Raw genomic sequence first — 107,989 nt, 5'->3', positions numbered from 1 at the left:
TTCAAACAACCGCTGCAGCAGCACTAGTGTCCCCAAAGCTGCGGCAGTGGTGAGCGTGGGCCCCGCCCCCTGGCCTGATGGAGAGTGGGCCTGCAGGGGGAAGAGCCCTCCCCACAAACGCATGGCAAAGCGGCAGCAGCAATGTTCCGAGGCCTCCTTGGAGCCTTATATGCTGAGGTGGAGTCTGGGGCCTGCCCCCAGGCCCAAGGTGGAGAATGGGCTTGCAGGGGGAGCGGTCCTCCCCAAGACTCACCGGCAAAGCGGCAGCAGCAGTGTCCCGGGCCTCCTTGGAGTCTTTTATGCTGGGGTGGAGTATGGGGCCCGTCCCCAGGCCCAAGATGGAGAATGGGCTAGCAGGGGGAAGAGCCCTCCCCACAAACGCACGGCAAAGCGGTGTGACCGCTTTGTGTCCCCTTCTAACTCCCCGAATATTTGATTCTATGAAAATCGCACCGTGGGCGGCACCTGATTCCTGCGACTTGGCAGAAGGGCAGAATTGTTCCAAAAGCAGAGTTGGCTGTCCATCTGTCAGGGGTTCTTTAACTGTGACACCTGCATTCCAGGGGGTTGGACTAGATGACCCCCAGGACCCTTCCAACTCTACCATTCACAACCAAGAGCCCTCCTTCCACCTCCCTCTCTGCTCCCTTGCCGGGGCTGAACTTTTTCTCCCTGTCTTTTATTTTTTAACTGTGGCCATGTCCACACCGTACAGTGGTACCTCGGGTTAAGTACTTAATTTGTTCCGGAGGTCCGTTCTTAACCTGAAACTGTTCTTAACCTGAAGCACCACTTTAGCTAATGGGGCCTCCCGCTGCCTTCTACCTGCTACACTTGCGTCCTGGGCAGACAGAGGCTGCTCAGGACTTTAAGCGCCCCTCATCTGAAATCTTGGGAGAGCTGCTGCCGCTGCCAGTCAGTGCAGGCAACAGGACTCAGCATAAGGCAGCTTCCTAGGCTCCAGCCTCCGATGTGGCTGGTGTTGTGTATTGAGTCAAAGGATTTTATATCTGTATTATTATTGTCTGTATTGCATTAGGGTAAAGTAACTGCCTTTTGGTTCCAGAGGGTACAGCTACTATTGGTTCATTTAAGCTGCTGTATTTGGATCCTCTGTCTTACTGGTTTCCTCCAAAAGGCAGGACTGTGATTGCCTGATATTGTTCCCTCCAAAATGTATCCTTTCTAGCTAGTTCCCTGTCCCTATAAATGTAGCTCTCCCCTCCTCAAGTCTCAGTCTTGTTTGCTTTAATAAAGAAGTGTTACTAGAGAACTGTCTCCAGCATATTATGTCAAGAGAGCTGAAATCACAAACCCCACGTCACAACAGCTGCCCTGTCCTTCACGGGAGACTTTGAAGCAGAGGTTGGGTCATGTATGATCTAGCTGTGATCTCTGCATCAGAGGGGGTTGGGCTAGATGACCCCTCGGGGTCCCATGCAACTGATTCCATGATTTCCCTTTGCTCCCCCCCCCCCCAGCACTGCAGGATTTCCTGCAAATCGCACCCACCCACATCCCTCCCTTTCCCACCAAGATTTGGGAGGAGGAAGTGACTATTCCCAGGGCCCTCTCTAGGGCTGCGAGCAATTGCTTTTTAACCCTTGGGGGGCGTGTATTTCCTTTGCAAAAAATAAATAAAGGCGGGGTGGGGGGAAAGCCACTGAGAAAGGGGCGGCCGGATGCCTAGAGAGGCAGCTGGCGGGGGGGGGGGAAGGAGGAGAGAAGCAGCTGAGCTTTGCAAGATTCGATTCCTTTCCTCTCTCCGCTTTGCACGTGGGAAAGAAAGAAAAGATCTTCCCACGGGTTGCATCCCTGGATGAGGTGAGTGACAGCTGCCCCCCCAATTCCACTTCCCCACAACTTGGGCTCGAGGGGCGTCCCGGGGCCAGGGAGGGGGGCGGGATTTAGATGCAAAGATCTGAACAGTGAATGGAGGCTTAACAAAAGAAAGAAAGGCAAGGGAGGTCAAAAGCATATAAAAATATTCAAAGCATTTATACAGATACTCAAAGCATGTCTTTTCGATAGTCTCCAATATGACCTGCATAAGGACACCAGTTTAAGAAGACCAAGCCGGCTTCATCCTTTCATCTGTTTTCATCTCTTTGTTGGCCTGACTATAAATCTCAATTTTTATGTGAGCTCGCTCTTTCCCTCAAACAAAACAATGTGAGCCCAAGGCAAAGGTTAAGCAGATTTACCTATTTTTCTTTTCCCCCATTTTCTCTTTCCCTTATTGATACCTCTCCCCTCCCCCCACCTAGCTGTCAACGTTTTCCCCCTCTTAAGGGAAATTCCCTTATTCCGAATAGGATTCCTTGCAAGAAAAGGGAAAAGTTGACAGCTATGCCCCCACACCTTGAGAATTATGGGTACATGTTCTGCAAGATGAGAGTTTTATATGGCGTCAGTTTTGCTGATAGAATTCTGCCTATCGCTCTCAATCCTGTGCTCAGAAGCCCCTGCAGTCTTCTCCACTGAATCACGCCCCCCCACCTGCTATTCTGCCTTCCCTTATTTCTGCTTTAAAAAGCCAAATACTTCACAACACCAACCGCTCTGAATTGTCTGCCTCTTTCATTTTCCAGGTAAATGTTTACTGATGTCTGCAGGTGTTAACAATAACAATAACAATCGTATACCACCCTTTATCCAAAGATCTCAAGGCATAAAACACAACACACACCCCACAAAATATATAATAAGAACAAAACAGGCCCATTAACAGAGTGTTAGTGAGCCCAAAGCCTGGCTGTAGAGAAAAGTTTTGCTTGGCACCTAAATCTGTATAGTGAAGGCACCAGCTGAACCTCCCCAAGGAGAGAATTCCACAAATGAGGAGCCACTGCAGAAAAGGCCCTTTCTCATATTGCCACCCTCTGGACCTCTCGAGGAGGAGGCACATGAAGAAGGGCCTCAGATGGTTATATTAGTGTCTGGGCCAGTTCACAGGGAGAGAGGCTTTATAAGTTAAAACTTGCACTTGGAATTGTGTCCAGAAACTAACTGGTAGCCAGTGCAGTCGGACCAGGATCGGTGTAAGGCTATAGAGGAGGTTAAGTGGTGATATGATAGCCATGTTCAAATATATAAAAGGATGTCACATAGAGGAGGGAGAAAGGTTGTTTTCTGCTGCTCCAGAGAAGCGGACACAGAGCAATGGATCCAAACTACAAGAAAGAAGATTCCACCTAAACATTAGGAAGAACTTCCTGAAAGTAAGAGCTGTTCGACAGTGGAATTTGCTGCCAAGGAGTGTGGTGGAGTCTCCTTCTTTGGAGGTCTTTAAGCAGAGGCTTGACAACCATATGTCAGGAGTGCTCTGATGGTGTTTCCTGCTTGGCAGGGGGTTGGACTCGATGGCCCTTGTGGTCTCTTCCAACTCTATCATTCTATACTCAAACCGTCTTGCTCTGGTGAGCAACCTGACCGCTGAATTTTGCACCAGCTGAAGTTTCCGAACAATCTTCAGAGGCAGCCCTACGTATAACACATTGCAGTAATCTAACCCTGAGGTTACCAGAGCATAGACTACAGTAGTTAGGCTATCCCTGTCCAGATAGGGGAGTAGCTTGGCCACCAGCCGAAGATGATGGAAGGCACTCTGGGGCCACTGAGGCCACCTGAGCCTCGAGCAACAGCATAATAATAATAATAATAATAATAATAATAATAATTTATTATTTATACCCCACCCATCTGGCTGGGTTTCCCCAGCCACTCTGGGTGTCTTCCAACAAAACACTAAAATACAATAACCCATTAAACATTAAAAGCTTCCCTAAACAGGGCTGCTTTCAGATGTCTTCTAGAAGTCTGGTAGTTGTTTTTCTCTTTGACATCTGGTGGGAGGGTGTTCCACAGGGCAGGTGCCACTACCGAGAAGGCCCTTTGCCTGGTTCCCTGTAACTTGGCTTCCCACAGTGAGGGAACCGCCAGAAGGTCCTCGGTGCTGGACCTCAGTGTCTGGGCAGAACGATGGAAGGTGGAGATGCTCCTTCAGGTATACTGGACCGAGGCCGTTTAGGATCCAGGAGGACCCCCAAGCTACCAACCCGCTCCTTCAGAGGAAGGGTAACCCCATCAAGAGCAGGTCACCTCCCACCCATCCGGTTCAAGTAACCACCCACTAACAATGCCTCAATCTTTTCTGGAATGAAGTTTGATTTCTTTGCTCTCTTCCAGTCCATTACCAAGGCAAGACCTCAGGGTCATCTTCATACTGCTGACAGTGTACACCAAACCTCTGGATGACCCCTCTCAGTGGTTTCACGTGGATGTTAAATAGCACAGAGGATAGGTGTTGAATTTTACAACTTTGTTGATTCATTCCTGTATTGCCTTTATGCATTTGTCAAATACGGTTCCAATGTTTTAATTGTGTGCTAAGCTGATTTATCATTTGCCCGATAATAAATGTTGGAAATGTAAAGAGACTGAAGGTACATTCTTTCTCCTTTGGTGGACGTGCCCAAGGATTAAGGCTTTCTGGGAAATGATTTATAATGAAATGAAAAAGGTATTTAAATATACCTTCCCTAAGAAACCAGAGGCCTTTCTCCTGGGCATTGTCGGCCAATTGGTGCCAAAGAAGGACAGAACTTTCTTTATGTATGCGACAACAGCAGCAAGAATACTCATCGCAAAGTATTGGAAAACGCAAGATATACCCACCCTGGAAGAATGGCAGATGAAGATGATCGACTATATGGGACTGGCAGAAATGACTGGCAGAATCCGAGACCAGGGAAAAGAGTCGGCGGAAGAAGACTGGAAGAAATTTAAAGACTATTTGCAGAAATATTACAAAATTAATGAATGTTAGAATGATGTTGGACAGAAATTAAGTGGTTAGCAGCTGTAATGTAAAGGTTGAGCAATAAGTTATAATAAGTTATAAATAAGTTATAATAAGGATTTGTTGAGTTAAGAATTCGAATTGGAATATAAAAGGGGGAGGTGAGAGGAGGTCTGGGAAACAAGGTAATGGAAATAGGTAATGGAATATATTTGTTTTAATTGTTTTTTATTTTTGTATTTTTGTTACTTTTTGTGTATTTTTGTTCTTTGTTTCTTTTGCATTAATTTGGAAATTCTAATAAATATTTATTTAAAAAAAAAGGAGAAGGAAAACTCTGATCCCCCAAAAATATATATATATAAAAAAATTGTGTGCTAAGCTGGGGCGTTTGGGCAAATGACAACAAAGAAATATCTAAAATGAACAAACAAATGTTCTTGTTCTTCAGGTCCTCTTGGAAGCTCAGCTACTGCAGAGAACAAAGATGGAAGAGAACAAAGATGGAAGAGAACAAAGATGGTTAGCTGGACCTGAGGCAGGAAAAGGACCCCATTTAACCCAAGCTGGGAGCAGCGGGGACTTCTGGAAAAGGGCACAACAGAAGACCCTCGATGAGGACAATGCCAGCCCAGATGCTCAGTGCCAGCACTTCAGGGAGTTTGGCTACCAGGAGGCCGAGGGGCCCCGAGAGGTTTGCAGCCGACTCTACAGTCTCTGCCGCCAGTGGCTGAAGCCGGAAAAGCACACCAAGGCCCAGATGCTGGACCTGGTGGTCTTGGAGCAGTTCCTGACTATCCTCCCCCCGGAGATGGAGAACTGGGTCAGGGAGTGCGGAGCGGAGACCAGCTCCCAGGCGGTGGCCCTGGCAGAAGGCTTCCTCCTGAGCCAGGCGGAGGGGAAGAAGCAGGGAGAGGAGAAGCAGGTGAGAGCTGTTTAATCCTTGCAGGGCCAAAAGGTGGGGTCAGACTTGAGGAATCCTCTCCCTCCCCCGATGGCAGCAAGGGAGTTTATTCAGTCATCATGGTGAGAGACAAAGAAATCCAGTCAGTCCTCAATAATGGCGCTCCTCCCCTTGCTTTCTAGCAACAGCACCTGTTTCTTCAGTGTCTTCAGTGGTCAACTGTCTCTGTGCCCATTGTTCTTGCGCTCTTAATGAACGCCAAGTTCTAGGGGATGGGGGGATCAGCTATGTTGTCCAGTGACAACATGTCAGCTGGCTCTGCCTCCCCTCCCACTTCTCCTATCCCCTCCCAGCTCGTTTGTTCATCTGCCTCTGTGCTGTGATCTTCCTCGAAACCCTGCTGTAATTCAATGCTCTCCACCCCATTCCTCCTCCTCTTCAGTCCATTCCCTGACAGGTGGGTGGCATGATCCATAGGATTCTTATATCCACCCCTTTTGCCCTCCCTTTCCCTGCCTCCTTCCTCTTCTAATGCCTCTCAACTAATGGGCTCAACTAGGGCCAGGGCCTTTTCAGCACTGGCCCCGACTTGGTGGAACGCTCTGTCACAAGAGACTAGGGCCCTGCGGGACTTGACATCTTTCTGCAGGGCCTGCAAGACAGAGCTGTTCTGCCTGGCCTTTGGTTTGGACTCAGTCTGACCCTTATGTTTCACTCCCCTTATGGTTTTGATGAAGCTGCATTTTAAATTGCATTTTAACCTGTATTTTAAATGGTTTCTTCTTCTTCTTCTTCTGCCTATTATGTTTTTACTGTAATTTTACTGCTGTTAGCCGCCCTGAGCCTGGCTCTGGCCGGGGAGGGCAGGGTATAAATAAATTTTATTATTTATTTATTTATTTATTTATTTATTTATTTATTTATTTATTTATTTTTTCAGGTGGCGGGGTGGAGAGAAGTGGTCAGAGGTCCTCTCGAGGCAGAGGAGGACACCCTGGGTCCCATACAGAAGCCACAGTTCAGGTGGATTGTGCTGGAGGGTGACGGAGGAGCTGGCTCGCCAGGTGAGGCTCCACGGGTGATCTTGAAACTCTCAGGTGTGCCAATTGCTCTCCCTGTTCCCCTGGAGCTGGGGGGCGGGCCATAGCTGTCAACTTTCAGATTTGAAAATAAAGGATCAGCAGCCTCAGAGAGCCAGTGTGGTGTAGTGGTTAAGAGCGGTGGACTCGTAATCTGGGGTTCGCGTCTCCGTTCCTCCACATGCAGCTGCTGGGTGACCTTGGGCTGGAGGATGGATGGCAGCTAACAGATTGAGGTTGAATCCTGACAAGACAGAAGTACTGTTTCTGGGGGACAGGAGGCGGGCAGGTGTGGAGGACTCCCTGGTCCTGAATGGGGTAACTGTGCCCCTGAAGGACCAGGTGCGCAGCCTGGGAGTCATTTTGGACTCACAGCTGTCCATGGAGGCACAGGTTAACTCTGTGTCCAGGGCAGCTGTGTACCAGCTCCATCTGGTACGTAGGCTGAGACCCAATCTGCCTGTGGACTGCCTCGCCAGAGTGGTGCATGCTCTGGTTATCTCCCGCTTGGACTACTGCAATGCACTCTACGTGGGGCTACCTTTGAAGGTGACCCGGAAACTACAACTAATCCAGAATGCAGCAGCCAGACTGGTGACAGGGAGCGGCCGCCGAGACCATATAACACCGGTCTTGAAAGACCTACATTGGCTCCCAGTACGTTTCCGAGCACAATTCAAAGTGTTGGTGCTGACCTTTAAAGCCCTAAACGGCCTCGGTCCAGTATACCTGAAGGAGCGTCTCCACCCCCATCGTTTTGCCTGGACACTGAGGTCCAGCACTGAGGGCCTTCTGGCAGTTCCCTCACTGCGAGAAGCCAAGTTACAGGGAACCAGGCAGAGGGCCTTCTCAGTAGTGGTGCCCTCCCTGTGGAACGCCCTCCCACCAGATGTCAAAGAGAACAACAACTACCAGACTTTTAGAAGACATCTGAAGGCAGCCCTGTTTAGGGATGCTTTTAATGTTTGATGTATCATAGTATTTTAATATTCTTTTGGAAGCCGCCCAGAGTGGCTGGGGAGGCCCAGCCAGATGGGCGGGGTATAAATAATAAATTATTATTATTATTATTATTATTATTATTATTATTATTATTGCCGCTTTGAGACTCATTTGGGTAGTGATAAAGCGGGATATCAAATCCAAACTCTTCTTCTTCCAAGAATTTGATCTTCGGGTTCCAATGCCTTCTTATCACCCCTGAGCCACGAAAACCCCAATTCCAAGGACTCTGTCTAAGGTGATTCTGTTGCCTGTGGAACTTTGGACTCACGATTGGAAGGGAGCCGAGTACCTGGAAGGTTGGCATCACCCTATACACCCCTCACGTTCCCCTGTATGGGACAATACCAGACCTCTGAGGTGTGGCGGGATCACTAAGGACAGACGGCTCCTCAACACCACTGACCCACTACACCCAGTTGGCACTGCGCCCCGACAGCTTGGCTCAGACCAAACTCCAAATCCAAACTCCTCCTCCTCCTCCTCCTCCTCCTCCTCCTCCTCCTCCTCTTCTTCTTCTTCTTCTTCCTCCTCCTCCTCGAAAATAAGGGATCAGCAGCCTCACCTGTCCCGGGGACACTCTACGGGATATCTAACAATCCAGGATAGCATTGTGAAACGGCGCTGGAATAAGGGAATTTCCACCAAAAAATAGGGAAGGTTGGCAGCTATGGGCGGGGCAGAAACATTTGACTCCATCTCCTCCCACGGTTTATGAAGATGTGCTCATCTACAAAAGCTTTGCTTCCACTCAAGGAGATGGACTGGAGCTTAAAACAACAACAACTTATTTAGCTCCAATCCATCGCTTTGAAAGGAAGCAAAGCTGTGATATGAGGAGGGAGGGTTGTTGTTGAAGTTTTTCTCACCAGGTGCTGAACTGTCAAAGGTGTCTGGATGAGAATGTATTTCTTCCATGGCTTTGGTTTCTTGTAGAGCAGATCCTCCTGGGGGGAGCCCCTAGCGTGATTGGATGGCGCCTTGTATGCCTCCTTCCAGCACCTCCTGCAGCCAAGCTGGTGCCCAAAGTCTTGCTCTGCTTTTGTTTGGACCACATCACATTCTTAAATCAATTCAGAATCAAATTAATGGCAACCATTGGGCTAGAGTTCTATGAAGATTACAGAAGGAGAGAGGGGGTCAGACTGCGCCCTGACCAAAGGCCTGGTGGAACATCTCTGTCTTGCAGGCCCTGCGGAAAGATGTCAAGTCCCGCAGGGCCCTGGTCTCTTGGGACAGAGCGTTCCACCAGATTGGGTCCACAGCCGAAAAAGCCCTGGCTCTAGTTGAGGCCAGTCTAACCTCCCTGTGGCCTGGGACCTCCAAGATGTTTTTGTTTGAAGACTGTAAGGTCCTCCGTGGGACATACCAGGAGAGGTGGCCCTGTAGGTACGAGGGTCCCAGGCCATATAGGGCTTGAAAGGTTAAAACCAGCACCTTAAACCTGACCCTGTACTCCACTAGGAGCCAGTGCTGCTAGTATAGCACCGGGTGAATGAGATCCCACTGCGAGGACCCCGGAAGGAGTCTCGCTGCGGCATTCTGCACCCGCTGGAGTTTCTCAAGGGCAGCCCCATCATCCCATCATTTTTGTGTCCCTCCCAGGCGGCGAAATGACCCTGGAGCGTCCTTCCAGCACTTTTCCTCTTTGGGATGGAGCAAAAGCTGTTCTTACCAAGCCACCGGATCAGGTAAGAGGAGAACGGTTCGAGAGATTGGAGGCAGGGGCAGGCTGGGTGTCTCTGGGTTCCCCTTTTGATCCTTCCACACCTGCCCAATAAGAAGCCTTTGCACGAAAATGCTGATACCTGTGTGTGTGAGAGAGGGGACAAATACGTTCTTCTTTCAGAGCCCAGTGATCTTTGAGGAGGTGGCTGTGTTCTTCACGGAGGAGGAGTGGGTACTGTTGGATCTGGGCCAGAGAGCTCTGCACCGAGAAGTCATGGAGGAGATTTGTGGGAACCTGAGCTTTTTGGGTAAGGATCACTCTTTGCTGTCTTCTGGTGTTTGAGGCAAACCTATGTAGGGTAATAGTGGGGGAGGGTCCAGCCCCCTCACTCTGAGATGATATGGCACTACACAAAAAAACCCCTTCACCACCTGTGAAGCCATGAGCTGGGTTTCTCAATGCGTGTTTCGCTAACCCCCTTTATTTCTGCGGCCACCACAGATAACATTTTTTTGGAATTCTCCAGCCCTAGAATAGCCAAGCATAGAGGAATGTTTGGAGATGAGGTGGTGGACCCTCATTCTTTGGAGGTTTTTAAACAGTGGTTGGGTGGCCACCTCTCAGGGGCTTTTTAGTTGTAAATAAGGTGTTTTGCAACATGCCCTTTGGGGCCCCTCTACAGTGTATAGCTTCAGTCTTCGTTTATTTGTTTGTTTATTACAGTGGACGCTCAGGTTGCGAATGTGGGAGGCATGTTCGCAACCCGCAGCATTCACAACCCACAGCGCCACATCAGCGCACACGCGGGTTGCGATTCGGCACTTCTGCACATGCGCAAAGCGTGATTTAGCGCTTCTGCGCATGCGCGGCCGCTGAAACCTGGAAGTAACCCATTCCGGTACTCCCGGGTTTCGGCAAGTCCGTAACCCGAAACAAACGCAACCTGAAGTGTCTGTAACCCGAGGTATGACTGCAATGTCAAGAATGGCTACTGTACTGCTGCTCCTACAGTACTGAACTAGTCCTGCTTCACGTCCAACTCAAACGCAAACTTGCAGGGTGTCAGGCATGGAGAGAACTCCTCTTCCTTTAGCAACTTCACAGATAAGAATTAATGAGCAGTTGATAGACTTATAGTCCTTTTATTACAGCATCATGTTTCAAGCACAAAACACACATCTCTCCGCAAGGCTAGCCTGACTCCTCCCTTCCACTTCCCCAGCAACATCCTGAGTGCCAACCGGAAGTTCCTCCCCCTCTCTGCCTTCTCTGATATGATCGGACCTCCTAGATTTTGGGGAGGGGGGTCCCCCACACACTCTCCAATGACGTATCTGCTAGCTGCTCCTGCTCGTCTCTCAATATCTCGTAGCTAGGCAACTCCTGGGGTATGTGTTCTGTGTCTCTCTCTGCTTCTGAAAACATTGGAGGCAGGGGGGGCAATCTTCCCCCTCCTCTTCTGAGAGGAGCTGATCTGCCTGTGAACGCATTTCCCAGTCCTTGTCTTCAGACCATTCCCTGACACAGGGGGTTGGACTAGATGACCCTGTTAGGATTCTTGCTCCGTGTTTGCAGTCATGGGATTGTTTTCTATCACATGACGGTGTATGTTTTCATTCCACAGAGTGGGAAGTGACGGAAACAGGATGCTTTGATGTTACTGTGTTCCGTGATGTGGGACTGTTGTCCTTTGTTCTTTTTCTGTTTGCTGTCTGTTGAGAAAGAAGGAGGAGCTAAGTCAGAATGCTCTGAGTGTATTATATGTAAATAAAGTACATTAGCCAAAATTCTGAGCTACTGAGCTCTGTTACGCGAACTGCTAACACTCTGCAGGATCCCTAAGTGTGCTAATGCCTTTCGGTATCAGTCGCTGTGATGTTCGGGCTGGAGAAAGCTTTAGAAGCTCCTGACCAGGAGGAGACCTAGGTAGACCTGGGAGAAATCCTGGTCTGAGCTAGGTGGACCAAGAGACAGAGGCAGCTTTTTGTGTTCCTGTGCCTCCAGAAGGCGCCTGAAGCTCATCAGGGCTAGCACCAACAGAACCTGGGGAAGGGCTGTAGCTTAAGGATAGAGCTTCTGCTTTCCAGATGGAACGTCCCAGATTTGATCCCCAGCATCTCCAGGTAGGCTGGGTGGGTCTGCTGCCTGAAACCCTGGAGAGCTGGTGGTGGTGGACCAATGAGCTCACTCAGCATAAGACACCTTCCTATTTTCAGGATCTGTGCATTGAATGCATTCTTCCAGTGTGGTGTAGTGGTTAAGAGCGGTAGTCTCGTACTCTGGTGAAATGGGTTCGCATCTCCGCTCCTCCACATGCAGCTGCTGGGTGACCTTGGGTCAGTCACACTTCTTTGAAGTCTCTCAACCCCACTCACCTCACAGAGTGTTTGTTGTGGGGGAGGAAGGGAAAGGAGAATGTTAGCTGCTTTGAGACTCCTTAAAGGGAGTGAAAGGCGGGATATCAAATCCAAACTCCTCTTCTTCTTCCTTCTGCGATTCTAACAGTGTCCTTTTGAAAAGGGCTCAGAATGCCTACTGAGACCTTCTGTCCCCACACAGAAAGATCTGAAGGGGAGTTGGTGCCTGTAAGGGGGTTTGGGGGAGTGGGCCTTGCATGCACATAAAAGAGAAGCAGCTAATTGGTCTTGTCCCTGATGAGGTCGTTGGTTTCTGCCTTGTCATCCTAACAGGATTTCCTTTTCCTTTTGTTTCCCAAGCAGAAGGTGGTCAGTCCAGCGAGAATTGCATGCAATCATCCGCAGAGTACGAAATGTGGAAAGAGACATATGGAAACCAAAGGGGACCTGAAATCGTCAGTCCGAATAAGCAACAACATTGTCAAAATAATATAAGTATCCAGACCGGGGAGAAACTGTACACATGTGTTGAGTGTGGAAAGAGCTTCAGCAATGGAGGAAACCTTGCTACCCATGAAATAATCCACAAGGGGGAGAAACTGTATAAATGCGTAGCTTGTGGAAAGACCTTCTGCACCAGTGGAAATTTTAGTAATGAAAGAATACATTCAGGGTGGAAGCCATATGTATGTGCCGAGTGCGGAAAGAGCCTTGGCGATAGCAGATCACTTGCTAAACCTCTAGGAGCTCACGCAAAAGCGAAACCAGATAAATGTGCGAGGTGTGGAAAGTGCTTCAGGTGTACTGGGAAGTCCCCGAAAGAAAGGAAGAAAGCTGAGAAAAAACTGGCCATCATGGCAAGGAGCAGGAGGGCTAGAACAGCCCACACACTGAAGGTCAAGCTGGAGGTGGTGGAGCGTGCAGAGCGGGGGGAACGAAACAAAGACATTTCTTTAGCCATGGGCTTGTCAAAGTCTACAGTCCGTACCATATTCAACAACCGCGAGAGGATAAAAGCAAGCGCTGAAAATCTGCAGAGCGAAAAGTTAACCAAGGTGACAACAGGGCGAGCAGAAATTTACGAAACTCTGGAGAGGCTGCTGGTTCAGTGGATGGACTGTCACGGGGATCGGGGCGCCCCACTGTCCTTCCTCCTCATTCAGGAGAAAGCGCTGTCCTTGTTTGAGGACCTGAAGAGGAAGAAGGCAGAGAAGGGGGATGTGAGTGCTGTAGGCATGGGGTTCAAGGCGAGCAAGGGGTGGTTTGACAGATTCAAGAGGAGGGCGTACCTTCACAACGTTAAGCTAAGGGGAGAGGTAGCTACTGCCGACACTGCGGTCGCATCAACCTACCCCACACATTTCCAGGAAATCATTGAGGAAGGCAGGTACCACCCGAAGCAGATCTTCAACATGGATGAAACGGGGCTGTTTTGGAAGCGCATGCCGTCTCGGACGTGCATTTCCATCCAGGAGGCAAAGGTGCCGGGGCCCAAGGTTTCAAAGGATCGGCTGACGCTGCTGCTGGGCGGTAATCTCGAGGGTGATGTGAAGCTAAAACCCCTCCTTGTGTACCACTCGGAGAACCCCAGGGCGCTGAAGGGGATCCCCAAATCAACTCTGCCCGTTTTGTGGCGTTCCAACAAAAAGGCATGGGTCACTCGCGAAGTTTTCAGCGACTATATCAGGAGCTACTTTTCTCCTTTTGCAACTGACTATTGCCTGGAGAACAACCTGGACAACAAAGTGCTTCTCCTGCTGGACAACGCCCCTGGCCACCCTGCCAGCAGCCATGATTATTCCGACAATGTCCGTGTTATGTTTCTGCCTGCCAACACGACTTCATCATTGCAGCCTATGGACCAAGGAGTGACCGTCAAATTCAAGGCTTATTATCTCCAGCTTGTCATGAAACACGTGGTCACGAAGAGTGCCGAAGACAACAACAGAAGCCTCGTGGACATTTGGAAAGAATTCAACATAAAGAAAGCTGTGGATTTCATTGCTACAGCTTGGTCGATGGTTACAAAAGAGACTCTGAACGCTGCCTGGAAAAGCTTATGCCCCAAGTATGTTCGTGATCACAGAGCGCTGGAGAAGGAGTTGCCCGCTGCACATAAGACTATTGTGGACCTGGCAGCACAGGCTGGCTTTGAAGGTGTGGATGAGGAGGACGTGCGAGAGGCGCTTGCGTCTCGCACGGAACGCCTTACAAACGAGGAGCTGATTCAGCTCGACGAGCAGTGCTTTGGCGGGAAGAGGGAAAAGGGTGAGGGCAAGGGAAAGGAACAGAAAGTTTTCGGCATGAAAACGCTAACTCAAATGTTGGCGCTGCAAGGTGGCTTGCTGTCCGTGACGGGGGAATATGACAACAACTTTGAATGTGCTCTAAACACAAAATTGATGCTCGATGAATTAATGGAGCCCTATACGTTTCTCCATGACAAAAACCAGAGGGAGGCAAAGCAGCCCACAGGCCACGATCCTTTTCACAGGGAACCAAAAGACCGCGCTTCTGATCTCGAAGCCCTGCCTTCCACATCTGGTTACGTTCCTCCCGAAAAGGCAGTTGCCATCAAGGAAGAGATCGTGGTCATCGAGGTGAACGCGGAAGAAATGGAAACTGAACCTGCAGACAGAACTGATTCGCAATCTTCCATTTCCTTGAGTTTGTCTTGCCCTGCACCGTTGCCTTGAATACAGTCATCTTGCTAAGGATTGGGATAAGGAGGACCTTACGGGACTTCCAATCATTGTCTGCAGAAAATGTTTTAGTTAGCACAAACCATTGGTTGTATTCAACTAGCTTTTACTCTAAGAAAAATCATAGACGCTAATGACCATAACTTTCTTAGGTCCATTAATTTTAATGGGTCTACTCTGAGTAAAAGTTAGCTGAATATAACCCCATTTATCTACACTGGAGGAAAACAGGTAGGGCCAAAAAGGGTGCTTTTTTTTTAAAAAAAAGGGGGTTTTAAAATTAGCTTCCCATATAATTTTTCCAAAATATCCAATTAAATACAAAAGACAACTGCACATTTTTTCAATGCTGATAAATATATTGTATGTCGTTTCCTATTGTTTGCTGTAGGTTTGCTGTAACCTGATAAAACATACACTACTTAAAAAACCCAAGTTGAGGAAAATGAGGGTAGGAATAAGGTAGAAGAAAAGAGAAGAGAGAAAAAGGACCAAACATTTTGCTAAGCAAAACAATAACCTAAGAGGATTTTTATGACAACCAGACATTTCTGTTCACCTGTGGCATTAAATCACATAGATTTTTTGTCATTAGCATATTACATGAAGCCCCACCACACCGAAAAGAAGTCCTGTGGCTGTGCTTTACATTGAACTAGTCTTAAATTTGATGTAAATCCCCCCCAATTGCAATATTCTATGCATTCTTGTACCACATTTATATATTCAAGTTGTCGAGTTCCTTCCAGTGCTGTACAAAAGTTCATCTAAGCTGCAAATACTAAGAAGGCGATAAATTGTTTGGACGTTAAATCTTTATTTGTACCTTGAAACGATGTTAAAAAACAACGTTCCGGAGCAAAGTTTCTATGTATCGCTAATAGTTCTGTGTGAATCAGGGACCAGAATGTTTGAATGTGTGGTCACTTCCACCATAGATGAAAGTAGGTCCCTTTAGTATCACAACCATGGCAACACATAGGGCTTATTACAGCTGATGTAATATATGCTAGTTGGGCTATATATGACCCATACCATCTATGCCACATTTCGTGTGAGAGTTTTCTAATATTTGCCAACAGAAATATACTTGCCAACCACAGCCCTTTTCTGGTGGAATCGTCAGTATTTGTTATTAAATCATATTCCCACACTGATTTTAAGCTGGACAAATCACCTAGCTGGGCTTTTTCTCAAATTATCATAGAATTCTGAAACTTGTCCTTTACCTCTTTTCCCTTGCCCAGACAGGCAGCAGCCAATAGATCAGCCCCCTCCTCTCTCTTCCCACCTCTGCCCTCACCCGCCCACCTCTCTATCCACTCACTTGCCTTTTCTTTTGTGACGCCACAGGCAGGCAGCAGCCAAAGGCAACCTTCGCAGCCTCCTCAGGCCCCACAACAGTCTGTGGTGGGTGCAATGCAATAGTAGCTCATGCACTCCAGAGCCAGGCCCAGCTGAAACACTGAGAGGCCAACCAGGTGAAGGGCTTGTGGTGCTTTCAACCCAGCGACATCTCCTGCCTCTCACAAATCTGTAGTTGCTGCCAAGTACCCCTGCCCAGCCCACGGTGGTGGGGGGGGGATAGTTTGGGTGGATTGTGTGGCTGGGGGATTTTGCCCATTTTGGAAGGGTATCATAGGATCATAGAGTTGGAAGAGACCACAAGGGCCATCGAGTCCAACCCCCTGCCAAGCAGGAAACACCATCAGAGCACTCCTGACATATGGTTGTCAAGCCTCTGCTTAAAGACCTCCAAAGAAGGAGACTCCACCACACTCCTTGGCAGCAAATTCCACTGTTGAACAGCTCTTACTGTCAGGAAGTTCTTCCTAATGTTTAGGTGGAATCTTCTTTCTTGTAGATTGGAGCCATTGCTCCGTGTCCGCTTCTCTGGAGCAGCAGAAATCAACCTTTCTCCCTCCTCTATGTGACATCCTTTTATATATTTGAACATGGCTATCATATCAACCCTTAACCTCCTCTTCTCCAGGCTAAACATGCCCAGCTCCCTTAGCCGTTCCTCATAAGGCATCGTTTCCAGGCCTTTGACCATTATGGTTGCCCTCCTCTGGACACGTTCCAGTTTGTCAGTGTCCTTCTTGAACTGTGGTGCCCAGAACTGGACCCAGTACTCCAGGTGAGGTCTGACCAGAGCAGAATACAGTGGCACTATTACTTCCCTTGATCTAGATGCTATACTCCTATTGATGCAGCTCAGAATTGCATTGGCTTTTTTAGCTGCCACGTCACACTGTTGGCTCATGTCAAGTTTGTGGTCAACCAAGACTCCTAGATCCTTTTCACATGTACTGCTCTCAAGCCAGGTGTCACCCATCTTGTATTTGTGCCTCTCATTTTTTTTGCCCAAGTGCAATACTTTACATGTTAAAATTCATCTTGTTTGTTTACCTGTGTCTCATTTGTAGTGAGAGACATTTGTAGTGAGACACATTTAATTTGTAGCATACACATTTAAAATGTCTTTCCCTACCTCCCTAAATCCTGGCAGTTTGTTAAAGGTTCTGGGAATTCATTCTTTGTGTTTTGAATGTAAATATGTGTTGTATGTATAGTCTTTTGTGAGCACCGCCAGTGTAATGTGTATCTTATGCTGCCCGCAACAGTTTCTGTCATTCCTAAATATGTGCCTCCAGTCCCAAAACTCTGGACCCCCATGAATCGGGGTGCTGAATGCTGCAGTCACAGCCAACCTGTTTCTCCCCATGATTCCTTCTGGGCTCTGGATTCTTCTGTGACCCAGGGGGGTTCACAACATAACATTACAATATATAAACCACAGAACACATAGTAGAAATAACAACCACAGCAAACCAGCAAACCCCTCTCCCACAACACATTTCAAAGGGCATCAGATGTCAATCAGCCAAAGACCTTGAAGAGGAATGTTTTTTGCCTGGTGCCTAAAGGTGTATAATGAAAGTGCCAGGCGAACTTCCCTGGGGAGAGAATTCCACAGACGGGGAACCACTGCAGAGAAGGCCCCTTCTTGTGTTGTCACCCTCCAGAGCTCTCATGGAGGAAACACACAAAGAAGGACCTCAGAGGATGATCTCCAGGTCCAGGTAGGTTCATATGGAGAGAGGCGGTCCTTGAGGTATTGCGGTCCTGAGCCATTTAAAGTAGCGGTCCTGAGCAGTTCAACTCCTTCAGTTGCCAGTTGTGGCTGGGATCTCTCCTGGCCTGCACCTATATTCCCTTTCCTCTAAGGAGCTCAAGGTGACCTATATCGTTCCCCTCCTTCAAGAGCCAGTGTGGTGTAGTGGTTAAGAGCGGTAGTCTCGTAATCCTGGGTAACCGGGTTCGCGTCTCCGCTCCTCCACATGCAGCTGCTGGGTGACCTTGGGCCAGTCACACTTCCTTGAAGTCTCTCAGCCCCACTCACCTCACAGAGTGTTTGTTGTGGGGGAGGAAGGGAAAGGAGAATGTGAGCCGCTTTGAGACTCCTTAAAGGGAGTGAAAGGCGGGATATCAAATCCAAACTCTTCTTCTTCTTCTTCTCCTCCCCCCACTTGATCCTCACAACAAGAACATCCCTGTGAGTTAGGCTAAGGCACAGTGTCTGGCCCTAGTCCTCTTCTCCCAAGCCCTAGTGCAACATGTTAACCACTGCACAACACAAAGTTTGGATTAATACACTTTTTTTAGACCTCAATTTTTCTACAAAGCCCAGAATAGCAGCACCATCATGTATAAAACTGCCTTCTACTAAGTCAGGCCATCAAGCCTAGCATTGTCTTTACTGAATGGCAGAAGCCATCCAGGATTTCAGACCAGGCTCTCTCCCAAAAGCCAGAGATCGAGCCTGGGACCTTTCACATGCAAAAGTAGGTACTGAGCTTTGACCCTTCCACACAGGGCAAAATGGCTACTTTGGCACTATCTTCTCGACTTCCCCAAGAAACGTGGCTTTGGTGTACCAGGCAGGTGAACCATTCACCAGTGACATGTCTCTGCCTCCCTCTACCACCCAGCATGCTTCCTAGCCAACTCAAGGGCAGGTGGTCCAGTGTGTGAAGGAAAGAGAAGAATCCGTTTCCCATCTCGCCCTCCCTCCAAGGTCCTACTCTGACTCCATTGTGGCTGGTAGGGCAGAAGGCAGGGAGCCCAACAGTAGATGGCGCCAGAGCAGATAACTGGAACCAGAGCCAGGAACAGACAGAACCAACCGATTCAGGTTTTGTTCTTGCCTTCCTCCCTTGCTGAGTTCTGCAAGGGCAACACGGAGACTAAGGAGGAGGTGGCAGCTGATAGCGAGGACCATCACCTGGGCTGTTTGTAAGAAAGCAGGCAGGAAACGGGGTGGAGGCAGTGCCCCCCTTGCCCATATGGACCACCCTCCACTGGCTGTTTGGACTGACCCAGGTGCACTGCTTTTCTCATGCTCTTGTCACCAAAGTTTGGGCAAAACACTCTCTCACACACAACCCATGCCAAATTTAGAGCCACATCTGTAATCCCTCACAAACATATTTTCCTCCAGTGCTGCAGCTGCCACAATGATTTCAGGATGTTGTGGAGATGAGCTTCCCTCCTAATTATAGTTACATCAAAATCATAGTGATTTATTCTTGCCAAAGCTCGAGAGAGATTTCTGGAGATCGCCTAGACATTGGAATAAAGGCCATCGTGAGGTTATCCGTTGCGTTCTTCCAGGGGGAGGGGGGGGGAGTTGGTGCACAACGTATCTCCTGTGTGAGACACAAACTGAGGAGACACAGAGCAGGTGAAAGGGAGGGATGTGTCTGCTTGAAGCTGAATGCCCCTGTAGGTGTGAAGCCGCTGTGGGTTTCGCCTTGCAAGAGATCTTCTGATTAGCAGGCCATCTTCTGATTAGCAGGCTCTGGAGGAGAGACAGGTGCAGGAGGCAGAGCCAGGATGGTCCCCTTGCTGGTTCTGTTGGTTCTGCTATTGATACCCCACGGAGTGTGTGGGAACCTGAAGGCAAAATGCCCCTTGAATCTGAGCATAGAAGAAGAAGCTTGGAGTTACTTCCGGCCTGGAGATTTCCTCATTAGCGGGATCATATCTCCACAATATCCTTTTAAGCAAAACTTATACGACTTTTCTCGGCTCCCAGTAACCAACTTTGACCGGTAAGTCATTATATGCTGATGGAAGTTATGCGTCTCCAGTTTACAACAGAAATTGTCCCTGGATCAAGGCTGAGGACCACCCAGATGTTGCTGGGCTGTCATCCTGGGCCATTGGGCATGCTGGCTGGGGGCTTATGGGAGACCAGCAACAATTGCAGTGGGGGCACAGGTTCCCAAGATGCCTGACCTATTTTCTAGTCCCCTTTGTCATCCCTAGGAAGATGTTCCAGCTGCTATGATGCAGTGTTGCCTGTTGAAGGATGCAAGTAAATCTGTTCAGCAAAATGATGCATTGAGGTGAGGGTGTCACTCAAGTCATGCAATTTCTTGCAGGCAAACACACACACATAGGTTTCTTCCTGGCCCAGAAACGCATGCAAAAATCCGTCCTAGGATTCCATCCTGCCTCCTGAGACCTTTTGTGTTGTGTATTTTTCAGTGATGAGCCCTTGTAACAGTGACATTTTAAACCTGCTCTGGGAAACATTTTTGGCAGAAGTGCCAAAATGAATAATAATTTATTTTTAAAAAATCAAGCCAGGAAGTCATAGGACCCCCTCATTACCAGTGTCAAATCTCCAAAATTTGAGAAGTTTTTTGAACAACAACCAACCACAAAACAACAACTTCAACCCACTAAGCTTCGTTCATAAGTAAAGTTGTATTGATGGTTTTGGTGCTTCCTCAACTGCACTCTAGATTAAGGTCACCAGATTTTTTTCAATGATATCCTCAGTTTCTTACTCCCTTTAGGCTGTGTGTTTCTTTCCCTTCTGTGATGGAGTGTTCATTTCCTTACTTTTATTGTTAAGTGGCAAATGGGTTTTTCATATCGCAAGAAGGGTATGACTTTTCTCAGTCCTCACAGCAGATGTACAGGCCATTATGTGGGGGAATCAAAACAACTGTATAGTCGCTGAATGATGAACAGTTGTTTTACATTTTTAAAAAAGTATTTATTTATTTCAGTTTCTCAGGTAGGCTGTACTGGCACATCTTGTCCTTCTTTTTCACCATCCAGGAGATCAACAGGGACCCCAGGCTCTTACCCAACCTCACCCTGGGCTACAACCTCTATGAGAGCTTATTCAATGCAATGATAACGTCCGATGCCATGCTAAACCTGCTTTCAGGTGGGGAAAGCAACATCCCAAACTACACCTGTGGAAAAGGGAAGGATAACCTGCTGGCTGTTCTTGAAGGGGCCAATTCTGTGATTTCCAAACACATTTCAATCATGTCAAGCATCTACAAAGTACCACAGGTATGAAGGGGAAGGGGCAGCATGGAGGGACAGAATAGAAATTCATAGGCATGAAATTCCACTTTCTCTCCAGGGAAATGAAGGCAGGGCATCCAAAACTAAGTTAAAACGCTGCAGATTGGATCCAGGGCTCCAAAACCCAGTCTCTGCCCACCTGGCATCCCACCCCTTGATGTTTCAGACCAGCACCAGTTTGTCCAATATTAATCATTTCAGGTTAATAAATGTCTGGTTCTTATCCTGAGACCAAAGCAAAGCACAAATCTCTTCCTTTCCTCACTAGATCAGTTACGGCTTCAATGCTCAGGCTCTGGATGACAAGTCCCAGTTCCCTTTTGTCTACCGGTTGCTCCCCAAAGAGGATTCCCAGTACGGGGGGATTGTCAAGCTGCTCCTGCATTTTGGATGGACGTGGATTGGCCTCATGGCTCCAGACAACGAGAATGCAGAGAGGTTCATGAATGCCCTGACATCTCTGATGATCCACAGTGGAATCTGTGTTGCCTTCACAAAAAGACTAACAGAAGGCGCTCTCTATGAAGGGTTCTTATCCGGGGTACCCTTTGCCATATGGAGACAAGTCAGTGTGTTTGTTTACTATGAAAACACGCGGATGGGATGGGTGACAATCATCACACTACAAAGAAGGATTTGGGAACATGTTGGAGCAAGGGTCTGGATCACAACAGGTTTTCAGGACATCAACGTGGTATTGCAAGGTGAAGGTTTTTGGTATATCCATGGTTCTTTCTCCTTTATAATTAAGACCCCCAAAAAGACCACACACGACTACTATGGACCATATTCCGATCTTCTTTATCAGTTTTGGGATGAATCAGATCGTTGCTCATATTCAAAGCACGCCTTGTCTGTGAAAGGTCAGATAAGATGCACAGAGAAGGAGCAGCAGCAGCAGCAGCAGCTGGAGCCTCTGCCCAAGGAGGAGCTGGAGAGAGCCCTCTCCCAAGACAGCTACAGCACTTACTTCCATGTCCAAGCCGTGGCGCACGCTTTACATGCTGCACGTTCGTCGAGATCAAGATGGATGTTGATGGGGGATGGGGGAGACAGGTTGGGACATCAAAGGCTGCAGCCATGGCAGGTATTTCCTTTCCCTCTTTGCAAACTGCAATGCACTTTCCAAACCGTAGAATTTAACTTAGTAGAGTCTCCAACATTGGCACTTGTGGGGATAAATGAAGGGCACTAACTTTATTACTGTATAGAAAGATATGCTGCTGTTTCTGCTAGTAGCCGCCCATCTAGAGATTGCCAGATGCTGGCAAATGGCTAAAAGCCTAAACATTGAAGCATGGTACCAAAGGGTCAGGGACACGGGTGGCGCTGTGGGTTAAACTACAGAGCCTAGGACTTGCCGATCAGAAGGTTGGCAGTTCAAATCCCCGCGACGTGGTGAGCTACCGTTGCTCGGTCCCTGCTCCTGCCAACCTAGCAGTTTGAAAGCATGTCAAAGTGCAAGTAGATAAATAGGTACCGCTCCGTTGTGAAGGTAAACCGCATTTCTGGGCGCTGCTCTTGTTCGCCAGAAGCGGATTAGTCATGCTGGCCACATGACCTGGAAGCTGTACGCCGGCTCCCTCAGCCAATAAAGTGAGATGAGTGCCGCAACCCCAGAGTTGGCCACGACTGGACCTAATGTTCAGGGGTCCCTTTACCTTTACCTTACCAAAGGGTCTGGTCAGTAGCACTAGCAGAAAAACTGACATGCCAAATCCGCACAGCCAAGGGAAAGGAGTGCCTCTCTTCCTTGCCACACTGCACAACAACTGCTTATATCTTTCATGAGACGGGAAGAATAGACAAGGACTCCCACACAGCCTCATGGCGGCCTTTATGTATGCTGTTTGCACAATGTGACAACGCATTTTAGCTTTCATTCATGATACTTTGCATGCTCTAACAGGTCAGCAATGCAAGGGCAGTCAAGATGTTTGTAGCAGTTCTTCTTTATCATTAAATTGCAAAATGAATCAAAAACATTTTCTGACATTCGGGAGTGAGGGGAGGGAAATGTCCATTTGTAAGGCAAATGCAATTGGTGAGGCATCTGGTGGAGGCCAATCTTTCTGCCCACTGTGGGTATGTCAGAAGAAAAACCTTCCAACTTCCTGTGGTTCCTCCTTGGTGCTCTGAGAGAGATCCAGCCATTTTAGCTGAAGTTGGACCCTCCTCAGCCTTGGCTTTGTCTCTGCTGAGCCTCAGCAAGCAGCTAGAACAAAAAAGGTAAAGGACCCCTGGACAGTTAAGTCCAGTCAAAGGCAACTATGGGGTTACGGCGCTCATCTCACTTTCAGGCCATGGGAGCCAGCATTTGTCCACAGTCAGCTTTCTGGGTCATGTGGCCAGCAGGACTAAACTGCTTCTGGTGCAACAGAACACTGTGACGGAAACCAGAGAGCATGGAAATGCTGTTTACCTTCCCACTGCAGTGGTATCTATTTATCTACTTGCAATGGCGTGCTTTTGAACTGCTAGGTTGGCAGGAGCTGGGACAGAGCAATGGGAGCTCACCCTGTCCCCGGGATTCGAACCGCCAACCTTCCAATTGGCAAGACCAAGAGGCTCAGTGGTTGGTTTTAGAAACAATGCAAAACAACTGAGGATAGAATAAAACATCATACATGAAGGCAGTCTAAGACAGAGAGCTTTTCATCATGTGAGGAAAAGTTGTTGAAACAAAAACGTTTTTCGAGGAAGCACAGATATTGTTAAATTATTGGAAATGTTTCTAAATCAATGTCTATTTGACCATGGGAGTGTAAGGAGTGCAAGAAGGCGGAAATTTCTGTTTCGTCCTTTGATTGTTGCAATCAGCGTTGCTTTTGTTTGGCTAAATGTGTGTTGCTCTTAAATTGTTTTCTAAAAATTGAGTAACACAACTGCTGAAACCACATTCACCGTTCTTGTCCCAAAGAACACTAAAAACCCAGATACTCATTATGGCATATACACTAGCTGAGCTTTACACTTGCCAAACTTCATGGGAGCTCAATGGGAGCAGGGCTGAGAGGTCTAATATGCTTTCTATATCCTGGTGTTTTCCTTGTCATTCCAGCTTCACCGTTTCTTGAGAGCAATCCGGTTTTCTAATACCTCAGTGGGTGAACTGTATTTGAATGAGAACGGGGAGCTGCCCGGCAGTTATGATATTGTGAACTGGGTGATGTTTCCCAATATGTCTCGCGCCAGAGTGAAAGTTGGGAGTGTAGAGAGAGAGACATCCGCTGACATAAAGTTCAAGATTAACCCCGAAGCTATTGTGTGGCCCCAACAGTTTAAAAAGGTAGGGGATACTCTATTCTAAGTGACACCTGCTAAGATGTAGCAATTTGTTGAAGACTGCAAATGGGACTTGATTGCAAACTTTTAAACACTTACCAGGGAGCAAGACTTACAGAATAGTGTGCCACATGGGAGCAGCATCAAAGGGGTCTCCCGTTTCTATGGAATGCAGATAGAGAGAATTGATGAGAATAATGATCTGTTGTGACCTTGACAGAAGCATTGAGGTTCAGACCCACTTGGAAGTTTCTGTATAACAGGGGTGATAAAGACCTAGTGAATATCCTCATAAAAAGAACATTGTAGCAAGACATGAGAGACGGTTTCCACCTCTATCCGACTCGCTCCGCATATGGTTTAACCACCTATCTGCCCTGCAATAAGGCAACACGTTGAATCTAGCAAGACCCTAAGACATAGAAAAAGAGGAATAATAAATGTAGAAACAAGCAAATAAATGCACCAAAATAGTATGCATCAAAAGAAAATTGCCTTGGGGTTCAGTGGAGCTCAGTGAGGAATGCGTTACTTGCAGGTTTCGGTGCTCGCAGATGCGCAGACGCTCAAAATGACGTCACATGCATGCGCGGAAGCAGCGAATCACAGACGCGGGTTGTGTTCACTTCAGGATGCGAACAGGGCTCCAGAACAGATCCCGTTTGCATTCAGAGGTACCACTGTACAGTATACTCCTAACACTTGTCTTATCAATTAGGCTGTCCCTCACTCCAGGTGTACTGAAAGCTGTCGCCCTGGATATGCCAAGGCAGTTCAAGAAGGAAAACCAGTTTGCTGCTATGCTTGTTCCCCATGTGCAGAAGGGAGAATCTCCACTCGAAAAGGTGGGTGACTCCTTATCAAGGGCAAAGGGCAGAGATTCATTCAGAGACAGACTCTGGGAGGGACTGAGAGGTATTTCATCATCACCACCATTAATTTATTATACAGTGGTACCTTGGGTTACATATACGCTTCAGCTTACAGACTCCGTTAACCAGAAATAGTACCTCGGGTTAAGAACTTTGCTTCCGGATGAGAACAGAAATTGGGCTCCGGTGGTGCGGCAGCAGCAGGAGGCCCCATTAGCTAAAGTGGTGCTTCAGGTTAAGAACAGTTTCAGGTTAAGAACAGACCTCCAGAACGAATAAAGTTCTTAACCCGAGGTACCACTGTATGTCTCCCATTTAACTGGGTTGCCCCAGCCACTCTGGGTCGCTGAATAGAGTTCTTGCTTTGCCCTTTTTAAAAAATCACCTCCCACTAAATGAAATACTTTACCTGTCAAAGCCCAAGGTTAAGAGCAGTGTCCCCAGTATGCAGAGAAAGATGTACAGTGGTGCCTCGCAAGACGAAATTAATTCGTTCCGCAAGTTTTTTCGTCTTGCGAGTTTTTCGTCTTGCGAAGCACGGTTTCCCATAGGAATGCATTGAAAATCAATCAATGCGTTCCTATGGAAACCGCCTTCAGACCAGGTCCGGGGACAGTCTGCCCTCCGACCCCTTCTGAAGGCTGGGGTGGGGGGGCAAGGGCTTTTCTTCCCACCCCCAGTATTTTAAAAAACCCCGGGACAGCGGAGGACTTCTCCGCTGTCCCGGGTTTTTTTAAAATGCTGGCGGGCGGCAGGGAAGCCTTTGCTGCCGCCTGCCAGCATTTTAAAAAAACCTGCCTGCCTTCCCGGGAGAGCGGAGAAACGCGCGTTCCCCCGCCTTCAAAAGCCGTCCGGGATAGCGGGAAGCCCTTCCCTGCTATCCCGGACCGCTTTTAAAATGCTGGCGGTGGGGAGCAAAGCCTTTCGGCCCCCGCCGGCCTTCCTGGACCTCTTCTGAAGGCCGGAGGGGGGGGAAGGCTTTGCTCCCCACCGCCAGCATTTAAAAGAGGTCCCCGGAGATTTCCCTATGGGCTTTCTTCTTGCGAAGCAAGCCCATAGGGAAATTCGTCTTGCGAAGCGCCTCAAAAAATGGAAAACCCTTTCGTCTAGCGGGTTTTCCGTCTTGCGAGGCGTTCGTCTTGCGGGGCACCACTGTACAACGAAGACTCCAGATGCACCTCTGGACAGTTTCAATTTTCTCTTCCTCAGATGCAAGACACTGCACCAAATGTCTGGAAGAGGAACATCCAAACAAGGACCATGATCAATGCGTTCCCAAGATCATCACCTTCCTGGCCTATGAAGGGTATTTGGGGATCATCCTGGCTACCTTTACCCTACTCTTATCCTCAGCCACAGGCTTTATTTTGGGAATATTCATGAAATACAATGAAACTCCCATAGTCAAAGCCAACAACAGGGACCTCTCCTACATCCTCCTCTTCTCCCTCCTGCTCTGCTTTTTGTCCTCCTTCCTCTTCATTGGACGGCCAAGGAAAGTGACTTGCCTTCTCCGACAGACAACCTTCAGCATCATCTTCTCAATTGCTGTCTCTTCTATCTTGGCAAAAACCATCACTGTTGTGCTAGCATTCCTGGCCACTAAACCAGGGAACAGGGTGAGGAGATGGCTGGGGAAGAGTTTGGCCAACTCCATTGTCATTTCCTGCTCCAGTGTCCAAGTTCTCATCTGTACCATCTGGCTAGGGATCTCTCCTCCATTCCCAGAATTTGACATGAGCTCCCAGCTTGGAGAAATCATTGTCCAATGCAATGAAGGCTCTGTGGCCATGTTTTACAGTGCCCTTGGCTACATGGGCTTCCTGGCTGCCATCTGCTTCACGGTGGCTTTCCTAGCCAGGAAACTACCTGGGTCCTTCAATGAAGCCAAGCTGATCACCTTCAGCATGCTGGTCTTCTGCAGTGTTTGGGTGTCCTTTGTGCCCACCTACCTGAGCACCAAGGGGAAATACATGGTAGCTGTGCAGGTCTTCTCTATATTGGCCTCCAGTGCTGGGCTCCTGGGCTGCATCTTCATACCCAAGTGCTACATTATGATACTAAGACCTGATCTGAACACGAAGGAGCACCTGACAGCAAAAGAATAAACTAAATATATATAGAGTCTCTGTGTGAAATCATTTGTCCTTCCATTTGTATGTATTCAAGGTATTGTCAATCCTTTTCAGTAGGTGATGCTGAGTTTGTTAGGATATTTCCGTTCCACCTTAAAAAGGGAGCAGGTTGTTGTGTCACAGCCTGCATATTTCCTGTTCACAGGATGTTTCTGTTTTGTATATAGCTGTTGTTTTTCTCTCTGTGTGCCTGGACACGCAGACAGGGAGTCATGTTTTTCCTTTGTTCTGACCAACACTGAATAAAGTTGTAAATAATGCTCTCCTGAGTGCATCTTTCGTTGTAAGAACTCTGCTGAAAGAGCGTGCACCAGTCCTTGGAATGTGGGAGCTGTTTCTGAGGCTTGTGTCGCTAATTGACTGATACTGCGTTTCTATGGGAGATTGATGGATCATCCGGAATCAACGTGGAGGCAGATGGCCTTTGTCTCCCTGGCAGTATCCCAACAGAGTTTTCATGCCATGATCTGATTATTATAGAAAGGACAACCACAACAAAAATTGCTGGCATATTGATAATTTTATATTATAAAATGAAAATGTCACACAGGACCTGGCATCTATATTAAGAGAATATTAATAATTCTGTAGAGCTGATAAACATACCATATGGGAGACTTCAAAGGCAATAATGAGAGGTCAAATTATTCAAAAGCTTCATATTTTTTTTGGGGGGGGGCACACACACCAAGGGAGAAAGCACTGAATGATGAGGTTGAAATTGAAAAACTAGAATTTGTTAAAAACCTTAAACTAGCTGCTCTTAAAATAATTATAGAAACTCAGAGCTACTTAGAAAGTAATCTCTTAATATTTGCTCAGAAAGATAGAAAAAGCTAAGGTTGTAAGGCAGTGTTTATTTGAAAAAGGGAACAAAGCTGGCAAATTGTTAGCACATTTTTACACAATCACACACTTATATACTTTCAACAATTAAAGACCAAAGAGGATAACAAGATCTGATGGGATCACAAATGAATTAATTTTTTAAAATAAGAAATCATATACATCTGATTGTCACAAAAAAGATGCTATTGATGCCTTTTTATATCTAAAAATAATAAAAACACAATGTCTAACCCAATCTGGTTGTGATAAGCTCCAATCTCTTATAACACTCCCTAAACTCTGCAGAATGGTTAATGTGTTAAAATGCAATGAAGCTCCCAGACTGGATAGTTTTGTGGCTAGTTTCAGAACTCACAGGGTTAAGGAGTTCTGAGTGACGTCTCACATTCCTGAGGCGTGGCCAAGGTTCGAAGCAGAGGGGAGTGTTTTTCACTGTCTGTTTGTTCCGGCTTCTCACGGAGAAAGAAGCAAGGTGAGCGCTCTGAGCCCAGGAAATCTCTTTTATTGTTTAACTGCATGAATAAAGAAAGAGATACATACACACTGATGTCTAAGTGTGTTTGTTCTGCTAAACACCTGGACAGCGACAGCTTCCACGCTGCGTAAAAGCTCTGCAATAGTGGCTGACGGAGGACGGAGGACCTGGAGCAGAGAGGCAGCTGGGAGGAAGTGTGCCGGGCTTCCATTCAATTAGCTGCGCCTAATTGGGGTCCAATCCAATTAGCTACGCCACATTTTCACAGGTTATGGGTCGCTGATTAAGAGCTTTGAAGCTGTTGCCAAAGGTGCCGGTGTGTGTTTAAAGCCAGCTGAAGAAACGCTGCAGCAGAGCTGAGGTCCTGTCTGCGTTTTGAGGAAGAACAGCTTGCTGGAAGGAGTTGAACAGCAAGGCCGGGTGCCGGACGATACTGGTTCCGTGAGTAATCTGGGGCCCCGGGAAGAGGATGGCAGACAGCCAGGTCTTTGAGGAAGTTCCGTTCGAAAAGCTTACTATCCAAAGATGGAACACTTGGGTCAGAAAAGTGAGGAGTTGGTTTTTGGCTACAGGGCTGTGGAATCCAAGCCAGAGGGAGCCAGCACCCCCCACTCCAGGTGCTGCTGGGACAGACGCTGCAGGCTTTCAGGCTGCGTTGCCAGAAGATAGCCAGCAGAGAATGCAAAGGGAGTTTTGCCTGTTGAAAGCATGCGTACACGCATCGCTGTTGCCTCATTTGGAGGACGTGGAGTCAGCAAGGGCTGCCTGGGAGGTGCTGAGAACTTTGTGTGAAAACTCAGCAGGAGGCCAGAGCCCTGAAGAAGATGTGAAAAGCCCAGAGATGGCTGAAGCCCCAGTTCCTGATCGCTTAGCCTCAAAGAGCGCTCATGGGCAAGTCGGGGGGGGGGGCGAAGAATTCCAAAGGCAAGTTTGAAAAGTTTTCCACTGTGAGTGACGAGGTGGAACGCCGTTTCAGAGGGGGCAGGGCTGGCACAGAGAGCTCTTCCGGAAGAAGGGGGGCCAAGCCGGCTGAAAGGAGCCCTGGGCAGTGTTTTTCCACTGTTTGTCGTCGCTGTTTTGTTTGCAATTCTCCTGACCATCTGCGTCGCTCCTGCCCCCACTGGGGTAGGGAGGCTGGACAGGATGTTTTGAAGGTCGCTTCCCATGGGAATCAGCTCAGGAAGACAGCCAGGCATGGGAAGGCGCAGGGACGTGACTTAGACAATGATGATGCTTATCAGCTGACGGCCTCACTTGCAAAGTTTGAAGACAGCTCCAGGAGAGACAATGACATATGCTTTATAATTGACTCTGGAGCGAACAGGCACCTGATAACAGAGACATCTACTGTCGAGATGTGGAATTGCAGATCTGTTTCAGCTGGGAAAACTGTGGAATTTGCTGATGGGACACAAAAACCCTTGTATAACATAGCAAATGTTTATCTTTCTGTTTTGCAGGCGCAGCTGGAAGTTTACGTGGTACCTGGAATGAAACATTGTCTTTTATCTGTTCCTTGTCTGTTACAGGAGGGGTATAAGCTGTGCTTTGAAAACAATGTTTGTACAATTTCCAAAGGTGGAAAGCACCTGGTCAGTGTTGCAAAGGGGCAGAATAATCTCTTTGTTCTTAAAACGCCTCTGAAGGGTAAGGGGAATGCTGAGAGGGCTCAAGCTATGCGTGCTACAGTTCCCACTCATGATTCATGTGCCTGTGCTTGGCACAGAAAGATGGCACATGGTACCCTAGAAGAAATCCAGATGTTGCAAGAGTGCACTAAGGGTTGCAAAATACAGGAGTGTGGCAGATCCCTAAAATGTAGGGCATGCAAAAGGGCAAAGGTAAAAGGGTGCAGTTATCCCAGGGTGGAGAGGGTAACCACAAAACCTTTTGAGCTTGTGCACACAGACCTTTTTGGACCCATGCCACAGCCAAGTCTGGCAGGGGCCAGGTTTCTGCTTACACTGACAGATGACCATTCCCAGAACTCCTGGGCCTACGCACTGAAATGCAAGGAATATGCAGCGCAACTGATTAAAAATTGGGTTGCGGAGGTGGAACTAAGGTTCTCCACCAAGGTGCAGGGGGTCAAGAGTGACCGATGTGCAGAGTTTACTGGGTCTGCTCTGCAGAAGTTCTTTCGCCAGAAAGGGATATATCATAAGGTGACGTCTCCTCAGGAGAAGGGCGTGGCAGAGCTCAGAAGTGAAGCTCTGATTAAGGCTACAGAGGTTTTGCTGTCAGACTCTGGTTTACCTCCAAGCTTTTGGGGGGAGGGAATTAGGACAGTGAATTTCACTATGAACCGGTCCTACAATTCAGTGGTAGGTGACACCCCATTCTTTATGCTCCACGGAAAGAAACCGCTGATACATTTCTTCCGTGCGTTCGGGTCACAGGCCTTGGTGCCGGTACCAAAAGCACTACAAAAGCAAGGTGGCCCTAGGTTCCAGAAAATGATCTTCTGTGGATATGAACCAGCGACAAAGGGATGGAGGTTTGCATATCCAGAAGGTGATCAGACCAAGCTTCTGGTCAGTAAACATGCTGAGTTCTGTGAGCAGGATGGTTGGTCAAAGACTCATGCAAGGCATGACATTCTCTCAGAATGTCTGTCTGACTCTGAGGATTCTGAGGAGGAAGGAGAGGCAGAGGTTGATCCTGTTGCTGACGACCAAGTTTCTGAACAGGGTCAAGAACAGGATTGGGCATCTCCACAGGTTGTTAAAAGAGAGCCCAAGAGTGAGCCTTCGTCTCCTGTTAGCAAAGTACAAAAAGCCCGAAGACGCGTTAAGTCAGAGGGGGAGGATTATGATGGAGAGGACACACCTGCTGACCACAGTGAGTCAGAGGAAGTACCTGAGTTTGTACCCAGACGGTCCACTCGCGCCACGAAGGGAATTCCACCTGAGAGGTTTCAGGTCACTAATGCGTGGGTTGGTTTCGCACAGTGCGAACCTGGGAGTTGTGAGGAGGTTCAACAGTTGCCTGACAGGGATGCCAGGAAGGGGCGCAAGGCATTGGAAAAGGGACTGATCTCACAGAGGTCTGTAAAGGTAAATACCCAGGTCGCCTCAGGACTGGAAACGAGAGGGGGTGTGGCTAGTTTCAGAACTCACAGGGTTAAGGAGTTCTGAGTGACGTCTCACATTCCTGAGGCGTGGCCAAGGTTCGAAGCAGAGGGGAGTGTTTTTCACTGTCTGTTTGTTCCGGCTTCTCATGGAGAAAGAAGCAAGATGAGCGCTCTGAGCCCAGGAAATCTCTTTTATTGTTTAACTGCATGAATAAAGAAAGAGATACATACACACTGATGTCTAAGTATGTTTGTTCTGCTAAACACCTGGACAGCGACAGCTTCCACGCTGCGTAAAAGCTCTGCAATAGTGGCTGACGGAGGACGGAGGACCTGGAGCAGAGAGGCAGCTGGGAGGAAGTGTGCCGGGCTTCCATTCAATTAGCTGCGCCTAATTGGGGTCCAATCCAATTAGCTATGCCACATTTTCACAAGTTTCACAGCCAAGTAATATGAAAAATTATTGAATGAATTAGAGTAATCCTTCAAAGTGACATTAAATAAAATTATGCTAAGAACCGTTTTTCCTAAAACATGGCAAATGGCTAGAATAGTGATCTCATATTTAAAAAGATAATGTCCAGCCGAACTGTCCTACACATTGTTAAATCAGGACTTTGTTTCACAATCCTAGCAAATAGATTAAATATAGTAATACATAAATATATAGCAGAAGATCAAACTGGATTTATTATGGGACGTAAACTCTCTTGAAACATATGTAAGGTGCTACATTTCATTCATGTTACCAATAAAGTGAGACAACTGTATGGCATATTATTATTTTTTGATGCAGAGAAAGCCTTTGATTGTTTGGAATGGGGCTTTTTATAGCCTGTATTCCATTATATAGGACTACGCAGGGGATCTATGGCCCCAGAGCAAATAACTGGAACCAGAGCCAGGAACAGAGAGAACCAACCCTCCCTCCAAGGTCCCACTCTGACTCCATTGTGGCTGGTAAGGCAGAAGGCAGGGAGCCCGACAGTAGGTGGCGCCACAGCCGATAACTGGAACCAGAGACAGCAACAGACAGAACCAACCGATTCTGGTTTTGTTCTTGCCATCCTCCCTTGCTGAGTTCTGCAAGGGCAACATGGAGACTAAGGAGGAGGTGGGAGCTGATAGTGAGGACCATCACCTGGGCTGTTTGTGAGAAAGGAGGCAGGAAACTGGGTGGAGGCAGACAGGTTGGTTGGGCAGTGCCCCCCCTTGCCCATATGGACCAACCTCCACTGGCTGTTTGGACTGACCCAGGTGCACTGCTTTTCTAATGCTCTTGTCACCAAAGTTTGGGCAAAACACTCTCTCACACACAACCCATGCCAAATTTGGAGCCGCATCTGTAATCCCTCACAAACATATTTTCCTCCAGTGCTGCACCTGCCACAATGATTTCAGGATGTTGTGGAGATGAGCTTCCCTCCTAATTATAATTACATCAAAATCATAGTGATTTATTCTTGCCAAAGCTCGAGAGAGATTTCTGGAGATCGCCTAGACATTGGAATAAAGGCCATCGTGAGGTTATCCGTTGCGTTCTTCCAGGGGGAGGGGGGGAGTTGGTGCACAATGTATCTCCTGTGTGAGACACAAACTGAGGAGACACAGAGCAGGTGAAAGGGAGGGATGTGTCTGCTTGAAGTTGAATGCCCCTGTAGGGGTGAAGCTGCTGTGGGTTTGGCCTTGCAAGAGTTCTCGCCATCTTCTGATTAGCAGGCTCTGGAGGAGAGACAGGTGCAGGAGGCAGAGCCAGGATGGTCCCCTTGCTGGTTCTGCTGGTTCTGCTATTGATACCCCACGGAGTGTGTGGGAACCTGAAGGCAAAATGCCCCTTGAATCTGAGCATAGAAGAAGAAGCTTGGAGTTACTTCCGGCCTGGAGATTTCCTCATTAGCGGGATCATATCTCCACAATATCCTTTTAAGCAAAACTTATACGACTTTTCTCGGCTCCCAGTAACCAACTTTGACCGGTAAGTCATTATATGCTGATGGAAGTTATGCGTCTCCAATTTACAACAGAAATTGTCCCTGGATCAAGGCTGAGGACCACCCAGATGTTGCTGGGCTGTCATCCTGGGCCATTGGGCATGCTGGCTGGGGGCTTATGGGAGACCAGCAACAATTGCAGTGGGGGCACAGGTTCCCAAGATGCCTGACCTATTTTCTAGTCCCCTTTGTCATCCCTGGAAAGATGTTCCAGCTGCTATGATGCAGTGTTGTCTGTTGAAGGATGCAAGTAAATCTGTTCAGCAAAATGATGCATTGAGGCAAGGGTGTCACCCAAGTCATGCAATTTCCTGCAGGCAAACAGATGTCAGAACTCTCTCTCTCTCTCTCTCTCTCTCTCTCTCTTTCTCTCTCTCTCTCTATGTGTGCGTGTGCGTGTGCGCGCGCGTCTGTGTCCACATAGGTTTCTTCCTGGCCCAGCAACTCATGCAAAATTCCCACCTAGGTTTCCATCCTGCCTCCTGAGACCTTTTGCTTTTGTGTCGTGTATTTTTCAGCGATGAGCCCTTGTAACAGTAACATTTTAAACCTGCTCTGGGAGACATTTTTGGCAGAAGTGCCAAAATGAATAATAATTTATTTTTAAAAAATCAAGCCAGGAAGTCATAGGACCCCCTCATTACCAGTGTCAAATCTCCAAAATTTGAGAAGTTTTTTGAACAACAACCAACCACAAAACAACAACTTCAACCCACTAAGCTTCGTTCATAAGTAAAGTTGTATTGATGGTTTTGGTGCTTCCTCAACTGCACTCTAGATTAAGGTCACCAGATTTTTTTCAATGAATCTGGGGACACTTTTCAACTTCAATGGATTTGTATGGGGACTGATGTGTAAATCCGGGGACTGCCCCCGGGAAATGGGGACGTCTGGTAACCTTACTCTAGATGCTCCTAATTACAAGGGATATCCTCAGTTTCTTAGTCCCTTTAGGCTGTGTGTTTCTTTCCCTTATGTGATGGAGTGTTCATTTCTTGACGGAGTCCTGCCGTCATAGATGGTGCTTAGCATAGCATAGAAAGAAGACACAGAGAGGCAGCGAGTATTTTCATAATGGAGGGGCAGCTCCTTCGAACCTCTCCCTTCCCCGGTAACTTTTATTATCCTTTGTCCTCACCAACAGCATGGTCATCTGGCAATGTCTCACGTTACATGCCTGGTAATGGTTTGACACTCCCCACACCATATAAGGGAACACTGCCCAGAGGAAACACAACTCCATTTAAGGTCAATACATTCCTATACATTGAAAAGCTCAGAGTGCTCGTAAGCTGAGGTCAGGGGGCACCCTGCAGTATTTACAAGCCTCTGCCATGGCTTTATGACTCCCACAATTTCCTTACTTTTATTGTTAAGTGGCCAATGGGTTTTTCATATTGGAAGAAGGATATGACTTTTCTCAGTCCTCACAGCAGATGTACAGGCCATTATGTGGGGGAATCAAAACAACTGTATAGTCGCTGAATGATGAACAGTTGTTCCACATTTTTTAAAAAAGTATTTATTTATTTCAGTTTCTCAGGTAGGCTGTACTGGCACATCTTGTCCTTCTTTTTCACCATCCAGGAGATCAACAGGGACCCCAGGCTCTTACCCAACCTCACCCTGGGCTACAACCTCTATGAGAGCTTATTCAATGCAATGATAACGTCCGATGCCATGCTAAACCTGCTTTCAGGTGGGGAAAGCAACATCCCAAACTACAGCTGTGGAAAAGGGAAGGATAACCTGCTGGCTGTTCTTGAAGGGGCCAATTCTGTGATTTCCAAACACATTTCAATCGTGTCAAGCATCTACAAAGTACCACAGGTATGAAGGGGAAGGGGCAGCATGGAGGGACAGAATAGAAATTCATAGGCATGAAATTCCATTTTCTCTCCAGGGAAATCAAGGCAGGGCATCCAAAACTAAGTTAAAATGCTGCAGATTGGATCCAGGGCTCCAAAACCCAGTCTCTGCCCACCTGGCATCCCACCCCTTGATGTTTCAGACCAGCACAAGTTTGTCCAATATTAATCATTTCAGGTTAATAAATGTCTGGTTCTTATCCTGAGACCAAAGCAAAGCACAAATCTCTTCCTTTCCTCACTAGATCAGTTACGGCTTCAATGCTCAGGCTCTGGATGACAAATCCCAGTTCCCTTTTGTCTACCGGTTGCTCCCCAAAGAGGATTCCCAGTACGGGGGGATTGTCAAGCTGCTCCTGCATTTTGGATGGACGTGGATTGGCCTCATTGCTCCAGACAACGAGAATGGAGAGAGGTTCATGAATGCCCTGACATCTCTGATGATCCACAGTGGAATCTGTGTTGCCTTCACAAAACGACTAACAGAAGGCGCTCTCTATGAAGGGTTCGTATCCGGGGTACCCTTTGCCATATGGAGACAAGTCAGTGTGTTTGTTTACTATGAAAACACGCGGATGGGATGGGTGACAATCATCACACTACAAAAAAGGATTGAGGAACAAGTTGGAGCAAGGGTCTGGATCACAACAGGTTTTCAGGACATCAATGTGGTATTGCAAGGCAAAAGTTTTCGGTACACCCATGGTTCTTTCTCCTTTATAATTAAGACCCCCAAAAGGATCAGACATGACTACTATGTACCATATTCCTATCTTCTTCATCAGTTTTGGGCTGAAGCATATCATTGCTCGTATTCAAAGCATGTCTTATCTGTGAAAGGTCAGATGAGATGCACAGAGAAGGAGCAGCAGCAGCAGCAGCTGGAGCCTCTGCCCCGGGAGGAGCTGGAGAGAGCCCTCTCCCAAGACAGCTACAGCACTTACTTCCATGTCCAAGCCGTGGCGCACGCTTTACATGCTGCGCATTCTTCGAGATCAAGATGGATGCTGATGGGGGATGGGGGAGGCAGGTTGGGACATCAAAGGCTGCAGCCATGGCAGGTATTTCCTTTCCCTCTTTGCAAACTGCAATGCACTTTCCAAACCGTAGAATCTAACTTAGTAGAGTCTCCAGCATTGGCACTTGTGGGGATAAATGAAGGGCACTAACTTTATTACTAGGACTTGCGGATCAGAAGGTCGGCGGTTCAAATCCCTGCGATGCGGTGAGCTCCCGTTGCTCGGTCCCTGCTCCTGCCAACCTAGCAGTTCAAAGGCACCTCAAAGTGCAAGTAGATAAACAGGTACTGCTGAGGCGGGTAGGTAAACAGTGTTTCCGTGCGCTGCTCTGATTCGCCAGAAGCTGCTTAGTAATGCTAGCCACATGACCTGGAAGCTGTACGCCAGCTCCCTCGACCAGTAAACCGAGATGAGCACCGCAAACCCAGAGTCGGCCACGACTGGACATTCAGGAGTGAGGGGAGGGAAATGTCCATTTGTAAGGCAAATGCAATTGGTGATCCCCGGACAGTTAAGTCCAGTCAAAGGCGACTACGGGGTTGCAGTGCTCATCTCACTGTCAGGCCAAGGGAGCTGGCGTTTGTCCACAGACAGCTTTCCAGGTCACGTGGCCAGCAGGACTAAACTGCTTCTGGTGCAACAGAACACTATGACGGAAACCAGAGCACATGGAAATGATGTTTACCTTCCCACTGCAGCGGTACCTATTTATCTACTTGCGCTGGTATGCTTTTGAACTGCTAGGTTGGCAGGAGCTGGGACAGAGCAATGGGAGCTCACCCTGTCACGGGGATTCGAACCGCCAACCTTCCAATTGGCAAGCCCAAGAGGCTCAGTGGTTTAGACCACAGCACCACCCATGTCCCATAGAACATAGATGCAGCAGGCACAGAGGCCTTCTGGTGACACAAGTCTGTCCCACAATGTTGAAATGTACTCATTTTATATTGAGTTATTTCTGTTTAAATGCTTATATCCTGCTCTTTGTCAAAAGACGGCAGGGTGGTTGGTTTTAGAAAAAAATGCAAAACAACTGAGGGTAGAATAAAACATAATACAAGAAGGCCATTTAAGACAGAGAGCTTTTCATGATGTGGGGGAAAGTAGTTGAAGAAAAAATGTTTTTCCAGGAAGATATTGTTAAATTATTGGAAATGCTTCTAAATCAATGTCTATATGACCATGGAATGTAAGGAGTGTAAGGAGGTGGAAATTTCAATGTTGTCCTTTGATTGTTAGCAATCTGTTGGGCTAAATGTGTGTTGTTCTTAAATTGGGTAACACCTTCACCATTCTTCTTCTCAAGAGCACTAAAACCCAGATATTCATTATGGCATATACACTAGCTGAGTTTTACACTTGCCAAACTTCATGGGAGCAAGGCTGAGAGGTCTATTATACTTTGTATATCCTGGTAATTTCTTTCTCATTCCAGCTTCACCCTTTCTTGAGAGCAATCCGGTTTTCTAATTCCTCAGTGGGTGAACTGTATTTGAACGAGAACGGGGAGCTGCCTGGCAGTTATGATATTGTGAACTGGGTGATGTTTCCCAACATGTCTCCCGCCAGAGTGAAAGTAGGGAGTGTAGAGAGAGAGACATCCGCTGACATAAAGTTCAAGATTAACCCCGAAGCTATTGTGTGGCCCCAACGGTTTAAAAAGGTAGGAGATACTCTATTCTATGTGGCACCTGTTAAGATGTAGCAATTTGTTGAAGACTGAAAATGGGACTTGATTGCAAACTTTTAAACACTTACCAGGGAGCAAGACTTGCAGAATAGTGTGCCACATGGGAGCAGCATCAAAGGAGTCTCCCGTTTCTATGGAATGCAGATAGAGAAAATTGATAAGAATAATGATCTGTTGTGACCTTGACAAAAGCATACAGTAGATGAGCCTTCTTGTGTTTTGGCTCATCTTCCTCATTTTTATTTTTATTTTTATTTTTATTTTCTCCTCCTCCTCCTCCTCCTCCTCCTCCTCCTCCTCCTCCTCTCCTTTTTCCTTTTCCTTTTTCCTTTCCCATAATGGCTTATCTTCTATTCCATGTGCTTTGATATTTTTTGTAATTTTTTTTAGCTTTTTTCATCATCATTATTATTAAGGATTTTTCTTTTGTAATTTTGGTTGTTTATATTTACCTGTATGTGTGGTAAAGCAAAATAAAAGTATTAAAATTTTTAAAAACAAAAACAAAGGGGTCTCCCGTTCATATAGTGAGCTTTGTATCTATGAAAGGGACATGGATTAACCACATTCCATTTGGGATGGGAATGTGGAAATTCAGAGTTGACAGCAACAGCAGTTAGCCAATGGCAGCTCAGAAGGTTCCCTTACCAGCCTGGCTCAGCTCTGATACCTTGACCACCCGGCTATTCAGTGTGCTGGACTGCTCCTTTAGCAACTGAGTTGCTTTTGAAAAGGAATAGTGTTTGGTTTCCATTCTCACTGGCTGTCCACCATGTTAAATTACCCATCATGTAACCCCCTACCCTACAGAACTATGAAATGTTAGCCCACCATCTAAATACACGATAAGAATCAATCCACAAAAGTGCATCCCATTGAGATAGTTGTTTATCACCCAAGTTTTGTTTTGCAGTTCCTCTTATCCCTGGATTTGGATTTTGTGCCTTTTGTCCTGTACCTCGAGCACAGTAAGAGCTCCTCCACACTTCTGCTAGACCTGGGCTTGCTAGGCACAGGTCTGAGAGGAGTTGTTGTTTTTTCCATTTCGAAACCCATTCTTTACTGCTGAATCGTAACAAACGCCAGTTGGGTTTTCTGAGGTTTGACTTCGCTCTGATTCTCAGTGGTAAACAGCATCTTCTTCTCAAGGAAAGGGGTGGGACAAAGGAAAATATTCTCAGACCCATGCCTAGAAGGAATGGTACAAGCAGAAGAAAACACAGGAGAAGTGGCAGTGTAGATGAGCCCTCAGACATATGAAATGAAGTTTATTATGGTCCCAGACCAGATTCACATACCATACTAAGCGAATATAAAACACAATAGAATTAAGTCTGAATTTGGAATCGAATATAACAATAAACAATGTGAATATGACAGCCATTAGAAATGTGTTTTAGGTCTTAGTCTCTAAAATAGTATCTAGGGTTTGCATCTCAGGCCTCAGTCTTTGTAATAGCACAGCTTGTTCCATGAGTTTTATGGCAGCCGTGCAAAATTTGGCCACCCTTAGTGTGATCTCTGGATCCTTATCAGGGATTTTAAGCATTGAGGTTCAGACCCACTTGGAATTTTCTGTATAACAGGGATGATAAAGACCGAGCGTATATCCTCATAAAAACAACATCGTAGCAAGACATGAGAGACGGTTTCCACCTCTATCCGACTCGCTCCGCATATGGTTTAACCACCTATCTGCCCTGCAATAAGGCAACACGTTGAATCTAGCAAGACCCTAAGACATAGAAAAGAGGAATAATAAATGTAGAAACAAGCAAACAAATACACCAAAATAGTACGGATCAAAAGAAAATTGCCTTGGGGTTCAGTGGAGCTCAGTGAGGAATGCGTTACTTGCAGGTTTCGGTGCTCGCAGATGCGCAGACGCTCAAAATGACGTCACATGCATGCGCGGAAGCAGCGAATCGCAGACGCGGGTTGTGTTCACTTCAGGATGCGAACAGGGGTCCAGAACAGATCCCGTTTGCATTCAGAGGTACCACTGTACAGTATACTCCTAACACTTGTCTTACCAATTAGGCTGTCCCTCACTCCAGGTGTACTGAAAGCTGTCGCCCTGGATATGCCAAGGCAGTTCAAGAAGGAAAACCAGTTTGCTGCTATGCTTGTTCCCCATGTGCAGAAGGGAGAATCTCCACTCGAAAAGGTGGGTGACTCCTTATCAAGGGCAGAGGGCAGAGATTCATTCAGAGACAGACTCTGGGAGGGACTGAGAGGTATTTCATCATCACCACCATTAATTTATTATACAGTGGTACCTTGGGTTACATACGCTTCAGGTTACAGACTCCGCTAACCCAGAAATATTACCTCGGGTTAATAACCTTGCTTCATTATAAGAACATAACTTGTGCTCCAGCGGCACGGCAGCAGCAGGAGGCCCCATTAGCTAAAGTGGTGCTTCAGGTTAAGAACAGTTTCAGGTTAAGAACAGACCTCCAGAACGAATAAAGTTCTTAACCCGAGGTACCACTGTATGTCTCCCATTTAACTGGGTTGCCCCAGCCACTCTGGGTCGCTGAATAGAGTTCTTGCTTTGCCCTTTTTAAAAAATCACCTCCCACTAAATGAAATACTTTACCTGTCAAAGCCCAAGGTTAAGAGCAGTGTCCCCAGTATGCAGAGAAAGATGTACAGTGGTGCCTTGCAAGACGAAATTAATTCGTTCCACTATCCCGGACCGCTTTTAAAATGCTGGCGGTGGGGAGCAAAGCCTTTCGGCCCCCGCCGGCCTTCCTGGACCTCTTCTGAAGGCCGGAGGGGGGGGGAAGGCTTTGCTCCCCACCGCCAGCATTTAAAAGAGGTCCCCGGAGATTTCCCTATGGGCTTTCTTCTTGCGAAGCAAGCCCATAGGGAAATTCGTCTTGCGAAGCGCCTCAAAAAACGGAAAACCCTTTCGTCTAGCGGGTTTTTCGTCTTGCGAGGCATTCGTCTTGCGAGGCACCACTGTACAATGAAGACTCCAGATGCACCTCTGGACAGTTTCAATTTTCTCTTCCTCAGATGCAAGACACTGCACCAAATGTCTGGAAGAGGAACATCCAAACAAGGACCATGATCAATGCGTTCCCAAGATCATCACCTTCCTGGCCTATGAAGGGTATTTGGGGATCATCCTCGCTACCTTTACCCTACTCTTATCCTCAGCCACAGGCTTTATTTTGGGAATATTCATGAAATACAGTGAAACTCCCATAGTCAAAGCCAACAACAGGGACCTCTCCTACATCCTCCTCATCTCCATCCTCCTCTCCATTTTGTCCTCCTTCCTCTTCATTGGTAAGCCAAGGAAAACAACCTGCCTTCTCCAACAAATGGTCTTCAGCATTGTCTTCTCATCTGCTGTCTCTTCTGTCTTGGCAAAAACCATCACTGTGGTGTTGGCCTTCTTGGCCACCAAGCCAGGGAACAGGCTGAGGAAATGGCTGGGGAAGAATCTGGCCAACTCTATTGTCATTTCCTGTTCCACTGTCCAAGTTGTCATCTGCATCACCTGGCTGGGGATCTCTCCCCCGTTCCCAGACTCAGACATGAGCTCCCAGCCTGGAGAGATCATCCTGAAGTGCACCGAAGGGTCTGTGGCCATGTTTTACGCTGCCCTTGGCTACATGGGCTTCCTGGCTGCCATCTGCTTCACAGTGGCTTTCCTAGCCAGGAATCTGCCTGGGGCCTTCAATGAAGCCAAGCTGATCACCTTCAGCATGCTGGTCTTCTGCAGTGTTTGGGTGTCCTTCGTGCCCACCTACCTGAGCACAAAGGGGAAGTATATGGTAGCCGTGCAGGTCTTCTCTATCTTGGCTTCCAGTGCTGGGCTTCTGGGCTGCAACTTCATACCAAAGTGCTACATTATTATACTAAGACCTGATCTGAACAAGAAGGAGCACCTGACAGCAAAAGACTAAACTAAATATATATATATATAGAGTCTCTGTGTGAAATCATTTGTCCTTCCATTTGTCTGTAAACAAGGTATTGTCAGTCCTTTTCAGCAGGTGATGTTGAGTTTTCATGCTATGCTCTGATTATTATAGAAAGGACAAGCCATGGACAACCACAACAAAAATTGCTGGCATATTGATAATTTTATATTACAAAATGAAAATGTCACACAGGACCTGGCATCTATATTAAGAGAATATTAATAATTCTGTAGAGCTGATAAACATACCATATGGGAGACTTCAACGACAATAATGAGAGGTCAAATAATTCAATAGCTTCATAATTGTTGGAACGGGACACCAAGGGAGAAAGCACTGAATGATGAGGTTGAAATTGAAAAACTAGAATTTGTTAAAAACCTAAAACTAGCTGCTCTTAAAAAATTATAGAAAATCAGAGCTACTTAGAAAGTAAGATAGAAAAAGCTAAGGTTGTAAGACAGTGTTTATTTGAAAAAGGGAACAAAGCTGGCAAATTGTTAGCACATTTTTACACAATCACACACTTATATACTTTCAACAATTAAAGACCAAAGAGGATAACAAGATCTGATGGGATCACAAATGAATTATTTTTTTAGAATAAGAAATCATATACATCTGATTGTCACAAAAAAGATGCTATTAAAGCCTTTTTATATCTAAAAATAATAAAAATACAATGTCTAACCCAATCTGGTTCTGATAAGCTCCAATTTCCTATAATGCTCCCTAAACTCTGCGGAATGCTTAATGTGTTAAAATGCAATGAAGCTCCCAGACTGGATAGTTTCACAGCCAAGTGATATGAAAAATTATTGAATGAATTAATTAGAGTAATCTTTCTGTCTTTCCTAAAACTGGCAAATGGCTAGAATAGTGATCACATATTAAAAAGGTTAAAGTCCAGCCCTACTGTCCTACAGCATTGCTGAATCAGGGCTTTGTTTCACAATTCTAGCAAATAGATTAAATATAGTAATACATAAATATATAGCAGATCAAACTGGATTTATTATGGGACATAAACTCTCTTGAAACATATGTAAGGTCCTACATTTCATTCATGTTACCAATAAAGTGAAACAACTATATGGCATATTATTATTTTTTGATGCAGAGAAAGCCTTTGATCGTTTAGAATGGGGCTTTTTATAGTCTGTATTGGATTATATAGGACTACGTAGGGGATCTATGGCCCCAGAGCAGATAACTGGAACCAGAGCCAGGAACAGACAGAACCAACCGATTCTAGTTTTGTTCTTGCCTTCCTCGCTTGCTGAGTTCTGCAAGGGCAACACAGAGACTAAGGAGGAGGTGGGAGCTGATAGCGAGGACCATCACCTGGCATATTATTATTTTTGATGCAGAGAAAGCCTTTGATCATTTACAATGGGACTTTTTATAGCCTGTATTGGATTATATAGGACTACGCAGGAGATACATTTCAATCCTAAACAAAATCTGAAGGGCAGCATGTTGGTGACTCCTAAAAATGCTAAAGGATAGGCCAAACCCAGCTTTGCCTTTGCTAGCCATTTATCCATCTTTAGCTTAACTTTTTTTATTTAATTATTTAAATTTGTAAACCCCTGTCTACAATGAAGTGGTATGGGAATTTTATTTCAAATAAAAATAGAGGTTTAGGTCAAGTCATGGAGGTGGCTAAGGATATGAACAGAAACTAGTCCTTATGGATAGGTCCTCCCTTCACTGTTTGAGGCAGGAAGACTCAGTTGTTGGGAATCCTATGTAGGGAAAGGGCTGCTGCACTGACCCCTTCCTTGTGGGCTTCCCACTGGGGCAACTGGTTGTCCATTTTGAGAAGAGGATGCTGGACTTTATGGGCCCTTCGCCTGATCCAGCTTCAGGGCTCTTCTGATGTCAATCATGTTAAGCTAAACTCAACTTTCTCCCTATTTGTACCTTGTCAGTCTCTTGAGTCAACATGTTTTTCTCCTGCGCTGCACCTGCTCCCAGAGGAGACCTTTCTTCCCCTTACAATTATCAGAACCACAGTGATCTCTTCTTATCCCCCATGAACACCCTTCAAATGCTGCCTTTGGGAACAATAACCCAAACATCAAAATCAAAAGCAGTAGGAGGTTATTTACTCCACCATGCCTGAAAAGTTTGATATATAAAATATCTTGTGTGCCACAGAGGCCTTGTAGTCAAGTTATACGTCAGGTGAAAGGGTGTAGGAGATAAGTCCTTGTGAAGCTTAATCGGAGCATAGGAAGCTGCCTTCTAGCTTAGTACTATCTACTGACTGGTGGCAGCTCTCCAAGTAGAGGACATCTTTAGCCCTACCTGGAACAGTTGGGAGAAGATGGACCTGGCACTTTTTGGGTGCAAACCAATGCTCTACCACTGAGTGCAAACCAATGCTCTACCTTTCCTCTTTGTCTCTATGGCCAGAGGTGGACACGTCTTTGCAAGAGTTTAGGCTTCTTCTGATTAGCTGGCTGTGGAATTGAGAGGAACAATCAGTAAGGAAGTGTAGCTGGTGGATTCAGAATGATATCACTGCTCTTGTTGCTCCCTCTTGTAACCTACGGGATGCAGCAGAAGGCAAAATGCTCACTGAATCTGATCAGGGATTTCAATTATGCTGTGAATTATTACAGGCCAGGAGACCATCTCATTAGTGGAATCGTATCTTCAAAATTCATTGGAAATCGTTTGCCCTTCACCTTCTCCAAAACCCCTTTTAACTTTGTTGATGCGTGAGTAATATATTGATGCGTTTCTTCTACACTCAATACACTTGATGCACGTGGGTCAGCCCCTCTGAGATGAAAATGACTGAAGTTAGGGTGGGTCTCTCTTGGGGATCTTTGGGGCCCTGGAGGTCTATAGGGTATGCCTTTTGCAGGTTTTCTGTACTTAGCAAATGACATTCATTCTTTCATTGTGTCTCATGGAACCTTGGAGCATTTCTTGGCATGAAAACTGAGGAGTTCTCCCACTCTCAACCCAATAAAATCTTCTGGCCCCTTGGACTGAGCCACTACCCTCACCTGGAGATGAACGGGAGATTGCTTCTCTCACTCAGAAAAGTGAATGTTGAAAGGCAGGCTTGTCCTTTATAGCTGGGTGCAATGATAGATGGGGAACACAATGTTCAATGCACAATTATTTCCCCCAGGCACAAAGCAATCTATGCAACTGAAAACTGTAACTCTCTACTAGGCTTAGGCAGGTGCTCTTCTCATGCTTTGATTCCAAACATGCCAACCATTTAATGGGAAGCAATGTTTGTGAGATATATAATGCCTGGAGAAGACCTTAGATACAGTGGCAGCTACTGACCGCTTGACAAAGTTGAGCCAGGCTTCCCAAATCTTCTCTGAGCCCGTGGAGTGGAGGATTCTAAGCCCTTGAAGGCTGTTGAGTCTCCCAGGCTGCACACCTGGTCCTTCAGGGACACAGTTACCCCATTCAGGATCAAGACCCACACCTGCCCAGCCCCTGTCCTCCCAAAACAGTTCTTCTGCCTTGTCAGGATTCAACCTCAATCTGTTAGCCGTCATCCATCCTCCAACCACCATCAGACACTCACACAGGACATTCACTACTTTCATTGGTTCCAATTTAAATGAGAAGTAGAGCTGAGTATAATTTGCATACTGATGAACACCCAGCCCAAACCCCCGATGGTTTCTCCCAGCAGCTTCATAGAGATGTATTTTTAAGAGTTTAGTATACTAGAAGTATTTTACAAATCCTTAAGATATTTAGCAGGGAGAGGAGAAGAGAGTAACTGCTCATGGGGCCATCTAAGACCGGAAGTGTCGAGTCTCAGAAATGAGGAGCCATCAGCAACTGTGTTTGGCTCCATTCCCTGGCTCCTCCCAAAATGTCATGCGATGTCATGTGATGTCATGCGTGTGATGTCATATGTGAAACCGTCCTCCTCAGTCTTAGGCGTAAGTTTTTCTGTATTTATTTATTAAACTTATATGCTGCCATTCATCCTAAAATCTCAGGGCAGTTCAGAGAATAAAATACAGTTGGAGCCTCTGCCACTGGAGCTGGTGCTGGGTTCAGGGGGCTGGTTTGTGTCCTGGTTTTTACTCCATTCTCCTCTCCTGCAAAGATACCATGGGCATCGCCCCACTGTTCTCTGCTTACTGGGCTCCTTTACCATTGGGTTTGATTTACAAAAAAAAAAAAAGAAAAAGAAAAAAGAATGTGACTTTCAATTTCACTGAATCGAACACGACTATGTGGCATAATTCTTTTTGCAGCTCTGTGAATAAGAGGGCATGGCAAATTCTTAGCTGCTTGCTGGCCGTTCAGGATGTCAATCATAACCCCAGGCTCCTACCCAACATCACCCTTGGCTACAGCATCTATGAGACCCATTTTGATGGAAGAACCACTTCTGATGCCCTGACAGATCTGCTTGCTGGTGGGAGAATCAATATCCCAAACTACACCTGTGGAAGGCAGAAAACGTTACTGGCTGTTCTTGAACGGGGTGAATCCGACATCTCCATGCACACTGCAGGCATGTTGGGCATCTACAAAATCCCACAAGTAAGAATGGGCACACCTGACATTTGTCATCTCACAAAACAACAAATTATGCTGAGGATACTATAACTATTTTATTAAATAAATTGAGCAAAATGATAGTAAGAAAGGAACGTAATGCTAAATGTACAACTGCTTCAATATAGATATTCTTCAATGTGCATTAACGCATCAGTAAATAACCGATCTCCCCCCTCCCCCCATCTACAAATAATGTAATAAAAAGCCATGCTAAAGGTGGAATAATACTTGGAGGTGACTTCAATGGTATGATTTCATCTATGGTTGACAGATCTCAAGCAAGGCAATCTAGCCAATACCTTTAATAGAATAATGGAAGAAAATAACTTGATAGATATTTGGAGAATCTACTATCCTAATGATAAAGATCTCACTTTCTATTCTCATGTCTACAATTCATATTTCCATAGAGATTTTCTCTCATTGCTTCATGCAAGATGACTAAAACTGAAATCCACCCAATGACTTATGCTGATTATGCCCCAAGATTGCTAAAGATACAACTTGCAGAAACTCGATATGACAAATTATTAAGTTTGGACAGCTACGTCTTGCCAATTGAAAGAGTTAGAAATGAGCCAAAATATTACTCTAGAGGTAACCTGGCCAGTAAGCTGGGATGCAGCAGAAACCTATAGTTGTGCAATATTGATACAAAAAAATATTTGAAAAATGGAAAACGTTTACCCCAAAAGAGAAATATTTAATTCAGAAAAAATCATTTTTTAAAAAAGTTAATAAGCAAAGACCAGATCCGGGGTCAATGGAGAAATGAAATAAGATTGGTATACCAAAAACTTCAAATGGAAGACAATGCATTGACTCAGGCATACCACAATGGTGGTTTGAAAATAGCCATCTAAATTACTTTCATATCAACTATAATATAGGCAAGCAAGAATCTTAATTGTATGTATAAGACATAAAAATTAACTACTTCCTTAGAAATAGCAAACTTTTTTCTAGTGGTACTCACTGGTACACAGTACTTGCACTACAGCCCCGCCCCCAGTCTTAGCTTCTATAGTAAGTGTGTGAGGAGGGCACACCTTTTCTCCTGCCCCCGTGACTGTGGGCCCATCCTACTACCAGCCCTGGTGGAAGCGCTTCCTCCTCATTCTGTGGCAGCACAGCTGCAGGAAGGTGCCAGGCTGCTGCTGCACCAGTCACCACCATTCAGGCAGCTCTGCAGCCGGTGGAAGTTGCTGTTGGATTATCACCCGCCCGGGACCACTGCCAGCATCCCAAAGCACTCCAGGGCGATTAGTCCGGTGGTCATAACTCTGGCTGCCGTTCAGGAATCCTCCTTCAGTCCAGAGAGACCGATAATTAAGCAACTTCGCTCTTATGAGAAAAGCACACTAATTCCCTTCTGCACAAAACATCAGAAGGAAAAGGCAGCTCGTAGATTTCATCTACTTTATTAAACTGCATACAAAACAACACACATGGCTGGCTGTCTCAAACAGCCCAGCTTGTGAGTACTACGACTCAACACTGCTTCAGTCCAGAAGCGGAAAGGGACGAATGTAACTCCATCCCGGTTACGCTGAAGACAGTCTGAGAACTGACTCGCACTTCCTTTCTCACGCTGTGAGACATCTGATGGAAACAGCTCTTGCTGTTTCCTGGCAGCTTGGCAGCTGGTGAAAACCGAAATGGTGGACAGCCGTTAAGCTGAGTCTGTTATAGCAGTGGCAGCCAGGCTGGGCAACCACAAAAGGACTCTATCTTCCTTGAATACCTAACAGATTCTGGGGTTGCAGCGCTCATCTTGCTTTACTGGCCGAGGGAGCCGGCGTACAGCTTCCGGGTCATGCGGACTGCATGACTAAGACGCTTCTGGCGAACCAGAGCAGTGCACGCAAACGCCGTTTACCTTCCTGCCGGAGCGGTTCCTATTTATCTACTTGCACTTTGATGTGCTTTCGAACTGCTAGGTTGGCAGGAGCAGGGACCGAGCAACAGGAGCTCACCCCGTCACAGGGATTCGAACCGCCGACCAAGTCCTAGGCTCTGTGGTTTAACCCACAGTGCCACCTGCATCAAAGTCTTACTCTTAGAGTAATAAGTCACCAAGGAACAGGTACAAAGCATAATTTATTCACTGAAAAATGAAAGCAACCTATATAAACTTTCCACTAATAAAATAACAAGTTAATACAACAATTATCTACAAATCTTCCACCCCCCCAAAACCTCCTAGAGTTTAGAAGCTATAAATGTACCTATTCCTAGCAAATGGACCTAAACCAGCTGAATCATATAGAAAACTTCCTTTGCTAAACGAAGATGCTGAGGTATGGTCCTCTGTAATCACAAAGCTTTTAAGTGGTTTATACATTGCTAAAATAAAATAAAAATACTATATTTCAAATAAGGTTGAGGTTGATAATTAAATTTGTCCTGAAAAGCAAAGCATCAGTCTCTTTCCCTTCTCTCTCCAGCTCAGTTCTGGCTTTGTTCTTCATGATAAAAAACAGTCCCCTTTTGTCAACTCAATGGCCCCAAATGAAGACGCTCAGTACCAGGGGGTGGTCGAACTCCTCCTGCACTTCAGATGGACATGGGTGGGCCTCTTTGCTTCAGACAACGGCAATGGAGAAAAGTTCTTGAGCACTTTGACACCTCTGATGAGCAAAAGCGAAATTTGTGTTGCCTTCACCGAAAGAGTACAACCGAAAACTTCCATGTGGTTTCCTCATGAGCCATCTGCCATGTGGAGGCAAGTTAATATATTTGTTTACTACACAGATACTCAGTATGGATTTTTTGTCATCATAGAGGTACAGTCTTTCTTTGAAAGGACACAAACTGGGGGGAAAGTCTGGATCACCACAGGCCTTCAGGACACCATCTTGTTTTATGAGACAGAAGCCTTCCAATATGCCCATGGTTCTTTGTCTTTTGTAATAAAGGCCAAACAAGGGGCAAAAAAGGACTACTATGAGCCAATAGCTTCTGCTTCTTGGTGGAACGCATATGAATGTTCATATTCAGAGCATGCTTTATCCGTGAGGAATTGGGAAAGATGCAGGGAGAAGGAGACATTGCTTCCCCCGGAGGAGATTGAAGGAATCCACTCCCAAGACAGTTATATCACTTACTACAGTGTCCAGGTTGTGGCTCAGGCCTTGAATGCAGCCTATTCATCCAGATCAAAGCAGAGGTTGATGGTGGGTGGAGGAGACAAGATGGAGCTTCAAAGTCTACAGCCATGGCAGGTATGGCCTCTAGCACGATATAGATATAGAGAGATAGAGATAGAGATAGGATAGAGATAGATAGAGATAGAGATAGAGATAGAGATAGAGATAGAGATAGAGATAGAGATGATAGAGATGATAGAGATGATAGATTAGATAGATAGATAGATAGATAGATAGATAGATAGATAGATAGAGATAGATAGATAGATAGATAGATAGATAGATAGATAGATAGATATAGATATAGATATAGATATAGATATAGATATAGATATAGATATAGATTAGACACACACACACACACACACACACACACACTCATATATGCACACTGTATAAGATTTCTTAGTTTACAAAATAAGTGAATTTTCCTTTTTTCAGGTTGTGTTTTCTACAGATCAATTTCATTTGTTGTGAGACATTAGTGTTGCATATAAGTTAGATTAGGAAGAAAGAAGGGAGAGAAGAGGGGGAGGAGGAGTGGTGAGTTCTTCTACCTAGTGTATGTTTGGGGTATAAGTTTAAGGAAGGGGACGGGGTTTTAGCTCCAGTTTGTTTGTAGCGAGATGAGAGGGCCATTATGTCTTGTTCTATTTTGCTAATATTTGAAGAGGTTTGTTTTTTTAAGGGATGCTTTCTCTTTTATGGAGGCTCCTCTTGTGACCGCTTTTATTGCATCCCGAAGGAAGGGGGTTGTTATATTGTCTACATCATTTTCTTTGAAGTAGTTTTGGAGTGTTTTTGTGAGACTCCCTCTAATTAGCTCATTTGTGGTTAGGATGGGACTGAAGGGCCATGATGGGGTGTTTTATGTTTCTTCTCATATATTAAGGGCAAATTCTACTGGGGCAGGATCTGTGATTTTAATGCTGCCTTTGTTCACTGATCCAACTAAGGGGATCAGACCTAGTGTGAGCAGAATGCTATCTAGTCTGGACACTGTGCCATGGCACCCAGAATGGAATCTGTAGCAATTTGCAAGAGTCCCTAAATGTTTGGGGTTGCCTTCAGAGGAAGGTTGCCCATGGGGATGTAGGGTGGGTGTTTTTCAGAAAGATGCCTCTCATATTTAGGTTGAGGTCACACTCCCAGGATTGCTTCTCCTTTGGAGAAGGAGAGGAACTTGTTTAGAGTTTTCTGGATGAACTCAAGTTGTTTTTAGTTTGGGGCATATAAGGAGCCAATTGTCTTTTTGTCTTTTAGTACTGTCGTGGCTCTGAAGTTCAGGTCACTACTGAGTATTATGGCTACTCTGTGGGCCTTTCCTGAACCAGGTGCAATCCATTGTTGACTGAAGCAGGGATCACTCAGGAGTTTGCTTTTTTTCGGTGGATTGTGTATTTCCTGTAGGAAAGGAATGTGTGGTTTCATGGTGTTCACATACGAGGTGATGCGTTTTCTTTTCATGGGGTTTCCCAACCCCCTCACATTTAATGTAATTGCTTTTAAGCTAGCCATCTTGCTTATCTACTTTATAGGATGATTCCATGCCAACCCATCTGGGTTGACCTGTGTCTCTCACCTTGTATGGTCTATCAAGCCTATTAAGTTGCGCTAACACAAAGTGTGATGGATGGGGAAGGAAGGGTAGAATTAGATATGGGTTAAAGAGTGGGGGGTAGATTACAGAAATGGCCTCTCAATTTTGAAAATTGTGATTTATTTTCCAACTCGGGAATAATCATAATAGGAACATACTCTACAGGTGTTTTGGAAAAACTGGGACATCCCATTTTCTTCTCATGTGTGCACAGCAGCCATGTCCCCATATGATAAGTGAAGGAATGCCCAACCAATGATTTCCTCCTCCAAATGTCTTTATAATCTGTGACTTCCAGGTCCTGATGCCATTGTATAGCCATCTTACTCTCTGTGGACAATGTCAGCTCCCTTGGCCTGAACGTGGAGATGAGCGCCACACCCCAAAGTCAAATTTGATTGGAATTAACCTTCCAGGGGTATTTTACCTTTTTCAAAAAACTTGTATCATTCTTTATATACTTTCCTTTAAGATTGATGCTATAGAAAACAGGATCTTGTAGTAGAAAGATGACTCCACCCTTCTTAGACTTTTGTGTTCCACCTTTACTAAATCCATTATGACCATTCTTTACATACATTACCAATTAATAAGTCTTTACTAATATATGCCATCCAACGTGGTTTTCTCTGTTGTTCTAGCTTCATTCATTCTTGAAAGAAGTCCATCTGTCTTCTAATACTTCAACTGATGGACAATACTTGGATGATAATGGGGCACTGGCCATTGACTTTGATATTGTGAATTGGGTGCTGTTTCCTAATAATTCTCATTCTAGTGTGAAAATTGGAAGCATAGAGAGACAGAAGTCCTCAAATCTAAAGTTCACCATTAGCCCAGAAACAATAGTATGGCCCACACTGTGTAAGAAGGTAGGATAAATGTTACGTGCCTTTTTAATATCTATGATATCTGCTACATTCTAACAACTTGTTGAACATTACCTATGAGGCTTTTATTGCAGTCATGGACACTTCCTTGGAGACAATGAGCTTAATGGATCTCACTGTTGAATAAGCATGTATAAAATCTGACAATGAATAAGAGGCTTACAAAATAAATTACAAAATGAACAGCTGTAATAAATATTTATTCATCCAGCTGGGAAAGCTTCCTAAAATGAAAATGGGAAGTGCAGATATGCCTCACAAGAAAACTAGGTGTCAAGTTCTGCACCCTTCATGCCAACCTCAACAACACCATTTAGCCTTTGAAGCAAAGCAGAAGTCATTCAGTCCAGCCGTATTTCACAACTGTACCAACACATAGCAGGTGTGATGGGAACTGTATCAGGAGTTGTTTTAGTGCTCCATTTTGTGGGAGTTTTTTAATGATGGCTGGTTCAATTCTCATGTTTTTTCTTATTTTGATCCTAGCATTGCTGTTAAGCTCTTGTTCCTCATATAATTCAGGCTGCCTGGATTGTATGTATGTACAGAAAAGTGTTAAAGGGAAGAAGCAGAAAAACTAAAGAGATTTCACAGCCATGCTGCTCTACAGTATGGCCAAAAAGAGATCACTCCTAATTTGGCCTGAGCTCACTTTGGGCCATTGGAAGTAAAGATGCTTTTTGTTGGAATTCTGGCCCTGTCATAGGTATGTGCCTATCTGTTCATGTTGGAGATAAGCAGTGTCCAGTGCACAGCGGAATGATGAAAAGTACGTGCCAACATGCTCTATATTACTTTATTTACACTTCAAAGCTGGTAATTTACAGAAAAACATTTTCCCTCTGCCGGAGCAGAGAAAGGCATCCTCTCTCCTCTAAAGCACGGAGAGAATCACACTGAACTGCAAAGAACAGTGAAAAAACAGGAAACCAGTGTACGTCACATCCAGTCTCCTTTCCCGTGAGAAAACCCAACAGCACTTGACTGTTGAATGTAAACATTGTCTTGTGACAAGCACTTCGCTGCTCAGTGAAGGAAGCAGAAACCAACATCCTCCCCCTTTCTGTGAACATCACTGGGCAGCGTGTTCGTACAATATCAGCACAAACCCAACTTCTGCACATAGGTACAGTGTTGATCCCTTGATACAATCTTGGACAATACATCAGCAGGAATTTCATTACCTGGCATATAGGACACAGTTACGAGTCCCTTCTGAATACGTTCCCTAGCATGTTGCAACTTCAATTGCAAGTGCTTCGTGCTTTGCTTACAACCTTCAGAATTCAGCAAAGCCAAACATGCTTTGTTGTCCTGGTAAACCTGGATTGGACATTTGACAGGAATTTTTATGTCTTTGCACAATTGTAACAACCATTCACAATCCTTAAGTGAATAAGACAGTGCATTCAGTTCAGCTTCACAAGTACTTAAGCTAACTGTTGTTTGCTTCTTGCATGACCAATCAAATAGACCCTGATTGTACTTATAGCAAACTCCAGACGTACTTTTCCTGTCTGTAGTGTCACTTCCAAAACTTGCATCTGCAAATATCTCAAGACCACCAGACTTCTGATTGTTAAATCTCAGTCTGTAATGCATAGTGCCTTTCAAATACCGCGCTATGCGTTTCAGAGCTTTCCAATCCTTAACAGTAGGATTGTTGACTTGTCTGCTTAGCAAATTACAGCTAACAGCAATGTCTGGTCTTGAACATCTGGCAATGAAGTTTAGCTTGCCTAGCACATTTCTGTACAGTGTAGTATCAGAAAATGCTTCTCCAGTGTCATCTACCTGATAACCTGTTGTCATCGGTGTGTCTACAGGGTTAGCATCCATCAGGTTTAGTTTGCTTAACACATCAGCAATTTTACGTGACTGGTGTACTAGAATGTTACCATCTTGATCTCTCTCTATTTCCAGAGATAGGTAGTTGTTTACCTCACCAAGATCTTTCATGTCAAAGTGCTCTTTCAATTGAGCTAGGGCATTATTGTACATTGTGATATCCTTCCAAAAGAATAAAAGATCATCAACATAAAACAAACAATACAGTTTCTTTTGCCCCTCCTCTTTGACAAATACACATGGATCAGCTTTCCCTTGCTTAAAACCTAGAGAAAACAATACTTCAGTGAGTTTTGTGTGCCAACACCGTGCACTTTGTTTGAGACCATAAAGGGACTTCTTCAGAGCACAAACAAATCCCTGTTTTACCTGTACGCCATCAGGTGGAAGCATATAAAGTGATTCATCTAGAGATCCGTACAGAAAAGCTGTATTCACATCATGGTGACTAATGTGTAGATTCTCCTCTGCAGCTAGCTTGAGCATAAGCCTAATGCTCTCATACCTCACGGTGGGTGAGTAGGTCTCGTGATAGTCTTCACCTGGTACCTGTGCAAAACCTCTGGCTACCAATCTGGCTTTGTGTCTGACTATCTTGCCATTTTGATCTGTCTTCGCTTTGAAGACCCATTTGCTTCCAAGCAGTTTCATTCCTGGAACTACTGGAACAAGATCCCATGTTTTGTTCCTTTCCAAGGAATCAAGCTCAGCCTTCATGGCATTTAACCATGGCTCAGCTTCCTTTGAATCCAAATCCTGGATTTCTTGGAAACTTGAAGGTTCAAATACCTTCTTGGAGCTTTTAACAGCTGTTACTGCTATCTTAGCAAACTCATCAGCAAATCTCTTTGGAGGTCTGCCTTTTGTTGCTCTCTGTGACCTACGAATTAGCCTTAAGTCTTCAACACTCTCCTCTTCCTTCTTAGGAGAAAAGTGACCTATTGTGAACAATGGTTCCTCCAATTCTTGATCAGAGCTTTCAGAGGGTCGCATAGAGGCTTTCGCACTCTTGAAATCCTCTGAATCACCCGATTCAGTTTCAGACTCAGAATCAGAACCTTCATCAGTGGGTGTGGGTTGTTGTGGTTGCTTTTGACTATCCTCAGTTTCATCACTGTCATCAGGATAACATTGGAAAATTCCCACATTCTCCCCCCACTTGGCATTGTACTCAACACTTCTTGTGAGCTTAATTTCCTTAGAGTCAGTCATCATTATTCTGTAAGACCCTTTCTGATAACCTAGAAAGATACCATGCAATCCACGCTTGTCTAACTTGGAGTTTTGTGGTGAGTGAACCCACATGTCAGAACCAAAAATTTTCATGTGTTTGATGTATGGCTTCTTGCCAAACATCTTCTCATAGGGGGTACAACCAATCGCTGAAGATAACCTGCGATTATAACTGTAAGTGAAACATGAGAGAGCTTCGGCCCAATAACTCTCTGGAAGATTGGCATCATGCAACAAGGTTTTTAACCCTTGAAGCAATGTCTGATTTGCTCGTTCCGCAAGTCCATTCTGCCATGGCGAGCGAGGACTAGACAAATCGTGTTGAATTCCTTTCTCAGTCAGAAAAGCTTCAAACTGCTGAGAAGTGAATTCTCCCCCGCGATCAGTGAAAAGAGTCTTTACCTTCTTACCATGCACATTTCCCAACCAAGCACAGAATTCCTTGAACCTAGGAAAAGCCTCTGATTTCTGCTTGAGATTGTACACATAAATATACCTGGAAAATGCATCAATGAGAACCATGAAGTACCTGTTTCCACCCAAAGAGGGTGCTAGTGGTCCAACCAAATCAGCATGAACAACCTGGTATGGTTCTGTAGCTTGCCTACTAGACACCTTACCTTTCGCAGCCATTTTTTACCTTGTTTGCTGCGCATGCCTTGCACTTCATGTGGTACCTGCAGGGTTTAATAGTCATACCTTCAACCAAGGCAGGCATTTTAGATACTGCCTCAAAATGCAAATGACCAAATTTTCGATGAAAATCGTGAATACATTCTGCATGCAAACTTTTGTTAGAACCTGCAATGCAACAAGTGTCATCCTGCACAACATCATCAAAATACAAAACATACAAACGATCAACATATTCAGCATGCAATACATAATCATTTTTCTTTGTGATGATGCACCTTTTGTTCTTAAAGGAAACGTCAATTTTTCGCTCATTCAGCTGTCCAACGCTGAGCAGATTATGTTTGGCATCTGGCACATAAAGCACATCCTGTATCGATAAGTCCAAACTGTGAAGAACAACAGTTCCGTAGCCTTTACTGGGAATTGTGTGGTCATCCGCCTGGTGAATCGCACCTTCCTGCGGTGTAAAAGACACGAACAGTCGCTTATCGTTGCACATGTGGTGCGTTGCAGCCGAATCAACAACGAAGAAAGATCTAGACGTCTTCTGGACCTCTGCAACCTTTGGAGTGAAGCGTGAGACCATTGCCTTGTGCTGCGTTGTCCTGGACACCGGACCTTTGCCTTTGCCTCGGCCTTTTCCACGCGATGAGCTTTCGCTGCGCTGCTCTGTCTTGGCCCTGGGATTTCTGCATTCCCTCTTCATATGGCCTAGACGTCCACACGTGTAGCATTTCACTGCCTTCAAAGCTTTGGCGCCATCTGGTGGTTCCACTGCACTCTGGGATGACGTCTGTGAAGACTCCCCCTTGCCCATGCAGCTATCACCCTGGCGGTCTGCTTCATTCTGAATCATGGCAGTATCACAGGCTACTCTGAGCTGAGCATGTGGCTGATTGGCATCAAATTCCCCACTTGCCTCATCCAGCCTTCTGCAGCTAGCCATCATGACTTTGGCATTAGCCTTCTGCGTCATCTCTGCTGCTTTAAATCAGGCTGCTTCATACAAGCTGCGTCTGTGTACAGCTGCTTCAATCCAAAAGCAAATTCAAAAGTACTTTCGATTTCCAGCCTCTGCCTGTGAGCCTGTGCCTTTCTGCTTAACTGCTTTGCTTATCTGCAGCTGCTTCAAACCGCATTCCAAAGGCAAGTTCAAAAGTGAAAGTTCTCTCTGCTGTCTTAAATTCATGCTGCGACACTGCTGCAACTGCTTTACTTTCGATTTCCCCCAGCATAGGAAAAATTTATCCTTCTAGCCTTTTGCCTGTGCCACGGCAAAACCGGCTATAAAAGTTCAAAGTCCAGCCATAAAGCCATTAATTAGAAGCTGGCAGGCTGCCCGGAGCTGTAGCACATACCTCATCAAATCATCTTGACGCGCAGAGATATCGTCCGTTCCGGCCCTCTGCATTCCGATCCTTTGCCGGCACTCCAATTCTTTGCTCCTTTGTTCCTTTGCCAGGAGCCCGACTTCTGGAGTCCATTCTCAAAACACTGCGTTTTTCTGGGCCCATAACCAAATGTTGGAGATAAGCAGTGTCCAGTGCACAGCGGAATGATGAAAAGTACGTGCCAACATGCTCTATATTACTTTATTTACACTTCAAAGCTGGTAATTTACAGAAAAACATTTTCCCTCTGCCGGAGCAGAGAAAGGCATCCTCTCTCCTCTAAAGCACGGAGAGAATCACACTGAACTGCAAAGAACAGTGAAAAAACAGGAAACCAGTGTACGTCACATCAAGTCTCCTTTCCCGTGAGAAAACCCAACAGCACTTGACTGTTGAATGTAAACATTGTCTTGTGACAAGCACTTCGCTGCTCAGTGAAGGAAGCAGAAACCAACAGTTCAGGCACCGGCTGAATTCCTTAGACCTCCCTCCGGCGACTCCCGGCAGGATAAAACTCACACGAGGTCCGTTCCGGCGATTTTCCTCAGGCTGTGAGAAAAATACACCAACTGCTTCTCCTCCTTCTCCTCCTCCCTGCATATCCCCAGGGAGGGGAATCAGACACAGACAGTAAACGTATCTACATGTCTTTATTTGTGTCTTTTAGCAGTCATACAGTAAAGATGTCTACTCTCTTCGACAAACAGAGAGAAACTCCAAACTCCACCCATGTACATCCTGTACAGGTCATATGACAAACCCACTGAGCTAACATCCGGTGCTCAGTACAGAATGGACTGCCCCTTTGTTCCCATGGCCACAGTCACAAACAGCAGACTGAGCTGCTATAGCCTTTGCTTGCTGCAGCTTTGGTGCTTTAGAATAACACTTTTAATGTTTTACGCTTTATTATATTTTGATCTGTGCGGGAAGCTGCCCAGAGTGACTGGGGTAACCCAGCTAGATGGGTGGGGTATAAACAACAACAACAACAACAACAACAACAACAACAACAACGATAATCTCCCCAAAACTCAACAATCCGTTTCCTAAAGCCTCAATGCTGTTCCTTCTATTTATTTCCAGACCACGCCTCATTCAAGATGCACAAAGAGCTGTTGCCCTGGATATGCCAAGAAGATTCAGGAATGGAAACCCCCATGCTGCTATGACTGTGCTCCCTGCTTAGAAGGGACAATCTCCACTCAGGAAGGTAGGACACGACATCAGGAAAAAGAAGCCATGGGTTGAAGGTTCTCTACCAGTGAACACAGTGTTCTTTCTTGATCTCTCCCATATGTCAACAATTTTGCACAATTGTAACAGCATCCAGACTGCTGTAGGTGTATGACTTATGTTAGCATACTGAAGTCTCTTTTACTGTGTGCAGATGCCAATGAATGCATCAGATGTCCAGAAGATCAGTATCCAAACAAGGACCACGATCAATGTGTCCCCAAAGCAATCAACTTCTTGTCCTATGAAGAATATCTGGGGATCCTCCTGGCTTCCGTTGCCCTACTCTTCTCCTCAACCGCAGGCTTTGTTTTGGGAATATTCATGAAATACAATGAAACTCCCCTAGTCAAAGCCAACAACAGGGACCTCTCCTACATCCTCCTCTTCTCCCTCCTGCTCTGCTTTTTGTCCTCTTTCCTCTTCATCGGCCAGCCAAGGAAAGTCACCTGTCTTCTCCGACAAATGGTCTTCAGCATCGTCTTCTCATCTGCTGTCTCTTCTGTGTTGGCAAAAACCATCACTGTGGTTCTGGCCTTCATGGCCACCAAGCCAGGGAACAGGCTGGGTAAATGGCTGGGGAAAAGTCTGGCCATCTCCATTGTCATTTCCTGTTCCACTTTCCAAGTTGTCATCTGCACCACCTGGCTGGGACTTTCTCCTCCATTCCCAGACTCTGACATAAGCTCCCAACCTGCAGAGATCATCTTGCAATGCAATGAAGGGTCTGTGGCCATGTTTTACGCTGCCCTTGGCTACATGGGTCTCCTGTCTGCCATCTGCCTCATGGTGGCTTTCCTAGCTAGGAAGCTTCCTGGGGCCTTCAATGAAGCCAAGCTGATTACTTTCAGCATGCTGGTCTTCTGCAGTGTTTGGGTGTCATTTGTGCCCACCTACCTGAGCACCAAGGGGAAGTATATGGTAGCCGTGCAGGTCTTCTCTATCTTGGCTTCCAGTGCTGGGCTTCTGGGCTGCATCTTCATGCCCAAGTGCTACATTATTATACTGAAGCCCGAACTGAACACGAAGGAGTACCTGACGGCAAAAAAATAAACGGAGAGAGTGAGAGAGATTATCCATCTTTCCTTTGGTCTGTATTAAAAGCATTTTGGTTGGGATTTTGTTTAAAGGTTAAGTGATTGTTTAAAGGTTAAGTCACCCCCTGGTACCTCCTCTTCCTCCTCCTCCTATCCCATTATTCCATAACTTTCCCCCTAATCTGCATCTAAACTGTGACCTCCCTCCCACCCCTGTTGTACTTCTTAACTGTCTTCCTCTTTTCTGGAAGGGTCAGGCTGGGGAGGTGGTCTCCACAATTCCTCCTCTGCCAGTTCCCTGACACATGGCTGCCACGATGAGCATGGGGCTGTCCCAACATGTCACCATCCCAAGGCATGTGACAGGCCACACTCTGGACCTTTCCCCCCTCAAATGGGCAGGAAGAGGGTGATCTGAAAGTGGGGGACATTGCCATGTTCAGATTACTTCCTGTTGAGATTTTGGCAATCAGCAGCTTCTCCGCTTGGCAGGAACAGAGGACCTCTTCAGAGGCTGGTGGATTCAATGGGTTTCCAGATGGCTGCTGGGAGCCATAATCAAACAAAATCTGGAGGTCACCATGCTAGCGCCCCCTGTTCTGGGATGGTAAACATTCAAAATATTTGGAGAAATGAAAAAGCTTGGTTTAGGAGTAAGGATTTAAAAGAAGAACTCTGCCCTAGTTTTAAAAATGAGAAAGGGGCTGACACGGCCTCACCTTGTGTCTGTCCCAATGCTTCATTTTGGCACAAGACACAGTCACTTCCACTCCATCCACTGAAATCCCTCTTAGGCCAACACTCGGCAGTGTGTGTGGGGGGGTGTCCCTGGCCTGGTTTTGGAGGACCACAGGCATGCAAATGTTGTCATTGGGCTGGATTGGGACTTCACCAGCAGATCACAACTCTGCTCTGAGATCTTCAGTGGTGACTCCTTTGTTATTGTGCCAAATTCAAGGTTGTATGGAAGCTCCTAACAGCTTGGGAAGAGTTGATTGGGGGAACTGCATTAGTCCATATGTGTTCACTCATCTGCTTTAGGTTGAAAAACTGGCACAATTGCTGGTGCCCAGTGTTGTTGTTGTTTTTAAAAAAGCAGGGGAGTGCTGGTACTCACCATGAAGTTGTTACTTCATACCACAGCTTTAACATTTGGGGGGGAGGGGCTGCTAGGGACGCATTGGAAGATGGCCGACAATACCATCTCTCTGGCTCACACGAGGTAATTAAGAGGCTGATATTGTAGTATGCAGCCTCCCTTGTTACCCCAAGGGAATGGGGAACATTGCCCCACCTGCAGTTGCCATAAATCACCCCCGAGTTCGAAAGAAGGGGGTGAGGGCACAAGGCGCACAGCACTCGTGTGGGACGGCTCTCCCTGACGCTGTCTCTGATCGTGCGGCCTGGTTGCAGGAGCTCAAAACAAACAATTAGAGAGAAGCAAATGCACATATTTCAAGTGAAGAACGGGAGTTAAGACTGCTAATGGAAGTGACCTCTGTGAAGTGGAGCGATGGGTTGGATTCAACAGGATAATATAACAAGAAGATATATCAAAGGGTCAGTATGTCGGAATGGGACAAAATGGGGGGGGGCTTTTCTTTTTTTTATCTTATGTGATTACCTAACAATCCTCCCCCCAAGAAGAATCATTGCAATTACTGATTATAAGCGGGATGATTAAGAACTGTGTGGAAATGAATTATCAATCAAAGACATGGCTTGTGTAATATCTGGAAAGGAATGAAAGGCCTTTGGAATGACGCAGTTATAAAAAGAGACTTGTTAAGAAGCAGGCCTGGCTGAAGGTTTTACGATCGAGGGGGAGGAGACGATTATATCGGACTGTGAGTTTGACTTGGCAGAACCCCCTAAGAAGATTGAGGAGAGACTGACAGGCCTGCGAAGTTCAACGGGCAAACTTTAAGAATGTTTTGCACGGAAGTGTTGAAATGGCGTCTGTCTGTTTGAATATGGCTCTTGGAGGAATGGAAAATTCACACAGGATATAACAAAGTTTGTTTTTAACCCGCTTGTGGACACAAAGAAAGGAATATATGATAACAACAAGAAGATGAGGAAAATAATAAAGTGAAGATTGGACAGAACTGAATATTAAAGCAGCAGCAAGAGAGATGTTTGGATCCCTTTCGGAGCTCGAAGCATGGGTACCCCCAACAAAAAATTTAAAATTTGGCTTTGTAATTTGTAATTAATGTGATTTGATTGGTTTGTTAATAAAAATTATATTAAACAAACAAAAAAAAACTTTGGGGGGGAGTACTGCGCACCCTTGAGTACCCCCAGAAAATAGCACTGCTGGTGCCGCACATTACTCATTCTGGAAAGGGGGAAGTTGATCCCTTCATGTGGCAGCACCTACACTTTGCCACATTCTGCCTTTTGACACCTTCGCTGCATTCTTTTGGGTGCCTGGGAAAACAATTTTCATTGAGGAAAGACTGTGCAGACATGTAGAAGTTGACATGTTATTTAATCTATCTTTAGCTTAACTTTTTACTTAACAATATTTTGGATTTCTAAGTATATGTTTTCATCTTTGTCTTTTTCCAAGAAATTTATTATTTTTCTTGGGTTTTTTTTTTTTTTTTTTTGTAAACCTCTATCTACAATAAAGTGGTAGGTGAATTTTGCATAAAATAAAAACAGAGATTTAGGCCACATCATGGAGGTGGATAAGGCTATAAACAGCTACTAGCCCTTATGAATATGACCCCCCTCCACGGTCTGAGGCAGGAAGACTCTGAGTGCCAGTTGTTGGGCATCACAAGTAGGGAAAGGGCTGCTGCACTGACCCCTTCCTTGTGGCCTTCCCTTTGGGGCAACTGGCTGTCCACTTTGAGAAGAAGATGCTGGACTTCCATGTCAATCATGTTCAGCCAAACTAAACTTTCTCCCTCTTTGAACCTTGTCGGTCTCTTGAGTCAACATGTTTTTCTCCTGCTCTGCACCTGCTCCTAGAGGAGACTTTTCTTCCCCTTACAATTATCAGAACCACAGTGATCTCTTCTTATCCCCCATGAACACCCTTCGAATGCTGCCTTTGGGAACAATAACACAAACATCGAAATCAAAAGCAGCAGGAGGTTATTTACTCCACCGTGCCTGAGAAGTTAGATATATAAAATATCTTGTGTGCCACAGAGTCCTTGCAGTCAAGATATACGTCAGGTGAAAGGGTGTAGGGGATAAGTCCTTGTGTAGCTTAATCAGAACATAGGAAGCTGCCTTCTAGCTTAGTACTATCTACTGACTGTAAGCTCTCCAAGTAGAAGACATCTTCAACCCTACCTGGAACAGTTGGCTGAGGTTGAACCTGGCACTTTTGGGTGCAAACAAGTGCTCTAGCACTCCGTTATATCATGTCCTCTTTGTCTCTGAAACTAGAGCTGGACACGTCTTTGCAAGAGTTTAGGCATCTTCTGATAAGCTGGTTATGAAATTGAGAGAAACAGAAGGGAAGTGTAGCAGGTGGATTCAGAATGATAACCCTGCTCTTGTTCCTCCCTCTTGTAACCTGCGGGATGCAGCAGAAGGCGAAATGCTCCCTGAATCTGATCAGGGATATCAATTATGCTTTGAATTATTACAGGCCAGGAAACCATCTCATTGGTGGAATTGTATCTTCAAGATTCATTGGAGATCGTTTGCCCTTCATCTTCTCCAGCACCCCCTTGAACTATGTTGAAACGTGAGTAATGTGTTGATGTGTTTCTGCTACACTCCAGTTTTCTTGATGCACCTGGGTCAGCCCCTCTGAGATGAAAGTGACTGCTGGAAGTCTATGGGGTCCTGGAGGTGTATGGGGTGTGGCTGTTGCAGGTTTTCTGTAGTTAGCAAAATGAAATTCATTCTCTCATTGTGTCTCATGGAACCTTGGAGCATTTTTTGGCATGAAAACTTTGGAGTTCTCCCACTCTCAACCCAATAAATTTTTCTAAAAGTTTATGAATTAGAAGATGGAGATGAATGGGAGATTGCTTCTCTCACTCAGAAAAGTGAATGTTGAAAGGCAGACTTGTCCTTTATAGCTGGGTGGAATGATAAATGGGGAGAACAATTTTCAATGCACAATTATCTTCCCCAGGCACAAAGCAATCTATGCAACTGAAAACTGTAACCCTCTACTATGCTTAGTCAGGTGTTCTTCTCATGCTTTGATTCCAAACATGCCAGCCATTTTATGGGAAGCAATGTTTGTGAGATATATAATGCTTGGAAAAGACCTTAGATACAGTGGCAGCTACTGACCACTGGACAAAGCGGAGCCGGACTTCCACAAGGCCGCTGAATGTGAGAGATTTTATTTTAAAAAATTAGAATAATTTATTTATAAAAGGATAAAATATAAAGTAGGATTTCCCCACAGGGTAAGTTTAGCATGTGGAAATGGATCCTAATACTGTCCACCTAACCAAAGGCTTTACTGTATGTATGTATTCTCTAAAGTTGCTCAGCTCGGGAGATTAAGACCCCCAGTAGGTCTCCAGTGTCTGATAAAAGGTAAAGGTAAAGGTACCCCTGCCCGTGCGGGCCAGTCTTGACAGACTCTGGGGTTGGTGCGCCCATCTCACTCAAGAGGCCAGGGGTCAGCGCTGTCCGGAGACACTTCCGGGTCACGTGGCCAGCGTGACAAAGCTGCATCTGGCGAGCCAGCGCAGCACACGGAACGCTGTTTACCTTCCCGCAAGTAAGCGATCCCTATTTATCTACTTGCACCCGGGGGTGCTTTCGAACTGCTAGGTTGGCAGGCGCTGGGACCGAGCAGCGGGAGCGCACCCTGCCGCGGGGATTCGAACCGCCGACCTTTCAATTGGCAAGCCCTAGGCGCTGAGGCTTTTACCCACAGCGCCACCCGCGTCCCCCAGTGTCTGATACTTGACAATAAATAAGCATGCTGGTATAATTCCAGGTTTGGAATTCCAAAGCCACCTTCCTTAATTTGTGATGGCATTTTCTGCAATAATATTCTCGGTACATTTGAACTCCAAATACATTTCCTAAACAGGAACTTTATCTTTTGGAAATATGATCGGGATATAAAAACTGGAAGTCTTCTCAGAATATAAATAAATCTGGGATAATGTTCGTTTTGAGAGAGTTCACCCTTCCCCAAAGGATAAGGTTTAATGACTCCCATCTATCAATATTTGAGAAGCCTCTTTTGTCACTTTTTGGATTAGTTGCAGTTTCTGAGCCACCGTCAAAGGTAGCTCTATGTACAGCACATTGCGGTAGTCCAAGCGGGAGATAATCAAAGCATGCACCACTCTGGTGAAGCAGTCTGAGGGCAGGTAGGGTTTCAGCCTGCGTACCAGAGGGAGCTGGTAGACAGCTGCACTGGACACAGAATTGACCTGCGCCTCCATGGACAGCTGTGAGTCCAAAATGACTCCCAGGTGGTGCACCTGGTTCTTCAGGGGCACATATACCCCATTTAGGACCAGAGAGCTCCCCACACCTGCCCTCCCCCTGTCCCCCCCCAAAAGAGTACTTCTGTCTTGTCAGGATCCAACCTCAATCTAGATTCAGGTAGGTAGCCGTGTTGGTCTGACACAGTCAAAATAAATAAATTTTGTCCAGTAGCACCTTAGAAACCAACTAAGTTTGTTCTGGGTGTAAGCTTTTGTGTTCCTACACATGAAAGCTTATACCCAGAACAAACTTAGTTGGTCTCCAAGGTGCATCTGGACAAAATTTATTTATTTATTTTAACCTCAATCTGTTAGCCATCATCCATCCTCCAACTGCCTCCAGACACTCACACAAGACATTCACCGCTTTCACTGGTTCTGATTTATATGAGAGGTAGAGCTGGGTATAATTTGCATACTGATGAACACCCAGCCCAAGGCCCCGGTGATTTATCCCAGCGGCTTCATATAGATGTTAAAAAGCACGGGGGGAGAGGACGGAACCCTGAGGCACCCCACAAGTTTGAGCCCAGGGCATGAACACTCACCCCCCCCCAACACCACTTTCTGGACACGGCCCAGGAGGAAGGAGGCGAACCACTGTATAACAGTGCCCCCAGCTCCCAGCCCCTCTAGAACAGTCACAAAGGATGTCAAGGTCGGTGGTATTAAAGGCTGCAGAGAGATCCTGCAGAACTAGAAAACAGCTTTCACCTTTGTCCCCAGCCCACTGGAGATAATCGATCAGCGCAACTAAGGCAGTTTCCGTCCCATGATGAGGCCTGAATCCCAATTGGAAGGGATCAAAATGGTCCGCATTCTCCAGTCATGACTAGAGTTGTTCAGCAACCACCCACTCAATCATCTTGCCCAATAATGGAAGATTTGAGACTGGGAGGTAGTTGGCCATATTGGCCAGGTCAAAATGTATTTTTAAGAGTTTAGTATTACAGAAGTATTTTAGAAAACCTTAAGATATTTAGTGGGTATAGGAGAAGGCTATACTTTCAATTTCACTGAACTGAATGTCACTATGTGACATAATTCTTTTTGCAGTTCTGTGAATAAGAGGGCATGGCAAATTCTTAGCTGCTTGCTGGCTGTTCAGGATGTCAATCTTAACCCCAGGCTCCTACCCAACATCACCTTGGGCTACAGCATCTATGAGACCCATTTTGATGGAAGAATCACTTCTGATGCCCTGACAGATCTGCTTGCTGGTGGGAAAATCAATATTCCAAACTACACCTGTGGAAGGCAGAAAAAGTTACTGGCTGTTCTTGAACGGGGTGAATCCGACATCTCCACGCACATTGCAGGCATGTTGGGCATCTACAAAATCCCACAAGTAAGAATGGGCTTCAAGTCAGGCACACCCCACATTTGCCATCTCATGAAACAACAAATTATGCTGAGGATACTATAATCATTTTAATAAATAAACTGAGCAAAATGATAGGAAGAAAAGGACATAATGTTAAATGTACGACTGCTTTAATATAAATACAGTGGTACCTTGGGTTAAGTACTTAATTCGTTCCGGAGGTCCGTACTTAACCTGAAACTGTTCTTAACCTGAAGCACCACTTTAGGTAATGGGGCCTTCTGTTGCCGCCGCACTTCCGTAGTACTATTTCTGTTCTCATCCTGAAGCAAAGTTCTTAACCTAAAGCACTATTTCTGGGTTAGCGGAGTCTTTAACCTGAAGCATATGTAACCTGAAGCGTATGTAACCTGAGGTACCACTGTACTCTTCAATGTGCATTAACCAATCTTTTCCCCTGTCAAATCTACAAATAGTGTAATAAAAAGCCATGCTAAAGGTGAAATAATACTTGGAGGTGACTTCAATGGTATGATTTCATGATTTCATCTATGATTGACATATCTCAAAAAAGGCAATCTAGCCAAGACCTAGCCAAGGAAATGCAAGAAAGCAAAGTGGCTGTCCAGTGAGGCCTTACAAATAGCGGGGGATAGAAGGCAAGCAAAATGTGAGGGAGATAGTGAAAGATACAGGAAATTGAATGCAGATTTCCAAAGAATAGCAAGGACAGATAAGAGGGCCTTCTTAAACGAGCAATGCAAAGAAATAGAGGAAAACAATAGAATGGGAAAAATCAGAGATCTGTTCAAGAAAATTGGAGATATGAAAGGAACATTTCGTACAAAGATTTCCTTTTTTTAAAAAAATAATATTTATTCGAAGTTTAAAAGTTACAAAAAAATAATACCAAATACAAAAAAAGAATACAACAACAACAACAGAGAAAAAATAAAAAATAAAAATACATTCTCTTAAAAAAAAGAAAAAGAACAGATTAAACCTTTATATAACTTTCTTCCTTTACTTCTTTCCTTGACCTCCTCACACCTCCCAGTTTTGTATTCTAGTTCAAATCGTTGTTTCAGCAAATCCTTCCAACCTAATTTTCATTTAAGTAATTTAATTTAATATGTTATATTTTAACGTCCTCTCTTTCGTCAATTTCATCAACTCATTTTTACTTAATCCTTTATATCATTTCTACCAAAACCACCTAACTTTCTTTTTCCAATATCTTTCTAACATTCCTTAATTTTACAATATTTTTGAAGATATACTTTAAATTTTTTCCAATCTTCTTCCACTCTAATCTAATCTAATCTAATCTAATCTAAGATTTCCATAATAAAGGACAAAAGTGGAAAGGACCTAACAGAAGCAGAAGACATCAAGAAGAGGTGGCAGGAATACACAGAGGAATTATACCAGAAAGATATGGACGGCTCGTACACCCCAGATAGTGTGGTTGCTGACCTTGAGCCAGATATCGTGGAGAGTGAAGTCAAATGCGCCTTAGAAAGCACTGCTAATAACAAGGCCAGTGGAAGTGATGATATTCCAGCTGAACTATTTAAAATTTTTAAAGATGACGCTGTTAAGGTGCTACACTCAATATGTCAGCAAATTTGGAAAACTCAGCAGCGGCCAGAGGATTGGAGAAGATCAGTCTACATCCCAATCCCAAAGAAGGGCAGTGCCAAAGAATGCTCCAACTACCGCACAATTGCACTCATTTCACACGCTAGCAAGGTTATGCTTAAAATTCTAAAAGGCAGACTTAAGCAGTATGTGGACCGAGAACTCCCAGAAGTGCAAGCTGGATTTCGAAGGGGCACAGGAACCAGGGACCAAATTGCAAACATACACTGGATTATGGAGAAAGCTAGAGAGTTCCAGGAAAACATCTACTTCTGCTTCATTGACTACACAAAAGCCTTTGACTGTGTTGACCACAGCAAACTATGGCAAGTTCTTAAAGAAATGGGAGTGCCTGATCACTTCATCTGTCTCCTGAGAGATCTCTATGTGGGACAAGAAGCTACAGTTAGAACTGGTTTCCCTCCTTATTTAACTTATATGCAGAATTCATCATGCGAAAGGCTGGGCTGGATAAATCCCAAACCAGAATTAAGATTGCCAGAAGAAATATCAACCACCTCAGATATGCAGATGACACAACTTTGATGGCAGAAAGTGAGGAGGAATTAAATAATCTTTTAATGCGGGTGTAAGAGGAGAGCGCAAAATATGGTTTGAAGCTCAACATCAAAAAACTAAGATCATGGCCACTGGTCCCATCACTTCCTGGCAAATAGAAGGGGAAGAAATGGAAGCAGTGAGAGATTTTACTTTTACTGCAGATGGTGAGAGCAGTCACAAAATTAAAAGACACCTGCTTTTTGGGAGAAAAGCAATGACAAACCTAGACAGCATCTTAAAAAGCAGAGACATCACCTTGCTGACAAGATAGTTAAAGCTATGGTTTTCCCAGTAGTGATGTATGGAAGTGAGAGCTGGCCCCTAAAGAAGGCTGATAGCCGAAGAATTGATTCTTTTGTATTATGGTGCTGGAGGAGACTCTGGAGAGTCCCATGGACTGCAAGAAGATCAAACCTCTCAATTCTGAAGGAAATCAGCCCTGAGTGCTCACTGGCAGGACAGATCCTGAAGCTGAGGCTCCAAGACTTTGGCCACCTCATGAGAAGAGAAGACTCCCTGGAAAAGACCCTGATGTTGGGAAAGATGGAGGGCACAAGGAGAAGGGGACGATGGAGGACGAGATGGTTGGACAGTGTTCTCGAAGCTACCAGCATGAGCCTGACCAAACTGCGGGAGGCAGTGGAAGACAGAAGTGCATGGTGTGCTCTGGTCCATGGGGTCACAAAGAGTCAGTCACGACTAAACAACTAAACAACAAAGCAAGACCTTTAAAGCATAATGGAAGTAAACAGCTTAATAGATATTTGGAGATTCTAACACCCTACTGATAAAGATCTCGCTTTCTATTTTCATGTCCACAATTTATATTTTCATAGAGATTTTCTCTCATTGATTCATGCCCAGTAGCAAAGATGACTAAAACTGAAATCCACCCAATGACCTATGCTGATTTTGCCCCTTTATAAACCTCCCACTGATAAAATAACAAGTTAATACAACAGTCTACAAATCTTCCACACATACCCAAAACCACCTATAGTTCAGAAGCTATAATTATATCTACTCCTAACAAATGGACCTAAACCAGCTGAATCATATAGAACAACTTCTTTGCTTAATGAAGATGCTGAGAGAGAGCTGTTCCGCCTGGCCATTGGTCTGGACTCAGTCTGACCCTTATGTTTCCCACCCCTTATGGTTTTGATCTATGGGCCACTTTTAAAATGAGGCTGCATTTTAAATTGCATTTTAACCTGTATTTTAAATTGGTTCACACACACCCATTATGTTTTTACTGTAATTTTACTGGTGGTAGCCGCCCTGAGCCCGGCTCTAGCCGGGGATGGTGGAGTTTAAATATGGTGATGATGATGATGATGATGATGATGATGATGTCCTCTGTAATTGCTAAGGTTTTAAGCGGTTTATACATCGCTAAGCAGTTAAGTGGTATATACATTGCAAAAATAAAATACAAATTATTTCAAATAAGGTTGTGGTTGATAATTAAATTTGTCATCCAATATTTGTCCTGAAAAGCAAAGCATCAGTCTCTTTCCCTTCTCTCACCAGCTCAGTTCTGGCTTTGTTCTTCATGATAAAAAACAGTCTCCTTTTGTCAACTGGATGGTCCCAAGTGAAGAAGCTCAGTGCCAGGGGGTAGTTGAACTCCTCCTGCACTTCAGATGGACATGGGTGGGCCTCTTTGCTTCAGACAATGACAATGGAGAAAAGTTCTTGAGCACCTTGACACCTCTGATGAGCAAAAGGGAAATTTGTGCAGCCTTCACTGAAAGAGTAAAACAGAAAACTTCCTTGTGGTTTCCTCATGAGCCATCTCCCTTGTGGAGACAAGTCAATGTATTTGTTTACTATACAGATTCTCAGTATGGATTTTATGTTATCATAGAGGTACAATATTTCTTTGAAAGGACACAAACTGGGGGGAAAGTCTGGATCACCACTGGTCTTCAGGACAGCATCTTGTTTTATGAGACAGAAGCCTTCCGGCATGCCCATGGTTCTTTGTCCTTTGTAATGAAGCCCAAAAAGGGGGCAAAAAAGGACTACTATGACCCAATAGCTTCTGCTTCTTGGCAGAAAGCATTTGTATGTTCATATTTAAAGCATCCCTTATCTGTGAGGAGTTGGCGAAGATGCAGGGAGAAGGAGAATCAGATGCTGCTGCCCCAGGAGGAGATTGAAGGAATCCACTCCCAAGACAGTTATATCACTTACTACAGTGTCCAAGTTGTGGCTCAGGCCTTGAATGCAGCCTATTCATCCAGATCAAAGCGGAGGTTGATGGTGGGTGGAGGAAACGAGATGGAACGTCAAAGTCTACAGCCATGGCAGGTATGGCCTCTTCTCATATATATATATATATATGTAATATATTTTAGTTTACAAAAATACATGTATTATCTTTTTTTCAAGTTGTGCTTGTACAGATCTGTAGGATAGTTTTGTTTCTGTAGGAAAGTTTCTGCTTCTGCACAAACCGTTCTAGGTTGAGACATTTTCTTATCACCCCAGAATGTTCAAGTTCACACTTAGTTCATACAAACATGGTATTCTGACCTGTTCTTAATGCATAGTTGATCACATTTATGGAACGTGATTGATATGTCCTTTTAAGTTTCACATTATCCCTCATAAGTAATTGTTTTAGATCTTGTTCTATTAATCACCAGTTATAATTTAATTAGGAGGTTTTCATGCCTGTCTAGTTCCGTGTTCCCTTTCCCAGCCTTTAATCTATTGGCGATTAATACCTATATGTATCCTTTGCTTTGTACTTGTATTAACCAATCAGCATCAAGCACATATGTGACATGTATCCTTTGCTTTGTACATGTGTTAACCAATCAGCAACAAGCACATGTGTGGGAATGCTATAATATTCAATAAAAGGGACTCCCCGAGACATGCTTGAGAGGATGCCTCCCAGATGACACCACCCCTCGTCTGTCGTTTATTCCAACCCAACATCTGGTGACCCCGACGTGATCATTTGGTGTGAGACATTAGTGTTACATACAGGGTTAGGTTAGGAAGAAAGGAGGGGGAGGAGGAATGGTGGGTGGGGTGAGGTCAGGTGGTTATGCTTCTATTCTTCTGCCTAGTGTATGCGTGGGGTTTTGTGTCAGTGTCACCTGTGTGGGTTCTCTTACTAGGTGCTTGTTGTATTTCCTTGGTGGTGAGAGAGGTTGGGCATGGCTTAGGGTGTGGTTGGTTGTGGTTGATTGGCTCTAGTGAGATTTGGTTATGTGCTCGAGTGGGGGGTATGATACTTGTTCTTCTTTTCTTGGGCAGTGTATGTGATAAAGGGGAACCATACCGGGGTGAAGGTGTCTTCTTCTATTTGTCCCCGTGTCAGTTTCAGTTTATTGGTTAGTTTTTCTAGGAAAGCTATTTCCCATACTATTTGATACCATTGGTCCATGCTTACTCCTGACAGGTCTCTCCGGTGTCTGGCTATGATGCTTCTGGCCCGCAACCCCACCTCCTCCCTAGCTCAGAAGTGGCTAAACTGATAGTTAACAATGTGGTGACAGAAGAGTTTAAAATTGAAAAAGGAACACGACAAGGCTGCCCTATTTCCCCTTTGTTATTTATTTCTGTCCTGGAGGTGCTCTTGAACATGATTAGAGGAGACCGGTTGGTTGAAGGGATACGGGTTGGAGCGAAACAGTACAAACTTAAAGCTTTTGCAGATGACCTGGTTTTGACACTACAGGAGCCAGAATCTAGTACGAAAAGAGTATTACAACTGATTCAAGATTTTGGCCGGGTGGCGGGTTTTAAATTAAACAAGCATAAAACTAAGGTATTGGGAAAAAACTTGACAGTTACAGAGTCAGAAAGGTTTCAGAAAGAGACAGAGTTAAATGTGGTTAAAAAAGTAAAATACCTAGGGGTTAATATAACAGCAAAAAATCTGAGTCTGTTTAAGGATAACTATGAGAAATGTTGGTTAGAAATTAAGAGAGACCTAGAAAGTTGGACAAGATTGAAACTTTCCTTGTTAGGCCGAATCGCTGCTATAAAGATGAATGTATTGCCAAAAATGCTGTTTTTGTTTCAGACTCTGCAGACTGTGGACAAAACAGAGTGCTTTCGGAAGTGGCAGAGAGATATTTCTAAATTTGTCTGGCAGGGCAAAAAGCCCAGAATCACTGATTAACTGATGCGAAAGAAAGAGGGGGCTTTGCCCTGCCAGACTTAAGGTTGTACTACGAAGCAGCAGCTTTCTACTGGCTAAAAGACTGGCTGCTTCTCGAAAACACCGATGTATTAGATTTGGAAGGTTTTAACAATGCTTTTGGTTGGCATGCATATTTATGGTATGACAAGGTTAAGATTCACAAGGCTTTCAGGAACCATATTGTCAGAAAAGCAGTGTTTAATGTCTGGATAAAATACAAAGACTTATTGGAAAATAAAACTCCAAGGTGGCTTTCGCCATTGGAAGCCAAGGCCCGAAAAAGACTCAATATGGAGGCCAAATGGCCGAAGTATTGGGAAATATTAGAAAAAGATGGAGACAATTGGAAATTGCAGAGTCAGGAGAAAATGAAAGACAAAGTGCGAGATTGGTTACATTATGCTCAGATTAAAGAAGTTTTTAAACTTGATAAAAAGCTAGGATTCCAGGTGGAAAAATCGAAGCTAGAAACGGAACTGTTAGCGCCTAAGACTAAGGTACTTTCAAAAATGTATAACTTGCTGTTGAAATGGAATACACAAGATGAAATGGTTAAATCGGCTATGATAAAGTGGGCACAGGACATTGGATATAACATTATGTTTGAGGACTGGGAGAGGTTGTGGACTACTGGGTTGAAGTTTACTGCATGTAATGCTTTGAAAGAAAATGTCATGAAAATGATATATAGATGGTATATGACCCCAGTCAAACTTGCAAAAATGTACCACTTGTCTGATAACAAATGTTGGAAATGTAAAGGAAATGAAGGAACATTCTTTCACCTCTGGTGGACTTGCCCTAGAGTGAAGGCTTTCTGGGAAATGATATATAATGAGTTGAAAAAGGTATTTAAGTATACCTTCCCTAAGAAACCATAGGCCTTCCTTTTGGGTATTGTCGGCCAGAGTGTGTCAAGGAAGGACCGAACATTTTTTATGTATGCAACAACAGCAGCAAGGATACTTGTCGCCAGGCATTGGAAAACCCAAGACCTACCCACACTGGAAGAATGGCAGATGCAACTGATAGACTATATGGAACTGGCTGAGATGACTGGCAGAATCCGAGACCTGGGAGAGGAGACGGTGGAAGAAGATTGGAAGAAATTTAAGACTTATTTACAAAAACATTGCAAATTGTTTGAATGTTAAGAAGGATGTTAGAGTATAAACAAATTGGCACCATTGAGTTAGATGAAGTGAATTATGAAGATAAGCTAAATTTAAGAAAAGATAAAAATTTGGAAGATATAGGTTATATTTAAATTTGTTAAGATCGGAATAAAAAATAACCAAAGTTAGAGATATAACATTGGAAAATTAGATATTGAGATTAGAAATAAGGGGATAAATTTGTTGAATAAAATTTTATAAACAGGAACGCAGGAGCGGGAGATGTGAGGGAGTCCAAAGAAGTGAAAAGATCTATGTCAAGAGATGTTATATTATATTGTTTTATTGGTATTGTTATTTATATAAAAATTGTTAATAAAAATTATTTGAAAAAAACAACAACAGAAGTGGCTTTGTATGACAGAAACATGGAAAAAAAATAAATTCAGTTGATCCAATCATTGGCCAAAGTGCCTTTTTATACAGAGAGGCAGTATAGATTCTAACACAGGCGGCTACAATTTCTGTAAATGTTAATGAAAGAGACCATATTTTCATGTTTAAAGAAATTAATGATGTACTTTTAAGAATTAACACATAATGACTCATAGGTAAACAGCTGTAATCTAGTTCAGTATTCAAGCCTGCTGGATGTAAAGTATTAAGCAGAAAAAGAAATCTGGTTTCCTTCTGCAAAAGATTTTTTTTTTGGCTTGCTCCATAGGTTCCTGATATGCCCAAATGACAAAAAAATGTTAGATCCTCGTCGGAATGCAATGTTTGTATAAAATGTTGTTCCAAATGTGCATCGACAACTCCATTTCTGATTCGGGAATGATGCTCAGTTATCCTAACATAACCTAAGGTTTGGTAGTGTTTTGCATGTTTTGGGTGTATCCCCTAGTTTGCCTTGTATTTCTTGTCTTGATATGGGTTTGCTATTTTTGTAGAAGTCTGCTAGGTGGTATATTTAAGCCTTTGGTTTGCCAGGTTTTTATCTGGAGGTTTTGTGCTGCGTGGTGAAATAGTGGGTGGTGAGCCAGGGGGATTAGTGCTGATGGCGTTGGGGACCGTTTGCCTGCTTCTTCCTTCCATTCTTTAAGCATGGTCTGTGTGGACCTCTTTAGTGTTGTGGGGATTTTCCTTACAGTAGAACCTCTACCTACGACCGCCTCTACTTGGGCCTGATCCAAGTTGTGACCGCGGCAAACCCGGAAGTAAATACCTGGTTTGCCACAATTTGTGCATGCGCAGAAGCGGCTGCTGCCGTCTGCACATGTGCCTGCGCACAATGGCGCTTCTACCAGCGACCCAGATCCTCTTACAGACGGACCTCCAGAACTGATTACATCCATATGTAGAGGTTCCACTGTAGTTTGTTTGGGAGGAATGGGTATGCTGTGGTGGAGATATTTTCGATTATGTCCCATTCTCCTTCTGAGGAGGGGAGGTGCAGGTATATGGGGATTATGCTTGGTCTTTTGTGAAAGAAAATAAATGAGTGTAGTTTTTTCTGCCATTTGCGAAGTTGGGCTGGGGGAATTCAGATTGGGAGATTGGGAGGATTTGGAATAGGTAGGTTAATTTTGGGATGGTGATCATTTTGATCATGGCTATTTTGTCTGAGAGAACGAAGTTGGTGTTGTTCTATCTCCTCAAGTCTTTGTTGATTTGTCACCACAAGGGGTTGTAATTGTGGGTGTATAGTTTATTGGGGTTTCTGGTTATTTGTACGCCATGGTATCTGAACCTGGTGCAGCAAAGTTTTATCTTGGTGGTGTTAATGAATTCTTGATGTCTGTGGCTGCTCAGATTCAAATTGCTAGAGGTTCCAGAGCCAGAATGAATAGGAAGGGAGACAGTGGGCATCCTTGTTTTGTGTTTCTTTGGATTGCTATGCTATTAAAGTCCATACTGTTAGTCTTGCATTTTGCTGAGGCTCAGGACTATATTTGTTTGAGGATTTGTAAGAAGATGGGACCAAATTTCATATTAGTTAGTACAGCTGGTAGGTATTTCTATTCTAAGCGATCAAAAGCTTTGAGGATGTCTAGGAACTTAATTATCAGGGGGAGTTTAGTTGCCTTACTGTGTCCAATCAGATCCAGTAGTTTCCTGATGGGGTCTGTTATATTGCAACCAGGGACAAAGCCAATGTGGTCTTGGACTATTAATTTGTGTAGGAATTTTTTAAGGCAGTTGGCCAAGATTGATGTGAATATCTGGTAGTCTTGGTTTATTCATGAGACTGGGCAGTGTGATTCTACTTTGAGGCTGTATTTGAGTGGTTTGGGGATAGAGACTATCTTGGAGGAGGTCAAGGTTTTAGGAATGGCGCCCCCTTTTATGATGTTGTTGAATAGGTGGGTCATGTAGGGCATCAGGGTTCACGAGAGCCAGTGTGGTGTAGTGGTTAAGAGCGGTAGTCTCGTTATCTGGGGAACCGGGTTCGCGTCTCCGCTCCTCCACATGCAGCTGCTGGGTGACCTTGGGCCAGTCACACTTCTTTGAAGTCTCTCAGCCCCACTCACCTCACCGAGTGTTTGTTGTGGGGGAGGAAGGAAAAGGAGAATGTTAGCCGCTTTGAGACTCCTTAAGGGGAGGGATATCAAATCCAAACTCTTCTTCTTCTTCTTTTAATTTCTCGTAGAATTCTGCTGTAACTCTGTCTGGGCCTGGGGCTTTGGGTGGTTTCAGGTTTTTGAGGATCGTATCCATTTCCTCCGGGGTGATAGGACTGTCCATGAATTCCTGTTCCTCATCAGTTAAGGCTGTCATGCTCAGTCCTTCTAGGAATCTTCTGATATCCTCCTTGGGTGGGTTGTGGGAGGTGTATAGGTTGGAGTAAAATTCCACAGATTCTTAGGTTATTTCTTTGGGGGGGAATGTTATGTTGTCCTCTTTTTTTGGTGATGCAGTGTATTCTTGTTTTGAGTGATTTTTTCCCTATACCTGCTTGCTAATAATTCGGAGTATTTCCCTCCATACTCATAGAAGCATTGTTTTGTGTATAACATGTTGATCATTTTCTTGTTGATTTCTAGTGAATCTAGTACCCTCCTTTTTTGTTCTATACGTTTAAGGAGTTTTCTAGCTCCTTTCTGTTTGTAGCGTGATGAGAGGGCTGCGATGTCTTGTTCTATTTTGCTCATTTTTGAAGAGGTTTGTTTTTCAAGGGATGCTTTCTCTTTTATGGAGGCTTCTCTTGTGACTGCTTTCATTACATCCCAAAGGAGGGGGGTTGTTATATTGTCCACGTCATTTTCTTTCAAGAAGTTTTGGAGAGTTTTTGTGAGACTCCCTCTAATTCCCTTATTTGTGGTTGGGATCGGACTAAAGGACCATGATGGGGTGGTTTGTGTTTCTTCTCCTAACTTCTATTTGTTTGTTGATTCAACCAAGGGGGTCGATGCTTGTGTGAGCAGAATGCTATCTAGTCTGGACTGTGCTGTGGTGCTTGGAATGGAATGTGTAGCTGGTGTATCCCAGGTTTTCTTTGCCCCATATGTCATAGAGACCCCTGTGTTTTTTAGCAATTTGTAAGAGTCCCTGAAGGGGCTGCCTTCAGAGGAAGGTTGTCCATGGTCTTGTAGGGTGGGTGTCTTTCAGGAAGATGCTTCTCATATTTAGGTTGAGGTCACACTCCCAGGATTGCTTCCCCTTTGGAGAAAGAGAGGAGCTTGTTTAGAGTTTTCTGGGGGGCATATAAGGAGCCAAATGTCTTTTTGTCTTTTAGCACTGTCGTGGCTCTGAGGTTCAGGACTCTACTGAGTATTATGGCTACTCTGTGGGCCTTTCCTGAACCAGGGGCAATCCATTGTTGACTGAAGCAGGGACCACTCAGGAGTTTGCTTCCTTTTGGTGGATTGTGTATTTCCTGTAGGAAAGGAATGTGTGGTTTCATGGTGTTCACATATGAGGTAATGCGTTTTCTTTTCATAAGGTTTCCCAACCCCCTCACATTTAATGTAATTGCTTCTAAGCTAGTCATATTGCTTATCTACTTTATAGGATGACTCCATGCCAACCCATCTGGGTTGGCCTGTGTCTCTCACCTTGTGTTTTCTATCAGTTGTGCTGACATAAATTGTGATGGGTGGGGAAGGAAGGGTAGAATTAGATATGGGTTAAAGAGTGGGGGGTAGATTACAGAAATGGCCTCTCGCTTTTGAAGATTGTCATTCATTTTCCAACTCTGGAATCATCATAATAGGAACATACTCTACAGGTGTTTTGGAAAAAACTGGGACATCCCATTTTCTTCTCATGTGCTCACAGCAGCCATGTCCCCATATGACAAGTGAAGGAATATCCAACCAATCATTTCCTCCTCCAAATGTCTTTATGATCAATATATGCCATCCAGCATGGTTTTCTCTGTTGTTCTAGCTTCATTCATTCTTGAAAGAAGTCCATCTGTCTTCTAATACTTCAGCTGATGCACAGTACTTGGATGAGAATGGGGCACTGGCCATTGACTTTGATATTGTGAATTGGGTGCTGTTTCCTAATAATTCTCATGCTGGTGTGAAAATTGGGAGCATAGAGAGACAGAAGTCCTCAAATCTAAAGTTCACCATTAGCCCAGAAACAATAGTATGGCCCACACTGTGTAAGAAGGTAGGAGAAATGTTACATGCCTTTTAAATATCTATGATATCTGCTACATTCTAACAACTTGTTGAACATTATATATGAGGCTTTTATTGCAGTCATGGACACTTCCTTGGAGATAAATAGCAATGAGATTAATGGATCTCACTGTTGCATAAGCATGTATAAAATCTGACAATGAATAAGAGGCTTACAAAATGAATTACAAAATGAACAGCTGTAATAAATATTTATTCACCCAGCTGGGAAAGCTTCCTAAAATGAAAATGGGAAGTGCAGATATGCCTCACAAGAAAACTAGGTGTCAAGTTCTGCACCCTTCATGCCAACCTCAACAACACCATTTAGCCTTTGAAGCAAAGCAGAAGTCATTCAGTCCAGCCGTATTTCACAACTGCACCAACACATAGCAGGTGTGATGGCAACAGTGTCAGGAGTTGTTTTAGTGCCCCATTTTGTAGGAATGGCTGGTTCAATGTAGAAAAGTGCAGTATATCGATGTTAAAGGGAAGAAGCAGAAACACTAAAGAGATTTCACAGCCATGCTGCTCTACAGAAAGCAAAAAAGAAATCACTCCTAATTGGTCCTGGGCTCACTTTGGGCAATTGGAAGTAAAGATGCTTTTACTGTTTCATGCTTTATTATATTTTTATCTTTGCGGGAAGCTGCCCAGTGTGGCTGGGATAACCCAGCCAGATGGGTAGGGTATAGATATTATTTTATTGTTAGTGTTATTGTTATTGTTAGTGTTAGTGTTAGTTTTAGTGTTATTCCAGGGATCCTTCCAATACTGAACAATGCTCTTTCTTCTGTTTATTTCCAGACCATGCCTCATGCAAGATGCACCAAGAGCTGTTGCCCTGGATTTGCCAAGAAGATTCAGGAAGGGAAACCCCCGTGCTGCTATGACTGTGCTCCCTGCTCAGAAGGGACAGTCTCCACTCAGGAAGGTAGGACACAACACCAGTGGAAAGAAGCTATGGATCAAAGGTTCTCTAATAGAGAACACAGTATACCTGAAGGAGCGTCTCCAACTCCATCGTTCTGCCCGGACACTGAGATCCAGCACCTTCTGGCGGTTCCCTCGCTGCAAGAAGCCAAGTTACAGGGAACCAGGCAGAGGGCCTTCTCGGTAGTGGCACCCGCCCTGTGGAACACCCTCCCACCAGATGTCAAAGAGAAAAACAACTACCAAACTTTTAGAAGACATCTGAAGGCAGCCCTGTTTAGGGAAGCTTTTAATGTTTAATAGGTTATTGTATTTTAGTGTTTTGTTGGAAGCCACCCAGAGTGGCTGGGGAAACCCAGCCAGATGGGCGGGGTATAAATAATAATTTTATTATTATTACTATTATTATTATTATTATTATTATTATTATTATTATTATTATTATTATTATTTTCTTGATCTCTCCCATATGCCAACCATTCCCCACAATTATAAGACTGCTCTAGGTGTATGACTAATGTTAGGATAATGATGTCTCTTTTACTCTGTGCAGATGCTGATGAATGCACCAAATGTCCAGAAGATCAGCATCCAAACAAGGACTGCAATCAATGTGTCCCCAAAGCAATAACCTTCTTGTCCTATGAAGATTATTTGGGGAAACTCCTGGCTTCCTTTGCCCTACTCTTCTCCTCAACCACAGGCTTTGTTTTGGGAATATTCATTAAATACAATGAAAGTCCCCTAGTCAAAGCCAACAACAGGGACCTCTCCTACATCCTCCTCTTCTCCCTCCTGCTCTGCTTTTTGTCCTCTTTCCTCTTCATCGGCCGGCCAAGGAAAGTCACCTGTCTTCTCCGACAAATGGTCTTCAGCATCGTCTTCTCATCTGCCGTCTCTTCAGTGTTGGCAAAAACCACCACTGTGGTTCTGGCCTTCTTGGCCACCAAGCCAGGGAACAGGCTGAGGAAATGGCTGGGGAAGAGTCTGGCCAACTCCATTGTCATTTCCTGTTCCTGTGTCCAAGTTGTCATCTGCATGATCTGGCTGGGGATCTCGCCACCATTCCCAGACTCTGACATGCACTCCCAGCCTGGGGAGATCATCCTGCGATGCAACGAAGGGTCTGTGGCCATGTTCTATGGTGCCCTCGGCTACATGGGCTTCCTGGCGGCCATCTGCTTCACGGTGGCTTTCCTAGCCAGGAAGCTGCCTGGGGCCTTCAATGAAGCCAAGCTGATCACCTTCAGCATGCTGGTCTTCTGCAGTGTTTGGGTGTCCTTTGTGCCCACCTACCTGAGCACCAAGGGGAAATACATGGTAGCCGTGCAGGTCTTCTCTATCTTGGCTTCCAGTGCTGGGCTTCTGGGCTGCATCTTCATACCCAAGTGCTACATTATTATACTGAAGCCGGAACTGAACACGAAGGAGTACCTGACGGCAAAAAAATAAATGGAGAGAGTGAGAGAGATTATCCATTTTTCCTTTTATCTGTATTAAAAGCATTTTACCTTTCAACATTGCTCCCTTCTAACTTTAGTTACTCTGCCCTTTCTATTCTTCAACTGTCTCATGGCTCTGAGTTGGTTTAACCCAGCTGTGCCCACCTGGTTATTAAGTGCAGCATCAGGGCAGACCTGAGGGTCAGGGAGACAGAGTTGCTGGGTCTAAAGATATCCCATCTCTCTGTCCAGAATGTGTGCTCCTCTTTGTTACAATATATGATCACAGCTGCAAGACCTTTACTTGAACAAAGATTCAAGGACACATAACTAGAAACAGTAGAATAATGGCTGCTAAAGCTAACGGATTTAGCTGAGATGGCAAAATTGACACGTTCATTAAGAGAAAACCCATTGTTAACATTTGTTAAATATTGGAAACCTCTCATAGACTTTTTGCCTGAAAAACATTATGAAATAATGACATCTGGATTTTAGGGTTGAAGATAATGTTTGTTTATAGAAAGTGGCTTTGTGGGGTGTTGTTGCGAATTGGACGAAGTTAATATTGTTTTTATATAGTGGACAGTTGAAGAATTGGAAGTTCTTTATTTTTTAATCTTTTGTTCCCCTCTTTTTCTATTGCATTCTTTTTATGTGTTTCTTCTCCTCCTCCCCCTCCCCCTTCTCTCTCTCTCCCCACACACACACACACACACACACACACACACCTTCCTGTGTTTTTATTGTATCTATATAAAAGTGTTGGTTTGGTTAAAAAATGGGAAAGTATATAAATTTTGTATTTTTCTCTATAAACCTTCATAAACTCTCTCTCTATCTCTCTATCTCTCTATCTCTATCTCTATCTCTATCTGTATCTCTAATGTGTGTTTCTGGCATTGAGCAGTCTGGACAGATTAGGGACTGTGCTGGTTTACCGCCTGCCTCACTGCCCGGCCCTATCCCTGCCTCAGCTGACAGAGCTGGTCTCAGAGGTGGTGTAGAGGAATCCCACAATGTTGGCTTGGGGGACTTCATCATCCATGTTGAGGCAACTGTTTCTGGGGTGGCTCAGGACTTCATGGCTGCCATGCTAACCATGGGGCTGTCCCAAAATATCACCATCCCAATGCATGTGACAGGCCACACTCTGGACCTTGTTTTCTGAACTGGGCAGGAAGAGGGTGATCTGAAAGTGGGGGACATTTACATCAGTCCCTTGTCAGGTTCAGATCACTTCCTGTTAAGACTGAGTCTATCACCAGCTTTTATGCTTGGGAGAGGCACGATACCTATTTGAATGGTTCATCTTCAGAGGCTGGTGGATTCCATGGGTTTCCAGATGGCTGCTGGGAGCCATAATCAAACAAAATCTGGAGGACACCATGCTAGTGCCCCCTGTTCCGGAATGGTAAACATTCAAAATATTTGGAGAAATGAAAAAGCTTGGTTTAGGAGTAAGGATTTAAAAGAAGAACTCTGCCCTACTTAAAAATGAGAGACAGGCTGACATGACCTCACCTTGTGTCTGTCCCAATGCTTTACTTCGGCACAAGACACAGTCACTTCCACTCCATCCAGTGAAATCACTCTTAGGCCAACACTCGGCAGTGGGGGGGAGTGTCTGTGTCCTGGTGTTGGAGGACCACAACCATGCAAAGGTTGTCATTGGGTTGGATTCAGAAATTTTGAGAAGAGGATGCTGGACTTTATGGGCCCTTTGCCTCATCCAGCTTCAGGGCTCTTCTGATGTCAATCATGTTCAGCCAAACTCAACTTTCTCCCTCCTTGAATCTTGTCAGTCTCTTGAGTCTATGTTGCGTTCGCAAAGTAAGAACTACAAAGGGGAGCATCTGGCAACCCCAGAGCTGAGAAATAAACATGATAAGAAGGATGGCCAGAAAGACCAGATCACTACCACCTTCATGTGAGATCTGTTTCCTGGCTCCAAGATTAACATCTTAAGATTATATATAAGAAAACTACATCAAAGTAAAGACTCTCCTCCCTGGAAGGGAGGGGAGTGGTTGTGGGCGGGAGCCCAAGCTCCGCTCCCCCCCCCACTCACCTGGCTGGCACCCGCCCCCCCTTCAGGAGGCACCCAACCAGGTGCCTCTGGGGGGGCGTGGTCAGCATCCTAAATGCTGTGGCGCAAGCCCCTCCTCGGCCTCATTCGCCTTTGACCCGTCGCGAGTCACCCACCCTCCACTCCCTTTGAGCTCAAGGTTCTTCTGGCCTTGCTATGGACCTTAGGTTGGTTGCCCTGGTTGTCCGGGGGGCCTGGTAGGAATTTTTCCATTTGGCATTAGGCTTTTTGGTTTTTTCGCCTACCTCGTAGCAATCGTCAATACCAACTTCCGTGGTATTGGTGGGTAGGTTAGGCATTGGAAAATGTGTTGTGAAATTGAAGAGCTAGGTGTGGCCATCGCCTATGCCTTCAATATTTTGGGTAGTCCGTTAAAGGAATCTGGCGGTTGTGTACTCTGTCCGATGCCTGCTTGGCGGGAGGCCATGGCACGACCCTCGGTGACATCAGGGGAGAGCCTATAGTTGGATTAGCATCAACAGGCTCCACCTACTGGTGAATAAACCCCCCTTGTTTTAGACATCCAATGCCTAAGCCAATACCTTTTCACTGCTGTAATCAATAAAGTTGTGGCCTTTTCTTGCCCATTAACCTTATATCTTGTGTCCTTGCGTGTTCATTTCACATTGTGGGGGTCGGGTCCTCGAACCACAACTTGCCCACTATCTTTATGGCACAGGATGCCTGCCTGGCGAAGCAACTGCTGAGCTGCTGTGTACGTGACATGTGAGGAGAGAGAAATGGGCAGTAGAGTCAAAAGGGCATGAAAAGGGCATGAATGTAGAATCTTATGGGATTTAATCAGAAATTATCGTCAATATATCAAACCCAGTCAACACAATGTCTTCATCGTGGACACGATGGCTTGATGTATATTTTATAATTCCTCATGGTAATCCCATCTGATCCCTACAAGTCAACATGTTTTTCTCCTGCTCTGCACCTGCTCCCAGAGGAGACCTTTCTTCCCCTTACAATTATCAGAACCACAGTGATCTATTCGTATCGCCCTTGCACACCCTTTGAATGCTGCCTTTGGGAACAATGACACAAACTTCACGATCAAGAGCAGCTGGAGGTTATTTATTCCACCATACCTGAAAACTATGATATATAAAATATATTTTGTGCAACAGAGTCCTTGCAGTCAAGATATAGATCAGATGAAAAGGTGCAGGAGATAAGTCCTTGTGAAGCTTAATCAGAACATAGGAAGCTGCCTTCCAGCTTAGTACTATCTACTGACTGGTGGCAGCTCTCCAAGTAGAGGACATCTTCAGCCCTACCTGAAACAGTTAGGAGAAGTTGGACCTGGCACTTTTGGGTGCAAGTCAAAGATCTACCACTGAGCGAAATACCTTCCTCTTTGTCTCTGAAGCCAGAGCTGGAAACGTCTATGCAAGAGTTTAGGCTTCTTCTGATTAGCTGGCTGTGGAGTTCAGAGAAACAGACAGAAGGGAAGTGTAGCAGGTGGATTCAGAATGATAACACTGCTTTTGTTGCTCCCTCTTGTAACCTACGGGATGCAGCAGAAAGCAAAATGCTCACTGAATCTGATCAAAGATTACAATCATGCTGTGAATTTTTACAGGCCAGGAAACTATCTCATTAGTGGGATTGTATCTTCAAGATTCATTGGAGATCGTTTGCCCTTCACCTTCTCCAGAACCCCCTTGAACTTTGTTGATGCGTGAGTAATATATTGATGTGTTTCTGCTACACTCCAGTTCTCTTGATGCACATGGGTCAGCCCCTCTGAGATTAAAGTGACTGAAGCTAGGGTGGGTCTCTCCTGGAGGTCTGTGGGGTCCTGGAGGTCTATGGGGTGTGCCTGTTGCAGGTTTTCTGTAGTTAGCAAAATGAGATTCATTCTTTCATTGTGTCTCATGGAACCTTGAAGCATTTTTTGGCAGGAAAACTTTGGAGTTCTCCCACTCTCAACCTGATAAAATCTTCTGGAGGTTTATGAATTCATGGCCCAGGACTGAGCCACTACCCTCACCTTGAGATGAATGGAAGGTTGGTTCTCTCACTCAAAAGTGAGTGAATGTTAAATGGCAGGCTTGTCCTTTATAGCTGGGTGCAATGATAGATGGGGAGCACAATTTTCAATGGACAATTATTTCCCCCAGGCTCAAAGCAATCTATGCAACTGAAAACTGTAACCCTCTACTATGCTTAGGTAGGTGTTCTTCTCATGCTTTGATTCCAAACATGCCAGCCATTTTATGGGAAGCAATATTTGTGAGATATATAATGCCTGGAGAAGACCTTAGATAAAGTGGTAGCTACTAACCACTGGACAAAGTGGAGCAGGGCTTCCCCAATCTTCCCTTCCTGTAATGGAGAAGAGGATTCCATGCCATGGAAGGCTCTGAGTGTGAGAGATTTTATTTAAGTAGATATTATAATCATTTTACTTATAAAATATAGGGTGGGAAAGAAATGTGGAAGGAAGAAAGTAAGAATGAAAATAGAATGGTACATAGCCAAAATATTATCGAGCAGAGGATGCCCCAGAGGGAGAGGCGTTGGTGAATCAGCCCTGTAAAACATGATCTATTGCGCTACCAATCTGTTCGGACCGGAGCCAAGAAGCAGACAGAGTAGTTTTGATTTTGAGTCCATCAGTGCCTTATGACAGGGCAGTTCACTGTGTTAATCATGGACAGCTATAGAAATGCTGCAAAAGAACCGCCTTGTTCATTATTGCTGTTGCTTAAAAAATAATGAATCGTGGCAAAGTGGCAAATGAGGAAGAATGGTTGAGTTGTGTTTCCTCTCCCCACAATTTCAAATCACACTTGAATGGGGGAAATATACAAGTCGTCCCAATAACAACCTTGTATTCATTGTGGGGGATATATGCATCTTGCAGCCATGCATGAGAGTCAGACTTGGTGGCGTCATAGCCAAAAAACAGTAACCTTCAGTGACAGAGTCCTTAAACAGGAGATGGCTGGACATCCTGGTCCTTCCCCTGTGGAGTTACAGGTACCAAAACTTGCATCTCCTCCCCTGAACCCTGAGGAGACATTTCTACCACCAGACACTGGTGAGCCCTGAGGAGAAATTCTCATAGCTTGTATTCCTGAGGCCTAGAAGAAGGCAGTGACTTCAGAGAAAGGTGTTGGTGCTTTAACTAGCCAAACGCAACATTGAAGTCTGCCAGCTGCTTCAGGACACTGATGAGTCAATTTGAGTCATGCTTTTGTAGTTGGATTCCTCCTCTTCATGAAGGAGGAAGGAGAGAACTTTGAAGCCAACGGGTAAGCCCACGCAAGGCCAGCCCTAGAAGCACCTTGAAGTGAGCCTGTGGGGCTCAAACCTCTGTTCTCCCGAGGATGGGGCACCACCAACTTCTGACTTGAAGGACGCCACTGCAGGAGACTCAGTCAGACCAGAGGCCCCCTTGCTCTGTCAGTGTAAAAGGTCATTGAAGAAAGCTGGGTCCTTTCAGTCGAGCAACAAAGGTGGGGCCAACAATTAAGGGCTCGGTTTCAGCTTGTTCCTTGCTGGAGCAACTTCAGAACTAGTAAATCTATATGTCTACATGCTTTGACTTGCCTTTGTAATCGTTTGAACACATGAAACAATTAGTGTTCACTTTTCAAAGTGATCCATTTTGTGTGTGAGAGAGAAAGTTCCTCCATGCAGTGAGAAATGAGGAGCCATCGGCAACTGTGTTTGTCTCTGTCCCCTGCTCCTCCCAAAATGTCATGTGATGTCACAAGTCATGCATGTGATGTCATATGCACAACCGTCCTCCTCAATCTTAGGTTCAAGTTTATTCATTCATTCATTCATTCATTCATTCATTCAATTTATATACTGCCATTCATCCTAAGATCTCGGTCCAGTTCACAGAATAAAATATTCTTGGCACCTCTGTCGCTGGAGCTGGTGGTGGGTTTAGGGGGCTGATTTGTGTCCTGGTTTTTTCTCCATTCTCCTCTCCTGCAAAGATACCATGGGCATCGCCCCACTTTTCTCTACTTACTGGGCTCCTTACCCATTTGCTTTGATTTACACAAAAAAGAATGTGACTTTCAATTTCACTGAACTGAACATGACTATGTGTCATAATTCTATTTACAGTTTTGTGAATAAGAGGGCATGGCAAATTCTTAACTTCGTGCTGGCTGTTCAGGATGTCAATCATAAACCCAAACTCCTACCCAACATCACCCTGGGCTACAGCATCTATGAGACCCTTTTTGATGGAAGAACCACTTCTGATGCCCTGACAGATCTGCTTGCTGGTGGGAAAATTGATATTCCAAACTACACCTGTGGAAGGCAGAAAACATTACTAGCTGTTCTTGAACGGGGTGAATCCGACATCTCCATGCACATTGCAGGCATGTTGGGCATCTACAAAATCCCACAAGTAAGAATGGTCTTCAAGTCATTTGCCATTTCATGAACCTACAAGTTATGCTGAGGATGCTATAACTATTCTAATAAATAAATTGAGCAAAATGATAGTAAGAAAGGAACATAATGCTAAATGCACAACTGCTTCAAAATAGATATTCTTCAATATGCATTTACAAAACAATAAATAGCCAATCTTTTTTAATTTTCCAACTCTAAAAATAATGTATTAAAAGCCATGCTAAGAAGAATAATGGAAGAAAATGGCTTTATAGATATTTGGAGATTCTACCACTCTAGTGATAAAGACCTCGCTTTCTATTCTCATGTTCACAATTCATACATCCATAGAGATCTTCACCAATTGCTTCATTCCCAGAAGCAAAAATGACTGAAACTGAAATCCACCCAATGACTTATGCTGATTATGTTTGGACAACTTGTTGTTGTTTAGTCGTTTAGTTGTGTCTGACTCTTCATGATCCCTTGGACCAGAGCACGCCAGGCACTCCTGTCTTCCACTGCCTCCCGCAGTTTAGTCAAACTCATGCTGGAAGCTTCGAGCTTGTTTGGACAACTACGTCCTGCCAAATGAAATTGAGGTGAAGTAACACAATATAACCCTGAGCCTAGCCCACAGCCAGCCGGCCAAGAAGGGAACTCCATGGTGAGGACCAGCACCATTTTTCTAGAAAAAAAGGGCAATGCTCAAGCCTAAAGTTTCAGCTCAATATCTCAAAGTTTCTCTGAGAGTCATAAGTCACCAAGGAAGAGGAACAAAGCATAGTTTATTCAGAAGCAACCTTTATAAACTTTCCACTGAAAAAATAATAAGTTAATGAAGCATTGATCTACAAATCTTTCCCCCAATAAACCTCCTAGAGTTCAGAAGCCATAATTACAGCTATTCTTAACAAATGGACCTAAACTTGCTGAATCATATAGAAAACTTCCTTTGCTAAACCAAGGTGGCAAGATATGGTCCTAAGTAATTGCTAAACTTTTGATTTATACTATACATAAGTATGTACCGGTATATCCACACAAAAGCAGCTTTATAAAAAAAGGAAACTATGAGAGAAAATAAAAAGAATTACTGACTGCTTCGAATTCAGTAAAAAATTAAGCTAAAACCAATCTTACTGGTTTCAAACATGGGGGGGGGGGGACTTTGGATAGGGTTGAATGGCCCTTTCTAGAAAGAATCCTTCAAAAATGTATAGTATAGTTGTTTTATTATTTTCAATGACCAATATCAAGATAAAAACACCAATTACAAAAATTAAAAGTTCAGAACAAAATTAAATAGTATAAAATCACATACACGATAAAAATCAATGTGTGTGTGTGTGTATGATTTTCTGTTTTACAATTAAAATACTAATTTAAACATCCTTGCAATATCAGTGACTTCCCTTCTTCTCTTTCCATAGTTCATTTTGCATAACATTAATCTCTGCATATTTTACAAAACTAAACCATTCAGTATTCCATTATTACATCCAGCAAAACTTATTTACACTGTTGAATTTATCTGAATGCTGCCAGCATTTCAGGTGTACACAATTTCCCCCATATATTCAATAAACATTTTCCTATCTTCTTTAAATGTATGTTCTTCTTATTCTATTTGTTAAATCTGCAAGTTGTGCATATTCCACCAGTTTAAGTTGCCATTCTTCTTTGGTTGCGACCTCTCCCATTTTCCATTTCTGGGCTAACAAAACACAGGTGACAGTAGTGGCATACATAAATAACTTTTTTTTGACACTTGGAAATTTCCGTCTGAATTATCCCAGACAAAAAGGACTCTGGCTTTTTTGGGAAGGTACCTTTAAACATTTATTTTATTTTATTTATTATTTTATTTTATTTTATTATTTTATTTTATTATGAATCATTTCCCAATACTCTTTTACCCTTTTACAAGTCCACCACATGTGACAGAACATACCATCAACCTCCTAGCAACTCCAGCACTTATCTGATTCAGTCGTATACATCTTAGCAAGCCTACTCGGAATTAGATACCTTCTGTAAATCATTTTCATGTAGTTCTCCTTCAAAGAATAACATGCTGTGAACTTCAAATCACTTTTCCAAAGTTTTTCCCAGAGGCTAAAGTCTATATTTTGATCTATATCCATTGCCTAGTGTGTCATAGAAGCTTTGAGAAGCTCGTCTTTTGTTTCCCAATCTAATAAGAGATTGTACATTTTAGATAAAAGTTTTTCTTTATTTTGTAGATCTTTTTCAAATGTCAAGCTTTGGTCTAAAAAGTCATTTTTCCTTTCTGTTTTAAACATTTCATGTAACTGATGATATTGTAACCAACCCGTAACATGGCTCTTTACATTTTCCATTGATTTCAGTTTAGGTTCCCCTCTGTAAATTGTAGCAATTCTCTGTAGGTTGCCCCCACTGCCTATCCACATTGACTCTCTTGATTCTAATAGCCTCTATAGGAGATAATCATAAAGGTGTTTTCTTTTCCAGCAGATTTTTATATTTCCTCCCAAACTCTATATAGATTCTCCCTTAGAATATGGTTCATAAAACTTTTAGAAATTTTTGCCTTCCCATACCAAAGACATGCATGCCAGACAAATTTTAGATCCTGACCTTCTAAATCCAGGATGTCTGCATTATCCAGTAATCCATTCTTTTAACCAGCAGAAGCAGGCTGCCTCATAATACATTTGCAAGTCTAGCAGGGCAAAGCCTCTTCTTTCAATTATGTCTATGGAAATTTTATGTTTAATTCCTGGCTTTCCCCCTGCCAGATAAACTTAGAAATGTCCTCCTTCCATTTTTGGGAAGCAGCCTGAATTATTTAAATAGTTTGTGGCTCAGTTGCACAGCTTGTTTCCAACCTGAGCTGCGTGCGGATTATTGTGGGACCAATTTTATATAACTCCCTTCCAGTTGAGGTCAAACAGGGCCCTTCTATACTGAACTTATGCGGCCTGATGAAGACTTGTTATCATTAATGCTGCAGGCATTTTAATTGAAGTTTGGTTTAATAGTTTCTTGGTTTTTTCCCTATTGACTCTTTCTTAACTGCTTAGTGACAACTGCAGTAAAGTGCAGTACATTGGAAAAGTAAAATTGAAATACTCTTTTTCAAATAAGGTGTTGATTAAATTTGTCATCTAATCTTCATCCTGAAAAGCAAAGCATCGGTCTCTTTCCCTTCTCTCACCAGCTCAGTTCTGGCTTTGTTCTTCACGATAAAAAACAGTCGCCTTTTGTCAACTGCATGGTTCCAAATGAAGCAGCTCAGTATGATGGGGTGGTTGAGCTCCTCCTGCACTTCAGATGGACATGGGTCGGCCTCCTTGCTTCAGACAATGACAATGGAGAAAAGTTCCTGAACACCTTGATGCCTAAGATGAGCAAAAGGGAAATTTGTGCTGCCTTCACTAAAAGAGTACAACGGAAAACTTCCTTATGGTTTCCTCATGAGCCATCTGCCATGTGGAGACAAGTCAATGTATTTGTTTACTATACAGATTCTCAGAATGGATTTTATGCTATCATAGAGGTACAATCTTTCTTTGAAAGGACACAAACTGGGGGGAAAGTCTGGATCACCACAGGTGTTCAGGACAACATCTTGTTTTATGAGACAGAAGCCTTCCGATATGCCCATGGTTCTTTGTCCTTTGTAATGAAGACCAAAAAGGAAGCAAAAAAGGACTACTATGAGCCAAAAGCTTCTGCTTATTGGCATGAAGCATTTGGTTGTTCATATTCAAAGCACCCCTTATCTGTGAGGAATTGGGAAAGATGCAGAGAGAAGGAGAATCAGATGCAGCTGCCCCAGGAGGAGATTGAAGGAATCCACTCCCAAGACAGTTATATCACTTACTACAGTGTCCAAGTTGTGGCTCAGGCTTTGAATGCAGCCTATTCATCCAGATCAAAGCGGAGGTTGATGGTGGGTGGAGGAGGCAAGATGGAACTTCAAAGTCTACAGTCATGGCAGGTATGGCCTCTTGCATCACACACACACACACACACACACACACACACACACACACACACACACACCCTACATGCCCATGGGGATTTAAGGTGGGGGTTTTCAGAGAGATACTTCTCATATTTAGGTTGATGTCACCACCCAGGATTGATTCTTCTTTGGAGGAGAGGAATTTGTTTAGGGGTTTTGGGGTTTTTTGGATGAACTCTAGTTTTGTTTTTGGGGCATATATGGACCCAATTCTCAGTTTAGTTTTGCTGTCTAGTGTCCCTTTAGCAAAAATGAATCAGTCTCTTTTGTCTTTTAGCACTGTCATGGCTCTGAGGTTCAGGTCTCTACTGAGCATTATAGCTACTCCACAAGTCCTTCCTGAGCCGGCTGCAAACCATTGTTGCTGGTGTTTCTCACTTTACATTGTCTACATCGGACCTATTCAGTTGCGCTGACATAAAGTGTGAAAGTGGGGGGCAAGGGGGATTAAAATTAGATTTGGGTTAAAGAGTGGGGGGTAGATTACAGAAATTGTCTCTCGCTTTTGAAGATTGTGATCTATTTACCAACTCTGGAATCATCATAATAAGAACATAGCATACCCTACAAGTGTCCTGAAAAAACTGGGACATCCCATTTTTTTCTCATGTGCATATGACAAATGGAAGGAATATCCAACCAATGATTTCCACCTCCAAACATCTTTATAATCTATGACTGCCAGGGTCTAAACTACTGGGCCTCTTGCCGATTGGTGGTGAGCTCCTGTTGCTTTGTCCCAGCTCCTGCCAACCTAGTGGTTTGAAAGCTTGCCAGTGTGAGTAGATAAAAAGGTAGATAAAAAGGTGGGAAGGTAGACAGCATTTCTGTGTGCTCTGGGACTCGTCACAGTCCTCCCTGCACCAGAAGTGGTCTAGTCAAGCTGACCACATGACTTGGAAAGCTGTCTGCAGACAAATGTCAGCTCCCTCGGCCTGAAAGTGGAGAAGAGCGCCACACCCCAAAGTCAAATTTGACTGGACTTAACCATCCGGGATCTTTTTATTCTTCTTCTTCTTCTTTTACATTATAGCAATTTGATATAGTTTCCTTTAAGACGGGTGCTATAGAAAAGGATCCTGTAGTAGAACGATAACTGCATCCTTCTTAGAACTTTGAGTTCCACCTTTACTAAATCCATAATGACCATTCTTTACATAATTTCTCAGAATCATAGCCAATCTTTTCTAATGGATGCCATCCAACGTGATTTTCTCTGTTGTTCTAGCTTCGTTCATTCTTGAAGAAAGTCAATACTTCAGCTGATGGACAGTACTTGGATATGAATGGGGCACTGGCCATTGATTTTGATATTGTGAATTGGGTGCTGTTCCCTAATAATTCTCATGCTAGTGTGAAAATTGGGAGCATAGAGAGACAGGAGTCCTCAAATCTAAAGTTCACCATTAGCCCAGAAACAATAGTATGGCCCACACTGTGTAACAAGGTAGGAGAAATGTTATGTGCCTTTTAATATCTCTGATATCTGCTACACTCTAGCAGCTTGTTGAACATTACATATGAGGCTTTTATTGCAGTCATGGACACTTCCCTGGAGCTAAATCCCATTGAGCTTAAAGGATCTCCCTCTTGAATAAGCATCTATAAAATTTGACAGTGAAAAAGTGGCTTACAAAATGAACAGCTATGATAAATATATATTCATCCAGTTGGGAAAGCTTCCTAAAATGAAAATGGGAAGTGCAGATATTGTTGATTTGCAAGCCCCCTCCTCTGTGGCTGGCCCCTCTCACTGTCCTCGGAGCTTGCTTACCGGTAACCTCCTCTGGCTGATATCCAGACAGACCAGGGAGATTTTGATAGGCGACATTTTCCCAAGCGTGGGTAAAATGCACAACCCCTCCCTCCTGCTTCCACAGGGGAAAGAAAATAAGTCAGAAATCTATTTACATGATGTTTATTTCTGACATTACAGCACTAGAGAAAAACACGTCCTTTCAGTTCAGTTCTTCCAGCACGTCTAACAAACATCTTGAACATGCGCACACAGAAGGTTTCAAATTACGCTCTTCACAAAGACTTATCCAGCCTGTGAACGTCCTGGGAAATTCTTCTTTCCCACAGATAGGCACATCATGTGATGTCAACAATCTGTCTGTCTGCAGCGGTGATGTTTCCATATACTGGCAGATATACCTCACGAGAAAACTAGGCGCTAATTTTTCCACTAGGTTCAGCCTTCATGCCAACCTCGACAATGCCATTTTGCCTTTGAAGCAAAGCAGAAATCAGTCAGTCCAGCATAATCTCACAACTGCACAAACACATAGCAGATGCGATGGCAACTGGGTCAGGAGTTTAGTGCGCCATTTTGTAGGAGTATTTTATATGAAGGCTGGTTCAATTCTGATGTTTGTGCTTATTTTGATCCTAGCATTGCTTTTAGGTTCTTGTTCCTCATATCTTTCATGCTCCTTGGATTGTATGTATAGAAAAGTGCAGTATATCAATGTTAAAGGGAAGAAGCAGAAACACTAAAGAGATTTCACAGCCATGCTGCTCTACAAAAAGCAAAAAAGAAATCACTCCTAATTGGGTCTGAGCTCATTTTAGGCCATTGGAAGATGCTTTTAATGTTTCACCCTTCATTAAATTTTAAACAGGGTGTGTCTTTTAAAAGAGGTCCCGTGGAACATGGAGCTCTAAAGGGCAGGGCATTTTTTCACACATGTTCCACGGGGCATCTTTTAAAAGACTCACCCTGTATGTGCTGGAAGCTGCCCAGAGTGGCTGGGGAAACTCAGCCAGATGGGTGGGGTATAAATAATAATAATAATTATTATTCTGGGATCCTTCCAAAACTCAACAATCCATTTCCTAAAGGCTCGATGCTCCTCCTCCTATTGATTTCCAGACCACGCCTCATGCAAGATGCACACAGAGCTGTTGCCCTGGATATGCCAAGAAGATTCAGGAAGGGAAACCCCCGTGCTGCTATGACTGTGCTCCCTGCTCAGAAGGGACAATCTCCACTCAGGAAGGTAGGACACGACACCAGTGGAAAGAAGCCATGGGTTGAAGGTTCTCTACCAGAGAACATAGCGTTCTTTCTTGATTTCTCCCATATGCCAACCATTCCCCACAATGGTAACAGCATTCAGACTGCTCTGAGGTGTATGACTAATGTTAACATACTGAAGTCTCTCTTTCTCTGTGCAGATGCCAGTGAATGCACCAAATGTCCAGAAGATCAGCATCCAAACAAGGAGCGAGGTCAATGTGTCCCCAAAGCAATCACCTTCTTGTCCTATGAAGATTATTTGGGGGTCCTCCTGGCTTCCTTCACCCTACTCTTATCCTCAACCACAGGCTGCATTTTGGGACTATTCATGAAATACAATGAAACTCCCCTAGTCAAAGCCAACAACAGGGACCTCTCCTACATCCTCCTCTTCTCCCTCCTCCTCTGCTTTTTGTCCTCTTTCCTCTTCATAGGCCGGCCAAGGAAAGTCACCTGTCTTCTCCGACAAACGGTCTTCAGCATTGTCTTCTCATCTGCCATCTCTTCTGTCTTGGCAAAAACCATCACTGTGGTTCTGGCCTTCTTGGCCACCAAGCCAGGGAACAGGCTGAGGAAATGGCTGGGGAAGAGTCTGGCCAACTCCATTGTCATTTCCTGTTCCACTGTCCAAGTTGTCATCTGCATCACCTGGCTGGGAGTTTCTCCTCCATTCCCAGACTCTGACATGAGCTCCTTACCTGGAGAGATCATCCTGCAATGCAATGAAGGGTCTGTGGCCATGTTTTATGCTGCCCTTGGCTACATGGGCTTCTTGGCGGCGATCTGCTTCACGGTGGCTTTCCTAGCCAGGAATCTGCCTGGGGCCTTCAATGAAGCCAAGCTGATCACCTTCAGCATGTTGGTCTTCTGCAGTGTTTGGGTGTCCTTTGTGCCCACCTACCTGAGCACCAAGGGGAAATACATGGTAGCTGTGCAGGTCTTCTCTATATTGGCCTCCAGTGCTGGGCTTCTGGGCTGCATCTTCATGCCCAAGTGCTACATTATTATACTAAAGCCCGAACTGAACATGAAGGAGTACCTCACAGCAAAAAACTAAACAGAGGGATGGAGGGAGATGGAGGGAGAGAGAGAGAGATTATCCATCTTTCCTGAGGATGATTGTCTCTATATCACAGAGATTTGAGTGGAAGAGTGAACAGGCTGGAGTTGGCCTCATCCAGCTGTGCCCACCTGGGTATTTGGTGCAGCATCAGGGCAGACCTGAGGGTCAGGGAGGGGTAGTATCTGGGTCTAAAGCGAACCCACGTCTCTGTCTAGTTGGGGGGGGGGACTAGAATGTGTGTTCCTCTTTGGAATCATCATATATGATCATGGCTGCGAAACTTTTATATGCACAAAGATGCAAGGACACATCATGACCAACAATGGAATAATGGCTGTTAAAGCTAACAGGTTTAGCTGAGCTGGCAAAATTGACATGTTGAATCAGAGAAAGCCATTATTAACATTTTTAAACACCGGAAACCTCTCATAGACTTTTTGCTTGAAAAAGAAATTGAAATAATGACATCTGGATTTGAGGGTTGAAAATAAGGTTTATTTATAGGTTTATAGATTCTCTCTCTCTCTCTCTCTCTCTCTTTCCCACACACACCTTTCTGTGTTTTATTGTATCTATATAAAAGTCTTGGTTTGGTTTTAAAAGGGGAAAGTATATAAATTTTGTAATTTTCTCTGTAAACCTTAATAAACTATGTAGACATGTAAAAGTTGACATGTTCTTTAATCTTTCTTTAGCTTAACTTTTTACTTAACAATAGTTTGGATTTCTAAATATATCTGTTTTTATCGTTGTCTTTTCCCCAGAAATTTATTATCCTTCTTGGGTTATTTTTTGTAAACCTCTATCTACAATAAAGTGGTATGTGAATTTTGTTTAAAATAAAAATAGAAATTTAGGCCACATCATGGAGGTGGATAAGGCTATAAACAGCCACTAGCCCTTATGAATATGGCCTCCCTCCACTGTTTGAGGCAGGAAGACTGTGAGTGCTAGTTTTTGGGAATCCCATGTAGGGAAAGGGCTGCTGCTCTGACCCCTTCCTTGTGGGCTTCCCTTTGGGGCAACTGGCTGTCCATTTTGAGAATAAGATGCTGGACTTTATGGGCCCTTCACCTGATCCAGCTTCAGGGCATTTTTGATGGCAATCATATTCAGCCAAATGGGACGCAGGTGGCGCTGTGGGTAAAAGCCTCAGTGCCTAGGACTTGCCGATCGAAAGGTCGGCGGTTCGAATCCCTGCGGCGGGGTGCGCTCCCGCTGCTCGGTCCCAGCGCCTGCCAACCTAGCAGTTCGAAAGCACCTCCGGGTGCAAGTAGATAAATAGGGACCGCTTACTGGCAGGAAGGTAAACGGCGTTTCCGTGTGCGGCTCTGGCTCGCCAGAGCAGCGATGTCACGCTGGCCACGTGACCCGGAAGTGTCTCCGGACAGCGCTGGCCCCCGGCCTCTTGAGTGAGATGGGCACACCAACCCCAGAGTCTGGCAAGACTGGCCCGTACGGGCAGGGGTACCTTTACCTTTACCATTATATTCAGCCAAACTCCACTTTCTACCTCCTTGAAACTTGTCAGTCTCTTGAGTCAACATGTTTTTCTCCAGCTCTGCACCTGCTCCCAGAGGAGACCTTTCTTCCCCTTAGAATTATCAGAACCACAGTGATCTCTTCCTATCCCCCATGAACACCCTTCAAATGCTGCCTTTGGGAACAATAACACAAACATCACGATCAAGAGCAGCAGGAGGTTATTTACTCCACCGTGCCTGAAAAGTTTGATATATAAAATATTTTGTGTGCCTCAGAGTCCTTGTAGTCAAGGTCAGGTGAAAGGGTGGAGGAGATAAGTCCTTGTGTAGCTTAATCAAAATATAGGAAGCTGCCTTCTAGCTTAGTACTATCTACTGACTGGTAACAGCTCTCCAAGTAAAGGATGCTCCAAGCCCTACCTGGAACAGTTAGGAGCAGTTAGGAGAGGTTGAACCTGGCACTTTTTGGGTGCAAACCAATGCTCTACCACTCAGCTATATCCTTTCCTCTTTGTCTCTGGAGCCAGAGCTGGAAACGTCTTTACAGGAGTTTAGGCTTCTTCTGATTAGCTGGCTATGGAGTTGAGAGGAACAGTCAGAGGGGACGTGTAGCAGGAGGATTCAGAATGATAACACTGCTCTTGTTGCTCCCTCTTGTAACCTACGGGATGCAGCAGAAGGCAAAATGCTCACTGAATCTGAACAGGGATGTCAATTACGCTGCGAATTTTTACAGGCCAGGAAACCATCTCATTAGTGCATTAGTATCTGCAAAAATCATTGGAGAGCAGTACCCCTTCAACTTCTACAGAACCCCTTTGAACTGGATGTCTGCGTGAGTAATGTATTGATGTGTTTCTGCTGCACTCCTGGTCTCATGATGCACCTGGGTCAGCCCCTCTGAGATGAAAGACCTCCTGGAGGTCTACGGGCTCCTAGAGGTCTATGGAGGTCTATGGAATAGGCCTATTGCAGGTTTTCTGTAGTTAGCCAAATGAAATTCATTCTTTCATTGTGTCTCATGGAACCTTGGAGCATTTCTTGGTCTGTAAGACAGAGTTGTTCTGCCTGGCCTTTGGCTTGGAATCAACTTGAACCCATTTCCCTCTTTCTTTTTCTTTTCTCCTTCTGTGATGGAACTCCTATTTGGGGACTCCCCTGGCTTTTTTCTGGCCCATGTAGGACCAGTCTGGATAGTCGGCCATGGTGAAGGTTTGTCGTTTTCATCCCCAAAAAGTTTTTGATCTGAGGGTCTACTGAAATGAGGCTGCATTTTAATGTTGTATTTTAATCTTGTTTTTAAGCTGTATTTTAATCAATTGTTTTTATACTGGTGTTAGCCGCCCTGAGCCTGGTCTTGGCTGGGGAGGGTGGGGTATAAATAAAATTGTTGTTGTTGTTGTTGTTATTATTATTATTATTATTATTATTATTATTATTATTATTATTAAAGCAATCTATGGAACTGAAAACTGTAACTCCCTACTATGCTTAGGCAGGTGCTCCTCTAATGCTTTGATTCCAAACATGCCAACCATTTTATGGGAAGCAATGTTTGTGAGATATATAATGCCTGGAGAAGATCTAAGATACAGTGGCAGCTACTGACCACTGGACAAAGTGGAGCCAGACTTCCCCAATCTTCCCAGCCCTCGTGGGGTGGAGGATTCTAAGACATGAAAAGCTGCTGAGTGTCAGAGATTTTATTGAAAAGAATATTAGAAGCATTTGATTTATAAAAAGATAGGGTGAGAAAGAAATGAGGAAAAAAGTGAGTAAGAATGAAAAAAGAGAAAAAATACTGTTACATTACCATACAATAACCTAATATATTCTGTGTAAACACATTCCAAATACGGTACTGTTGCATTTATACCAAGAAAGTCTGTGTCTATAAGCTGTCTGTTCATACGTTGCCAGTGTTGTCATGTTGTCAAGCCATTGATTAAGGGGAATTCTTTCCCAATTTTGAACCAATCAGTTGTTCCATATCCAGTTCTAACTGTAGCTTCTTGTCCCACATAGAGATTTCTCAGGAGACAGATGAGGTGATCAGGCACTCCCATTTCTTTAAGAACTTGCCATAGTTTGCTGTGGTCGACATAGTCAAAGGCTTTTGCATAGTCAATGAAGCAGAAGTGGATGTCTTTCTGGAACTCTCTAGCTTTCTCCATAAACTAGCGCATGTTTGCAATTTGGTCTCTGGTTCCTCTGCCCCTTTGAAATCCAGCTTGCGCTTCTGGGAGTTCTTGGTCCACATACTGCTGCAGCCTGCCTTGTAGAATGTTAAGCATAACCTTGCTAGCGTGTGAAATGAGCGCAATTGTGCGGTAGTTGGAGCATTCTTTGGCACTGCCCTTCTTTGGGATTGGGATGTAGACTGATCTTCTCCAATCCTCTGGCCACTGCTGAGTTTTCCAAACTTGTTGGCATATTGAGTGTAGCACCTTAACAGCATCATCTTTTAAAATTTTAAATAGTTCAGCTGGAATACCATCACTTCCACTGGTCTTGTTATTAGCAGTGCTTTCTAAGGCCCATTTGACTTCATTCTCCAGGATGTGTGGCTCAAGGTCAGCAACCACACTACCTGGGGTGTACGAGGCATCCATATCTTTCTGGTATAATTCCTCTGTGTATTCTTGCCACCTCTTCTTGATGTCTTCTGCTTCTGTTAGGTCCTTACCACTTTTCTCCTTTATTATGGTAATCTTTGTACAAAATGTTCCTTTTATATCTCCAATTTTCTTGAACAGATCTCTGATTTTTCCCATTCTATTGTTTTCCTCTATTTCTTTGCATTGCTCATTTAAGAAGGCCTCCTTGTCTCTCCTTGCTATTTTTTGGAAATCTGCATTCAACTTCCTGTATCTTTCACTATCTCCCTCGCATTTTGCTTGCCTTCTCTCCCCCGCTATTTGTAAGGCCTCGTTGGACAGCCACTTTGCTTTTTTGCATTTCCTTTTCATTGGGATGGTTTTTTGTTGCTGCCTCCTGTATAATGTTATGAACATCCATCCATAGTTCTTCAGGCACTCTCTCCACCAAATATAAATCCTTAAACCTGTCCTGTGGTTTTTCCTACTTTCTTCAGTTTAAGCTTGAATTTTGCTATAAGAAGCTGATGATCTGAGCCACAGTCAGCTTCAGGTCTCGTTTTTACTGAATTTCAGTTTCTTCAACACCAGTAGTTGGTGCATATACCTGGATTACTGTGATGTTAAAAGGTCTGCCTTGGATTCATATCAAGATCATTCTGTCATTTTTGAGATTGCATCCCAGTACAGCGTTTGCCACTCTTTTGCTGACTCTGAGGGCCACTCCATTTCTTTTATGGGATTCTTGCCCACAGTAGTAGATATGATGGTCATCCAAACTGAATTCGCCCATTCGCATCCATTTTAGTTCACTGATGCCCAGGATGTCAATATTTATTCTTGCCATCTCATTTTTGACCACATCCAACTTACCAAGGTTCATGGTTCTTACATTCCAGGTTCCTATGCAATATTTTTCTTTACAGCATTGGACTTTCCTTTCGCTTCCAGGCATATCCGCAACTGAGCGTCCTTTCGGCTTTGGCCCAGCTGCTTCATCAGCTCTGAATCTACTTGTACTTGCCCTCCGCTCTTCCCCAGTAGCATGTTGGACGCCTTCCGACCTGAGGGGCTCATCTTCCAGCGTCATAACTTTTATATGCCTGTTGTCTTTGTCCATGGAGTTTTCTTGGCAGGGATACTGGAGTGGCTTGCTGGTTCCTGCTCCAGGTGGATCACGTTTGGTCAAAACTCTCCACTATGACCTGTCCACAGCAAGGCAGTGATCCATGAAGGGGGTTCTGGTATTTATGTTGCTCATAATTAAGCCTCTTCAAGATTAGGAGTAAAATAAGGTAGCAGAGACAATATTACCCAATTAGCCATCATTTTTGTTCACTCAGATTAACATTGTTTGCAGTTTAGCATTATTTATGGAGACATCTCAGACCGGATGTGTTGAGCGTGAGAAATGAGGAGCCATCGGCAACTGTGTTTGGCTCTGCTCCCTGGCTCCTCCCAAAATGTCATGCATGTGATGTCATATGTGCAGCCATCCTCCTCAATCTTAGGTGCAAGTTTTTATTTATTTATTTATTTATTTATTTATTTATTTATTTATTTATTCAATTAATTTAGATACTGCCATTCATCCTAATATCTCAGGCCAGTTCACAGAATAAAATACTGTTGGCACCTCTGCCACTGGAGCTAGTGGTGGGTTCAGGGGGCCGATTTGTGTCCTGGTTTTTTCTCCATTCTTCTCTTCTGCAAAGATACTGTGGACATTGCTACACTTTGCCCTACTTACTGTGCTCCTTTCCCATTGGCTTTGATTTATACAAAAAAGAATGTGACTCTCAATTTCACTGCATCTAACATGAATATGTGACATAATTATTTTTGCAGTTTTGTGACTAAGAGGGGATGGCAAATTCTTTGCTTTTTGCTGGCAATTCAGGATGTCAATCATAACTCCAGGGTCCTACCCAACATCACCCTGGGCTACAGCATCTATGAGACCCATTTTGATGGAAGAACCACTTCGGATGCCCTGACAGATCTGCTTTCTGGTGGGAGAATCAATATCCCAAACTACACCTGTGGAAGGCAGAAAACATTACTGGCTGTTCTTGAACGGGGTGAATCCGACATCTCCATGCACATTGCAGGCATGTTGGGCATCTACAAAATCCCACAAGTAAGAATGGGCTTCAAGTCAGGCACACCTGACATTTGCCATCTCATGAAACAACGAGTTTTGCTGAGGATAATATAACTATTTTATTAAATAAATTGAGCAAAATGATAGTAAGAAAGGAAATTAATGCTAAATGTACAATTGTTTCAATATAGATCATCTTCAATATGCATTTACAAAACAATAAATAACCAACCCCCCCCCCCAAAAGCCATGCTAAAGGTGGAATTATACTTGGAGGTGTTTCAGTGTTATGATTTCATCTATGATCTGAAGCAAGGCAACGTAGCCAATACGATTATTATTATTATTATTATTATTATTATTATTATTATTATACCCCGCCCATCTGGCTGGGTTTCAAAAGCCACTCTGAGCAGCTCCAAACAGAATATTAAAAACACGATAAAACATCATTGAAAGAAAATGGCTTTATAGATATTTGGAGATTCTACCATCCTACTGATAAAGACCTCTCTTTCTATTCTCATGTCCACAATTCGTATATCCATAGAGATTTTCCCCCATTACTTCATTCCCAGTAGCAAAAATGACTGGAACTGAAATCCACCCAATGACCTATGCTGATCGTGCCCCAATATTGATAAAATACAACTTGCAGAAGTTCTAGCTAACAAAATATTATGTTTGGACAACTACATCTTGCCAAATGAAAGAGTTAGAGGTGAGGTAGCACAATATCTTTATTAAGGTTTTTGGCCACAATATTACTCCAGAGGTAACCTGATCCATTCTGACTCATCTCTATTGACCTTATGCAGCCTGATGAAGATTTTTTATTATTATTCCTGCAGGCATTTTAATTGAAGTTTGGTTTAATAGATGTACCTTCTTGAGTTTTTTCCCTATCAACTCTTTCTTAACTGCTTAGGGACTATGGCAGTTAAGTGGAATACATTGCTAAAATAAAATAAAAATAGTTTATTTCAAATAAGGTTGATAATTAAATTTGTCCTGAAAAGCAAAGCATCAGTCTCTTTCCCTTATGTCACCAGCTCAGTTCTGGCTTTGTTCTTCGTGATAATAAACAATCCCCTTTTGTCAACTCAATGGCCCCAAATGAAGAAGCTCAGTACAATGGGGTGGTCGAACTCCTCCTACACTTCAGATGGACATGGGTCGGCCTCTTTGCTTCAGACAATGGCAATGGAGAAAAGTTCTTGAGCACCTTGACACCTCTGATGAGCAAAAGGGAAATTTGTGCTGCCTTCACTGAAAGAGTACAACGGAAAACTTCCTTGTGGTTTCCTCAAGAGCCATCTGCCATGTGGAGACAAGTCAATGTATTTGTTTACTATACAGATTCTCAGTATGGATTTTATGCTATCATGGAGGTACAATCTTTCTTTGAAAGGACACAAACTGGGGGGAAAGTCTGGATCACCACCGGTCTTCAGGATAACATCTTGTTTTATGAGACGGAAGCCTTCCGATATGCCCATGGTTCTTTGTCCTTTGTAATGAAGCCCAAAAAGGGGGCAAAAAAGGACTACTATGAGCCAAGAGTTTCTGCTTCTTGGCAGAAAGCATTTGTATGTTCATATTCAAAGCATGCCTTATCTGTGAGGAATTGGGAAAGATGCAGAGAGAAGGATAATCAGATGCAGCTGCCCCAGGAGGAGATTGAAGGGATCCACTCCCAAGACAGTTATATCACTTACTACAGTGTCCAAGTTGTGGCTCAGGCCTTGAATGCAGCCTATTCATCCAGATCAAAGCGGAGGTTGATGGTGGGTGGAGGAGACAAGATGGAACCTCAAAGTCTACAGCCATGGCAGGTATGGCCTCTCGCTTTTGAAGATTGTGATTTATTTTCCAACTCTGGAATCATCATGATAGGAGCATAGCATACCCTACAAGTGTCCTGGAAAAACTGGGACATCAGCCATGTACCCATGTGACAAATAGAAGGAATATCCAACCAATGATTTTCACCTTCAAAGGTCTTTATAATCTGTGACTACCAGGTTTCTGGTGCCACTGTATAGCCATCTTGTGGTCTAAACTACTGAATCTCTTGTCGATCGCAAGGTTGGCAGTTCAATCTGCACAACAGAGTGAGCTCCAGTTGCTCTGTCCCAGCTCCTGCCAACCTAGCAGTTTGAAAGCATATCAGTGCGAGTAGATAAATATCTACTGCTGCGACAGGAAGGTAAACCGCGTTTCCATGTGCTCTGGGACTCGTCCCGGTCCTCTCTGCACCAGAAGTGGTTTAGTAATGCTGGCCACATGACTTGGACAGCTGTCTGCAGACAAATGCCGGCTCCCTTGGCCTGAAAGTGGAGATGAGCATCACTCTCAAAATCGAATTCGACTAGATTTAACTGTCCAGGGGTCCTTTACTTTTTTTCTTTTTAAGCTTATAGCCTTTTTTATATAGTTTCCTTTAAGACTGGTGCTATAGAAAACAGGATCCTGTAGCAGACAGATGACTCCATCCTTCTTAGAACTTTGTGTTCCACCTTTATTAATTCCATGATGACCATACATAATTTTACATAATTTCTCAAAATCATAACCAATCTTTTCTAATGGATGCCATCCAACATGGTTTTCTCTGTTGTTCTAGCTTCATTCATTCTTGAAGGAAGTCCATCTGTCTTCGAATACTTCAACTGATGGACAGTACTTGGATGAGAATGGGGCACTGGCCATTGACTTTGATATTGTGAATTGGGTGCTGTTTCCTAATAAGTCGCATGCTAGTGTGAAGATTGGGAGCATAGAGAGACAGGAGTCCTCAAATCTAAAGTTCACCATTAGCCCAGAAACAATAGTATGGCCCACACTGTGTAAGAAGGTAGGAGAAATGTTATGTGCCTTTTTAATATCTATGATTCCTGCTACACTCTAGCAGCTTGTTGAACAGTACATAGGAGGCTTTTATTGCAATCATGGACACTTCCCTGGAGCTAAATCCCATTGAGCTTAATGGATCTCACTCTTGAATAAGCATCTATAAAAATTGACAATGAATAAGAGGCTTACAAAATGAACAGCTATAATAAATATATATTCATCCAGCTGGGAAAGCTTCCTAAAATGAAAATGGGAAGTGCAGATGTGCCTCAAGAGCAAACTAGGTGCCAATTTTTGCACTAGGTGCAGCCTTCATGCCAACCTCAACAACGCCATTTTGCCTTTGAAGCAAAGCAGAAATCAGTCAGTCCAGTTTTATTTCTCAACTGCACAAACACATAGCAGATGCGATGGCAACTGTGTCAGGGGTTTAGTGCGCCATTTTGTAGGAGTATTTTATATGAAGGCTGGTTCAATTCTCATTTTTATTCTTATTTTGATCCTAGGATTGTCATTAGGTTCTTGTTCCTCATATCTTTCTTTCTGCCTGTACTGTCTGTATGTATAGAAAAGTGCAGTTTATCAATGTTAAAGGGAAGAAGCAGAAACACAAAAAGCAAAAAAGAGATCACTCCTAATTGGGTCTGAGCTCATTTTAGGCCATTGGAAGATGCTTTTAATGTTTCACCCTTCATTAAATTTTAAACAGGGTGTGTCTTTTAAAAGAGGTCCCGTGGAACATGGAGCTCTAAAGGGCAGGGCATTCTTTTCACACATGTTCCACGGGGCATCTTTTAAAAGACTCACCCTGTATGTGCTGGAAGCTGCCCAGAGTGGCTGGGGAAACTCAGCCAGATGGGTGGGGTATAAATAATAATAATAATTATTATTCTGGGATCCTTCCAAAACTCAACAATCCATTTCCTAAAGGCTCGATGCTCCTCCTTCTATTTATTTCCAGACCACGCCTCATGCAAGATGCACACAGAGCTGTTGCCCTGGATATGCCAAGAAGATTCAGGAAGGGAAACCCCCGTGCTGCTATGACTGTGCTCCCTGCTCAGAAGGGACAATCTCCACTCAGGAAGGTAGGACACGACACCAGTGGAAAGAAGCCATGGGTTGAAGGTTCTCTACCAGTGAACATAGCGTTCTTTCTTGATCTCTCCCATATGCCAACCATTCCCCACAACTGTAACGGCATTCAGACTGCTCTGAGGTGTATGACTAATGTTAACATACTGAAGTCTTTCTTTCTCTGTGCAGATGCCAGTGAATGCACCAAATGTCCAGAAGATCAGCATCCAAACAAGGAGCGAGGTCAATGTGTCCCCAAAGCAATCACCTTCTTGTCCTATGAAGATTATTTGGGGATCCTCCTGGCTTCCTTCGCCCTACTCTTATCCTCAACCACAGGCTGCATTTTGGGACTATTCATGAAATACAATGAAACTCCCCTAGTCAAAGCCAACAACAGGGACCTCTCCTACATCCTCCTCTTCTCCCTCCTCCTCTGCTTTTTGTCCTCTTTCCTTTTCATAGGCCAGCCAAGGAAAGTCACCTGTCTTCTCCGACAAACGGTCTTCAGCATTGTCTTCTCATCTGCCATCTCTTCTGTGTTGGCAAAAACCATCACTGTGGTTCTGGCCTTCTTGGCCACCAAGCCAGGGAACAGGCTGAGGAAATGGCTGGGCAAGAGTCTGACCAACTCCATTGTCATTTCCTGCTCCAGTGTGCAAGTTGTCATCTGCACCACCTGGCTGGGAGTTTCTCCTCCATTCCCAAACTCTGACATGAGCTCCCAACCTGCAGAGATCATCCTGCAATGCAACGAAGGGTCTGTGGCCATGTTTTATGTTGCCCTTGGCTACATGGGCTTCTTGGCGGCCATCTGCTTCACGGTGGCTTTCCTAGCCAGGAAGCTGCCTGGGGCCTTCAATGAAGCCAAGCTGATCACCTTCAGCATGCTGGTCTTCTGCAGTGTTTGGGTGTCCTTTGTGCCCACCTACCTGAGCACCAAGGGGAAATACATGGTAGCCGTGCAGGTCTTCTCCATCTTGGCTTCCACTGCTGGGCTTCTGGGCTGCATCTTCATGCCCAAGTGCTACATTATTATACTGAAGCCCGAACTGAACATGAAGGAGTACCTCACAGCAAAAAACTAAACAGAGGGATGGAGGGAGGCGGAGGGAGAGAGAGAGAGATTATCCATCTTTCCTGAGGATGATTGTCTCTATATCACAGAGATTTGAGTGGAAGAGTGAACAGGCTGGAGTTGGCCTCATCCAGCTGTGCCCACCTGGGTATTTGGTGCAGCATCAGGGCAGACCTGAGGGTCAGGGAGGGGTAGTATCTGGGTCTAAAGAGAACCCGCCTCTCTGTCTAGTTTGGGGGGGGGGGTAACTAGAATGTGTGTTCTCCTTTGTTACAGTATATGTTCACGGCTGCGAAACTTTTATATGCACAAAGATGCAAGGACACATCATGACCAACAATGGAATAATGGCTGTTAAAGCTAACAGGTTTAGCTGAGCTGGCAAAATTGACATGTTGAATCAGAGAAAGCCATTATTAACATTTTTAAAGACCGGAAACCTCTCATAGACTTTTTGCTTGAAAAAGAAATTGAAATAATGACATCTGGATTTGAGGGTTGAAAATAAGGTTTGTTTATAGGTTTATAGATTCTCTCTCTCTCTCTCTCTCTTTCCCACACACACCTTTCTGTGTTTTATTGTATCTATATAAAAGTCTTGGTTTGGTTTTAAAAGGGGAAAGTATATAAATTTTGTAATTTTCTCTGTAAACCTTAATAAACTACGTAGACATGTAAAAGTTGACATGTTCTTTAATCTTTCTTTAGCTTAACTTTTTACTTAACAATAGTTTGGATTTCTAAATATATCTGTTTTTATCGTTGTCTTTTCCCCAGAAATTTATTGTCCTTCTTGGGTTATTTTTTGTAAACCTCTATCTACAATAAAGTGGTATTTGAATTTTGTTTAAAATAAAAATAGAAATTTAGGCCACATCATGGAGGTGGATAAGGCTATAAACAGCCACTAGCCCTTATGAATATGGCCTCCCTCCACTGTTTGAGGCAGGAAGACTGTGAGTGCTAGTTTTTGGGAATCCCATGTAGGGAAAGGGCTGCTGCTCTGACCCCTTCCTTGTGGGCTTCCCTTTGGGGCAACTGGCTGTCCATTTTGAGAATAAGATGCTGGACTTTATGGGCCCTTCACCTGATCCAGCTTCAGGGCATTTTTGATGTCAATCATATTCAGCCAAACTCAACTTTCTACCTCCTTGAAACTTGTTAGTCTCTTGAGTCAACATGTTTTTCTCCTGCTCTGCACCTGCTCCCAGAGGAGACCTTTCTTCCCCTTACAATTATCAGAACCACAGTGATCTCTTCCTATCCCCCATGGAGGTCTATGGAGG

The 107,989-nt window shown here is 44.4% G+C and overlaps 7 protein-coding genes across 7 annotated transcripts; all 7 read left to right on the top strand.

Annotated features, from left to right (window-relative positions):
- Window positions 1-1,709: 1,709 nt before the first annotated feature.
- Window positions 1,710-15,687, top strand: LOC310837224 (uncharacterized protein). Its single transcript, XM_083723365.1, has 6 exons — window positions 1,710-1,824; window positions 5,253-5,726; window positions 6,646-6,769; window positions 9,392-9,477; window positions 9,636-9,762; window positions 12,173-15,687. Exons 2-6 carry the CDS (start codon window positions 5,289-5,291, stop codon window positions 14,506-14,508), a joined length of 3,111 nt encoding a protein of 1,036 aa, XP_083579491.1. The 5' UTR covers window positions 1,710-1,824; window positions 5,253-5,288; the 3' UTR covers window positions 14,509-15,687.
- A 3,726-nt stretch (window positions 15,688-19,413) lies between these two features.
- LOC310836131 (vomeronasal type-2 receptor 26-like) lies at window positions 19,414-27,175 on the top strand (the record flags this gene model as incomplete). Its single annotated transcript, XM_083721044.1, has 5 exons — window positions 19,414-19,631; window positions 20,601-20,895; window positions 21,179-21,997; window positions 24,914-25,040; window positions 26,277-27,175. 5 exons carry the CDS (start codon window positions 19,414-19,416, stop codon window positions 27,173-27,175), a joined length of 2,358 nt encoding a protein of 785 aa, XP_083577170.1.
- A 7,865-nt stretch (window positions 27,176-35,040) lies between these two features.
- LOC310836122 (vomeronasal type-2 receptor 26-like) lies at window positions 35,041-42,090 on the top strand (the record flags this gene model as incomplete). The annotated part of the gene is made up of 5 exons (XM_083721036.1): window positions 35,041-35,420; window positions 35,704-36,519; window positions 37,913-38,140; window positions 40,208-40,334; window positions 41,192-42,090. Exons 1-5 carry the CDS (start codon window positions 35,076-35,078, stop codon window positions 42,088-42,090), a joined length of 2,415 nt encoding a protein of 804 aa, XP_083577162.1. The 5' UTR covers window positions 35,041-35,075.
- Window positions 42,091-44,628: 2,538 nt separating this feature from the next.
- Window positions 44,629-80,951, top strand: LOC310836113 (vomeronasal type-2 receptor 26-like; the record flags this gene model as incomplete). The annotated part of the gene is made up of 6 exons (XM_083721028.1): window positions 44,629-44,837; window positions 66,183-66,474; window positions 70,186-70,968; window positions 78,325-78,555; window positions 79,374-79,500; window positions 80,053-80,951. The coding sequence occupies 6 exons, from the start codon at window positions 44,629-44,631 to the stop codon at window positions 80,949-80,951; spliced, it is 2,541 nt and encodes an 846-aa protein (XP_083577154.1).
- LOC310839555 (vomeronasal type-2 receptor 26-like) lies at window positions 49,173-59,707 on the top strand (the record flags this gene model as incomplete). Its single annotated transcript, XM_083728191.1, has 4 exons — window positions 49,173-49,895; window positions 52,062-52,292; window positions 58,505-58,631; window positions 58,809-59,707. 4 exons carry the CDS (start codon window positions 49,173-49,175, stop codon window positions 59,705-59,707), a joined length of 1,980 nt encoding a protein of 659 aa, XP_083584317.1.
- Window positions 80,952-84,511: 3,560 nt separating the features above from the next.
- Window positions 84,512-106,713, top strand: LOC310836108 (vomeronasal type-2 receptor 26-like; the record flags this gene model as incomplete). The annotated part of the gene is made up of 6 exons (XM_083721015.1): window positions 84,512-84,720; window positions 101,437-101,728; window positions 102,745-103,527; window positions 104,319-104,549; window positions 105,510-105,636; window positions 105,815-106,713. The coding sequence occupies 6 exons, from the start codon at window positions 84,512-84,514 to the stop codon at window positions 106,711-106,713; spliced, it is 2,541 nt and encodes an 846-aa protein (XP_083577141.1).
- Window positions 86,265-95,501, top strand: LOC310839554 (vomeronasal type-2 receptor 26-like; the record flags this gene model as incomplete). Its single annotated transcript, XM_083728190.1, has 4 exons — window positions 86,265-86,299; window positions 87,129-87,420; window positions 94,298-94,424; window positions 94,603-95,501. The coding sequence occupies 4 exons, from the start codon at window positions 86,265-86,267 to the stop codon at window positions 95,499-95,501; spliced, it is 1,353 nt and encodes a 450-aa protein (XP_083584316.1).
- Window positions 106,714-107,989: the final 1,276 nt, after the last annotated feature.

This window comes from Podarcis gaigeae (assembly GCF_964106915.1).
Source record: "Podarcis gaigeae genome assembly, chromosome: 2".
Classification (NCBI taxonomy): Eukaryota; Metazoa; Chordata; class Lepidosauria; order Squamata; family Lacertidae; genus Podarcis; species Podarcis gaigeae.
Note: the sequence above shows the minus strand (reverse complement) of the source record. Positions and strands in the feature narration are given on the sequence as shown.

Coding starts and splice junctions, on each gene's coding strand:
- LOC310837224 (XM_083723365.1), top strand. CDS start 5,289: ATGGAAGAGAACAAAGATGGAAGAGAACAAAGATGGTTAGCTGGACCT. Junction 6,770..9,391: donor CGGAGGAGCTGGCTCGCCAG/GTGAGGCTCCAC, acceptor TGTCCCTCCCAG/GCGGCGAAATGACCCTGGAG. Junction 9,478..9,635: donor TTACCAAGCCACCGGATCAG/GTAAGAGGAGAA, acceptor TTCTTCTTTCAG/AGCCCAGTGATCTTTGAGGA.